The sequence below is a fragment of the Scyliorhinus torazame genome, chromosome 6 (genome assembly GCF_047496885.1).
Source record: "Scyliorhinus torazame isolate Kashiwa2021f chromosome 6, sScyTor2.1, whole genome shotgun sequence".
Lineage (NCBI taxonomy): Eukaryota > Metazoa > Chordata > Chondrichthyes > Carcharhiniformes > Scyliorhinidae > Scyliorhinus > Scyliorhinus torazame.
Window position 1 is genome coordinate 311,927,137 of NC_092712.1, and position 131,506 is coordinate 312,058,642.

At 48.8% G+C, this 131,506-nt stretch overlaps 1 protein-coding gene across 1 annotated transcript; it reads right to left on the reverse strand.

Moving 5' to 3' along the window:
* Positions 1 to 2,686: 2,686 nt before the first annotated feature.
* LOC140425596 (CUB domain-containing protein 1-like) lies at positions 2,687 to 114,113 on the reverse strand. The gene is made up of 9 exons (XM_072510076.1): positions 113,832 to 114,113; positions 55,540 to 55,752; positions 54,567 to 54,917; positions 48,158 to 48,487; positions 20,038 to 20,268; positions 18,436 to 18,810; positions 13,804 to 14,163; positions 9,940 to 10,030; positions 2,687 to 4,962 (listed from the first exon to the last, which is right to left on the reverse strand). Exons 1-9 carry the CDS (start codon positions 114,001 to 114,003, stop codon positions 4,560 to 4,562), a joined length of 2,526 nt encoding a protein of 841 aa, XP_072366177.1. The 5' UTR covers positions 114,004 to 114,113; the 3' UTR covers positions 2,687 to 4,559.
* Between the last annotated feature and the right edge of the window lie 17,393 nt (positions 114,114 to 131,506).

Sequence of the window (131,506 nt, forward strand, 5' to 3'; positions counted from 1 at the left end):
GACGGGAAGAATGTGCAAACTCCACACAGACAGCGACCCAGAGCTGGGATTGGCGCCGTGAGGCTGCAGGGCTAACCACTGTGCCACGGTGCTGCCCCGAATTGCTCAGTTAAGTAAGCTGATCTAGATCAGTGCTTTTCAAACTTTTTTTCCGGGGACCCATTTTTACCAACCGGCCAACCTTCGGGAGCCACCATTTTCCCTTTCCTTTAAATCTCTGATCTCACTTGTTTCGTCATTCAATGTTACATTTCTGTATGGGTTGTTCATCAGAGGTTCTGGAGCCCACCCCAGCACTGCTTTGTCCTGCGCGTCCTTTTGAAAGCCGGGCGCAGCCGGCATTTTTAAAAGCCGTCTGCTGCGGGCGTTGCGCATTAATTCCTGCGATGGGGAACGCCGCGATGGATGGCTCCGCGACCCACCCGACCACCTGCCCGCAGGCCGTGACCCCGACATTTACTGATCTAGATCATGGCCAGTGAGGGAGAGATCCAGATTTCGATGTTTTTTGCGAGACTCCCATTTAATCCCGTTTTGAGATTCACAAATCTCATGAGAGGCTTTAAAAGGAAACACAAGTTCTCTTTCCAAAGGATCCTCCCTTCACCTGTAAGTAGCCGGTGCCCATCGAGACTTTAGCTCTTCCAGCATCACCTCCGCTCGTGACCGTGAGCCGCAACTCCGAGCATGGAGCTCTTACCTGGGCTCGATTTCCATGGAGCAAATGGTCCTTTTTGCTTCTGAACAGCTTATCCTGTAACTTGGAAATTGGCCAGTGTAAGAAAAGTGGTTTTAAAACAATGGAGCTGCCTATCCAGAGTAACTGGAAAGTCCAAGTGACTCATTGAGTTCACGAACTTCCCAATTCACAGTATTCTAATGCTGACTCAGTGGCCAGTCCCCACTTTAGGCCCATGTTTAAGACATACAAACAGAACAGACAACAGGTGGACCCGAGTCACAAGCCAGATTACAATGGGGATTTGTTGAATCTTTTTGGAGTTCTGAATGACATGTGCGTTCTGATGCGCTTCCCATTCCAGATACTCCGGCCCCGGCCCCCACCGAGTGCTGGGAAGATGAGTTTGGTCGTAGAGGTATTACGGTACCTGATAGGCTGGAGCACCATTGGTGGAAACTGTATGCTTTCTATTGGTTAAGATGTATGGTATCTCCGCCCTGCTAGGCGGGGTATAAGAGCCCGTGCCGCCCCAGCAGCCTTCCTTCTGTACCCGAGCTGCTGGGGGAAACATCTAGCTTATTGAAGCCGTCAGTTGGACTACAACCTCGCTTTAGTGGTCATTGATCGTGCATCAATGAGTATCTTCAACAGAGACTTATTTCTGTTCCAATTTCTAAATACAGAATTCGCTCCACATTGCCGATATCTTGGTTTCCCTCAGAATCAGAACTCTAATGACTGGTGCGTGCAATCTGGGCTCACACCACTGTGCAGGGGTGAGGGGGTGCTACAATGTCAGAGGTGCTGTTTTCTGGATGATACATTAAGCTGACTGCCCTCTCGTGTGGCACTACGCGAGGAGGAGCCCAAGGATTCCCGCCCAGCGTCCTGGCCAAACGTATTCTTCAAGCAACGCCTCAAGAAGTAGATTATGGACGGAACTCTCCAGCTGCTCGCCGGTGGCAGGGTTCGCCGGTGCTGGCCCGAGCCCACCCCTGCCCGCGGGTTTTCCGGCGTGGTGGGGGTGAGAATTCCCAGTGGCGGGAAGAAAGAATCCCACCGTCGGCAACGGCACGCTGCATCTCACCACTGAGAAACATGCAGCAGGGGGACTGAAGAATCCAGCCCCATGTTATTTACTCATTCATGGGATGTGGGCATTGCTGGCTCGGCCAGCATTTATTGCCCATCCTTAAATCGCTCTTAAGGAGGTCTTGTGACGCAGTGGGTTAGCGTCTCCGCCACTCAGCCAGCAGCTCCGGGATCAAGTCCCACTCCAGGATTTGATGGTTCATAACGCGGCCAAACAGGTCGAGTGTGTCGACCTGCAGATCCTCCCAAGCACGCCGATGGATGGCGGGAAGGGTGGGAGAGACTCCTGGTCGGCCGTGCTCAATGTGGAGTGACCATCAATTCACTCGAAGACACGTGGAGAAGTAAACCGTGGTTTTAATCAGCGAAGAACTGTGCCTGCCTGCGACCGGTACAACACTGAAGGCGGCCCCGCAGGTCAGCAGCTCTTATACGTCCCCTAAAGGGGAGGAGTCATGGGCAGAGCCCATACATGCCCCAACATATCCCCTGTGGGTGAAACCACACAATGGCCCATAGGTTAATAACATAACATAACATAATACAGTGCACTGGTGAATTATCAGTAAGCATACATTCACCACAGCCCCCTCAAGCTAGAAGCCCCTGATGACGGACTGGCGACAGGTTCCAGGAAAAGAAACCTCGCTATGGGAACAGATGAAAGTCTGCCTTGTGCCCCTTAGGGATGCGGGAAGAGAAGGAGAAAACAACTTCATTGCTCAATGGTTGCAAAACACACGTAGGAGGCATGTCGAGGCCTTGAGAAAGTTCTTGTCATAAACGCAACTCGAGTCGTGAGCAGACTCGCTCTTCAGCCTCCCCACATGGTGCACGGGACATGTAGATCTCCCAGGGGACATGGCAAAGTTTCGGACCTCGAGAGAAACCAAAGCGATTAAGAAACAACTGCACCATGAATAAAAAAAATCTTTATTAAAATGTTTCAAACAACAACTGCAATTTGAAATTTCAAACATTTGCGATTTCAGACTTGTAATACAAAAACACGACCGTAGTGAGTCACATTTGGCAATTCGCCGACTCATCAAATCAAGCATATTTACACATTCAGCCTTAAAACAAGTGCTTTGTACCATAAATAAATTACATATCGCCCCCAAGTTCACTTAAATCCACAACCCGTCTACTTATTTCACAATCTATTTACACCTGTTTGATTAAAGTGGGGATTTAGCTGGCTGCAGTGAATGGATCTTGGGGAGGCAGCAAGCAGTGCCTCACGAAAACAGTTCAAACAGTCGCTGGAAGATCCAGGGTTGTGGAACGATAGCTGTACCTAGAGGGCACAGTGCAAAGCAAACAGGCCAAAGTTACACCGTCTGTTTAAAAGTGTCTCAATGCTTATATGGCACTCATTTGAAATTCCCGCTTTGCTAAATTTCACCAGAGACATAGTTTCACTATGATAGCAGAGCATGGTGTTTCAATTGCGTTAAGCGCTCCTGCCCTGTCCCGAGCTCAGGGCCAGAAGCGTCTCCCTGTTTGGTTTACCATTCGGGACGTTTGTCACAAGGGGAGTCTTGTCACAAATTGCAACTCTTGTACAGACATTCTGTGCCAAGAACTGGGCCTTAACGTACATGCCCACACGCGCTTGGCGAGTTGTCATTAATATAGATCCACCCAAACTAGTACTTGGGAAACAGAGTGTGATACTGGGCACCCAACGTAACAAAATACAGAAATCAATAACACAATAGTAACTTTCCATTTAGCAGCGCCTACAAGTACATGACTACAGGCACACGATAACCTGAAACACAAAAACAGCAATTTCAAGTGCATTCAACGCGCTCCACAAAACACAAGTCACCTTAGGTGAAAGAAGTCCAACTAATTTGGTAAAAGCTTTCAAACAAGCACAGGTAACTTCTGGAACAATTTAAAAAAAAAATCCAAAAAGAAGTTAAAAAGTAGTCAGTTTTATGCGAACCTGCTTCTTTTACAACTCCGCTATCTGTGGAAAACTTTTCTGCTTTCAAGCCCACTATATCGAATCAGTTGCCAACCAATCCCCATGGGAACTGGGACCAGCTGAGAACTAGTAATAAACTATAGATCACAAAGAACATGGGCATCGCTCTTGGTGTGTGTGCGTGAGAGAGAGGGAGAGAGAGAGAGAGGGAGAGGGGGAAACTGGTTGTAGACAACTTGAGGAGGACCACTCTGCAAGCATGGGGCAAGGCGAGGATAGGCATTTAATGAACTACATGGACAGCATGACCACAGTGCCAGGCTTAGTGGCTCATCCAGGACTGCGGTATCGCTGGGATTATTTCTGGAACGTGGTGTTCGGCTGGATTTTTCTTCTTGGATAATAAGGAGAGTGGAACAGGAGGGGAAACTGCTACACTCTGGAATGCAGCGCTACTCTTCCACCTGAGCTGACGGGCAGTGTTTGTGACCAAAGATAGGCATGGTGTGGGGAGGTATGAAAGGAGATGGACTTTACGGGTTCTCTCTTTATCTCCAAATTAAAGAAGATGATCATCGGTCTGGAATGTGGAAGAATGAACCATGGAAACAATAAAAGGAGGCTGAACTTCTGACTGGTTGTCAGTGATTGTGGAACTGGACGCCAAACACAGGGAGAAACAAAAGTTGCAGGGTGCAAAATATTATGTCAAAACAAAAATGCCCCAAAACGTTGCTACATTCAGAGGGTTAAAACCAGGGAGGCACAGCCCACTAAATATGGAATGAATTTGTTAGTATACAGTAGTTGGTATGCACACACAATTTGTAAAATCAGACAGCTTTGCTACGAACTGGAACTTTTATCACCATTCCCAAGGAAAGTAGCCATCTCTCCATTGCTCTTCTCCGCATTTTCCTTCCTTATCGAAAATGTGTACAGGTCATTGACCACCATGGGATCCGCCCGTGGACTGCCATCCTTGGACGTGGCGCTGCGGGGAGGGGGGAGAGCAGGTGGCTCGTTTCCCATTGGGCCGTCGAAAGATCGATACACGTCCACTTCCGGAATGGACAGCATTCCCGATTTATTGAAGTAATCGGCATAAACGCGGTCCTCGTCGATCACAGCGTAAATGTGCGAGTCATTGTCCTGCCTCCCCTTCGCAAACTTTCGCCTCCGAGCCAACATCCGGCTGTTCACCCCAGGATTGTAGATGGCGAGGCCAGGCTGACGATTTTGCCTCTTCCTGTGTGGAGTTAACATTAAAATAAAGCTTCATATTTGAGAAGCGTCCAATCACTTTGACATTCACGTTAAGAATTGAAAACGTAACCAATTGGATTTGTACAAGAGCTGCAGCCATCATTGCAATTGAAATACCTAGCAACATTGGAGGAAACATTCCGAGAAATATCATTACAGTTTTGCCTTGGGGGGGAAAGAAAGAGGAATAGTTTGGGAAGTGGGAATATTTCAATCCTGGACCCCGACTTTAACCTGCCTATTTTTTTTTTTAAATTTAAGAGTACCCAATTCTTTTTTTTTTCAATTAAGGGGCAATTTAGTGTGGCCAATCCACCTACCCTGCACATCTTTGGGTTGTGGGGGCGAAACCCACGCAAACACGGGGAGAATGTGCAAACTCCACACGGACAGTGACCCGGAGCCGGGATCGAACCCGGGTCCTCAGCGTTGTGAGGCTGCAGTGCTAACCACTGCGCCACCGTAACCGGTCTACTTCTGAGATTTATTCAGGCGAGGCAAGTGAATCCACACACACCCCTCCCCCAGGAGATGGGGTGGGAATTTAAATATATTAATTGGATCTGGTTTAACCTGCTTTCCAGTTTTTCCATGAGTGGCCTTGCTTTACAGAAAACCTGGCAGCTGAAGGGAGGTGGGGAGAGCTTCAGGGAAGGTCTGGGTCTTTATAGCACTGCTTGTGGTCCAGGAGGAGCGGGAGTAGTGCTTTCTCCCGACACCCCCTCCCCAGCTCTCAGGGCAAATTCACACCCCCCACCCCCACAATACAAAACCCCAATGGTTACAGAGCACAACCTGCTGGGTCAGATGGAGCCTCCTTAGCCATCCCCCATCCCAGCCCAGAGAGAGATCGACCCTACAGCCCGGCTGAACTGGACACCAAACCGGACAATCTGGCTGACTATTGGACCGGGAAACCCGTCAGGGATTGTGGGAAAACCTGGAATTTTCTATCTGAAATACTGTGCCGCCTCCAACACCAAAGAATCTGGATAACCTGCAGACTTAGATTTTTAGTCGGTCTCTCAGATCAAGAATGCTGCTTTTGCGTCAACTAAATTTAATATCTAGAACCTCCCGCGCCCCACCGCCACAAACATGTGACACAAAGTCAGCCAGGCAGTTGAAAGGGTCAATAAACCAGGATTAGACAATGTTCCTCGAACCTTTGTGAAGTATAAAACGGATAATCTTACCATCGAGGCAAAGGCTTTCAACCAACTATATTCTGCATCTCACAGCGACTTTGGAAAGATCGGCCAACGCATGAAATATTAATTTGAACTAAACTGGCAATTTGAACGATATTTCTGTCACACTCTCATAGACCTTCGTCTATTAGCAGCCTCAGGCAAAAAGACAATCCCACGCGAAAAGACGACGTTGCCGGAGCACAACAGAAAGCTGCCTCACAGGTATTGGAAACGCCACTGGAGCGGTAAATCAACGTTCACTGTCGCTTTCAGAGGCCGCGAGTCTACAACAGGATACAGGTTTGAAGCAACTGCTGTTTGAGGAGTTGGCAGAGAGAGGTTAACACGTCAACCAAGAGCCCAAAAACAAGGGAGTCACCCGATGCGGCGCATGGCAACACTTGACCTTGCGGTGATGCAGATTAACAGGATCAGTGACACGATTAACAGGCTTTTTCATGCATTTTTGGAGGGCAATTACATTGGAAGAATGGGAAGGACAAGGGAATAACAACAGATGCCAAATTGAAACGATTATCCCAACAATCAAACAGATGGTTGAATTAAACCAACAGTTCAGCCTTTGCATCACACCTAGCATAACAAGAACCACTGCTGCTAGAGATATGACTATTAATGATGTACTGGTCAATCGACTGCTGAATTACAGACAGGGCTTTACCTGGGTTTTCGGTGGGAGGTGCACTACAACATGGGTGCCCCCTCCCCCACCCTGAGCTCACCCCCATGGGTGCCCCCTCCCCCACCCTGAGCTCACCCCCATAACACCCCTGCCATACATAAATAAATAATAATTCAAGGTTAACAAACAATTAGCCCTGGGCAGCACGATGGCCCAGTGGGTTAGCCCTGCTGCCTCACGGCGCCGAGGTCCCAGGTTCGATCCCGGCTCTGGGTCACTGTCCGTGTGGAGTTTGCACATGTGTCTGCGTGGGTTTCGCCCCCACAACCCAAAAGATGTGCAGGCTAGGTGGATTGGCCACGCTAAATTACCCCTTAATTAGAAAAAATGATTTGGGTACTGTAAATTTTTTTTAAAAATTAAAATAAAAACAATTAGCCCTGCTAATACACCCCCTGTGCCATATGGTTGGTGAGGTTCAGGAACAGGTAGCCCGGTTTTGGATAAAAATATATTAAGGGTAGGAAGGAAAGGGAGGGGTTTAAATCTTCAGAGGCAGCGTTTGGGGGCTCTGGGGTTGCTGGAGCCGCCAGCCAATCAGATTTGCACAGACAGAATCAGCTTTCTCTGCCAACTTGCCTGCTGCAGGGTGGGGGATGGGGGGTGCGGTTTTACGGTTTTAAAATTAAAAAAAAAGAAATCATTCATGGGATGTGGGCTGTGCCAGCATTTATTGCCCATCCCTAATTGCCCTTGAAGGGGCAGTTAAGAGTCAACCATATCGCCGTGGGTCTGGAGTCACATGTAGGCCAGACCGGGTAAGGACGGCAGATTTCCTTCTCTAAAGGACGTTAGTGAACCAGATGGGTTTTTACCACAGTGGTTTCACAGTCACCATTCGACTTTTAATTCCACATTTGTTTTTAATTAAATTCAAATTTCACCACCTGCCTGGGTCTCTGGATTTTACCCAAGTTACTCGTCCACTGACAATACTGTGAAAATCCCCTAGTCGCCACACTCCGGCGCCTGTTCGGGTACACGGAGGGGGAATTCAGAACGTCCAATTCACCTAACAGCACATCTTTCGGGACTTGTGGGAGGAAACCGGAGCCCCCGGAGGAAACCCACGCAGACACGGGGAGCACGTGCAGACTCTGCACAGACAGTGACCCAAGCCGGGAATCGAACCCGGGACCCTGGAGCTGTGAAGCAACAGTGCTAACCACTGTGCCACCCTGTACACAGACTGTAACTATATCAGCATTTCAAAATGCAGATTTTGCTTTGTAATGTTATAAGGGATGACTCTCTCTCTTATAATTCCAAGTTCCCTAGCAGGGTTAATTATAGGGCCATGAATATCTATGGAACAACTAACATTTTAGCCTGGTTTTTGAGATCATTCTGATCTCAACCATACCACAAAGATTCTCAAACAGGAGAGACTGGGGCGGGATTCTCTGGTTGCCGACGCTGAAATCACGTTCGGCGATTGGCTGGAGAATCAAAGTTCCCGATCAAATCGGGGGTGGCACCGCTTTTGCGATGCGTCGCCCCCGCCAAGCACCACGTACCGACGGCCTCAGGACATTGCCGGAGGCCTGACCCCGATGCTCCGCCCCCGACCGGCCCAGTTCCCGACAGAGTCGGTCGCGTGTGGCCTCATCCGTCGGGGACTCGGCTTGGAGGCTGCGGACTCAGTCCAGCTCCGCCACATTCGGGGTAGGGCTGATCCGCGGGCAGTGGGGACTTCATCAGCGGCTGGGGGCACTGTGGGGGGTGGTCCGGGGCACGCGAGCTGACCGGTGTGGGGGGGGGGGGGGTTATTTCGCGGGACAGGCCCTCGAGCGGCCACCGGCATGTTGCACGGCGCGGCAACTGCAGGCCGACGCTGTGCTCATGCGCAGCCACAGATCCGGCAATTCCACCAGCCATATCGGCAGCTAGAGCCGGGTGCTCTACGCTGTGGGCATGCTAGCCCCCAGCAAAACGGGGAATCGGTGGCCATTGTACGCCATTTTCCATTCCCACGCGTGCCCCAGATAGTTTAGACAACTGAATATCTGAAGCCATTGAACTCTTAATGGTCAAAAGAGAAAGTCCCAGGTCCAAGGTCCAGACGTTCTCTCAAAGCCATTCTGTTTAGTTGGTGTGGTTCAGGAAGCCTCCAAATGGTTTGGCTCCATGGTGATGACAGAATTACAAAGCTATGAAGTATTTACAGCACAGGAACAGACCATTTGTCCCAACAGAGTCCATGCCGCTGTTTACGCGACACACAGATATCTTCCCAATCCTTCTTAGCCTAACTCCATCTAACTTCCGTTTCTCCCTCATTCGCTTTTCATTAAAATGCACCAATGAGATTTTCCTCCACCACTCCCTGTGTTAGTGAGTTTCACATCGTTATCACTCTCTGGGTAAAGAAGCACCTCCTGAATTCCTGATGTGAAGTCACTCGTGACTATCCTACACTTGTGACCCTGGTTTGGGCCTACTCCATGTAATGACGTGTATATAGTCAGGATAGTGAAGGGTTAATAATTACATCTGTGTGTAAATCAAACACTAGAGGGCGTTTCTACTTCTCTGTATTTAAGACAGCCTCAGGGAATTCTGGGAATAGCATAATGAGAAGCATGGTGAAAGCACATGAAGAAGCTTAGAGTAGATAGAGATAGCACAAGGTTAGATCAAAGTGTAGTTAGTGACTAAATATAATATTGAGTACTGCAAGACAGATTTAATATTATTTAATTATTATCTGTAGTTTTGTAGAGTGTTCGAACTTCATTTAATTAGTAGTGTAATAATAAATTAGTTTTGTTTCAATCTTTTGATTGGTATATTCTTTGTCAACACTACATCGGGTCATTCTGGAAGAAAGGACAAAGAATACAACATATTACCAATCATGGTAATATAACAATCCACAAACTGGTCTTGTCCAGCTCAGCTGTCTTGTCAACCCATCACCGGGCAGCGATCAGGTGGTTGCCAAGAAACCGGGTACTGGCTGTCTCAACTCACTTGAAAATACCGTCGAGGTGAAGAATCTCCGTGCGGAGGAGATGCAGCAGCGGAAAAGTACGGAAAGAAGAAATGTAGGGAAGGTACATACCATCGTTTAATGCAGCAGACTGTCACAGCAATGATGAGGACAATGAGCACGCCAGCGACAGCAGCAGCAATAACTATCGTGTCCGTCACATCTGTTTTATTTAAGAAAAAGTAAATAGTTTCACTCTTTAACTCGCACATTGGAAGAATCCACTGTTCCCATCTCCATTTCTACGTCGCAAAGTCTTACAAACCTCGCCCCGCTGGCTTCAAACCAGTTTTGTCCTTCAAAGTCGATCGGTATCTCAACCCCAAACATCTACTTTGATTCCACATTCCACCATACCCTATACTGCCCAGCACTGAAGACCACGCAGTCTCGAGAGCAATAGCTCACCTTACGGACTGAAACCTAAAGATTTTCATCAGAGATGGTCTTATCGATTGGTGGAACAAGCTCAAAGGGCCAAATGACTTCCTCCTGCTCCCGTTTCTTATGCTCCATATTTGGTCGTAACAAACATTCAAATGGAAGTTTTGAAGATTAAAGGGTTCAATGCAAATATCGGTTGGACAGCGTGGATCAGTTGGCTGCTCGATAAAACCCAGGTGCCTGGGGAGTATTAAACGATTTGACGGAGTTGATTGGAGTGGGAGATTAACCATTATTGGGGCCAGTTGCGAGCACAGAAATTGTTGAAAATTGCCAAGAGAAACCACAAATACTTTCCTCGAGTGCTCTGCCCGACTGCAGGTCCGACCCACAGCTCTGTGACCTCCATCATGGCCGCAGATCACGGTTAAGGGATTATGGTTAAGGCAAAGAGGCTGGTCCCAGCTGGCATGGGGATCGAACCTTGGGTGTTGTTAGCAGCTGTTTGATCCACAGAGGCTCGCCAGCCAACTGCCCTCGAACCCAGGGCCTCTGGCACAGAGGCAGGGATGCTACCCACTGTGCCACAGAGACCTCACTGGTCAACAACCCACCCTGTGGAAAAGTTGTCAGCTTCTTTCAAAAATTGCTGTACAACCGATAATCAATAAAAGGTCAGTGACCAAGACTTCAGCCCAAAGGCAACTGAATAAGTCTTTTATTTTTATTGCATGGAGCTTCAGGATTTTTATTGATGTTTGGGATCACGTTTGGCAATTAGGTTTCTTATCTGTGAAAACTGGAGCTCCAGGTTGACACACAAAAATATATAATACAATAGGACAATGGGATTGCAGGGGGACATACATGCCTTAGCCCATAGTCAATCAGGAGTATTAGCGAGGGAAAAAGAAAGTCAACAAAAAGAGTGTGACTTTTGCATTAATGGGATTTACCATTTTCTGAAGGAGTACTGGTGCAAAATTCCTGGGGAAGTCTGTGGACATGTCCTGATTTCTAGCACTATTGGAAGCGCATTCTGCACTACATTGAAATGTTGTTTGATTCCTATATACATTATGTTGAGATGCCGGCGTTGGACTGGGGTGGGCACTGTAAGAAATCTTCCAATACCAGGTTAAAGTCCAACATGTTTGTTTCGAATTGCTAGCTTTCGGAGCACAGCTCCTTCCTCAGGAGTCATCACCCGATGAAGGAGCAGTGCTCCGAAAACCAGTGATTCAAAACAAACCTGCTGGACTTTAACCTGGTGTTGGAAGACTTCTTACTGTACATACGTTATAACAGTGACTACACTCAAAAGGTTCGTCATTGTTTATAGAACACACCTTGGGACCTGCGGAGGTCATGGGCGGTATTATCGTCTTTCCTGCGTCATCTTTAATCTGCTCCTTTGCTTTTTGGCTCAACATTTCTAAATATTGATTTGTTATGCTCTAGGTGTAGCATAAGTGGCTTCCTTGTGGGGCACTTGACAAAGGAAGGTTCAGATGTGGAGATAACTTCAACACGTTTATTAAACTATTTACACTTCTATTACTCGGGTTCGACACTACTGCTAATCCTACTGTAGCTACCCAGACTGACTAACCAGTTGCTGCAATCCACGTGGTGGGAGTGATATTGAATCAACCCTGTGTCTCTACTCACTGACTGTGTCCACTGGAAAGAGGCAGATCATGTGTGTGGTGCCCTTTATATATGGGTTGGTGTAATGCCCTCCTTTGGTCGTGTCACCTCTGTGTATCGTGAATGTCCATTGGTCGTGTCCTATCTAACTGATCTATTGGTTGAGTGTGTGTGATGTCTCTGGTGCTCCCTCTAGTGTCTAGCTAGCCTACATGTATTTACATTGATGCACCACAAATATTATGTCCTGCGACTCAACCTCAATCCAATCGTGCATCTTTACCACTTTCTGTGCATGCGTGTCTTCTATAACTATTTGATTAATCTCCATTTCGAATCAAAAATGCCGGGAAGAGTTTACCTACAGTATGGCAAACATTGGCCTCATTCACGGACCATGAATCTTCAGGAGAAAAAGTTAGACAGTTAAACTACATTGGTGATGTGTTTGGTTCATTCCGATGAACGAATACACAATGCTTCATATGGATACTGATTTATTTATCTAAATTTGTAAATTGGAATGTGGATGGTTGGAGGGTGTGTTACCCAAGCGCACACGAGTGCTGGCGGGTCACCATTCTTTCCTGGGATGCGGGTGTCACGCTGACATTTGTTGCCCGTCCCAGATTGCCCTTGAACGGAGGGAGGGCAGACCCTTAAGGATGGCAGATTTCCTTCTCACTCTGCCATCCTTTCCTAAAGAACATTAGTGAACCAGATGTGTCCTTACGGCAATCAATGATGGCGGTCACAATCACCACATCTGATCAAACAATTTCACTGAAAACATAGTAATACTGTGGGAATAATAAAAGAATCTTTATTATTGTCACAAGTAGGCTTACATTAACACTGCAGTGAAGTTACTGTGAAAAACCCCTAGTCGCCACACTCCGGCGCCTGTTCGGGTACACAGAATGTCCAATTCACCTCACAGCATGTCTTTCAGGACTTGTGGGAGGAAACCGGAGCACCCGGAGGAAACCCACGCAGACACGGGGAGAACGTGCAGACTACGCACAGCCAGTGACCCAAGCCGGGAATCGAACCTGGAACCCTGGCACTGTGAGGCAACAGTGCTAACCACTGTGCTACCGTGCCGCCCAACAGTAGTATCACAATGTCATTTTTTCCAGGCTTACTGATTAGTTGCAGTAACCAACATGTTGACTTTAAGGTTGGGGGGGGCAGTATGAAATGCACTAGATCTAATAAAAGAACGACTTTGATCAGATTATTTGAGAGTTAATTCACCTAGTTCACCAATTTTTTTGAAAGTTGTAAAGTTAGAAGCTCATGCTCCATTGGCCTTCAATCACAAAGACCACCGCTCTCGTGAACCTCATCCCGTGAATGTGCGCGGGATAGTTACTTTCTAAGAGATATTTTGTTTTGGTGCCGTGAAGTCAGGTTTCGGGGTTGAACCAAAGAAAGAAAGACTTACATTTATAATCGCGCTTTTCACCACCCTCCGACATCTCAAAGAACTTTACAGCCAATTAAGTATTTTTCAAGTGTGCTCGCTGTTGCAATGTAGGAAACGAGGGAACTAATTTGCATACTCCCACAAATCGCAATGTGATATCCAACAGACAATCTGTATTTGCAATGGTGGTGGAGGGATAAACATTGGCCTGGGCACCAGGGATAACTCCCATGCTCTTCTTTGAATTGGTTACTGCAGGACCTTTTGTGTCCACCCGAGGTGGTAAACGGGGGTCGTGGTTTATCAGCTCATCTGAAAGATGCCACCTACAATGATGCAACACTCTCTCAGTTACTGCACCCGTGTGTCAGCCCTGCAGTGGGACCTGAAACCGGATCCCTGCGACTGAAAGAGACGAGAGGACTGTTAAGCGAGCACCGGCGGATGCAGAATCAAGGTTGACCATTTCCTACCTTCAGATTCCGACACTCGTACTTGAAACAGGAGGTTGAGCTGTTCACTGGAAGTGTAGCAATTAGTCACGTTCAGCCAGAACGTGTGGGTGAGGGAGTCGAGCGATTCGGGCAGACTGGCAGTTTCCCCGAAAGTCCATTCCTTGGGGTCCTCCCATTGCTCCCTGACGCGAATGATCACGTGCCTATGTGCGCAATCGGGAAGGGAGTGATTCATGAAGGTCAGTTCAGCCACATGGTCCGGAGGAACGGATATATTCCACGATGCCACCAAATCATTTAGCATTCCCGGTCCCCAGTTAGGGGTTAGGAGACACACTGGGGAGTCGGCATCTGGGATAATGTTCATAATGTAGTCATCTGTCGGAAGAAGAGGAGGACAAACAAATGAGTTGAAATGGAAAGATGGTGATTAGATAGCCAAATCTGATCATTCGATTTGTAAAGCACAACAAGCGGAACTATTATTCTAACACTCCTGATGCAAGACGCTGTCGCAAAACGGGGTTATAGAACAAAAGGGGAACAGCTCTAGAAAGCGAGCAGGAAAGAACAAGAGGAGATAGACAGCTCTGGAAAAGGAAGGCATTGCCCTGGTGACCAAACCCGCCATTCAATTGTGGCCAATTACCTGCCATTTCCGGTGGGTCAATATCATAAATGCAAAATCGTTACAAGGATGTCGGCAGGTCCTGGAAATTGCAGCTATGAGGAAAGATCGGACAGGCTGCGGCGTTCTATTCGGAACTGGGGAGCCTGGGGGCAGATTTGATTGAGACGTACAAAATTGTGAAGGGCCTGGAGATTGGCAGAAGGATTGGCGGAGAGATGGGGAAACACTTTTCACCCAGCGGGGTGCGGCCCTGACACTCGCTGCCCGAAAGGGTAGTTGAGGCAGAAACCCTCAACTCATTGAAAAGGGTGCCTGGAAGAGACTTCCGGTGGCGGCCATGGAGTGAGTGGTCGCGCACAGGGCAGCTCTGACTCGAAGGCGTTGGTTTGGGCACTTTATACCCATTAGCGGGGTAACTCCGGCAGAAAAGCGGTCTGGAGGGTGTGGTCCCCCCACAAGATTGGCATGTCTACCGGTTACCGGGTCGTCATGTCTACCGGTTACCAGACCCGGCAAAAAACTGATAAATACCTGGCTAAGGAGTTGGAGGGAAGGAAAAACTGGCTTCTTGTTCAGAGGCTGGGGAGCTAACCCACTGCAGCACAAGACCTCCCCCCTAATCTTTATTCATAGTTTATCTTCATAACTAATAACAGGATGCACAACTGAGTCCGCTGATCATAATATTTTTTTTACTTGGTGTTCCCAAGCTGATTTAGCATCAACCTCAATTTAACATAGAAGATCGGATAAACATAATCACAAATCGCGTGGAATTGGAATGTTTACAACCTTTCTCTGCTGGCCCAGGTGGGACTGGATGGTTCTGTGTTAAGGTGGAGCCAGTTTTATTTTGAGCTGTTAAATGTAAAAGCTAGATGCGGACGTCAAGCATTGCTCAGCGGGGAGTCTCCAAGTCAGGAGGTTGAGGGTTGAAATCCCTGAATTAGGCACATAATGCAGGCTGACACTCCAGTGCAGTACTGAGGGAATGCTGCATGGTCAGAGGTGCCAGAGGCATTTAACTGCCTGCTCTCTCCGAAGGAGACAGGGCACACACACACACACACACACACACACACACACACACACACACACACACAGACACACGAGGCCCCATGATGCAAGAGCAGTTCCCTGGCCAATATGCATCCCTTAGCCATGACTGAAAAATAGATCATTTGGTTGGAGTCTGCACGTTCTCCCGGTGTCTGTGTGGGTCTCACCCCCACAAATCAAAAAGAAGTGCTGGGTAGGTGGATTGGCCACGCTAAATTGCCCCTTAATTGGAAAAATGAATTGGGTACTCTAAATTTTTTAAAGTTGTGTATTTGAGAGTTCTGTAGTTAGAGATAGCACAGTTTAATTCAGTAACCTTATACTTTAGGAATACGTACAAATCTTATTTAGTAGTGTTAATAAATTAGTATTGTTCGTTAACAAAGCTTGTTGTTCTTTGTTCAACACTACACATCCAAACCATCCGGGGAAAGCAAAGCAGAGAACGACACAGTATTGGCCTGAAACCTTTGCACCACCACCAGCGAGAACAATATCCAACTTGAACACTTTGGCCATTCCACAGCAGTGATCATAAACTCTGCATAAAATCCGTCACTATAAAACCATAAATGCCTTCATAAAATGTTTGTTAAAAAAATGTTTGTTAAAAAAATTAAAACCGTTGTTGTGTTATGCTTCTTCATGTAGCATAAGCTGCTTCCTTGATGTATACTCTGACAAAGACAGGTTCCGACTTGGAGATAGGTTTAACACATTTATTGAACAGTTCACAATTCTCCTACTTGAGTTCGACTCTCTTGCTAATCTTGCTATAGTAACTCAGTCTAACTAACCAGTCTGCTCTAATCCATGCGGTGGGTGTGATGCTCTGATCTGCCCCTGTTTCTCTTGGTGTCCCTGTGGAAAGAGACAGAGCATGTGTGCCCTGTCCTTTTATATGGGTTGCCCCCTTGTGGTAGTGTCACCTCTGGGTGTCTTGACTGCCCATTGGTCGTGTCCTATTCTATGTGTTCATTAGCTGTATGTCTGCATGCCATGATGTCTCTGGTGCTCCCTCTAGTGTTTACTTAGTCTTAGTGTATTTACATTAACCCCTTGTGTATTTACAGTGACGCATATCACCACAACCGTCACATCTACTCACTTCTAAATAGAATATTGCAATGGCCACGTCTTCTAGAAAATGCTGTAAGGAAGCATTAGAGCTGCAGGGAGCCATCTAGTGATGAGGAATCGGGTTGATAGAGAAACACCGTGGGGCAGAAATTAGTGCCTGTGTTCTGGGTGGGAAATGTGGGCCAAAAAGGATGGAATTTGACCGGGTTGGATCGAGGTGGGCTGCCTGCGACATGGCATGCACGATCCCCTGTTACAACGGCACCACATTGGTGAGAACTGCATTGCAGGTCCTCAAGGCGTCAGCCCGTTTGAAAACATGTCAACGAGGGGCTTCTCTCACTAGGTTTTCCGAAGGGTGTTGCTGCTGCTTCACCCGGTTGTCCGGTTCTTAATGCGGCCGAATTAAAGTTCACGAATACAAAATTAGAAAAGCAAAAAGAAAAACTTCTCATTTATACAGCACCTTTCTCACCCACTAGACCTCCCAAAGCACTTTACAGCCAATGAAGTGCTTTTTGAAATGTAGTCACTGTTATGATGTAAGAAACGCGGCAGCCAATTTGTGCACAGCAAGATCCCACACACAACAATGCGTCACGACCAGATGATCCATTATTTTTTGATTTGATTTATTGTCACATGTATTAGTATACAGTGAAAAGTATTATTTCTTGCATGCTATACAAACAATGCCTACCGTACATAGGGAAGGAAGGAGAGACTGCAGAATATAATGTTACAGTTATAGTAAGGTGTAGAGAAAAGAGTAACTTAAACATTGTTAGAGAGTTTAAAAGAGTTAGAATGAAGTTTTAGAAGCATAGAACGAGAGTGAAAGATTCTGAGGGTATGCTGGGCACAGCTTGCAAGAAGTCGCCTCGCTCTGGCGCCATCTATTTTGTTAATTAGAACATAGAATATACAGTGCAGAAGGAGGCCATTCGGGCCATCGAGTCTGTGCCGACCCATGTAAGCCCTCACTTCCTATCCCCCAACCCAGTAAACCCTCCTAACCTTTTTGGCACCAAGAGCAATTTAGCATGGCCCATCCACTTAACCTGCATGGCTTTGGACTGTGGGAGGAAACTCACCTGTAGGAAACCCACGCCGGGAATCGAACCTGGGACCCTGGCGCTGTGAAGCCACAGTGCTAACCACTGTGCTACCGTGCTGCCCACGATATTGAACGATAAATATAGGTCATGACACATATATGGAGGGGGGGGGGGGGGGGGTTCTCCCTGGGGTCTCGCTGATATTTAACTCTCAACTCACATCACAAAAACAAAGTATCTGGACATTATCATATTGCTGTCACTGGGAGCTTGCTGTGCACAAATTGACTCCACATTATATTTTTAAAAAAATTCTTGGGATGCGGGCATCGCTGGGCTGGGCATTTGCTGCCCATCCCTAATTGCCCTTGAACTGAGTGGCTTGCTCAGCCATTTCAGTGGGCGCAGTTAAGAGTCAACTGCATCGCTCTGTGGGTCTGGAGTCACGTATAGGTCACACCGACCAGGTAAGAACAGCAGATTTCCTTTCCGAAATGACATTGGTCAACCAGATGGGTTTTACAACAATGGTCATCATTGAACATTTAATGCCATACTTTATATTGAATTCATATTTTAACCTGGTGGTATTCGAACCAAGGACCACAGAGCTACACCCTGGGCCTCTGCATTTCTAGTCCAGTGATAACACCACCACGTTACCGCCTCCCCTACATTACAGCAGTAACGACATTTCAAGACAGCACCTGATTGGCCTTAAAGCGCTTGGAGACAGTGCTAACCACTATGCTACCGTGCTGCCCACGATATTGAAGTGGTTGTGAAAAGCTCAACATAAATGCAAATCTTTCGTCGGGTTACCTGTGAGACGTGGAATGAAAGATAGACTGATATCCAAGTCACTGGTATTCCACCCTTTAGAAGTCTGCAGCTCCAGTATCACATGGTCAGCTGTTTGGATCTTTTCCATGGCTCCATGAGGGCAGAACAGGCCAACATTGGATCTGACCCCAGACGGTTTGAAAGTGCTCATGTTGTACATCATGCCCCCTTTGCAAGTCTCGTCCGGAAGCAGTTGCCGGAGCTTCAACCGCTCGAAGGCCAACTCGATGGTCAGATCGTCTGGTTGCTCGAGTGTCCATCTGAAAGTCTGCTGCGGTACTGGCAGCTTCAAAAGTACATCTGGCAAGGTCAAGACCATGTTGCTCACATGACAATCCTCTATATCTTTGCAGTCTAGGAGGGAAAGAAAGAAGGGGAAAAATTAAGAACTTTTTGACCAAAATGGTAGAATGGATCAAGTGCACATGTAAAATATATATTTTTATGCAGGTACAGAACACAATAGGATGGGTCTTGTCTCCTTGGCTCCCCCGTCCGCACTGCCTAAGTCCCTGCCTCTAGGGCTCCGTGCTAACTCGCTATTTCCTGGGGTTCACAGACCCCCCCCCCTTTCCCGGGCTGCCACGCCCACCCCCTTAAAGGGACCGCATTTCCACAGGTACAATAATCCAATTCCTGCCTCCACCACAGGCTCGGGCAGAGCATTTTAGATCCTAACCACGTACTGTGCAAAGTTGATTCTCGTCATGTTGTCTTTGGTTCCTTTGCCAATTCTCCCCCACCAACCCCCGCCCAAACCCCGACTTTCAAACTTTCCACCAATGGGAATACATTTCCCCTGATGTACTCGTGTCCATTCCGTCATGCATTTGGCAGCATTATCTTTAGCAACAGTTGATCCTGGATTTCTGTGATAAATATGGGATTTGTTTCCTCTATCCCATATTTTCCTTTCAAGGATTTAGCACAGGCATGATTGGCCTAATGGACTGTTTGTGCCGTGTCAGAGGTTGGGACTATTCCCGAGCCCTGAACAACTCTGGGAGGGGAGCCGTACAAGAGGTTTGGGTTCATTCATTGGGATTTTCACATAGCCACTGCCACGGAGATGGGCTCACGGTCCTCAATCGGACAGTAGGTGGGCTCTTAAGGTTGGAGGGCACGTCAAGAGGCCTTCCAGCTTCAGAGCTGCACCACTCTGCAATGGAAGATAATCGGGGGGGGGGGGGAATCTTCAACACAGAGATCAATTGATTAAAAAAATATATTTTTCTTAAAACATTTTTTTTTTTGTTGCAACCAAGCCATTGCTCTTGTGGGCAACCCCTCTACAGGGTGGTCTGCAGCTGCTCTTGCCCCCGGGGAGTTGTTGTCTCCAGTTAAAGAACCATCTGGTGCAGGTAGCCCCATCAGCTACTGAAGGCACCCCCTCCCAAATGGCAGCCACTAGGAAGGGTATTGGGAAGTTGGCAATGCCAATTAGCACTGGAATCTCAGGCAACCTGGCCCCAACTCTTCACGCCAGCTTGTAAACCTCAAGCTTGCTCTGCTCATTTCTGCAATAACTCCAAGTAAACCTCAAAAGAGGTGAAGATACGAGGCCCAAGACAGCACACTTACTGGTATTCTTGGTGGCCACGATACTGATGTCCCGTGTTGTATTACACCCAGAGTGGAAATAGATGGTCTGGTGGCCTCCGGGCCCCAGAAGCAACTTGGAACTGCAATTGGAATTCCAGAGGGGATAGGTACAGATGCAGGACGGAAATGAGGAATCTCCGCCGGCCTCCTGCAGCTGTTCAATTTCCACCGAAACACCATCCTCCTCTTTCAGTCGGATTTCAAATTTCTCTGCGGGAACGAAAACGCAAATAAAGTCATTTCAGGAGAACGCCCGGATCTACCAGCGACTTTTCGGAAAAACAATTAAACCGGATTCGGAGTGACTTGCTGAGCGAACGCAGCACTGGTGCATGCTGCTCGGGAAATTTGATCCCAAGATTGCTCTGGGCTACTTTCACAGAGAAGTCCGTTAGATTTGTAACATAACAACAGCAACTTGTATTTATCCGGCGTCTTTTAAGGGAATGAAACACCTCAAGGTGCTTCACAGGAACGTTATAAAACACAATTTGGCCCCCGAGCCACATTGGGAGATATCAGTCAGGTGACCAAAAGCGTGGTCAGAGAGATACTTTTTCAGGAGCATCTTTAAGAGAGCAAAATGAGGTGGAGATCGAGCAGCAGAATGGCTTAGGGAAAGAATTGCAGGACTTGGGACCCAGGAGACTGCAGGCAGCGGTCAAAGAGGGCGAGAATAACACAGCTATCTCGGAAGCTTGTGGGGCTGGTTTGCAGAAATATAGAGGGGCGAGACAATGGAGCAATTTGCAAGAAAAGATGATCACAGACGTACAGCGGGTGGAACACAGTAGGTCAGCCAAAAGTGCATTGAAACTGTCAGGGCTTCAGGTAACACAGACACAAATAACAGCCCACTTAATTCCCATTTCAAGTTTATCTAACTTTTATCATTTTAATTGCTTGAACAGGGATCTCCATATAAAAGTTGAGGAGCTGCCAGATATACTCCAAAACAGCATTAGGCAGCTTAAAGAAAAAAGGTGAAAAAATTATGGCCCCATCGCAGTGGGGGGGTGGGGGGGAGGTTTTGCTTTAACAATCGCTGATGTCCTTATATTAATGTCAATGCTGTTTTAATCTGAACGATGCAGGCCCCAAATCCAGACCCAATCCAGAACGCTGGACTCAAAAACATCAGCAAAGCTCTGCTGGAATAGTATGGACACACATCATTTATGTCTCAAGGCACCAAAAGCGTTGGTTTTGACATCAAAGTGCTTGATGTATCAGCTGTTGCACAGTTGGCCGAGCCTCAGAGTTGGAAGGCTACCATTGGCCAGAAACTGGACTGGGCTGGTCATATAAACACTATGCCTACAAGAGCAGGTCAAAGGCTGGGAATCCTGCAGCGAGTAACTGACCTCGTGACTCCCCTGTCCACCATCTACAAGGCACAAAGTCAGGAGTGTGATGGAATATTCTCCACTTGCCTGGATGAGCGCAGCTCCAACAACACCCAAGAAGCTCAACACCATCCAGGACAAAGCAGCCCGCTTGATTGCTACCCCTTCCACAAACATTCACTCCCTCCACCACCGACGCACAGTAGCAGCCGTGTGTACCATCTCCAAGATGCACTGAAGGAACTCACCAAGGCACCTTAGACAGCACCTGCAAAACCCAAGACCACGACCATCTAGAAGGCCAAGGGCAGCACACACATGGGATCCCCACCACCTGGAAGTTCCCCTCCAAGTCGCTCACCATCCTGACTTGGGAATAGAATTGCCATTCCTACACGGTCGCTGGGTCAAAATCCTGGAACTCCCTCCCGAACAGCATTGTAGGTGTACCTACACCCCAGAGACTGCAGCGATGCAAGAAGGCAGCTGACCACCACCTTCTCAAGGGCAATTAGGGATGGGCAATAAATGCTGGCCGAGTCAACGACACCCACATCCCGTAATTGAATACATTTTTCATAAGGACGCAAGCTCAAATCCCACTCCAGGACTTGAGTTTAAAGATCCTGGCGCAGACTCCAGTGCAGTACAGAGGGAGTGTCACAGATTCTGCCTTTGGGATGGGATAGCCAAGGCCCTGCCTATCTTTATAGTGGATGCAAAAAAACGTAACTGCTGCTTTCGGATGTGGAAGGGGAAGGAAGAATTGGGGATATATACAAGTGGCTGGGGGAGCAGGGAGGCAAGCGGGTGGTGAAGATCAAGGAGAAATGGGAAGCAGAGTTAGGAGGAGATGGGAAGCAGAGTTGGGAGGAGATATTAATTGGGGAGTATGGAGTGAGGCACTGCAAAAGGTAAACGGGACCTCCTCTTGTGCAAAGATGAGCCTGATACAGTTTAAGGTGGTGCACAGGGTGCATATGACTCGGGCGAGAATGAGTGGGTTCTTTCAGGGGGTAGCAGATGAGTGAGAGAGGTGTGGGCGGGGGCCAGCGAATCATGCGCACATGTTTTGGGGCTGCGAAAAATTGGGAAGATTCTGGGCGGGTGTGTTCACGGTCTTAGCCAGGATAGTGGAGGAGGGAGTGGACCCGGACCCATTGGTGGCGATATTTGGGGTTTCAGAGAAGCCGGAGTTCATGGAGAGGAGGAAGGCCGATGTCGTGGCCTTCGCCTCTCTGATTGCATGACGGCGGATTTTGCTGGAGTGACGGTAGCGGCTTGGTTGGGTGACCTGTACGACTTCCTGCGATTAGAGAAGATAAAGTACGAGTTAAGGGACTCAGCAGGGGGGTTTGAGAAAAGGTGGGGGACGTTTGTGACCGTGTTTGAGGAGCTGTTCGTCGCAGGGGGGTGGGGGAGGAGCGGGGGGGGGGTGAAAAAGGGGAAAAATCTGTACAGACTGTATAGTTGATTGTTGGGAAATAGGTTTCCCGGGGTGTTTATTTGCAGTAACCTGCTTTGATACATGTTTGTAATAACTACATTAAAAAAAAAGATTACCTTATCAATGTCACACTGCTGCTTGTGGGGGCTTGCTATGTGCAAATTGGCTTCCTACATTTCAACAGTAGATACAGTTCCAAAGCACTTCACTGACCAATGGGTGCTGCGTATTCTAGTATGGACAAGGCCACTTTTGGAGTTTGATCACATGATGTACTGATGACATCATCGGCCCTTTGAGTGGCCCAACAGTCAGTCTGGTGCAGAAGCCTGTGTGATGACACCTTTCCAATAAAGCTCTTGTTTGTTTGTACATTTGTGGCCTGCAAGGCTATCCTTTAAAAATACCACAATGGAGATGTCACGCCGTCTTGGAATACAAGGTCTTTCTTTCTTTTGAAGATTGTTCAAGATTCGAACTACGTTTTCGGATCGAACAGCAACTCCATTGTTTGCAATAAATTGGAAGCGATGATTTGTATAACTATGAAAAGAACTCAGCATTTATCGCAATTTTCTACACTCAATCCAAAACTATTTTTATGAAGGGCAACTGATTCACAATGGGAAGTGAATATATAAATAATTTTAAAAGTTGTGCCTTCCAGACACCCTGTAGTGCTCATTTTCCACCACCCTTTTATTACTGCAGAAGTGTCAAAAGGAGTAGGTCAGTGCTCTGTCTATTGTTCAAAGAGTTGATGAAGACCACCATCAAATCAGCCATGATCTTACGGAATGGCGGAGCAGGTCCGAGGGGCCGAATGGCCTTATCCTGCTCCTATTTCTTGGTTTTTCTGGTCACACATCTTCTTGGTACACCAATCAAATCACTCCAAATATTTCCTCGAAAGAAAGCTTTGGACGGGATTTTCTCCGATTATCCGCAAAGTCCGATGTTGGGCGGGAAAAGCAGCATTGAGCCCGCTGGCGGCAATGGCGGCTTCTTGCGTTGTATGGTGCGGGACTTGGAAGAGTCTGGGGTTCCACAACATATCGCTGTCGGGCGGCCTCTGATTCGGATGCCCTTCCATCGACTCAGCACTTGAATGATCCGGACGCCATTTTTACGTTCTGCCCCGGCGCACAGCAAGCACACCCAGAAAACCATCTTAACCCCAGGTACCACCCTGGCAACCCCGGTATTATTCTGGCACGACCCCCCCCCCCCCCCCATTAACATAGGGGTATGATTCCGGCCTATGGGCCCAATACTGATATACAAATGCATTACAACCAGGTTCTGGATGTTGAACGGGGGGAAACGCAGCCTGCCGCTGACTTGGCAGAGGAACAATCGATTCCGACTTTTCCTTGAAAAGCGATTTTGGTTCCCTCACAATATTTTCCACTCGTGTCACCAAGCCCTCCCGATGCGACAGGGAAAATCCTGGCCAACGACATTTTGTTCCTCAGAAACCAATCTCCACCTCTGTGGGTACTACTGGGCCGCCAATGCGACGATGGTGCGCAAGTGGGTGATGGAGGGGAAGGGGGCTGCATGGAAGAGGCTGGAAATGGCGTCTTGTGTGGGTACGAGTCTGGGGGCGCTGGCAACAGCGCCGCTGCCGCTCCCTCCAAGGCGGTATACCACGGGCCCGGTGGTGGTGGCTGCCCTCAAAATCTGGGGGCAGTGGAGGCGGCATAGGGGGGAAGTTGGGGCCTCGGCGTGGACCCCAATACGGGGGAACTACCGGTTCGCCCCAGGGAGAACAGGTGGAGGGTTTTCGGGGTGGCACAGGGCAGGGATACGAAGGTTGGGGGACCGGTTAGTGGACGGGAAGTTCGTGAGCATGGGTGAGCTGGAGGAGAAGTACGGGCTCCCCACGGGGAACACCTTCAGGTACTTACAGGTAAGGACATTTGCCAGACGGCAGGTGGTGGAATTCCCGCGGCTACTGCCACACACAGTTCAGGACAGGGTGCTCTCAGGGGCGTGGGTGGGAGTGGGGAAGATCTCGGAAACTTACCAGGTGATGCAGGAGAAGGAGGAGGCCTCGGTGGTGGAGGTGAAAGGTACGTGGGAGGAGGAGTTGGGAGAGGAGATTGAGGCAGGTACGTGGGCAGATGCCCTAGGGAGCGTGAACTCTTCCTCATCGTGCGCGAGGCTCAGCCTCATACAGTTTAAGGTGCTGCACAGGGCACACATGACCGGGACAAGGATGAGCCGTTTTTTTGGGGTCGAGGACAGGTGTGTTAGGTGCTCAGGGAGCCCAGCAAATCACACCCATATGTTCTGGGCATGCCCAGCGCTGGAGGAATTTTGGAAGGGTGTGGCGAGGACGGTGTCGAGGGTGGTAGGATCCAGGGTCAAACCGGGCTGGGGGCTCGCAATATTTGGGGTGGCAGAGGAGCCGGGAGTGCAGGAGGCGAAAGAGGCCGGTATCCTGGCCTTTGCGTCCTTGGTAGCCCGGCGAAGGATTCTTCAGTGGAAGGATGTGAGGCCCCCAAGCGTGGAATCCTGGATCAGCGATATGGCGGGGTTCATTAAATAGGAAAGGGTGAAATTCGCCTTGAGAGGGTCGGTACAAGGGTTCTTTAGGCGGTGGCAACCGTTCTTAGACTTCCTGGCAGAACGGTAGACATTGGTCAATGGCAGCAGCAACTCGGGGGGGGGGGGGGGGCGGGGGGTTTACTTTATTTCTGTTTCTGTTATTTACACTGGAGGGTCCAGGGGGGTGTATATACCAGTTGTGTTAAGTCGGGGTGTTAATGCTAATTTATTATTTATGTACAGGGGGGAGGGAGGGTTGCTTTTCTAGACCGTGTTTTGTACGTAACCATGTTGGGTTCCTCTTTCATTTTGTTATTGATATTTTATGAAAACCTTAATAAAAATAATTTTTAAAAAAGAAACCAATCTCCAGAAATGTTTTTGAATGAAATTCTGGAGCGCAGGAAATAAATTTTCTACCCGACACACAATCATATAACGATCCAGCACGGAAGGTGGCCATTCGGTTCATCAGGTCTGTGCTAGTTCTTTGGGAAGAGATATCCAATTTGCCCCACTCATCTTTTCGTCTCTATTTCTTAAACGGTTTCACTTCACGTTTGAAATGGGTCTCAAAATCCTAGGCATCAACGAGGTACTTTACCTTAAAAACTACATGGACATCCAACTGCCCTTGTGCAATTTACATCATCGTGAAATTGGAGCACCGAACTCAAATTGGAATAAAAAAGGTCTGTCCCCTCATTGCAATGATGATTTGAAAATTTCTTCATTGCTTTTTTACGATTAACAAAAGCAGGAGATTGAAGCCTAATTTTTTTTTTGTCTGCAAGTCTGCCTTGCAACATTGGCGAAGGCTGCTTTGGCAATACAGAAAATGGTGTTTTCTTTATTGACAATTTGTAAAGAAAACAGAGAGCTCTTTTGATTTGGTAATTGCTTACTTTTGGCCAAACATTCTGTGAAGTAACGTCTATCTTTGCAGAATAAGTTTTGGTGGAAGGAGGCAAATTTTCACGTACCAAGCTAAACAACACACTTCAGCATGTTGAAGTAATTGGTTTCCAGGGTTTTATGTTTACAGGAAGCCAACGAGGGGGAGAATCGATTGAGTTGGAAAACCCACTCGAGCACCCTTTCCAAAATCCACGGGTGGCGATCCTGGCGGTTTTTGTTCCATAAATTTGGAGTACCCAATTATCTTTTTCCAATTAAGGGGCAATTTAGCGTGGCCAATCCACCTATCCTGCACATCATTGGGTTATGCGGGTGAAACCCACGCAGACGCGGGGAGAATGTGCAAACACCACACGGACTGTGACCCAGAGCCGGGATCGAAACCGGGTCCACAGTGCCGTGAGGCAGCAGTGCTAACCACTGCGCCACCTTCTCGCTCGCGATCCTCGTGGCTATGTCAAGGATCGTGCATGCTCCTCTTCTGGCCTTGGTGCAAGTTACCGGGTCAGTGGGAATTGACATGCGAGTTGCGTGCACATGAATCACTATCGGCATGTCATCGCTCGCGAATTTAATTTCCCCAGGATGTGGAGTACACTCTCGAACAATGTATTCCACATCCCAACTGCTTAAAAATCTTTTTCTTCCCCCTCCCCATCACGTCACCTCTGGTTCTTCGACGAATCATGTTAATTTGGCATCCCGTGCCTCTTTACCTGCCAGCCCATGGGAGCATTCCGCTGAAATCACAGCAGAGCTTCAGCTCAACATGTCAAGTAAACTCAGGCTTGGGTTTTGCAGCCGCAAATATCACAAATTGTTCATTCTCAAGCTGGAATCTTACTATCTTCCAGATTAAAGAGAGCTTTCTGACAGTGAGGCACGGGGTATGGTGGAAGAGTGGACTAGACCGGTGTTCGTCACACTTTTTCTCTGGGAACCCATTTTTACCAACCGGCCAACCTTCGGGACCCAACCCGGCCGACCTCCGCGACCCACGCCAGCCGACCTTTGCGACCCACGCCGGCTGACCTGCACGACCCACCATTTTCCCCTACCTTGTTTGCTGCTGACAAAACTGGAGGAAATGGTTTTGGGTCCCTTTGGCCCTCGTACACGCTCCTCCAATGGAACCTGTTGGATGAAGGTGAGGCCTTCTGGTGTCGGAAAGTATGGAGTCTCCATCTGTCCAAAGTTCTGCATTTTTTTCCGGTAACATTTTATCAAATAAACCCTCCCCCGAACTTGTAAAATAAAAATAAAAAATAAAATGAATAAAACCCCCCCCCGAACTTGTAAAACAAAAAGCTGCGACCGTTTAAAAAAACAAAAAGCGGCTGCACTGCACATGCGTGCCCGATCACTGGTGCGCATGCGCGCCGATGATCTGGCACACATGCGCATTGAGGCCGCATATTTTTTACATGGTTGCGGCCATTTTGAAGGCCGCTTGCAGCCGGGTTTTTAACAGCCGGATGCTGCGGCTGTTGCACGCAGATTTGCGCGATCGGGAGCGCCGCGACGGACGGCTCCGCAACCCACCCGCGGGTCGCACCCCCGGGTTTGACAATGCCCGGACTAGATTATCCCAGAGGGAACGGTCTCTGCAGAATGTTGACAGAGGGAGTGAAGGGAAGATGTGTTTGGTGGTGGCATCACGTTGGAGTTGGTGAAAATGGCGGAGGATTATGCTTTGCATGCTGTGATGAACAGTTATTGTAACACTGTACGCTTTTCATCATGTAAGGTGATGTCCCCTTTAAGACCGGGCTTGGAACCCTGGGGGACTCCGCCTCCGGCTCCGCCCACCTGGGAGTCGTATATAAGGGGCCGCCTTCTGGGCGGCACCCAGTTAGCACCTGTCTCGGCACCAGGCTAGTTCTTAGCTTATTAAAGCCTTCTTTACCGTTCTACTCTCTAAGCGTCGTTGTAGAGGGTACAACAATTTAATAAGCTAAACTACATCAGGATGGATGCAGGCCTAAAACCAGAGAAGCTCAACCTGGAAGCACGGACACCGGAGGCAAAAGAAAATTTTAAATACTGGCTCCGATGTTTTGAGGCCTATCTGGACTCCTCAGAGACCCCCATCCTGGGGCCACGCAAGCAGCGCCTACTCCACGCCCGGGTGAGTCACGGAATCTCCGCCACGCTCGAAAAGGCGACTACTTATGAAGAGGCGGTCGAGTTACTCCGCAAGCGGTTCGTCAAATCCATCAACGAGGAATGCGCCAGGCATCTGCTCTCTATCTGCCGGCAGCGCTCGGGGGAATCGCTAGACGAATTCGTTGAAAAACTCACCGCGCTTGCCAGGGACTGTGACCATCAGGATGTGACAGGGGAAACCCATATGAACCTGCACATCAGAGACGCGCTAGTGTCCGGCTTCCGCTCGACCTACATCCGACAACGGTTACTCGAAAACAGGGCAAAAGAACTCCAGGACACGCTAACGCTCGCCTCCTCGCTGGAGGTGGCCGGACATAATTTGGGTACGTACCCCGCGGACTCTGCAAGCCCCCCTCGGACTTCCTCAGACTCAGCCACGTTACGGGCCTGCGCTGCGCGGTGACCCGCTCATCCTGGGGGCACACCGTGCTAAGTCTGCGGACAGGGCCAGCATCCACGCACACGCTGCCCCGTGATCTGCAGCGACTGCGGGAAGAAGAGGCTTTTTGCGAGGGTCTGCCTGTCCTTCCCAGGGGCCAGAAAAACAAAGAACAGACGGCCCGAAAATCAGGCTCTCAGGCCCGCAGGCCTCGCAATGCAGCTGCGCACCGACCCGACACGCTCCCTTCTGACGCGTCATCCGCCTTGTGCGAATCATGGGAGCGGCCATCTTGTCGGCGGCCATCTTCTCGACCCGACATGTGCAACCGACCGCGGCGGCCATTTTACGAGTCCGACCCAGCTGAGGACTCTGACTACCCGCGAGTGGGAGCGATCACCCTCGATCAAACTGGGCCAAAACATCTGCAGAACTCGATGATGAAGGTCCAAGTCAACGGGCGCGACACTGCATGCCTCTTCGACTCCGCGACCACGGAGAGCTTTATTCATCCAGAAATGGTAAGGCGCTGCTCCTTGCGCACCCATCCCGCCTCCCAAACCATAGCCCTCGCATCCGGGTCCCACTCGGTACAAATCAAGGGGTACTGTATCACGGATCTCTCGATCCAGGGCGCCGAACACACCCGTTTCAAACTTTATATCCTCCCCCACCTCTGCGCCCCCCTGCTGCTCGGACTGGATTTCCAGGGCAGCCACCGAAGCCTGACACTGAAGTTTGACGGACCCTTGCCCCCCCCCCCACGGTATGCAGCCTTGCGACACTGAAAGTCGCACCCCCCTCTCTATTCGCAAACCTCACTCCCGACTGTAAGCCCGTCGTCACCAGGAGCCGGTGGTACAGTGTCCAAGACATGACTTTAATCAAGTCAGAGGTCCAGCGTTTACTGGGAGAGGGGGTCATCGAGGCTAGCAACAGCCCTTGGAGAGCACAAGTGGTGGTAGTCCGGTCCGGGGATAAGAAACGGATGGTCGTGGATTATGGCCAGACCATAAACCGATTCACGCAGATTGATGCGTACCCCCTTCCTCGCATCGTGGGAATGGTAAATCGGATCGCCCAATACCGAGTATTTTCCACGGTCGACCTAAAATCCGCCTACCAGCAGCTCCCCATCCGACCAAAAGACCGCCCCTACACTGCCTTTGAAGCAGCCGGCCGGCTCTTCCACTTCCTCAGGGTCCCCTTTGGCATCACAAATGGGGTCTCCGTCTTTCAAAGGGCGATGGACCAAATGGTGGACCAGTTCGGTTTGCGGGCTACATACCCGTACTTGGACAATGTCACCATCTGTGGCCATGACCAGCAGGACCATGACGCTAACCTCAAAATGTTCATCCAGACTTCCCGAGCCCTTAACCTGACCTATAACGAGGAAAAATGCGTTTTCCACACCACCCGGCTGGCCATCCTCGGCTATGTCGTGGAAAACGGGGTCCTAGGTCCCGACCCCGCCCACATGCGCCCCCTAAAGGAACTCCCCCTTCCCCACAGCCTCAAGGCCCTCAAACGGTGCTTGGGGCTCTTCTCCTATTACGCCCAGTGGGTCCCCAAATATGCGGACAAAGCCCACCCACTTATAAAGACCACCATATTTCTCCCCTCGGCTGAGGCTCGATTGGCCTTCAACTGCATCAAGGCCGCTATCACCAAGGCCGCTATGCGTGCGGTGTGTCAAAACTATCCCCTTCCAGGTAGAGCGCGATGCGTCTGACATCGCCCTGGCTGCTACCCTCAACCAGGCAGGCAGACCAGTAACGTTCTTCTCCCAGACCCTAACCGCCTCCGAGATTCGACGCTCTGCATTCGAGAAGGAGGCACAAGCCATTGTGGAGGCTGTATGGCACTGGAGGCACTACCTAGCCGGTAGGAGGTTTACCCTCGTCACCGACCAACGGTCGGTCGCCTATATGTTCGATAACACGCAACGGGGCAAAATAAAAAACGATAACATTGAGGTGGAGGATCGAACTCTCCACCTACACATACGATATCAACTATCGTCCAGGGGAGCTCAACGAGCCCCCAGATGCCCTGTCCCGCGGCACGTGCGCGAATGCGCAGGAGGACCGCCTGCAAACCATCCGCAATGACCTCTGCCACCCGGGGGTTACCCGGCCCGTCCACTTTATCAAGTCCCGCAACCTACCTTACTCAACCAAGGAGGTCAAGGCCATGACCAGGGCCTGCCAGGTCTGTGCGGAGTGCAAATCGCACTTCTACCGGCCAGACGAGGCTCAGCTCGTGAAGGCCTCGGGGCCCTTTGAGCGACGAAGCGTGGACTTCAAGGGCCCCCTCCATCCACTAACCGCAATGCCTATTTCCTCACCATTATCGACGAGTTCTCCCACTTCCCATTCGCCGTTCCTTGCCCCGTGACCTCAGCCACCGTGATTAAGGCACTGCACAGCATCTTCACTCTGTTCGGTTTCCCCGCTTATATCCACAGCGACTGGGGTACATCGTTCATGAGCGATGAACTGAGTCAGTATCTGCTCAGCAAAGGCATCGCCTCGAGCAGAACGACCAGTTATAACCCGTGGGGAAACAAGCAGGTAGAGAGGGAGAACGCGACAGCGTGGAAGGCTGTCCTTCTGGCCCTACGGTCGGGAAGTCTCCCAACTACCCGCTGGCAGGAGGTCCTGCCCAATGCCCTACACTCCATTAGGTCGCTCCTCTGCACGGCCATGAAGGAGACCCCTCACAACCGATTGTTTGCCTTCCCCAGGACGTCTACCTCCGGGGTCTCGCTTCCACCTTGGTTGATGGCTCCGGGACCTGTTCTTCTCCGGAGGCACACGAGGAGCCATAAAACGGACGCCCTGGTCGAGAAGGTTCGATTACTACACGCAAACCCCAGTTACGCCTACGTCGAGTACCCCGACGGCAGGCAAGATACGGTTTCCCTCCGGGATCTGGCACCCGCTGGTTCCCTCACTACAGAAGCCCCTTCCCTCGCAGCTCCCCTGCAGGATCCGGCACCCACTACAACAACCCCCCTCCCGGCTCCACTCCCCGCTGGTGGGCACCTACTGTGCGCGCCCCCTAGCGCCCCCCTGTACACACCCTGCCGGCGCCAGCACCGAAACCCCCGGCCCCACCTATCCCCCCTGCGTCCCGATCCCCTACCCCGACCCAAGGCTCCGACCACCGTGCTCCCGGACGTGCCCTCAACTAAGACGTCCGTGTCCGCCGCACCACCGCCCGAGCTGAGGAGGTCGATAAGGGCGATCAGGCCGCCGAGACGAATGGCGTTATGATGGCACTTCACCCCAGCCGGACTTTTTTTTAAAAAGTGGGGCGAATGTGATGAACGGTTACAGTACTACTACTGTACCCTTGTCATCGTGTAAGGTGATGTCCCCTTTAAGAACCGGGGAACACGTGGGAACGCTGGGGGACTCCGCCTCTGGCTCCGCCCACCTGGGAGCCGTATATAAGGGGCCGCCTTGTGGCCAGCACCCAGTTAGCACCCGTCTCAGCACCAGGCTAGTTCTTAGCTTATTCAAGCCTTCTTTACCGTTTTACTCTCGAAGTGTCGTTATTGAGGGTACAACACATACGGAGGCTGGTGGGGTGACATGTGAGAACGAGGCGACTCTATCCTTGTTCAGGGGAGGGAGGGGAGGAGGCAAGGGTAGTGGCGCAGGAGTTGGACCGCACGCGGTTGAGGGCCCTGTCAGCAACTGTAGATGGGAAATCATGGTTCAGGAAGAAGGAGACCATTTTGGAAAGTGGCATCATCGGAACAAATGCGACGGAGGCGAAGGAGACGAGAGAAAGGGGTGGAGTCCTTACAGGATGTATGGTGCGAAGAGCTGTAGTCCAGATAGCTGTGGGAGTCAGTGGGCTTGTAACGGATATTGGTAGTCTATTGCAGGAATGGAGACAGAAAGGTCAAGGAAGAGAATGGAAGTGTCTGAGATGGACAAGGTTAAAGTGATGGAGGGGTGGAAACTGGAAGCAATTTTTCTAGGCCCGGGCAAGAGCATGAAGCAGCACCAAAATAATCATTGATGTACACGGTAAAGGAGGAGATGTGGGAATTATCATCTCCTTGGACGCAGAAAAGGCCTTCGACAGTGTCGAGTGGAAGTACCTCACAGAGGTACTGGAATGGTTTGGGTTCAGGCCAGTGTTCACCTCCCAGGTGAAACCTCTGTGTAGCGCTCCCATGGCGAGCGGACGGACAAACACCGCCAGCTCTAAATACTTCCAGCTGCACAGAGGCATCAGGCAGGGATGCCCACTGTCCCTGTTGCGGGTTGTCCTGGCAATTGAGCCACAGTCGATCATCCTCAGAACGGTGGTGGTGTGGAAAAGGATACAGAGGGAGGGGGGAGGGGAAAACAGACAGCATCGAGTGTCACTCTATGAAGATGACCTGCTTCTCTACATCTCAAACCCTTGGACCGGCCTGGAAGGGACAATGAGCTAGAAACTCAACCTGAGTAAAAGTGAAATCTTCCCAGTGAACCCGCTGGGGGAATGGTCAGAGCTGGAGGGATTGCTGTTCAAACAAGGCCAGACCAAATTCCGCTACCTGGGGATCCAAATAGCCCATGACTGGAAACGGATCCACAAATGGAACCGGACGAGTCTGGTGGAAGAAGTCAGAAGAGACCTGCAGAGGTGGGACGCACTTCCAGTCTCGCTGGCAGGGAGAGTGCAATCAAAATGAATGTGCTGTCCAAGTTCCTCTTCCTGTTCACATCCCCAAGGCTTTCTTTAACACGGTAGACAAACTAATCGTGGCATGTGTGCGTGTGTGTGTTGGGGTTGGGAGAGAGACCCGAGGATCCAGAGAAAGGTTCTATAAAAGGAGAAGAAACATGGGAGGCCTGGCCCTCCCAAACCTACCACTGGGCGGCCACAGCAGAAAGAGGGGATGGGTGAAGGAGACCTCCACATGCGCAGGGCGGAGCCGTATGCAACTAAAGGTGGTGCACAGGGCGCACCTAACCAGAACCCAAATGAGTGGGTTCTTTCCGGAGATGGAGGGCAAACTGTGAACGGTGCCAAGGAGGCCTGGCCAACCACACCCAAATGTCCAAGGTTGTGGGAGTGAGGGTGGAGCCGTGCCCAAAAGTGGTGGTCTTCAGGCTTTCAGAGCAGCCGGGACATTTCATGCAGAGGGGCTCATGGGGAGGGACACCCACGCCCTAGCCTTTGCCTCCCTAATTGCCCGCCAGAGAATCCTGCTCGGCTGGCGATGGGCAGCACCACCCAGAGCTGTAGACTGGCTGTCCGACCAGCTGGAATTTCTCAGGCTGGAGAAAATAAAATTTGCCACCCGGGGGTCGGAAGAGGTGGAAGCTGTTCACCAACTTGTTCAAAGATCTGTTCGTAGCCAGCAACCAAGAGTTACGGAGAGGGGGCACAAATAAGCCACGGGACAAAGGGAAGGGGAGGGAGGGGGGTGAGGGAAAGCACACAAAGTAGATGAGAGAGACACAAAGGACAAAACCACAGGGGGACAGGCCCAGGGGGCAGGCTAAAAATCAAAGTAAACGGTAAAGGCCAGCCTGTAAATACACACTCAGACCACACGAAGAGAAAGTTCGGCTAAAGGGGGATCACAGCCACAGTGGGAGGGGAGAGAACAGCCTGTAAATATAGGGGAGGATTCGGTTTGTTTTTGTTGCCCCTTTTGTCTCCTTTTCCTTTTGTTTTACTAATTTAAATTTTTCCTTTTTTTTTTTTTGCGCGCGGGTTTGCAACACATACTGGAACTTCTGAACTGAAGTGTGAAACCAATAAAAACATTTTTTTCCCCCAAAAGCTGATGGTTATATGTTACAGTTCACTCTGGGAGTACGGGCTCCTGTGGCAACATACATTGACACGCATGTTGCAGTCTGGAGCTATGGGCAGCGTTGGCAGAGGCTCCAATCGTCTCTCTGTCACATGGCTGATCAGGAATCCCTCCTCTTTTTTTGAAAAATATTTTTATTCAGCATTTTACAGTTTTTTTTTTTTAGACAAACTGTACCCTTGCTCATGCCTCAGCCCATACTTCACCCCCAAGTCCTCCGAACTTGCCAATCTCCCCTCCAGAAACAGATCTGTGTTAATCACCCTGGGGGTAACATGGACTGCAACTGGATGCAGTTGTACTGGACAGTAGACTCCAAACTTTGATGTTAGTTCAATACGCTTTATTGAACTGGTTAAGCAGTGCACACAGTTCGCTGTGGGTTTGACACTCTACTAATCTAAGCGTGCTTACTATAACTAACTAGACCTGACTAGCTCTGAGCCACGTGTAGAAGGTGCTAACTGATATATACACCCTGACTGTCACCACATTGTCACCAGTGGAAAGAGGCAGAGTGTTGATGCCTCGTGTGTTTTATAGTGGGAAACCACCCTCTAGTGTTCTGCCTGGTGATTGGTTGTGTTCTGTCCTGTGTGTTGATTGGCTGTCTGTCACTGCCGGTCTGTATCTCATTATGTGCATGAGTGCATATCATGACAAGATCCTTCATCTCTTTCACCCCATCTCCTCCCATCCATCTTCCCCTGCTCAAATCCATTATTCCTCCCTCTCTTACCGCCTGCCATTGCAGTGTGTTGGAAGGAATTTGCTGGTTGATACTCAACCCGTTTGGCCGCGTGATGAACCCTCCTTCCTTGGCCGTCCAGGTCCAGGATGGGACTTGAACTCAGGGCTGCTTACTCAGAGGCAGGGACACCAGACACTGCACCACAACACCTTCACTTTAAGATACCATTACCTTTAATTATCCACACCCAAGGGTTAATTTTAAACACAACCACAAATTATTAAGTGTTGCATAAGCTCACTTCAGTCAAATGGCAGCCAGCAAGCTCTGTGGGCACATTAAAGATCGACTTCATTATTGGCTAATGGGCAGAAATTATACTTAAATTACCAAAGTGTCATGCTAGCATCAGCAGAATCAGATCATTAAATTCAACCTTGCGGGTGCTAGGGCTTCAAAGTATTTTTAATTATCTTTCCCAGACTTTCCTCTGTTGGGTAACCATGGCGATAGACTTTGGAACGCCCGGCAGGAAGACGAATTGAAGTTATTTAATGTAGCTGTTTCTATTTGTGACAGTCAGAAGGTGTCACACTTTTCCCCTGCTAGAGGGTCACTGGAAGAGGAGGAGGGCGGGCAGCCTCTCAAACCTGTTACCCAATCAATGAGATGATGCTTAATCTGATTCATATGCTCATCTGTTGGAGCCTCAGCTATTCACCGCATTTATTCACGACTTTTAACGATGGGATAGACAACCACATTCCAAATTTGCTGACAACACAAAGGTGAGCACCATTGGGGCCCAATTTGAAAATAAGGGCGAATCAATTTTGGACTGAGTTGAGCAGAATCCTTTTTTAAATTCAGAGGTTTGTGAATCTTTGGAATTCTTTCTTTCTTATAATTTTTATTATTAGTGTCACAAGTAGACTTACATTAACACTGCAACAAAGTTGCTGTGAAAAGCCCCTAGTCGCCACACTCCGTCGCCTGTTCGGGTACACAGATGGAGAATTCAGAATGTCCAATTCACCTAACAAGCACGTCTTTCGGGACTTGTGGGAGGAAACCGGAGCACCCGGAGGAAACCCCATGCAGACATGGGGAGAACGTGCAGACACCGTCACCCAAGCCGGGAATCGAACCAGAGACCCTGGCACTGGGAAGCAACAGTGCTAACCATTGTGCTACCGAGCATTCCGCCCAGAATTCTCTATCCCTGGGGGGCTGTGGAAGCTCAATCATAGAGTATGTTTAAAGCAGAGATTGACAGATTTCTAAATACCAATGGGGTGAAAGGATATGGGGATAGTGTTGGGAAAAAGGCATTGAAGTGGATAATCAGCCATGATCGTATTGAGTGGCAGAGCAAGCTCAATGGGCTGAATGGCTTACTCCTATTGTAAGCAGTGTAGATACAAGGGCAGCGTTACAAAGATCTTTAAGTCATTTGGTACGATTTTTGTTGACCAATCTCAAGTTTTAAAATTAACAATCGGTCTAACATCGATTGTCATTTGCGGAAGAGAATTCCAAACCTTTATCACGCTTCCCATGTAGAAGCGTTTCTTAATTTCACTCCTGAAAGAACGGATTCTAATTTTTAGACAGTGCCCTCTAATCTTGAACTCCTCAGCCGGCAGAAATACGTTTTCTCCATCTGTTTTCCCTAATGCCTTGAAAGCTTTGATCAAATCGCCCATTAATCTTCTAAATTCCAGGCAATGCAACCTTAATCTGTGAGACCTCTTCTCTAAATTAATCCGTGGACCATTTGGGGCTTTACAGCATTCGGTGATTGTCACCATTATGGAGACTAGCTCTATAGTTCCAGATTTTACTGATCAAATTTAAATTTTCATTAACCCGGGTCTTTGGATTACTCCAAAGAATACGTGGAATCCAGATATCAATTTTAATAAATATAAGCTATATTCTCTCCAAGACCAATCCTTCTGAAGGTGTACACGGAGCCCCTAAATCACGGTTTCTAGTCTCTCCCCATTTAGAAAGTCCCCTGTTTGACCCCATTTAGGCCAAAGTGGATGACCTCACATTTTCCCCACACTGGAATCCATTTGCCACAGCTCTGTCCATTCGCTTCATCTCTCAACAGTTACCCTTCTATCTACGCTGCTTAAAAGAGGAGCGTGGGAGGAGTAGGCCATTCAGCCCATCGAGGCCATTCAGTATGATCATGGCTGATCATCCACTTCAATGCCTTTCCCCCCCCCCAATATTATCCCCATATTCCTTCACATCATTGATGCTTGGAAATCTGTCAATCGCTACTTTAAACATTCTCAATGACTGAGCTTTCACAGCCCCCCAGGATAGAGAATTCCAAAGATTCATAGCCCTCCGTGTAACAAAAACAAAAAAATCTCCTCAACTCAGTCCAAAGTGCTTTCCCCTTTGTTTTGAGATTAGGCCACGATGGCACTCATCTTTGAGTTGTCAGCAAATTTGGAATGTGGCTATCAATCCCATCATTTAAGTCATTAGTAAATGTGGTGAATAGCGGAGGCTCCAATAGAGACCCTTGCAGAACACAACTGGTCACACTCTACCAGTTAAGAGTACCGGCCCATTCTCCCAACTCTGTTTCATGAAGAGCCATAGTATAATTGGGCACACACTCAAAACACTTTTTAAAAAGTAATTCGGAGCAGTGGGGTGAATTTGGGACATCCACAATTATTTGTCTTTGCTCTTGCATCCGAGGTTGGGAAGGGAGTTGTAGACTTGTATAAACTGACTTAAGCTGGAATGTGATGCTGGATGTATAAGTGGATCTGGGTAGTGATGTGCTCACGTAGAATGCAATGTTGCATCACTACCAGTCAAGAGCAAACATGCAGTGAGCAGAGATAGTCGGGTTGCTCTTTGTGGTCAGGTATAACTGTTTCTACTTGCAACAGGACATTACATCAGACATAAAGAGATGTTTCCTTGCTGCTTTGGCTGGAGTTAAAATAATCTTTTAGTGTCACAAGTAGGCAAGTTACTGTGGAAATCCCCTGGTCGCCACATTCGGGCGCCTGTTCGGGTACACTGAGGGAGAATTCGGAATGTCCAATTCACCTAACAAGCACGTCTTTCGGGACTTGTGGGAGGAAACCAGAGCACCCGGAGGAAACCCACAATAGACACAGGGAGAATGTGCAGACCCCGCACAGACAGCCACCCAAGCTGGGAATCGAATCTGGGTCCCTGGCGCTATGAAGCAACAGTGCTAACCACTGTGCTGCCATTGTGTTACCGTGCCGCCAACTCTCTCCACAGATGCTGCCAAACCTGCTGTGATTTTCTTCCACCATTTTCAGTTAAAAAAAAAAAATGTTTTTTTAAAAAATATATATTTTATTAAAGTTTTCCAAACACAATTTTTCCACCTTACAAATCAACAAAACAGATAACACAATAACTAATGGATAACATTTAAAATAAAATAGTGATCTAACAAATTAACAAAAAATAGTGCTCCCCCCCCACCCCAACCAGAACAAAACAGGTTGACCCCCCCCCCCCCCCCCCCAGGCTGCTGCTGCTGACTATCTATTTTCCCCTAACGTTCCGCGAGATAGTCAAGGAACGGTTGCCACCGCCCGGAGAACCCCTGAACCGATCCTCAGCGCAAACTTCATCCGTTCCAGTTTTATGAACCTTGCCATATCGTTTGTCCAGGCCTCCACGCCGGGGGGTTTCGCTTCCTTCTACATAAGTAAGATCCTGCGCCGGGCTACCAGGGACGCAAAGGCCAGAATATCGGCCTCTTTTGCCTCCTGCACTCCCGGCTCATCTGCTACCCCAAATATAGCTAACCCCCAACCTGGCTTGACCCGGACCTTCACCACCTTTGAAATCACTCTTGCCACTCCCCTCCAGTACTCATCCAGTGCCGGACACGACCAGAACATGTGTGTGGTTTGCTGGGCTTCCCAAGCACCTCCCGCAGCGGTCCTCCACTCCGAAGAACCTGCTCAGCCGTGCTCCCGTCATGTGTGCTCTGTGTAGAACCTTGAATTGTGTCAGGCTAAGCCTGGCACACGAGGAAGAGGAATTTACCCTACTTAGGGCATCAGCCCACAGCCCCTCCTCAATCTCCTCCCCCAGCTCTTCTTCCCATTTTCTCTTCAGCTCCTCTACCAGCGCCTCCACCATTTTCAGTTTTCAAGGCACGGTAACCACATTAGCTGCTAAACTAGACAGCTGGTGGGGCTGATCGAATGAAGCCAACCCAACATTTTCGATGTGAATTTCTTCTTCCACATTCTCAGTATCTGCGTGGATCTCACCCCCACACGGGCAGAACATGGAGACTCCACACACATAGTGACCCAAGCTGGGAATCGAACCAGTGTCCCTGGCGCTGTGAAGCAACAGTGCTAACCACTCATCCCCACAATCCAAAAGGTTGTGCAGGGTGGGTGAAATGGCCACGCTAAAATTTCCAGTTAATTGGAAAAAAATGATTGGGCACTCTGATTTAAAAGATGTGAACGTCTTCTAACAATTGCTAATGAGCCTCCCCATGTTCTGAATTAGTGCTAAAAATTCTGTAAATGGGTTTGCCAGCACCAGTTAATTAACCTCCTAGATAGCGGAGGTTTTCCTGGGATTTAGGTCATTTGTGGCCCAAACTGATCTCGTCATCAACATTGGGTCAGCAAATAACCTGAAATATCCTTCATTGGATAGATAAAAGTCTTGGGTTACTAAATAAGACTGGCTTCAATGTTCAGCAAGTGCACAGGGGGCAGTTACAGCCAGACTGATACAAAATGAAGCAAGTCCCTGAGCTGCCCCCAAAAAACATTAAAAATCGGGGAAAGTGCCCAGAATGAAAGCTGAACGACACGGGAAAACAAATAACGACCCCGTAAGTGCAGTGGGTCCCAAAGCTTGGGAACATAACACTTCAGCTAGATTTAACATTTCCTTGTCTGCATTAGAGAAAGAAGAAAAAAAAAGAACGCTCGACGAGGAGAGAAAGCCCCGACGAGGCGGACAGGAGTTGGAAGCGGGAGGCTGCTGTTTAATTTTTAGAACAGAATGTGCTGGAAAAAGTCAGCTGGCCAAGCAGCATCTGTGGAGAGAGAGAGAGAGAGAGAGAGAGAGAGAGAGAGAGAGAGAGAGAGAGAGAGAGAGAGAGAGAGAGAGAGAGAGAGAGAGAAAGAGAGAGAGAGAAAGGGAAAGAGAAAGAGAAACAAGAGAGTTAAAATTGGGTCCAACGTGACTCTCCCTCAGTTACCAGAGTTCCGACGTAGAGTCAAGTTGTACTCAAACCGTTAACTCCAGACAGGCCGAGTACATCTACCAGTTTTTGTTCTCATTGCATTGCCAGTATCCACAGTATTTTGCCTTTATTTTTAAACACTTTTGACAGAATTTTAGCCGTCCAACACAAGCACTGTATTCCTTTCTCGTAAAGGGAATTTGCTCAATATCATTGAAACTAACATTCACCATTTCAAGATTAATTAATCCCTTTCATATATTTCAAGGCTTTGCATTCCCAGTAGAATTTTTAAAAAAAAAATTCCAATTTAGTGTGGCCAATCCACCGAGCGGTACGGTAGCACAGTGGTTAGCACAGTTGCTTCCAGCTCCAGGGTGCCAGGTTCGGTTCCCGGCTTGGGTCGCTGTCTGTGCGGAGTCTGCACGTTCTCCCAGTGTCTGCGTGGGTTTCCTCCGGGTGCTCCGGTTTCCTGCCACAGTCCAAAGTTGTGCAGGTTAGGTGGGATTGGCCATGATAAATTGCCCTTTAGTGTCCAAAAAGGTTAGGTTAGGTGGGGTTACAGGGTTATGGGGATTGGGTGGAGGTGTGGGCTTAGGTCGGGTGCTCTTTACAAGGGCCGGTGCAGACCTGATGGGCCGAATGGCCTCCTTCTGCATTGTAAATTCTATGATTCTATAATCCTACACATCTTTGGGTTGTGGGGGTGAGATTTCTCAATAGTAAAGTTAATGATGAATTATTTGGAAGGAGAAAGTCTTAAACCGAGCGGCAAATGGCAATGGGTGTCCAGCCATAGAACCAATCCGCCAGGTCTGCAAGCAGAACATTACTTACTATATCCAACTGCAACCTTCTTAGGTCCCCATCACAACACACTTTCCTACCCATCTTTGTGTCATCTGCAAATTTAGCTACCGTTCCTTCCCTCCCCTGAGCTAAGCCAGAGACCCCAGCACAGACCCTTGTGGAACTCAATTCATCACATCCTGCCAATCAGACAAAGACCTATTTATACACACTCCGTTTTGTTTCCTGCCAGCAATCTCTATCCAGGCTAACACGGTGCCCTCTCCACCATGAGTCTTTACCTTATGCAGTCAGGCACCTTCGCATTTGCCTCCTGGATGTCCAAGTGCAGTACATCTACAGGTTCTCCTTGATCCACAGCGCATGTTACTCCTTCAAAAGCACAGAGGTCCCAACCAAAAGGGACAAGAATCCTATCCTCGGATCACCTTCAAGCCTACGCTAGCAAACCCTGCTCCATCTTCAGGATGGCCTACCTCCCCCTCTCCTCCTATTTCACCCGGTCACCTTTCTCCCTCCGTTAACTCTGGCATGTTCCATGAGCCAATGAATATCCTGCGGAGTGTAAAATGGCTGTGGGGCAGCCGGTATTGGAAGGGTTTTGGTGGGGGGGGGGGGGGGCACCAGACCTGTCTCCACACACCCCCACTCCCCCCTCCCCCCCCCCCCACCAAAATTCCTGATGAATGTCTAATTTCAGGCCTCAAACTATATTTGGTTTGGATAAAAAGGACTAAGATCGGAAATGGTTTTTTTCTTTAAAAAACATTTTTTTAAATTTTTTTTTTAAAAAAGAGTACCCAAATCATTTTTTTCAATTAAGGGGCAATTTAGCGTGTTCAATCCACCTACCCTGCGCAGCTTTTGGGTTGTGGGGGCGAAACCCACGCAAACACGGGGAGAATGTGCAAACTCCACACGGACAGTGACCCAGAGCCGGGATCGAACCTGGGACCTCGGCCCCTTGAGGCAGCAGTGCTAACCCTCTTGCGCCACCGTGCTGCCCTGTGATCGGAAACGTTGACGGTGTTTGGCACGCCACAGTTGGGCTCAAGTAGCTCCTCCATTTCCGGTTTCAGATTTGCGGCTTTTTGCTTCCAGCTTAATTCTTTGGAAGCCTCCGCTCACTGAAACCATGTTTAGTTCTTTCAGGATTGTCCTCAAAAAAGGTTAACCACTTCCCTGCTGGTTTTTCCAAGTTCTACCTGAGACACACATTTCAGATTCAACCAAAACAAACTGCTCGGAATGTCTACAAACGGCAGTGATGTCAGACAGGCCAGTTTTCTTTCTTATTCCATCCACCTTCGCCCGCCGCTACAGTTGACCGGAAGGTCAGTTTTTGCATTGGCATAGCACCTTTCACGGCCTCCAGACATTTACAACCACTTGCAGTACTTTTCCAGAAGGAGAATCACAGCTGCAACGTAGGAAAGGCAGCAACCAATTTGCCCACAGCTAGCTCAAACACAGCAACCTCTTGTCTGAAGGATTATAATTATCCAGGAAACAGGCGATAACTCCCTTGCTACTTGTCATGTTTGGGGGGGGGGGGGGGAGCACGGTGGGTGCAGTGGTTAGCACTGCTGCCTCACGGCACCGAGGACCCAGGTTCGATCCCGGCTCACTGTCCCGTGTGGAGTTTGCACATTCTCCTCGTGTCTGCGTGGGTCTCACCCCCACAACCCAAAGATGTGCAGAGTAGGTTAATTATCCCTTGTTGGAAAACAAAAATGATTGGGTACTTTAAATTAAAACAAACGAAATAGTGCCATGGGATCACCCACGACCCGAGAGAAAAGACAGTTATATATATATAGATTTACATAGAACATACAGTGCAGAAGGAGGCCATTCGGCCCATCGAGTCTGCACCGACCCACATTAATCCCTCACTTCCACCCTATCCCCGCAACCCAATAACCCCTCCCAACCCTTATGGACACTACGGGCAATTTTTAGCATGGCCAATCCACCTAACCTGCACGTCTTTGGACTGTGGGAGGAAACCGGAGCACCCGGAGGAAACCCACGCAGACACGGGGAGAACGTGCAGACTCCGCACAGACAGTGACCCAGCGGGGAATCGAACCTGGGACCCTGGCGCTGTGAAGCCACAGTGCTATCCACTTGTGCTACCGTGCTGCGAGACGATCGACGAGAAAGTATTGAAACATAATACACTGGTCGGCACAGCTAATTCACAGGTCTTGCTCCCACGACTCCTGTGCTAACTCTGGCAAGCCCCAACACCCAGAACTGCACCAAAACCCGACAGGCATACGTTTGCCGGTCATGCAGTCCCCATAGGTTCTAGGCACATCACATGATTCGAAGTGTTGCCCGTTAAAGGGGCCATGCTACCACATTTCCCCCACCTTTTACAGATCCCTGGAACACAAACAGAGAACCTCCTTCCCTCCAACAATGGTTAGTGGCAACTGAGCTGACTGCTGTTGGTACCATACTGGTGTGAATGCCGGCCCCAATATCATCTTCAGTGCCTCTCCAATATGGGTGACTAAGGTGGCCGGAGTACTGCTGAGATTCACAGGCTGCAGCCTTCCCGGTTTGCTCACCCACCACTGTGGCAGCCATCCCTGTATCAACCTCCATTTTGAGCGGATGGCCATTGATGAGCAGGGCGACATCAATGCAGGTTGTTTTACTTAATCTCACCATGTCTACTTCTGATGTTTCTTGAGGGTCTTTATCAAGCTTGTTGACTGGAGTCGCCGTCGCTCTTTGGGGGGAGGGAACTTGAATTAGACTGTCCGCCTCCGTACCTGGCCTGCAAACGGCCTTTCTCGTTACATCTGAAACAGGGGAATTCTTTGTACCTGCATCTGTCCTTGGACGGTTCTCCCGGACAACAATAACAAACCTCCAAGCTTTGCAACTGCCGGTCAGGTTTCCTCTTTACAGGTTGCGCTGCTCCCTTGCTTCAGGGATTTCTAGCGGCCGCCGCTTCACGCCGTGGGTGGGTCACCTCGGTCTGCCCGCTTTGCAATCCAAAAGTGCTCAGCTCAATGCTTTTAGTCATTTGAGCCACCCCGACCACCTTTGTCTAAGGATATCTTGGCATCTGCCAGCAACTTCTTCTGAATATTAGGGTTGCTGGTCCCACAGACCAACCGGTCACGCAGCATGTCGTTGAGTAAAATACCTAATTCACAACGTTCAGACATTTGTCAAAGTCTGGCTACGAAAGCAGATACTCTTTCACCCGGGTCTCTGATGCAGGGTCGGGGATTCTGGTGGTCTGTCACTAATTGCACTAATTGCTCAAAAGACTTGGAGTCCGGAGATGTTTAGCTTCCCACGAGGTTGTGTGTTTGTGGGCCACAAACTGTAAGTTATATAACTTTCTGTTTCTCTGCTGCTATTTCCATTGGTAGCGACAAAGTATTGAAGCCTCTTGACACGTTGGCCCCAACTTTCGATCTCCGGATCACACAGATCAATATTTCCGACCAGTGGCATGGTTGTTCGACTTCAGATGGTCTTTTTTACTTTCAATATTTTGAGACTCTTCCTCCCCCACACCCCCCGTCCAAACTTTCAATGCTTTCTTTCAACCGGCTAGATTTACTCTCGCCGCCAATGTTTTTTGCGATGCGGTGTTGAAACTGAAATTGAGGTTTATTGAACCAAAGTTATATCGGGTGGCACAGTGGTTAGCACTGCTGCGTCACAGCTCCAAGGACCCGGGTACAATTCAAACCTTGGGTCACTGTCTGTGTGGAGTTTGCATGCTCTCCCAGTGTCTGCGTGGGTTTCCGGGTGCTCCGGTTTCCTCCCACAGTCCAAAGATGTGCAGGTTAGGTGGCATTATGGGGATAGGGTGGGGGAGTGAGCCCAGGTAGGGTGCTCTTTCAGAGGGTCGGTGTAGAGTCAATGGGCCGAATGGTCTCCTTCTGCACTGCAGGAATTCTATGATTCTATTTACACGGGGGCAGCACAACAAATACACCAGGTCTTGTTCCCACGACTCCCAGGCGAAGCCTAGCCAAGCCCCAATATCCAGAGCCATACCTAAACCCGATTGCATGTTAGTGCGCTGTGTCCCCATAGGCTTGAGGTCCATCACGTGGTCCGCATCATATCGCTCCTTAAAGGGGCCATGCCCTACCTCAACAGGGGTCTCTGTTCAATGTCTCATCTGAAAGATGGTACCTCAAACAGTCCCGCACTCCCTCGGTACTGTGCTGGAGTGCTAGCTTTCTGGAGTGGGACTTGGACCTTCAGCTGCCAACAGAACGATGGTGTGGTGCCATCACGTACCAGCGGCACGCTCCTGCGCCAAAGCAGATTTTAAAAAAGGGAGGGGAGTGGGACAGGCTGCATATTGAATTGGCAGCTTTCCGAAGATGTAGGCTCTTTGCCAAATGCAGGCACCAGGTACAGAGGAGCTACTCATTGCCAGAAATGAATCATCTCCTGATCAGTAACGCTTAGTGGGGACTGGATGGCAGTGGGTGAACATCATGTCATTAGATCAATTTGAGCCCAGGAAACCTCCTGCCCATTGAACTCGTGCTATTGACTTTAGCTGCTTGCTTGCGGAGAGGGAGAGAATAGATCGGTGTGGTGATGTTCTTTGAACTGTGCACATTAATTCAGTTCTCTCCAGTCTCTCGGTTCTCCCACCCACCCATATCATTACCAGCTTCTGTCAATTAGAGTGACAGAGAGGACGCAAAATGCAAATCAGAATTTCCTGTGTCTAATGTTGAATTGTCAAAGAAGAGCCCCTCTCGAAGTGGATTTTGAGTCCTAATTTCCCAGCACCTTATTACATGCTGTCTATGTTTCCACACCCCACCTTGAACCCACTCCCAGTCTGGTCAGATCCAGATTCGAATCCCGACGATGAAATGGGCTCCAAGTGTTACATAAGCAACAATCTGTGCAAATTACCGCGACCAATTGGACGAGCGCCTCGGAAGCAAGTACAGAAACATTCTAAGAACTAATTCCTGTTGCTGTGGAAACACGGAGTAAAATTCCGACAAAATGCACAATTGGCAAATCTGAACGGGCAGCGTTAATTGTATCCGACAGCGCCTCGGACTAATTAGTCATGCAGATATCTCCTCCATTAATTAGGTTGATTAGCAACTGCCTGCAAAAGGGAGTGTGGGGAAGCAGGTAGACCCAATTCACCACCTCGCCCAGGGACGAAAGCTGGATTGCATGAACAAGCTCCAGCTGCACAGGAATGGACCAGCTCTCGGGCAGCGAGGGATACATTGGGGGGGGGGGGGGGGGAAGAGGTAGGAGAAAGATTAAAAAAGGGAACAGAAACAAATAATTGCATTTTCATAGCGCCTTTCATGACCGCGGGATATCCCAGAGCACCTTATGGCAACGAGGTACAATTAATTGAAATGCAGTCATTGGTGCAACGTAGGAAACGCCGATTCTTGCACAGCAAGAGCCCACAGATAGCAATTTGACAATGACCGGATTTGGTTACATGGGTTGAATGTTGTCCAGGACACCAGGAAGCACGGTCCCGCTCAAATTTGGATCACGGAGGGCAGTCGGAATCTTGGTTCAAATGTTTTATTTATTTATTAATTTACAGGATGTGGGCTTCGCTGGCTGGGCCACCATTTGTTGCCCACGAGACGGTGGTGGTGAGCCACCTTCTTGAACCGCTGCCCACATGGTGTAGGTAAACCCGCTGTGCTGTTGGGGAGTGAATTCCTGCAGTTTGCCCCAGCGACAGTGAAGGAACGGTGATATATTTCCAAGTCAGGATGGTGTGTGACTTGGGAGGGGAAATTCCAGGTGTTGGTGTTCTCAGGTATCTGCTGCCCTTGTCCTTCTAGATGGTAGCGGCCATAGATTTGGAAGGTGCTGTCGAAGGAGCCTTGACGAGTTGCTGCAGTGCATCGTGTAGATGGTACACAGAGCCGGTGTTGCTGGACCTGTACTCATCCAGGAATGTGGTGCGTACTTCCATCACACTCCCTGACTTGTGCCTTGTAGATGGTGGACAGGCTTTGGGGAGTCAGGAGGGGAGTCACTCACTGCAGGATGCCTAGTCACTCGTTCGGACCTGTTCTCGTAGCCACAGTATTTATATGGCTAGTTCATTAATATATCTCATCTGACGAGCAACACCTCTGGCAGTGGAGCAATCCCTTCCGGAGCGCGAGGTGGGATTTCATTTGCTGATTGCCAAAAAACCGGAGGTGGCTGGAGGAGAGACTGGTGTGTTTTTAATAGAAAAGGCGATTTGAAATGCGTGGCCTGATAGGGTGGTGGAGGAACCAAATGCAATATTAGCCTTTAAAAGGGAATTGGATAAACATTTGAAGAAGGAGTAAAGAATTATTAAATTGGAGTGGGGCCAAATGGATTGTTCGTTGAAATCATCTGAATATCTCGACGGGTTGAATGGACAGCTTTTATTTTTCTCCACGGGATGTGGGCATCTCTGGCCAAGCCAGCATTCATCGCCCATCCCCAATTGCCCTGGACCGCCATCTTCAGTCCATGTGGTATATGGGCCGTTAGGGAGGCAGTTCCAGCATTATGACCCAGCAATCAAGTGGTAAAAAGTGTTGCCCATTGAGCTGTGATGGAGATCGAAGATAGAAACAGAGCAAAAACGGCTTCTGCGTGGTTAAGCTCCTGGCCCACACCTTTGCACCTTAAAATGGAGTAATGCCATCATAATGAGTGAAAGACTCTTACCTGCATAGTGAAAAGTTTCAACTTTGAACCTCAAGGTTAAGCCCTCGGGACTCGCTCTGTCCATTTCACAGTTCTGTAGCTTCAGCCAGAAGTCCGCTTCATATTCCTTCGTCATCTTCTCGCGCAGCGGCGGCCCATTGTACAGCTCCAAATTCCTCTTCACACACTTGGGGCGGGTGTTGTTCTCTATGGTGACATTGGCATGGTAACTTGCAGGAACGGAAAAGTGCCAGGACATTAACTCGTCATCCGGAAACCCATTGGGCCAGTTCGCTGCCGTGAAGTAGAGAGGAGGACCTGGCTGGAGCACCACATCTACAACGCTGAAATCTAGAGTTAGATATGAAAACGGTAGTTAGATTTCAACACCGGGAACCCTGTATCCACAAGAACAGAGAGCTCTGTAGGTCCAACTGAACTGGCTTCCCCTCATCGCCCAAGGGAGATTAATCAAACCAACGTATCCCCCAAACTTATTTTCCCAAACCTCTTCAGAACCTTGTAAATTTCAAATAGATTAGATTTTCACCTCTTCTCAAGACGGCACACTTAAACGTTCTTAAGTCCATAAGACTTAGAAGCAGAATTAGGCCACTCGGCCCATCGAGTCTGCTCCGCCATTCAATCATGGCTGATATTTTTCTCATCCCCATTCTCCTGCCTTCTCCCCATAACCCCTGATCCCCTTATTAATCAGGAACCTATCTATCTCGGTCTTCAAGACACTCAGCGATTTGGCCCCCACAGCCTTCTGCGGCAAAGAGTTCCACAGATTCACCACCCTCTGGATGAAGAAATTCCTCCTCATCTCTGTTTTAAAGGATCGTCCCTTTGGTCTGAGATGGTGTCCTCTGGTTCTAGTTTTTCCTACAAGTGGAAACATCGTCTCCACGTCCACTCTATCCAGGCCTCGCAGCACCTTGTAAGTTTCAATAAGATCTTCCCTAATCCTTCTAAACTCCAACGAGTACAGACCCAGAGTCCTCAACCATTCCTCATACAACAAGCTGTTCATTCCAAGGATCATTCTTGTGAACCTCCTCTGGACTCTTTCCAAGGCCAACACATCTTTCCTTCGGTACGGGGCCCAAAACTGTCACAATACTCCAAATGGGGTCTGACCAGAGCCATATACAGCCTCTTAAGTACATCCCTGGTCTTGTATTCTAGCCCTCTTGACATGATGTCTTAAGGTTTTCATTCAATTGCATGATGTCCCTCATAGGTCTTTGCTAATCACCACTCTTTTTGAATATTATACCTTTCCTGAACGCGAATGTGGAAACCCCCTTGTCCCCAAGAATTAGAGCTACATTATGACAGTGCAGGAGGCGGCCATTCGGTCCATTGCATCTGCACCTGCTCTCTGAACGAGCATTACAACCTAGTGCCATTCCCCTGTATCCTTGCACGTTGATTATTTAACAGTCTAATGCCCTCTAGAAAGTCTCGATTGAACCTGCCTCCACCACGCTCTCAGACAGTGCATTCCAGACCCCAACCACTCGCTGTGTGAAAAAGATTTCCCTCACATCGCATTTGTCTCTTTTGCAAATCACCTTAAATCAGTGTTGTCTCGTTCACAATCCTTTGAGGAGTGGGAACAATTCCTCCCCATCTACTCTGTCCAGCCCCCTCCCACGTGATTTTGAACACCTCTATTAAAAAAAAAACTCCCAACGAGAATGGTCCAAACCTCTCCGATCTGTTCTCATAACTAGTCCATATTAACTCCTGAACTTTTGGGTTCAGTTCCACTCCCAGGGCTGGAGCACAAACATTCAGGCCAGCCAGCCAGCACTCCAGTGCGGTGCTGAAGGAGTGCTGCACTGTCCTCCCTCCTCCAATGTGATATTAAACCGACTGCCCTCTCTGGGTAAAAGGTCCCATATTTTGAAGAAGGACAGGGGAGCTATCCCCAGTGCCCTGGTCAATATTTACCCCTCAATCAACATGCTGTGTGTGGGAGCTTGCTGTGTATAAATTGGCTTCCTACTTCTAACAGTGACCACACTTCAAAAAAAAAGTTATTGTTTTCTTCACCAAGCACTTTACAGGCAATGCTTCGGAAGATGCTATATAAATGCTGGTTAAGGGAGGCTTAGCAATGTAAGAAAGGTTGCAGAGTTAACAAATGGCCTCCTTCTGCATCTCGTGATTCTGTGACTTGGAATTATCGAATCCAAAAGGGTAGAAGAAGGCTGAGAATATTCAACTTGTGCTCAATCCCAATAATCTTTAACATACACTTGTTTTTGGACACTTAAGGGGCAATTTAGCATGGCCAATCCACCCCTTAACCTGCACATCTCCAAACTGTGGGCAGCACGGTACCATAGTGGTTAGCACAATTGCTTCACAGTTCCAGGGTCTCCGGTTCGATTCCTGGCTTGGGTCACTGTCTGTGCCGAGTCCGCACGTTCTCCCCAGTGTCTGCGTGGGTTTCCTCCGGGTGCTCCGGTTTCCTCCCACGGTCCAAAGATGTGCAGGTGAGGTGGACTGGCCATCCTAAATTGCCCTTAGTATCCAAAATTGCCCTTCGTGTTGGGTGGGGTAACTGGGTTATGGGGATAGGGTGGAGGTGTGCGGTTGGGTCGGATGCTCTCTCAAAGGGCCGGTGCAGACTCGATGGGCCGAATGGCCTCCTTCTGCACTGTAAATTCTATGATATGTTGGACTAGCCGAAAGTCAAAGCCTGGCTATAGAGTACACAGATATTCGTACACATCAGTCTGTTGAACCATCATGCCTGGGTCAGAGGACGTGTGTTGACTCCCAGTCCGAGACACATCGATTGTAAAATACTCTGCCTCGACCCTCCATGGCCTCATCCTTCCCCAGCTTTGTAACCTCCTCCAGCCCTACAATCCTCAAAGGTACCTACACACTCTTCCAATTCAGTCTTAATGCTCACCCAGAGTTCAGTCGCTCCACCATTTGACCCAAGTCCAAAGCCCGAGAACTACCTCCCTGAATCTCCAGATTTCCTGCCATCCAGCAGCGTTGAAGGGAAGGAGGTTGTGCCCTTTTTCTACGGCACTATCTTCCAAAGCTACAACCACTACCATCTAAAAGGACAAGGGCAGCGCGAACATGGATACGCCGCCACCTGGAGGTTCCCCTCCAAACCACTCACCATCCTGACTTGGAAATATAATCGCCATTTCCTCTCTGGTCGCCAGGTGAAAATCCTGGCACTCCCTCCCCAACAGCACCCACAGTGGTTTAAGAAGGCAGCTCCGCCTTCTCAAGGACAATAAATGCTGGCGTAGCCAGCGACATAGCCTCAAGAATTAGTCGAGTTTTATAAATTCAATCTTCCTTTTGGACAATCCCCTCATCACAGCACTCAGTTTAATGAACCGCTGTTGAATTCTCTCGAGGGCTTGATGATATAGATGTGGGTTATTGTAGTTGTGGGAAATGTCTCTTTAATAACGGAGTCATGTGACAGGTGTGACGTCATCGACTACACGCAGGCTTTCGTCCTGAAGGCCTTCCTAATAAACCTCTGTTGACTTTGCATTCAACCCAAGTGTCACGGCAACCTATTTATTTTGCACATTTAGTCCAAAAGATGCAACAGTTTGCAAAATGTAAACTGGCGACGAGGAACGGGTCAGAAGACAAAAATTATTTTTCAGGAGGAAGAGAAAAGGCCGAGCTTCGACCATTGAGGAAGAGCGGTGCAGCTTCAACAAAATCAAAATCCATCAGCAGATTAACAGGAGGTCAGACATCGTACCTGGTATGGTTTTTGGGGCAGATATTCGAAGGAAGGGTCCGTACCGATTTTAAACCGGTAAACCGAGGAGTCAGGTTGCAGAGCTCGCCTCGTGCAGGACAGGAAGACACAAGAGGTAAAGCGAGGCAGAAAACAAAAGATTCACACAGCTTGAAAAGAGAGTCAAAGCTGTCCCAAATCGGTGATTCAACGAGACCATTCATTGAAGAGAATTTGGGAGAGCATTCTGACAGTGCAAAATGGAAGGAAATTTGACACGATGGGCTCATTTGATGAAGACTCAGAATTGGAAATCATATTTAAAGAGGTTCTATAATTATATTTGAGGCAATAGGATTTCAGAAGATCTCAAGGTCCCTACATTTCCAAGTACAATCGGAAGCAAAACTGTAAATTTGTCAAGAAGTTCAGCCCGAGAAACCCGGTGAGGAGGCGCATCAAGAATTGGTTAAAATATTAGAAGACCATGATGCACCAAAACCATTCATTATTGTGGAGGAGGTTTCGATTTCATTAACGGAATCATTTAGAAGGGGAAAATCTTGCGCAGTTCCTCTCAAGCGACTTGCAGAGATTTGCGAATTTGGCACCTCGTTAGACGACACAATCAGAGACCGTTTAGTGTGCGGTTTGAAAAGTTAAGTCATTCAGAGACGATTAATGGAATGAAATCCAAGTCCGAAGACTGCATTAGATATTGCTCTTTCAAGTGAGCTCGGGGTAAGTACGAGATCCATAAACTGGCTGCCGCCCAGAAGAAGTCTACCCAGCAATAGGGGTTTTATCACTGTGCAAAAACAGGCTATTCATTGGCTGTCTTTGCTCCAGCAATCAGTCTATGTAAAAAATGCGGCATAACTGGCCACACAGCAAGAGATTGCTGGGGTAAAATAACTTTCCCAGGGAAGAACACTCAAATGGAAAAAAACAAAAACAAATTCAACTAAAAAAGTTCACCATGTGGACGAAAAGAACAACCACCACATTGAAACGAAAACAATTCATCCTGATGAAGAATTGAAGCCGAATGTATTCTCAGTGCAGGGTGAGTCACACCGTTTTTGAGTAGTGCCAAAACAAAATGGACAACCTATCAATATGGAGATTGATAAGAGGGTGGAGGGGTTGCTGCCATCTCCCTAAATTCCAGAGACCATCTACGAATGGAAACTTAATCACCTGCCTTTGAAACCAGAAGATGTGATCTTGAGGACTTGCACTGAAGGGATAGTACCACGGAGAGGTTACAGCACAGTCAAGGTTGGGCTAATTGAACAAACTGCAGAGTTACCAATCCATGTGGTGCGAGGATGTTGTCCAGCTCTCTTTGGCGAGAAAGGATTAAATTGAATTGGAGCGCTGTCAACAGATTAGTTGACTTGAAGTCAGACTTGCAGACCATAATGGAAAAATGCAGCAGTATTTTTGAAGACACACTGGGATCCAGTACAAGTCAAGAGCCTGACCCTATGCAATACGTCCAAAGGTAGAATTTGAATTACTGAGATTGTGTAAAGTCTTAGAACCTGTCACTATTGTGATTGGGCAACCCCTATTGTACCTGTCATGAAGATGGTACAATTTGTATCTGTGGAGATTTGAAGACAACAATCAACCCAGTCTATGTGCAGATCGATCCCTCCACCATGGATTAAAGATTTGTTCTCAGGCCTAGCAAGAAGACAGAGGTTCAGGAGGATCGACCTATTGCAGGTTTACCTGCAAATGAATTTGGCAGCTGAATCTCAATAGCTGGGCACCATCTCCCTCACAAAGGTCTATTTCGCTACAAGAGATTGCCTTTTGGAATAACGTCAACTGTATTTCAATGGTCAACGGACCAGATCCTTAGTGACGTACAGGGGGTAGGTACAGTGTTACCTGGGTGATATATGAACACTTGGAAGCTACGCTGGAGTGCCTTTAGATGCATGGACTTCCAGTCAGGAAAGATAGGTGTGATTTCTTTCAGACATCACGGTCACAGAGGGACCGGAAGATTCCATCAGTGAAAATGATCAGAAAATCCAACCCATTTTTTAAAAATGGTTCCCATAAAAGGACTTCACACTTTGCCCTATTGGATTCCATTAGCAGTGTTCCTCCCATTTACCCAGCCAGCAGATAGCACTCTGCAGTTAACTGCCGCATCGATTGGTTGCATTTCCTTTTTTGATAAAAATAAATTTAGAGTACCCAATTCTCTTTTTGTTCCCCAATTAAGAGACAATTTAGCGTGGCCAATCCATCTACCCTGCACATCTTTTTGGGTTGTGGGGGTGAGACCCACGCAGACACGGGGAGAACGTGCAAACTTTACACGGACAGTGACCCAGGGCGGGGATCGAACCAGAGTCCTCGGCGCCATGAGGTAGCGGTGCTAACCACTCTGCCACCGTGCCACCCCTTGTTGCATTCACTTTCATTGTTTAGAGGAGATCTCTGAGGAACGTCAACATTGACTTCACGGAAAATGAACACGTAGGTACCCATTTTATAGAAGGCGCTTGAAGTCAAAATAAGCCCCCAATTCTCTCAAATACATCACCACAGTCCAGTGTAAACAAAGACCTGAAACAAATGACAAGGCCATTAAAGAGGTTTTCTTTTGTTAAAAATTGAACCTATTCTTTGAGATTGAGATTAAGTAAACAGAACACATACTTCCAATAGGGGGCACAAAGGTCAGCCCTAATCCTGGATCCTCAATCGTCTCTTCCCAGGCAACCTTAAACTCTATCCGTGTTCTGCCTTGAACCTTCACGTTGGAGATGGTACCGTTCTTACAAAAGTTGCCCACGAGGACAGCACTGGTAGCCTCGAGACGCAAGTGGCCTATAATGGTGTATGTAAAAGAATCTGGACAGGGGGCCGAGTCTATCTGCTCCAAGTGATTATCGACAAAATTCATATTCACACCGACTTCGTAGGGCACGTTGATGTTCCAGATGTACGTCCGGTTGAGTTTCGGCAACATTGGCAGCCGGAGAGCATCTTCAAGGTCAGTTTGTTCTCCTGCAGGAAAAACAGAAGTGATTAGGGGGGAAATTTGTACGCTCAAAATTTGCTGAATTTGCGGGAGATGAGACAGTGGCTTCTGACCACCGTCGAGTGGCTCCCTCAGCTCAACCCTGCAGGCACAGGGACATTGGCCCAGTCCAGCAGGAGGGGTGCATCTACACTTGCATCAACGGTCACCGCTCAAGCGCAAAAGAGGGGCCGGACCAGTGAATCGGAAACTTTTTGGGGCTCTTTTCAAACCTATTAGCATCATGTTTCCCAGACCAACTAAACTACAATACTATTCAACACTTAGTAAAGTAAATCCTGGACAAAAGCGTCTTTGGGTGCCCCTTCCGTTCAATGTGGTATTAAATATTTTAAAATCTCCCCCTTCCTGGAACTCAGCCGATGCCTGTTCTTAGCTTTTCTCAAAAACAAACATTATCCCTCCCCTCCCCGGGTCCACGCACCCCAGGTGAGTGACCCATTACCGGGAAGATAATGGGAGGGCAGAAGGTGCCAATTAACCATACCCAAGGAAAGAGGGAGGGCATAGGGGGTAGGCCCTGCCCCTTCCTGGACAGAACCCTTCCACAAGCGTCCACAGAGTGAACGACGAAGGCCAGTTTCTCACCAACATCTTTTGAAACTTCTACAGCAAAGTAATGTTCCGGGTCATCGCACGTGAAGGTAAAATCGAACGCATCCTCTGATTGGAGTGTGTAGTTCTTGAAACAGTCTCCTTCACCGGTGCACATTTCACAATCAGAAGCCTCCAAGCTCCCAGGGACTTGCATGATGCTTATATTCATATTCTTCTTCGCAAAGACTGAAATCAGTTCGGAGCCTGTTCATGAAGCAAATCAAATGCAAAAACCATTCAACCCAATATTTTCTATAAACTTTATACGAGATACTTCACACATGCTTTTGGTAAATTTCCATTGTCCACCAGTTAAAAAAAAAGTGCGCATGGCACGAAATAAAACAGGAAACCTGTTAGTAATTACTAACAACTTCACAATGGAAGGAAAAGATTCTCCTGGACTACTTAAGAACATTTTTTGTGGTCATTTCTAAACAGGTGCGAAAATTAAATTTCAACCAACATTTACCATGTGACTCAGTTGCCACCACTGTCACTTCCGGGTCAGGGTTCATGCCCCACTCCTGGACTGGCACAGAAAGTTCCAGGGTGATCCCCCAGCGCAGGACTGAGTGCCAGGGGTAACGCCTTTTCAACGACACAGATTTCACCGATAGGCCGGACAAAACCCCCATGCCGCTATGAAAGTTCTGGCCACTATTTAGCCCTCAAATCAACATCACAAAACACAGATGACCTGGTCATTATTACATTGCTGTTTGTGAGATCGTGCTGTGCGTAAATTGACTGCTGCATTTCCGACATTACAACAGCGCACTACACTTCAAAAAAATACTTAATTGGTTCCGTTTTGCATTCAGTGGAAAGATGCTAATAAATGCCAGTCTTCCTATTTCTTCATGGAATAAAATTCCTGCAATTTCACTTCCACCATTCCCCTTGCATCTCATTTGTACGCCGTCTGCGTGGACACAAAGACGGAATAGAGAAGCTCGGAAGATCGGATGTTATGACTGTCCAATTCCCAAATCTCAGCTAGGCTTGTGTTCACTGGAATATTAAAGGTTAAGGAGTGGTCCGATTATGGATTCTGAAAGGAATTGATGGGGGGGGGGGGGGGGGGGGTCGAGAGAAATGTTTTCACTTTCGGACAAGGGGAGGCGGTGGTGCAGTGGTATTGTCGCTGGCGCAGAGTGGCATTGTCGCTGGCGCAGAGTGGCATTGTCGCTGGCGCAGTGGCATTGTCGCTGGCGCAGTGGCATTGTCGCTGGCGCAGTGGCATTGTCGCTGGCGCAGTGGCATTGTCGCTGGCGCAGTGGCATTGTCGCTGGCGCAGTGGCATTGTCGCTGGCGCAGTGGCATTGTCGCTGGCGCAGTGGCATTGTCGCTGGCGCAGTGGCATTGTCGCTGGCGCAGTGGCATTGTCGCTGGCGCAGTGGCATTGTCGCTGGCGCAGAGTGATATTGTCGCTGGCGCAGAGTGATATTGTCACTGGCGCAGAGTGATATTGTCGCTGGCGCAGAGTGATATTGTCGCTGGCGCAGAGTGATATTGTCGCTGGCGCAGAGTGATATTGTCGCTGGCGCAGAGTGATATTGTCGCTGGCGCAGAGTGATATTGTCGCTGGCGCAGAGTGATATTGTCGCTGGCGCAGTGGTATTGTCGCTGGCGCAGTGGTATTGTCGCTGGCGCAGTGGTATTGTCGCTGGCGCAGTGGTATTGTCGCTGGCGCAGAGTGGTATTGTCGCTGGCGCAGTGGTATTGTCGCTGAACCAGTAATACAGAGACCCAGGATAATGCTCTGGGGACCCGGGTTCAAATCCCACCTCGGCAGATGATAGAATTTCTGTGTATCTTTTCTTTTTCTTAAATGAATATAGAGTAGCCAATTCTTTTTCTTTTCCAATTAAGGGCCAATTCACCTGCCCGGCACACCATTTTGGATTGGGGGGGGGGGGGGGGGGGAAAGAGACCCACGCAGACACGGGGAGAACGTGAAAACTCCACACACACAGTGACCTAGGGTCGGGGTTGAACCTGGGCTCTCGGCGCCGTAGGCAGCAGTGCTAATAACTGCGCTACCGTGCTGTCCTTGGTGATGGAATTTAAACTCAATAAAATATTTGGAATTAAAAGTCTAACGATGACCATGAAACCATTGTCAATTGTCGTAAAAACCCATCTGCTTCACTAATGTCCTTTCGGGAAGGAAATCTGCCACCCTTACCTGGTCTGGCCGATATGTGACTGCAGAACCACAACAATGTGGTTGGCTCTTCAATGCCCTCTGAAATGACCGAACACACAAAAGGAATGGAACAGGACGGACCACCCGGGCATGGAACCAAGCACTGGAAACGACAACGGCAAACCCAGCCTTGTCGACTCTGCAAAGTCCTCCTCACTAACATCTGGGGGCTGGTGCCAAAGTTGGGAGAGCTGGCTCACAGACTAGTTAATCATTACCCTGACAATCATACAAACTGAACCGTACCGTACAATGTTCCAGACACCACTATCACCATTCCTGGGTCTGTCCTATCTCACCGGCAGGACAGATCCAGCAGAGGTGGCGGCACAGTGGTATACAGTCGGGAGGGAGTTCCCCTGGAAGTCAACATCGTGGGCAGCACGGTAGCATTGTGGATAGCACAATTGCTTCACAGCTCCAGGGTCCCAGGTACGATTCCGGCTTGGGTCACTGTCTGTGCGGAGTCTGCACATCCTCCCCGTGTGTGCGTGGGTTTCCTCCGGGTGCTCCGGTTTCCTCCCACAGTCCAAAGATGTGCAGGTTAGGTGGATTGGCCATGATAAATTGCCCTTAGTGTTCCAAATTGCCCTTAGTGTTGGGTGGGGTTACTGGGTTATGGGGATAGGGTGGAGGTGTTGACCTTGGGTAGGGTGCTCTTTCCAAGAGCTGGCGCAGACCCGATGGGCTGAATGGCCTCCTTCTGCACTGTAAATTCTATGAAATATCTATGAAACATCGACTGTGGACTCTATGAAGTCTCATAGCTTCAGGTTAAACATGGACAAGGACACATCCTGCTTATTACCACATACCGGCCACCATCAGCTGATCAGTGCTCCTCCATGGTGAACACCACTTGGAGGAAGCACTATGGATGGCGAGGGTGCAGAATATACTCTGGGTGGGGACTTCAATGTCCATCACCAAGAGTGGCTCGGTAGTACCACCACGGACCGAGCTGGCTGGGTCCGGAAGGACATAGCTGCTAGGCTGGGGCGGCAACAGGTGGTGAGGGAACCAATAAGAAGGAAAAACATACTTGGCCTCGCCCTCGCCCATCTGCCTGATGTATCTGTCCATGACAGTGTCGGTAGAAGTGACCATCGCACAGTCTTTGTGGAGACAAAGTCCCGACTTCACATTGAGGATACCTTCCATCGTGTTGTGTGGCACTACCACCTTGTTGAATGCAATAGATTTCAAACAGATCTAGCAACTCAAGACTGGGCTTCATGAGGCACTGTGGGCCATCAGCAGCGGCAGAATTAGATTCAACCACAATCTACAACCTCATAACCCGGTAGATCCCCCTCTACCATTACCACCAAGCCAGGGGATCAACCCAGTTTCAGCGAAGAGTGCAGGAGAGGATGCCAGGAGCACCACCAGGCATACCGTAAAATGAGGTGTCAACCTGGTGAAGCTACAACACAGGACTACTTGTGTGCCAAACAGCATAAGCAGCAAGCAATAGACCGAGCCAAGCACATTCGCTTTTCACAACGAATGCATCAGATCTAAGCTCTGACGTCCAGCTGTGAATGGAGGACGACGATTTAACAACTCATTGGAGGAGGCTCCACAAATATCCTCATCCTCAATGACGTAGGAGCCCAGCAGAACTGTGCAAAAGATAAGGCTGAGGAAATTCACAACAATCTTCAGCCAGAAGTGCCGAGTGAATGATCCATCTTGGTCTCCCCCGGAGATCAGGGCAGCATGGTAGCCTTGTGGATAGCACAATTGCTTCACGGCTCCAGGGTCCCAGGTTCGATTCCAGCTTGAGTCACTGTCTGTTCGGAGTCTGCACATCCTCCCAGTGTGTGCGTGGGTTTCCTCCGGGTGCTCCGGTTTCCTCCCACAGTCCAAAGATGTGCAGGTTAGGTGGATTGGCCATGATAAATTGCCCTTAGTGTCCAAAATTGCCCTTAGTGTTGGGTGGGGTTACTGGGTTGTGGGGATAGGGTGGAGGTGTTGACCTTGGGTAGGGTGCTCTTTCCAAGAGCCGGTGCAGACTCGATGGGCCGAATGGCCTCCTTCTGCACTGTAAATTCTATGATAATCTATGATAATCCCCAGCATCACAGATGTCAGTCTTCAGCCAATACGATTCACTCCACACGATATCAAGAAACGTCTGAAGGCCCTGGCTACTGCAAAGGCTATGGGCCCTGATAATATCCCAGCAATGGTACAGAGGACTTCCAGAACTTGCTGCATCCCTAGCCAAGCCTCTCCAGTACAGCTACAACACTGGCAATTACCCGGCAATGTGGAAAATTGCCCCAGGTGTGTCCCATACACAAGAAACAAGACAAATCCAACCCTGCCAATTACCGCCCTATCAGTCTACTCTCCATCATCAGCAAAGTGACAGAAAGTCATCAACAGTGCTGTTACTCAGCATAACCTGCTCACAGACGCTCAGTTTGGGTTCTGCCAGGGTCACTCAGCTCCTGACCTCATTACAGCCTTGGTTCAAACATGGACAAAAGAGCTGAATGCCAGAGGTGAGGGGAGAGTGACTGCCCTCGACATCAAGGCAGCATTTGATCGAGTATGGCAGCGGGACTGGTGGCCTGAAGTGCATATGTTTTAATGCAAGGAGCATTACGGGTAAGGCAGATGAACTTAGAGCTTGGATTAGTACTTGGAACTATGATGTTGTTGCCATTACAGAGACCTGGTTGAGGGAAGGACGGGATTGGCAGCTAAACATTCCAGGATTCAGATGTTTCAGGCGGGATAAAGGGGGAGGTAAAAGGGGTGGCAGAGTTGCGCTACTGGTTCGGGAGAATATCACAGCTGTACTACGGGAGGACACCTCAGAGGGCAGTGAGGCTATATGGGTAGAGATCAGGAATAAGAAGGCTGCAGTCACAATGTTGGGGGTTTACTACAGGCCTCCCAACAGCCAGCGGAGATAGAGGAGCAGATGGGTAGACAGATTTTGGAAAGGAGTAAAAACAACAGGGTTGTGGTGATGGGAGACTTCAACTTCCCCAATATTGACTGGGACTCACTTAGTGCCAGGGGCTTGGACAGGGCAGAGTTTGTAAGGAGCATCCAGGAGGGCTTCTTAAAACAATATGTAGATAGTTCAACTAGGGAAGGGGCTGTACTGGACCTGGTATTGGGGAATGAGCCCGGCCAGGTGGTAGAAGTTTCAGTAGGGGAACATTTCGGGAACAGTGACTACAATTCAGTAAGTTTTAAAGTGCTGGTGGACAAAGATAAGAGTGGTCCTCTGGTGAATGTGCTAAATTGGGGGAAGGCTAATTATAACAATATTAGGTGGGAACTGAAGAACATAGATTGGGGGCGGGTGTTTGAGGGTAAATCAACATCTGACATGTGGGAAGCTTTCAAATGTCAGTTGAAAGGAATTCAGGACCGGCATGTTCCTGTGAGGAAGAAGGATAAATATGGCAAATTTCACGATAACAAGGAATATTGTAGACCTCGTCAAAAAGAAAAAGGAGGCATTTGTCAGGGCTAGAAGGCTGGGAACAGACAAAGCCTGTGTGGAATATAAGGAGGGCTAAAAGGGGTCACGAAAAGTCATTGGCAAATAGGGTTAAGGAAAATCCCAAGGCTTTTTACACGTACATAAAAAGCAAAGGGTAGCCAGGAAAAGGGTTGGCCCACTGAAGGACATGGGAGGGAATCTATGTGTAGAGCCAGAGGAAATGGGCGAGGTACTAAATGAATATTTTGCATCAGTATTCACCAAAGAGAAGGAATTGGTAGATGTTGAGTCTGGAGAAGGGTGTGTAGATAGCCTGGGTCACATTGAGATCCAAAAAGACGAGGTGTTGGGCGTCTTGAAAAATATCAAGGTGGATAAGTCCCCAGGACCTGATGGGATCTACCCCAGAATACTGAAGGAGGCAAGAGAGGAAATTGCTGAGGCCTTGACAGAAATCTTTGGATCCTCACTGTCTTCAGGTGATGTCCCGGAGGACTGGAGAATAGCCAATGTTGTTCCTTTGTTTAAGAAGGGTAGCAAGGATAGTCCAGGGAACTACAGGCCTGTGAGCCTTACGTCAGCGGTAGGGAAATTACTGGAGAGAATTCTTCGAGCCAGGATCTACTCCCATTTGGAAGCAAGGGGTCGTATTAGCGAGAGGCAGCACGGTTTTGTGAAGGAGAGGTCGTGTCTCACTAACTTGATAGAGTTTTCCGAGGAGGTTACAAAGATGATTGATGCAGGTAGGGCAGTGGATGTTGTCTATATGGACTTCAGTAAGGCCTTGGACAAGGTCCCTCATGGCAGACTGGTACAAAAGGTGAAGTCACACGGGATCAGAGGTGAGCTGGCAAGGTGGATACAGAACTGGCTAGGTCATAGAAGGCAGAGAGTAGCAATGGAAGGGTGCTTTTCTGATTGGAAGGCTTTGTGACTTGTGGTGTTCCGCAGGGATCAGTGCTGGGACCTTTGCTGTTTTAGTATATATAAATGATTGGGAGGAAAATGTAACTGGTCTGATTAGTAAGTTTGCAGACGACACAAAGGTTGGTGGAATTGCGGATAGCGATGAGGACTGTCAGAGGATACAGCAGGATTTAGATTGTTTGGAGACTTGGGCGGAGAGATGGCAGATGGAGTTTAATTCGGACAAATGTGAGGTGATGCATTTTGGAGGGTCTAGTACAGGTAGGGAATATACAGTGAATGGTAGAACCCTCAAGAGTATTGACAGTCAGCGAGATCTTGGTGTACAGGTCCACAGGTCACTGAAAGGGGCAACACAGGTGGAGAAGGTAGTCAAGAAGGCATATGGCATGCTTGCCTTCATTGGCTGGGCTAGAGTATAAAAATTGGCAAGACATGTTGCAGCTGTATAGAACCTTAGTTAGGCCACACTTGGAGTATAGTGTTCAATTCTGGTCGCCACACTACCAGAAGGATGTGGAGGCTTTAGAGAGGGTGCAGAAGAGATTTACCAGGATGTTGCCTGGTACGGAGGGCATTAGCTATGAGGAGAGGTTGAATAAACTTGGTTTGTTCTCACTGCAACAACGGAGGTGGAGGGGTGACCTGATAGAGGTCTACAACATTATGAGGGGCATAGACAGAGTGGATAGTCAGGGACTTTTTCCCCAGGGTAGAGGGGTCAATTACTCGGGGGCATAGGTTTAAGGTGCGAGGGGCAAGGTTTAGAGGAGATGTGCGAGGCAAGTTTTTTTACACAGTGGGTGCCTGGAACTCGCTGCCGGAGGAGGTGGTGGAAGCAGGGACGATAGTGACATTTAAGGGGCAGCTTGACAAATACATGAATAGGATGGGAAGAGGGTAACGGACCCAGGAAGCGTAGAAGCTTTTAGTTTAGTCGGGCAGCATGGTTGGCGCAGTCTTGGAGGGCCGAAGGGCCTGTTCTTGTGCTGTACTTTTCTTTGTTCTTTTTGTTGGTGTAGCTCCAGATCACTAGGCAGGGAGAGACGGTGGTGGAGTGACAATGTCACTGGACTAGTGATCCAGAGGCCCTGGGGGCATGTGTTCAAACCCCACCATGGCAACTGGAGAATTTTAAATTCAATTAGTAAATCTGGAAGTTTAAAAAAAATAAATTTAGAGTGCCCCATTATTGTTTTCCAATCAAGGGGCAATTTAGCGTGGCCAATCCACCTACCCTGCACATCTTTGGGTTGTGGGGGCGAAACCCACGCAGACACGGGGAGAATGTGCAAACTCCACACGGACAGTGACCCAGAGCCGGGATCGAACCTGGGACCTCGGCGCCGTGAGGCAGCGGGGCTAACCCACTGCGCCACCGTGCAGTGTAAATCTGGAACGATAAAGCTGGTCTCAGCGCGCCAACCAACGTCGATTCCTTGCAAAACCCCATCTGGTTCACGAATGCCCTCTGGGGAAGGAAATCTGCCGTTCCTTATTCGGTCTGACCTACACGTAACTCCAGACCCACAGCAATGTGCTTTCTGCCCTCCGGAATGACCTCGCAAAGCCACTCAGTTCAAGGGGCAATTGGGGACGCAACAAATGCTGGCCCAGCCAGCGATGCCCACATCCTATGAAGGAGTACATTTTTAAAACAAACTCAAAAAGGGACCCACCCCCTGATTCCACCATTAAACTCTTCAAGATAATCGGTTGATGGTCAGTGATCCAGTAATTTGAACATTTAGTGACAGGATGTGACTGCTCCATGAGCTTGCAGCTGATCCTAATCTGCCGTGGCTATACCTTAATTAGCTGGTGTCAGGTGGGAATGAGGAATTACAAGGAGGTTTTCCTGGGAACTTTTCACCCGAACACAACAAATGGTCGAACTTCAGGGCCTGTTGGGGAGCACCACAAGGCAGCTACCTATTGTTGGCCAATTTAAATGGTGCATCTGGATTCCTCCCTGACCCCAGGCGATCCTTCACACCCGAGTGGTGACCTCTCGCCTGTGGAGGAGGGAAAGGAAGGAAGTGGAAAATCTAAATTTTGTCAGGGAGTCACCGAGTGACATTAATGACAGCAATATCGAGGAGGTCCAAGGCCTGGGGCAAGGAGACAAAAGAAAAAATGAAAACAGCCAATGAAAAGCTGCAGAATACAAACCTTTAGCAAGTCTAAATATTATTACCATGCAGCTAAATTCAAAAATGCAAGTGCTCTCTTCATATATTTAAAAATTGGTTCATGGGATGTGGGTGACGCTGGGCTGGGCCAGCATTTATCGCCCATCCCTAATTACCCTTGAACTGAGTGGCTTTGCTAGGCCAAGAGGCCATTTTAAGAATCAACCACATTGTTGTGGGTATGGAGTCACATGTAGGCCAGACCAGGTAAGGGCGGCAGATTTCCTTCCCTAAAAGGACATCAGTGAACCAGATGGGTTTTTATGACAATTGACAAATGGTTTTAGGAGCTGGAGGCCAGTCGGCCTCTCGAGCCTGCTGCACCATTCATTATGATCATGGCTGATCATGCAACCTGTTCCCTACTTTCCCCCCATCGCCTTTGCTTCCTTTAGCCCCAAGAATTATATCCAACTCCTTGTTGAAAACATACAATGTTTTTGGCCTCAAACAAGGTTTTGGCCTCAAACAAAAACAGAAAATGCTCATCTATCTCAGCAGGTCTGACAGCAGCTGTGGAGAGTGAACAGAGCTACTGTTTTGAGTCTGGATGATTCTTTGTCAAAGCCTTTTGTCTTGGCCTCAACAGCTTTCTGTGGTAGCGAATTACACAGGCGCGCCACTCTCTGGGTGAAGAAATTTCTCCTCATCTCAGTCCTAAATAGTTTACTTCACGTCCTTCGACTGTGACCCCTGGTTCTGGACTTGCCACCAGGAACACCCTTCCTGCATCTGCCTTGTCTAGTTCTGTTAGGATTTTTACTGGTTTCTATCAGATCCTCCCTCATTCTTCTAAACCCCAGCGAATAATATCCTAACGGACTCTCTTTCCTCATACATTAGTCCTGTCAACCCAGGAATCAGCCTGGTTAACCTTCGCTGCACTCCCTCTAGAGCAAGAACATCCTTCCTCAGATACGGAGACCAAAACTGCACACAATACTCCAGGTGCGGCCTCGCCAAGGCCCTGTATAAAGGCAGCGAGACATCCCTGCTCCTGTATGCAAATCCTCTCACACTGAAGACCAGCACACCATTTGCCTTCCCCACCTGCTGCACCTACATGCTTACAGCGACTGCTGTACAAGGACACCCAGATCTCATTGCACATTCCCCTCTCAATCCATTGCCATTCAGATAATAATTTGCCTTCCTGTTTTTGCTACCAAAGTGGATAACCTCACATTTGTCCACGGTGATGAACGGTTACTGCCTTATCATGTAAGGTGATGTCCCCTTTAAGACCGTGCTTGCAACCCTGGGAACTCCACCTCTGGTGTTGTGCTTCCAGATTGAGCTTCTCTGGTTTTAGGCCTGCGTCCATCCTGAATCTAGTTTAGTCTAATAAAGTGAGGTACCCTCAATAACGAAGCTTAGAGATTAAACTGTAAAGAAGGCTTTATTAGACTAAGAACTATGTTAGAGCTGAGACAAGTGCTGACTGCTACACAGCCCATGAGGCAGCCCTTTATATATGGCTCACTGATGGGCGGAGCCAGAGGCGGAGTCCCCAGGGTTCCAAGTCCGGTCTTAAAGGGGACATCACCTTACATGATGATAAGGCAGTAACCGTTCATCACATCCACATTATACTTCATCTGCCATGCATTTGCCCACAAAGTTAACTTGTCCAAAACACACTGAACCAGCTCTGCATCCTCCTCAATGCTCACGCTCCCACCCAGCGTGGTGTCATAGAAAGGAGTAGGCCATTTAGCTCCTCGAGCCGAATCTGTTAATTAATAGCTGATCTGATGAATGTATCAGATTCATGGCTCAGGCGAAGATGGACTCAAAATGTTAACACACAAGTTGAGTTCTTCCAGCATCAGTGTTTTGCTTTTATTACGGCACAGCTGATTGTGGCCTTAAATCTACTTTCCTGCCCGTCTCCCATAACCCTCGACCCCACCATAACCCTCGACCCCCTTGTCTATCTAAAACCTGTCTAACTCAGCCTTGAATATATTCAATGACCCAGTCGCCACCGCTCCCCGGGGATAGATAAATCCAAAGACCGTCATCCCTCAGAAGAAATGCCTCCTCATCTCGGTCTTAAATGGGAAACCTCTTATCTTAACTGTGCTCCGGACGGCACGGTGGCACAGTGGTTAGCACTGCTGTCTCACGGCGCTGAGGTCCCGGGTACAATCCCGGCCCCGGGTCACTGTTCGTGTGGAGTTTGCACATTCTCCCCGTGTCTGCGTGGGTCTCACCCCCACAACCCAAAGATGTGCAGGGTAGGTGGATCGGGGGAAAAAAAAGAATTGATACCTTTCAGTAAGATCATCCCATTCTTTTATACGCGAATGAGAACAAGCACAGCCTGCTCAACCTTTCCTCATCAGACCAGTGTTCTTCAAACTTTTTTTCCCCGGGAGACCCATTTTTACCAACCGGCCAACCTTTGGGACCCAACCCGGCCGACTTTCATGACCCCCCATTTTCCCCTACCTTGTTTGCTGCTGACAAAAATGGAGGAAATGGTTTTGGGTCCCTTTGGCCCTCGTACACGCTCCTCCAATGGAACCTGTTGGATGAAGGTGAAGCCTTCCGGTGTCGGAAAGTATGGAGTCTCCATCTGTCCAAAGTTCTGCATTTTGTTCCGGTAAGATTTTATCAAATAAACCCCCCCCGCCCCCCCAGAACTTGTAAAAAATAAATAAATAAAATGAATAAAATAAACAAAAAAAAATAAAAATTAAATGAATAAAATAAATGAATAAAACCTCCCCGAACTTATAAAACAAATTGCTGCGGCCGTTTAAAAAACAAAGCGGCCACACTGCGCATAGTTTTGCGCATGTGCGCCGATGATCGGGCACGCATGCGCAGTGCGGCCACATTTTGTTTACATGTTCGCGGCCATTTTGAAGGCCGCTTGCAGTCGGCGTTTTTAAACAGCCGGCTGCTGTGGCTGTTGCACGCAGATTTGCGCGATCGGGAGCGCCGCGACGGACGGCTCCGGGACCCTCCCGCGGGTCACACCCCTGAGTTTGACAAAGCTTTCATCCCAAGAATCCACCGAGTGAACCTTCTCTCAACTGCTGCCAATGCAAGTATATCGCTCTGGAGGTAATGAGCGCACAGTACGCTCAGTGTGGTGTCACTATTCACCCATTATGGACACTTCACTATATTGGCAGAGCCGACCATTTTGTTTTACTGCTCTCTCTGCTGCCCCCTCTGTTGGGGAGGTGTAAATAAAGTTGTTCACTAATGGCTGCCTGCGGCCGAGCATGGGTCTTATACAGTTACATTTTTGGACCTTCTCCACCTTCATCTATCCCATAATTTTCCTCTATTGTTCTCCTAGATGAGGCACTAGTCTCTGCAGATTCCCCAAAACTGTACTGCTAGACAAGTAATCCAGAGGCCTGCGCTCATGACCTGGAGACACGGTGTTGAAACCCATCAAAGTGACACAAGTCGCTTTAAACTGATTTAAATTCAGTTCATTAAATAGAATATGGAATTATAAAATAGCATCAGTAAAAAGGAACTACCGAGTAACGGGCAGTTCGGAGAAGGTTCATTGGGTTGATTCCTGGGATGAAGGGGTGTCTTATGAGGAAAAGTTGTGCAGTTTGGGCCTGTATCCATTGGAGTTTAGCAGAATGAGAGGCATTCTTATTGAAACATGTAGGCTCCTGAGCGGGGGCTTGACAGGGTGAATGTTTCCCCTCGGTGGGGGTTGGAGTTTAGAAATAGGGGGTACAGTTTCAAAATACTGTCTGTTCAGAGTCTGCGTGTTCTCCCCGTGTCTGCGTGGGTTTCCTCCGGGTGCTCCGGTTTCCTCCCACAAGTCCCGAAAGACGCGCTGTTAGGTGAATTGGACATTCTGAATTCTCCCTCTGTGTACCTGAACAGGCTCCGGAGTGTAAGACTCGGAGATTTTCACAGTACCTTGATTGCAGTGTTAATGTAAACCTACTCATGACAATAAAGAATTTTATGGTTAATAACGGGTCTCCGGTCATAATATCCACTCATGTATATAATGAGATGCAGACAGGCAGTGATTGACACACAGGATGACCAGTAAGCATACAACACAGCACAGCCAATCACCAGACAGGACACTACCACTATAAAGCCAGAGGGCACTAGGTTTCCCGCTCTCCCGGGACCCAGCTACTGAGACAGTCAGAGTCCACGAGCTAGCACAGTGCAAGCACCATGCGGTAGCTAGTAAGTCTGGTCAGGCTAGTACAAGGTCACTAGTCAGATCAGTATAGTGTCGACCCACAGCTGAAATGTACAGCAGTTCATCTAGTTGAATAAAACAGTGTTGGATGTTCTCCTGTGTTAGACGTCTGTTTCTAACTTCCCTGCATCAAGTGCAGTCCACATCGAACCAACCTGCCTAACACATCATCTCCCATTTAAGACAAAGATGAGGAGGGAGTTATTCTCTTAGTGGGCCGTTGGGCTTTGGAATTCTTTTCCCCAGGGAGCAGTGGAGACTGGGACATTGAATATATTCAAGGCGGAATTAGATAGATTTTTGATCTACAGCAGAGTCAAGGGTTACTGGGGGCTGGGCGGATAGTGGAGTTGAGACCAAGATCAGATCATGTAGAATGCCAGAGCGGGCTAGAGGGGCCAAATGGCCCACTCCTGCCCCTATTTCTCATGTTCTTATAATGCCACAGCGTAAAAACTGACCTGCTTCACTCACATTCTGGAAAGGAAATCTGCCGCCCTTACCTGGTCAGGCCGACATGTGACTCCAGAGTCACAGCTATGTGGAGGACTCTTCAACCGCCCTCTGAAACGGCCTCGCACACCAGGCAGAGATGGGAAGTTAGGGATGAGCAATATATGGTGGCCATACCAGGAATGCCCACATTCCATGAATGAATGAATGAATAAAAGAAAAAGGATAAGATATTCACCAATAAATCCACTAGGGGATGAAGCACTATCAATTACGACGAGACGAGAGTAGAGAGTAATCGAGGCTTTATTACACAGAGATGTATAGCCTCTGACAGCTGCTGCCGAAATGGCTGTAGTTCGGAGAGCACACACATTTATACTCCGCCTACTGGGCGGAGCCAGCAGGCAGGGACCTACCCCCGAACGTGTAGTACAGGTGCCTTACCGTAATACCCTCGTATGCAGTGCAGTATATACAATATAATACAACAGTGGTGACTATCACATTCACCCCCTGTTAAAAATGAGTCCAGCGGAGGGGGTGGAAAACTATTTACATACAGGTTGTCATTAAAATTTCAGAGAAGGTTACAAATTTAGACGGTCGGGCGCCTTGATCAGTCGTTGAGAGCGCCGCAGTGCTGGTGGCGAGTCGGGCGTTGGCTCGGTTGTCGGTGACTCCGGTAGCATGTCAACATCCTCTTCATCCCCACATGGGACCAAGGGGAGGACGGATTGTCCTGATGCGGGGGCTGTGAGGCAGAGGGTGGGGGGGGGGGTGTGGAGGGACCCAGCTGGTGCCAGGTCCCTGAGGGAGACTGTGTCTTGGCGGCCGTCGGGGTACGCTACGTAGGCGTACTGCGGGTTTGCGTGGAGTAGCTGTACCCTCTCAACCAATGGGTCCGCCTTCTGGAGCCGCACGTGCTTGCGGAGGAGATCGGGTCCTGGAGCTGCCAGGCACGTTGGGAGCGAAACCCCGGAGGTGGACTTCCTGGGGAAGGCGAAGAGACGTTCATGGGGGGTTTCGTTAGTCACAGTGCACAGGGGTGACCGAATGGAGTGAAGTGAGTCGGGGAGGACCTCCTGTCAGCAGGAGGCCGGGAGATTTCTGGACCGTAGAGCCAGCTGGACGGCCTTCCAGACCGTCCCATTCTCCCGCTCCACCTGCCGTTTCCCCGGGGTTGTAGCTGGTCGTCCTGCTCGAGGCAATGCCCCCGCTGAGCAGGTACTGGCGCAGCGCATCGCTCATAAATGAGGATCCCCGGTCGCTGTGGACGTAGGCGGGGAAACCAAACAGAGCGAAGATGGTGTTGAGGGCTTTGATGACGGTGGCAGACGTCATATCGGGGCATGGGTTGGCGAAGGGGAATCTGGAATATTCATCGACCGCATTGAGAAAATACGTGTTGGGGTCGGTGGAGGAGGGGGGGGCAGTCCACGCTGAGGCGTTCAAAGGTGCAGGAGGCCTTCACCAGGCGCGCACGGTCTGGCCGGTAGAAGCGCGGTTTACACTCCGCGCAGACCTGGCAGTCTCTGGTGATCGCCCTGACTTCCTCGATGGAGTAGGGCAGATTGCGGGCCTTAATGAAATGATAAAAGCAGGTGACCCCTGGGTGACAGAGATCGTCGTGCAGGGTCCGGAGTCGGTCCACTTGTGCGCTGGCACATGTACGTCAGGACAGGGCACTGGGGGGCTCGTCGAGCTTACCGGGGCGATACAAAATCTCGTAATTGTAGGTGGAGAGCTCGATCCTCCACCTCAAGATCTTATCATTTTTGATCTTACCCCGCTGTGTGTTGTTGAACATGAAGGCAATCGACCGTTGGTCTGTGAGGAGAGTGAATCTCCTGCCGGCCAGGTAATGCCTCCAATGCCGCACAGCTTCAACGATAGCTTGGGCCTCCTTTCCGACGGAGGAGTGCCGAATTTTGGAGGCACGGAGGGTGCGGGAAAAGAATGCCATAGGCCTGCCTGACTGGTTGAGGGTGGCGGCCAGAGCGACGTCTGATGCATCGCTCTTGACTTGGAAGGGGAGCACCTCGTCGACCGCGTGCATCGCGGCCGTGGCGATGTCGGCCTTGATACGGTTGAAGGCCTGGTGAGCCTCGGCCGTCAGTGGGAAACCGGTGGAGTAGATGAGTGGGCGGGCCTAATCTGCATAGTTAGGGACCCACTGGGCGTAGTACGAAAAGAACCCCAGGCATCGTTTAAGGGCCTTGGGGCAGTGGGGAAGGGGGAGATCCATGAGGGGGCGCATGTGATCGGGGTCGGGCCCTAGAACTCCGTTCTGAACTACATAGCTAATCGGTTCGTGCTGAACACACACTTCTCCTTGTTGTAAGTTAGGTTGAGGAGTTTGGCGGTGTGGAGAAATTTGGAACGGTTAACGTCGTGGTCCGGCTGGTCGTGGCCGCAGATGGTGACGTTATCCAGGTACGGGAAAGTGGCCCGCAGTCCGTACCGGTCAACCATTCGGTCCATCTCCCATTGGAAGACCGAGACCCTGTTAGTGATGCCGAAGGAAACCCTAAGGAAATGGTAACGGCGGCCGTCCGCTTCAAACGCCTTGCGAATGGGGAGCTGGTGGTAGGCAGATTTCAGGTCCACTGTAGAGAAGACCCGATACTGTGCAATCTGATTGACCATATCAGATATGCGTGGGAGGGGGTACGCGTCGAGCTGTGTGTACCGATTGATGGTCTGACTGTAGTCAACGACCATCCTGTTTTTCTCCCCGGTTTTCACCACTACCACTTGGGTTCTCCAGGGGCTGTTGCTGGCCTCGATGATATCTTCCCGCAGCAGCCGCTGGACCTCAGACCTGATGAAGGTCCTGTCCTGGGCGCTGTACCGTCTGCTCCTGGTGGCGACGGGTTTGCAATCCAGGGTGAGGTTTGCAAACCGAGAAGGCGGGTCGACCTTAAGGGTCGTGAGGCCGCATACAGGAAGGGGTGGTAGGGGCCCGCCAAATTTCAAGGTTAGGCTCTGGAGGTTGCACTGGAAGTCCAGGCCGAGTAGCAAGGCAGTGCAGAGGTTGGGGAGGACATGGAGCCGGAAGCCGCTGAACTCTAGGCCCTGGACGGGGAGGGTGGTGATGCAGTACCCCCGGATCGCCAAGGAGTGGGATCTGGAGGCCAGGGAAATTTTTTGGTTAATGGGGTGTACCTCGAGGGAGCAGCGCCTTACCGTCTTGGGGTGGATGAAGCTCTCAGTGCTCCCGGAGTCCAGAAGGCAGGATATCTCATGCCCATCAACCTTCACCTTGGTCGACGCGGTCGGGACTAATCGATCGTGACGGAGGCGAGACGCGGCTGGTCGTCGACGGTTGCAGGCGATGAGCAGTCCGATGAGGTGCCCGATAGGCAGGGGTCCTGAGGCGAGGAAGATGGCGGCACCCACGGGCCGCAAGTGTCCTGAGGCGGGGAAGATGGCGGCGCCCTCGGGCCACAGGTATCTTGGGGCAGGCAAGATGGCTCCGCCCATTGGTTGTGAGGCAAACAAGATGGCGGCGCCCACGGGCCACACGTGTTGTGAGGGGAGCAGGATGGCGGTGCCCACGGACCGCACGTGGTCTGAGGCGAGGAAGATGGCGGCGCCCACTGGCTGCACGCAGGGGGTGCAGGGACAATAGCGGTGATCGAGCGGGCCTGGCACCCTGCAGGGAAATGTCCTTTCTTGCCGCAGACCTTACAGAGCGTGCTCCGCGCCGGTCAGCACTGCCGGGGGTATTTTGTTCTGTCTGCAGAAGTAGCACTTGGGTCCCCCGGGGTTGGTTGGCTGCCGCGCGGCGCAGACGTGGGGTTGGCTGGGGGCGGTCGCTGATGGGGTCCACGATGGGTTGGCCACTGGGGGGGTCCACGATGTCCAGGAGGAGTGGGCCGTGCGTTCGGGGGCATACGCCTGTACGTTGCGCGAGGCGACTGTGAGCGAGAGCGCTAGTTTCTTGGTCGCCGCAAGGTCAAGCGTAACCCCTTCTGAGAGGCGCTGGCGGATGTAGGCCGACCCTATGCCCGTAATGAACACGTCTCTCATTAGCAGGTTAGAATGTTCAGCGGCCGAAACGGCCTGGCAGTCACAGTCTCTCACCAGGGCAAGCAGGGCACGGCAGAAATCTTCCACAGACTCACCGGGAAGTTGGTGCCGCGTGGATAGGAGGTGCCTGGCGTAGATCTTGTTGGTCTGCTGAGCGTAATTCTCCTTCAGTAGCGCCATGGCCTCTGCGTAGGTAGGCGCGTCCTGGAGGAGGGGAAAGACATCGGAGCTCAGCCGCGTGTACAGAATCTGGAGCTTCGGTGCTTCTGGGATTGGGTCTGTTGCAGCTCTGATGTATGCTTCAAAGCAAGCTAGCCAATGTGTGAAGTCCTTTTTGGCGTTGTCTGCTTGAGGGTGCAGCTGCAGGCGATCCGGCTTGGTGCGGAGATCCATCTTTGTAAAATCTCTGTGTAATAAATTGATGCACTATGAATTACGACGAGACGAGAGTAGAGAGTAATCGAGGCTTTATTACACAGAGATGTGTGGCCTCCTACAGCTGCCGCCGAAATGGCTGCAGTTCGGGGAGCACACACATTTTTACTCCACCTACTGGGTGGAGCCAGCAGGCACGGATCTATCCCCTACCTGTAATACAGGGGCCTTACCGTAATACCCTCGTATGCGGTGCAGTAAATACAATATAATACAGCAGTAGGGACTACCACAGGGGAATCAATCTTTATTCAGAGTGGTGAGAATGTGGAACTTGCTCCCACAGGGAGTGGTTGAAGCAAATAGTGTAGATGCAGTGAAGGGGTAGCTAGACAAGCATATGTGGGAGATGGGATGCATAGAATTGTTAGAGCGCAATAGAAGGTGATGATGGTAGATTTAGAGAAGACTCGAATGAAAGATAAATGCCAGCATGGACTGGTTGGACGAATGGCCTGTTTCTGTCCAGTATATTCTGTGTAATATATGAATATATGTACGCAATCTTACGAGAGAATTACAAAATGTAGGGGCTATCAGCAAGCTTGCAAGCCAATCCCTCTGAACTCAGAAATGTAAGGCTGAGGAAACAAGGTTCAGACAGGGCATTGGAGGGATACAAGATAGCCAGGAGGGAATTGAAGAAAGGGATTAGCAGAGCTAAGAGAGGGCATGAACAATCTTTGGCGGGTAGGATCAAGGAAAACCCCAAGGCCTTTTACACATATGTGAGAAATATGAGAATGACTAGAGCGAGGGTAGGTCCGATCAAGGACAGTAGCGGGAGATTGTGTATTGAGTCTGAAGAGATAGGAGAGGTCTTGAACGAGTACTTTTCTTCTGTATTTACAAATGAGAGGGGCGATATTGTTGGAGAGGACAGTGTGAAACAGATTGGTAAGCTCGAGGAAATACTTGTTAGGAAGGAAGATGTGTTGGGCATTTTGAAAAACTTGAGGATAGACAAGTCCCCCGGGCCTGACGGGATATATCCAAGGATTCTATGGGAAGCAAGAGATGAAATTGCAGAGCCGTTGGCAATGATCTTTTCGTCCTCACTGTCAACTGGGGTGGTACCAGGGGATTGGAGAGTGGCGAATGTCGTGCCCCTGTTCAAAAAAGGGACTAGGGATAACCCTGGGAATTACAGGCCAGTTAGTCTTACTTCGGTGGTAGGCAAAGTAATGGAAAGGGTACTGAAGGATAGGATTTCTGAGCATCTGGAAAGACACTGCTTGATTAGGGATAGTCAGCACGGATTTGTGAGGGGTAGGTCTTGCCTTACAAATCTTATTGAATTCTTTGAGGAGGTGACCAAGCATGTGGATGAAGGTAAAGCAGTGGATGTAGTGTACATGGATTTTAGTAAGGCATTTGATAAAGTTCCCCATGGTAGGCTTATGCAGAAAGTAAGGAGGCATGGGATAGTGGGAAATTTGGCCAGTTGGATAATGAACTGGCTAACCGATAGAAGTCAGAGAGTGGTGGTGGATGGCAAATATTCAGCCTGGATCCCAGTTACCAGTGGCATACCGCAGGGATCAGTTCTGGGTCCTCTGCTGTTTGTGATTTTCATTAATGACTTGGATGAGGGAGTTGAAGGGTGGGTCAGTAAATTTGCAGACGATACGAAGATTGGTGGCGTTGTGGATAGTAAGGAGGGCTGTTGTCGGCTGCAAAGAGACATAGATAGGATGCAGAGCTAGGCTGAGAAGTGGCAGATGGAGTTTAACCCTGAAAAGTGTGAGGTTGTCCATTTTGGAAGGACAAATATGAATGCGGAATACAGGGTTAACGGTAGAGTTCTTGGCAATGTGGAGGAGCAGAGAGATCTTGGGGTCTATGTTCATACATCTTTGAAAGTTGCCACTCAAGCGGATAGAGCTGTGAAGAAGGCCTATGGTGTGCTCGCGTTCATTAACAGAGGGATTGAATTTAAGAGCCGTGAGGTGATGATGCAGCTGTACAAAACTTTGGTAAGGCCACATTTGGAGTACTGTGTACAGTTCTGGTCGCCTCATTTTAGGAAGGATGTGGAAGCTTTGGAAAAGGTGCAAAGAAGATTTACCAGGATGTTGCCTGGAATGGAGAGTAGGTCTTACGAGGAAAGGTTGAGGGTGCTAGGCCTTTTCTCATTAGAACGGAGAAGGATGAGGGGCGACTTGATAGAGGTTTATAAGATGATCAGGGGAATAGATAGAGTAGACAGTCAGAGACTTTTTCCCCGGGTGGAACAAACCATTACAAGGGGACATAAATTTAAGGTGAAAGGTGAAAGATATAGGAGGGATATCAGAGGTAGGTTCTTTACCCAGAGAGTAGTGGGGGCATGGAATGCACTGCCTGTGGAAGTAGTTGAGTCGGAAACATTAGGGACCTTCAAGCAGCTATTGGATAGGTACATGGATTACGGTTAAATGATATAGTGTAGATTTATTTGTTCTCAAGGGCAGCACGGTAGCATTATGGATAGCACAATTGCTTCACAGCTCCATGGTCCCAGGTTCGATTCCGGCTTGGGTCACTGACTGTGCGGAGTCTGCACGTCCTCCCCGTGTCTGCGTGGGTTTCCTCCGGGTGCTCCGGTTTCCTCCCACAATCCAAAGATGTGCGGGTTAGGTGAATTGGCCAATGATAAATTGCCCTTAATGTCCAAATTGCCCTTGGTGTTGGGTGAAGGTGTTGAGTTTGGGTAGGGTGCTCTTTCCAAGAGCCGGTGCAGACTCAGGGGGCCGAATGGCCTCCTTCTGCACTGTAAATTCAATGATAATCTATGATTAATCTAGGACAAAGGTTCGGCACAACATCGTGGGCCGAAGGGCCTGTTCTGTGCTGTATTTTCTATGTATTTTCTATGTTCCTTTAATCTTGTTGATTGAGCCTCAGCATTTGGCACTCCATGCAGGTGTTAGCTAACGGAGTTTTCCAGTAAGATCTGCCCATCAAATGGTCACTTTCCACCCTTCATACAATACATCACCTCTCGATGCAGCTCCACAGAGGCTCACCAAATGTTACACAGGAAAGGACTGACGTTCATCACAGATTCACTGTTGCTTTTCAGCCAATTACCTGCACTTGGGGAAGTGGGGTCTCAGGCTGCTGATCCATCATTCAATGACCATTAACTGACAGCGTTACGGGTGCCCAACTGAAGCTCTAACAGTCAATTAACTGAACACTCTTGCAGCTTCGTACCCATCAAAAACACTGCAATTTAATTAAATCTATAACTTGTCCCGAAGCCTTTTATTTTGATTTAGTATGGCAGAGACCCAGGCTCCAACTTTGATGAAGACTTCAGTCAATGGTGCTTTTTCATTTAATACAGTCCATGTAAGTTATCGTACCATTCTACGCTTTAATGGATCCTGCACTCTTACAGTACGCGTGACCCCCGTTTGGATGGAATTCCACATCAGCTTGAGTGGAGGGCTCTCTATGCAGGAGCCCACCCTTTCCCCAGTGTGGAGGGCGTGTTGCACACAGCACTGCCATGGCAACCATAGATTATACGTGGTGGCTGGTTAAAGGTCCAGGGTGACGGGTTAAAGGTTACAGGGTCAGACTGGAGAAGCTGGGATTATTCTTCCAGGGCACCAAAGACAGAGTCAGGATTAACAGAGGTGTTTACAAAAGGAGAGAGAAGTTGTTCCCGATGGTTTACAAGCAATAGAGCAAAGAAATTTAAGGTGACTGAAGAAACTTTCATTTAGGAAACAAGTTTGTTGTGGGTTGGAATGTGCCGCCCGATGGGCTGGTGCACACAGTTTCAATAGCAGCTTTCAAAAGGGGATTGGAAAAAAAAGTTGAAATAGAAAAGATGGCAGGTTATGAGGAAGGAGTTTGGGGGGTGAGATTTAGTGGCCTGCTCTCCGACAAGAGGGGATGCAGTCTTGATTGGCTATGTTAACTTTAGTGATTTGCTGCCATCCTTGTTTTCTGTTTTGTAAATTTAGAGTACCCAATAATTTTCTTTCCCCAATTAAAGGGGCAATTTAACGTGGCCAATCCACCTACCCTGCACATCTTTGGGTTGTGGGGGCGAAATCCACGCAGACAACGGGGAGAATGTGCAAACTCCACACGGACAGTGACCCAGGGCCGGGATTCGAATCAGAGTCCTCAATGCCGCAGTCCCAGTGCTAACCACTGCGCCACACCGATTGATTTGCTGCCATCCTACCTACCAGAGTGCATTGGTGATGGAGCGAGTGGACAACAAAGTCAAGTGGGCAGGGACACCAAGCAAATCATCTGCTGGGATGAGATGGCACTTGTTGAGCATTGTTAAGGCTGTAGCCATCCAGGTGAAAGGCAAGTATTCTATCCCACTACGGAGTTGAAGCTTGTCGATAGGGAAGAGCCTGTGATTGAGGCGAGGTGAGGCAGCCCGAGTGTTCACCTGGAGGGAATGAACTGTCCATCCAGGGTGAAGACAAGTGATTCCCCAAGTGGATTGCAGACAATCTTGAGGGAAAAACAACCTTGAGCCTCAAGTCTACCCGGGGACACACAATGTGTTCCCTCTCCAAAGCCATCCGACCACAGGAAAGGGTTTAGACAGCCGGGTCAGATGACCCCCTCGACTGCCCGCTGCCTATGCACAGTCCCTCTTCTTACTCTTGAGTAACATTAAACTTGTGGACAAATTAACATGATTCGCCCTTAAAGGGGCACTGTATGAACAGACAACAATTTTTTTTTTTTTTTTTTTTTTAAAAAGGAAACTCAAGTTAGAATATTGTTTCTAGACTGTAATGCAGGTCTCTCTTTATAAGTGCTCTAAGTATTGAAGTGAACAATCTCGTTCACCTGTATAGTCGAACAACATAACTAACACACTATTAACACAACTGATCTGATTAGTTTTGGGAGATGCCACTTACATCTTCCAACTGTTCCGATTGGTTTATATTGACAACCGCCAAACCCCAGCGTTGAAGAAATTACTTGCTCCTGAGACATTAACAAAGCTGACACATTAATTGAAAAGTTGCCAATCTCATTAAAAGATGTCATGTTAATTGTTCTTCTTAAAAAACAAATGCTTCCAGGCAAGAAGCAATCTGTGATTTCAACATTACATTAAGAAGAAAATAATCATGTCAGTTTATTTGAGGGGCAGGGGAAGAACGTTTGAGTGTTGTTTCCCGATTGTACACATGGCATTATTAAATATGTACTTTATGCAAACAGTTACAGGGTGATATCAACAATGCAAACAACCCAGTATTACACCAAAGTCGTAGCACTGGTAATATCATCTCTAAATTTGGATTCGTAATTGAATGTACCTGGGTTGCTGGCAACTAGCTCCATTGCATTATTTGGACTTTGTATCAAAAATCTGTTTGCGTTAACAATATGCAAATACCCACCTCACAAATGGTGAGCGTGTACACAGACTGGTTTCAATTTCCTGGTCTAACTGCTGGGAAGAGGGATGATTGATATCTGTGCTGCTGGGAGAGGAAGAGAACAATGAGGTTACACTGATCTCTGTCCTGCTGATTCTAATAGTGAATAAGAGAGAGATTGCTTTGGCTATTTAGAACTGGCAAATGAGAGGTCAGGTTTCAGACTCTCTCCAAAAAGCCGTCCAGCTAGTCCCACTTCCCTGCTCTTTCCTCAAAGCTCTGCAATTCTTTAATCCTTCATAGAACATAGAACGATACAGCGCAGTACAGGCTCTTCGGCCCACGATGTTGCACCAAAACAAAAGCCATCTAACCTACACTATGCCATTATCATCCATATGTTTATCCAATAAACTTTTAAATGCCCTCAATGTTGGCAAGTTCACTACTGTAGCAGGTAGGGCATTCCACGGCCTCACTACTCTTTGCGTAAAGAACCTACCTCTGACCTCTGTCCTATATCTATTACCCCTCAGTTTAAAGCCATGTCCCCTCGTGCCAGCCATTTCCATCCGCGGGAGAAGGCTCTCACTGTCCACCCTATCTAACCCCCTGATCATTTTGTATGCCTCTATTAAGTCTCCTCTTAACCTTCTTCTCTCCAACGAAAACAACCTCAAGTCCATCAGCCTTTCCTCATAAGATTTTCCCTCCATACCAGGCAACATCCTGGTAAATCTCCTCTGCACCCACTCCAAAGCCTCCACGTCCTTCCTATAATGCGGTGACCAGAACTGTACGCAACACTCCAAATGCGGCCGTACCAGAGTTCTGTACAGCTGCAACGTGACCTCCTGACTCCGGAACTCAATCCCTCTACCAATAAAGGCCAACACTCCATAGGCCTTCTTCACAACCCTATCAACCTGGGTGACAACTTTCAGGGATCTATGTACATGGACACCTAGATCACTCTGCTCATCCACACTTCCAAGAACTTTACCATTAGCCAAATATTCCGCATTCCTGTTATTCCTTCCAAAGTGAATCACCTCACACTTCTCTACATTAAACTCCATTTGCCACCTCTCAGCCCAGCTCTGCAGCTTATCTATATCCCTCTGTAACCTGCTACATCCTTCCACACTATCGACAACACCACCGACTTTAGTATCGTCTGCAAATTTACTCACCCACCCTTCTGCGCCTTCTTCTAGGTCATTGATAAAAATGACAAACAGCAACGGCCCCAGAACAGATCCTTGTGGTACGCCACTTGTAACTGAACTCCATTCTGAACATTTCCCATCAACCACCACCCTCTGTCTTCTTTCAGCTAGCCAATTTCTGATCCACATCTCTAAATCACCCTCAATCCCCAGCCTCCGTATTTTCTGCAATAGCCTACCGTGGGGAACCTTATCAAACGCTTTGCTGAAATCCATATACACCACATCAACTGCTCTACCCTCGTCTACCTGTTCAGTCACCTTCTCAAAGAACTCGATAAGGTTTGTGAGGCACGACCTACCCTTCACAAAGCCATGCTGACTATCCCTGATCATATTATTCCTATCTAGATGATTATAAATCTTGTCAATCTCTGCAAGACGTGCCTGATCATTGACATGGATACCACTATTACACGTGAGAACACCACCCACCAGGTACGCGGTACGTACTTGTGCGACTCGGCCAACGTTGTCTACCTCATACGCTGCAGGAAAGGATGTCCCGAAGCGTGGTACATTGGCGAGACCATGCAGACGCTGCGACAACGAATGAACGGACATCGCGCAACAATCACCAGGCAGGAATGTTCCCTTCCAGTCGGAAATCACTTCAGCAGTCAAGGGCATTCAGCCTCTGATCTCCAGGTAAGCGTTCTCCAAGGCGGCCTTCAGGACGCGCAACAACGCAGAATCGCCGAGCAGAAACTTATAGCCAAGTTCCGCACACATGAGTGCGGCCTCAACTGGGACCTGGGATTCATGTCACATTACATTCATCCCCCACCATCTGGCCTGCGAAATCCTACCAACTGTCCTGGCTTGATGTAATTCACACCTCTTTAACCTGGGGTTACCCCATCTCTGGATCTGTAAATATTTAATCACCTGCTAATGCTCGCATTCCTAGCATTGTCTGGCATCTTTGAATTTGTCTATATATGTGTTTCTGGAACATACCTCTTCATTCACCTGAGGAAGGAGCAGCGCTCCGAAAGCTAGTGACATCGAAACAAACCTGTTGGACTTTCACCTGGTGTTGTAAGACTTCGTACTGTGCTCACCCCAGTCCAACGCCGGCATCTCCACATCCTAGATAATATAGGCCTAAACTGTTCAATGTCTCTTCATACGGCAAACCCCTCATCTCTGGAATCAATCTAGTGAACCTCCTCTGAACTGCTTTCACTGCCACTACATCTTTCCTCAAATATGTTAATGATTTGGACACACATGTGGGGGGAAATAATCCCCTGACAACACAAAAATTGACGGTGTGGTTGAGAGCGAAGAAGATAGCTGTAGATTGCAGGCAGATATCAATGCATCATCCAGGGGAGAGGAGGGAAGGAAGAAAGGAAGGAAGGAGGAAGAAGAGGGAGGAGGAGGAGGGAAGGAAGAAAGGAAGGAAGGAGGAAGAAGACGGAGAGGAGGAGGGAAGGAAGAAGGGGAGGGAAGGAGGAAGGAAGGAGGAAGAAGAGGAGGAGGAGGGAAGGAGGAAGGAAGGAGGAAGAAGAGGAGGAGGAGGGAAGGAAGAAGGGGAGGGGAGGAAAGGAGGAAGGGGAGGGGAGGAAAGGAGGAAGGGGAGGGAAGGAAAGGAGGAAGGGGAGGGAAGGAAAGGAGGAAGGGGAGGGAAGGAAAGGAGGAAGGGGAGGGAAGGAAAGGAGGAAGGGGAGGGAAGGGAGGAAGAAGGGGAGGGAAGGGAGGAAGAAGGGGAGGGAAGGGAGGAAGAAGGGGAGGGAAGGGAGGAAGAAGGGGAGGGAAGGAAGGAAGAAGGGGAGGGAAGGAAGGAAGAAGGGGAGGGAAGGAAGGAAGAAGGGGAGGGAAGGAAGGAAGAAGGGGAGGGAAGGAAGGAAGAAGGGGAGGGAAGGAAGGAAGAAGGGGAGGGAAGGAAGGAAGAAGGGGAGGGAAGGAAGGAAGAAGGGGAGGGAAGGAAGGAAGAAGGGGAGGGAAGGAAGGAAGAAGGGGAGGGAAGGAAGGAAGAAGGGGAGGGAAGGAAGGAAGAAGGGGAGGGAAGGAAGGAAGAAGGGGAGGGAAGGAAGGAAGAAGGGGAGGGAAGGAAGGAAGAAGGGGAGGGAAGGAAGGAAGAAGGGGAGGGAAGGAAGGAAGAAGGGGAGGGAAGGAAGGAAGAAGGGGAGGGAAGGAAGGAAGAAGGGGAGGGAAGGAAGGAAGAAGGGGAGGGAAGGAAGGAAGAAGGGGAGGGAAGGAAGGAAGAAGGGGAGGGAAGGAAGGAAGAAGGGGAGGGAAGGAAGGAAGAAGGGGAGGGAAGGAAGGAAGAAGGGGAGGGAAGGAAGAAGGGGAGGGGGGAGGAGGGAGGAAGGAAGGAAGGAAGGAAGGAAGGAAGGAAGGAAGGAAGGAAGGAAGGAAGGAAGGAAGGAAGGAAGGAAGGAAGGAAGGAAGGAAGGAAGGAAGGAAGGAAGGAAGGAAGGAAGGAAGGAAGGAAGGAAGGAAGGGAGGGAGGGAGGGAGGGAAGGAAGGAAGGAAGGAAGGAGGGAGGGAGGGAGGGAAGGAGAGGGGCGATATTGTTGGAGAGGACAGTGTGAAACAGACTGGTAAGCTCGAGGAAATACTTGTTAGGAAGGAAGATGTGTTGGGCATTTTGAAAAACTTGAGGATAGACAAGTCCCCCGGGTCTGACGGGTTATATCCAAGGATTCTATGGGAAGCAAGAGATGAAATTGCAGAACCGTTGGCAATTATCTTTCATCCTCACTGTCAACAGGGGTGGTACCAGGGGATTGGAGAGTGGCGAATGTCGTGCCCCTGTTCAAAAAAGGAACTAGGGATAACCCTGGGAATTACAGGCCAGTTAGTCTTACTTCGGTGGTAGGCAAAGTAATGGAAAGGGTACTGAAGGATAGGATTTCTGAGCATCTGGAAAGACACTGCTTGATTAGGGATAGTCAGCACGGATTTGTGAGGGGTAGGTCTTGCCTAACAAATCTTATTGAATTCTTTGAGGAGGTGACCAAGCATGTGGATGAAGGTAAAGCAGTGGATGTAGTGTACATGGATTTTAGTAAGGCATTTGATAAAGTTCCCCATGGTAGGCTTATGCAGAAAGTAAGGAGGCATGGGATAGTGGGAAATTTGGCCAGTTGGATAACAAACTGGCTAACCGATAGAAGTCAGAGAGTGGTGGTGGATGGCAAATATTCAGCCTGGATCCCAGTTACCAGTGGCGTACCGCAGGGATCAGTTCTGGGTCCTCTGCTGTTTGTGATTTTCATTAATGACTTGGATGAGGGAGTTGAAGGGTGGGTCAGTAAATTTGCAGACGATACAAAGATTGGTGGAGTTGTGGATAGTAAGGAGGGCTGTTGTCGGCTGCAAAGAGACATAGATAGGATGCAGAACTGGGCTGAGAAGTGGCAGAAGGAGTTTAACCCTGAAAAGTGTGAGGTTGTCCATTTTGGAAGGACAAATATGAATGCGGAATACAGGGTTAACGGTAGAGTTCTTGGCAATGTGGAGGAGCAGAGAGATCTTGGGGTCTATGTTCATACATCTTTGAAAGTTGCCACTCAAGTGGATAGAGCTGTGAAGAAGGCCTATGGTGTGCTCGCGTTCATTAACAGAGGGATTGAATTTAAGAGCCGTGAGGTGATGATGCAGCTGTACAAAACTTTGGTAAGGCCACATTTGGAGTACTGTGTACAGTTCTGGTCGCCTCATTTTAGGAAGGATGTGGAAGCTCTGGAAAAGGTGCAAAGAAGATTTACCAGGATGTTGCCTGGAATGGAGAGTAGGTCTTACGAGGAAAGGTTGAGGGTGCTAGGCCTTTTCTCATTAGAGCGGAGAAGGATGAGGGGCGACTTGATAGAGGTTTATAAGATGATCAGGGGAATAGATAGAGTAGACAGTCAGAGACTTTTTCCCCGGGTGGAACACACCATTACAAGGGGACATAAATTTAAGGTGAAAGGTGGAAGATATAGGAGGGATATCAGAGGTAGGTTCTTTACCCAGAGAGTAGTGGGGGCATGGAATGCACTGCCTGTGGAAGTAGTTGAGTCGGAAACATTAGGGACCTTCAAGCAGCTATTGGATAGGTACATGGATTACGGTAAAATGATATAGTGTAGATTTATTTGTTCTTAAGGGCAGCACGGTAGCATTGTGGATAGCACAATTGCTTCACAGCTCCATGGTCCCAGGTTCGATTCCGGCTTGGGTCATTGTCTGTGTGGAGTCTGCACGTCCTCCCAGTGTCTGCGTGGGTTTCCTCCGGGTGCTCCGGTTTCCTCCCACAGTCCAAAGATGTGCGGGTTAGGTGAATTGGCCAATGATAAATTGCCCTTAATGTCCAAATTGCCCTTGGTGTTGGGTGGAGGCGTTGAGTTTGGGTAGGGTGCTCTTTCCAAGAGCCGGTGCAGACTCAGGGGGCCGAATGGCCTCCTTCTGCACTGTAAATTCAATGATAATCTATGATTAATCTAGGACAAAGGTTCGGCACAACATCGTGGGCCGAAGGGCCTGTTCTGTGCTGTATTTTCTATGTTCTATGTTCTATGAAGGCGAGGAGGAGGAGGGAAGGAAGAAAGGAAGGAAGAAGAGGAAGAAAGGAAGGAAGGAAGAAGGGGACGAGGGAAGGAAGAAAGGAAGGAAGAAGAGGAGGAGGGAAGGAAGGAAGGAAGGAAAATGAAATGAACTGAAATGGAAAAAAAAAAAGCTTGTCACAAGTAGACTTCAAATGAAGTTACTGTGAAAAGCCCCTAGTCGCCACATTCGGGGAGGCTGTTACGGGAATTGAACCGTGCTGCTGGCCTGCGTTGGTCTGCTTTCAAAGGCAGCATTTTAGCCCTGTGCTAAACAAGGAAGGAAGGAAGGTGAGGAGGAGGAGGAGGAAAGGAAGAAAGGAAGAAAGGAAGGGAGGAAGAGGAGGAGGGAGGGAAGAAGAGGAGGAGGGAGGGAAGAAGAGGAGGAGGGAGGGAAGAAGAGGAGGAGGGAGGGAAGAGTAAGAAGGGGAAGAAGGGGAGGAGGGAGGGAGGGAAGAGGAAGAGGAGGAGGGAAGAGGAAGAAGGGGAAGAAGAGGAGGAGGGAAGAGAAAGAAGGGGAAGAAGAGGAGGGAGGGAACAAAAGGAGGAAGAAGGGGAAGAAGAGGAGGGAGGGAAGAGGAGGAGGGAGGGAAGAGGAAGAAGGGGAAGAAGAAATAATGCATTTGGAGAGGTCAAATCATGGCTAAAGATTGCACAATAATTGGGAGGATACAGAGAGAGGTAGAGGAAGTGAGGGACTTTGGACCGAATGTCCATAGATCCCTGGAGGTAAGAGGACAATTTCATACGATGGTTATTATAAAAAGAGGTTGATTGTATTTCAAACAAGGTACACATGAACAAAAAAGTTAATGGCTTCATACCAACTTCAAAGCTTGGAGTGAAGAGTTTGGAATTAGTCAGCGTTCCTCCCATTTTTCTGGCACATTAAGCAAAACATTTTAAAAGCAATAGTTATTGCCAAAGCAAACAACACGGCCTAGACATTGGTCTGATTTCTCCAGATGTATATAGCCTGTGAGCGAGTGAACAGATCAAAATGTTAAGTACCTCCTGTGTTAGAGAATCAAGCACAGCATAGATTCCAAGCTACCTCACTTATGTCTTAGTTCTCCGACTGTACCACGGCCATATAACCCTGGCCTGCCGGCCACACCTATTTCCGGTGAATGAATTAAAAAAAAAGACAAGGTGGTTAGCGCTGCTGCCTCAGTTCCAGGGACGCAGATTTGATTCCGGCCGTGGGTGTCTGTCTGTGCGGAGTCTGCACGTTCTCCCCGTGTCTGCGTGGGTTTCCTCCGGGTGCTCCGGTTTCCTCCCACTGTCCAAAGATGTGCAGGTTAGGTGGGGTTGCCGTGTAAAATGGCCCTTACGTGTCCAAAGATGTGGTTAGGTGGGGTTGCGGGGATAGGGTGAGGAAGTGGGCCTAGGTACGGTGCTCTTTTCAGAGGAATGGTGCAGGCTGAATGGCCTCATTCTTCATTGTAGGGATTCTATGAAATCTACGAAAATAAATTCCATGAAACATCCAGGTTGTGAAGAAGTTACCAGAGTTAAGTTTAATCCCTGTGGACTTCAAATTGAATTCACTGGTATGTCAATGTTTGGTTGGTTTCCAGTGAGACCCTAAAACTAGTCTTGCCCGTGTTCACAGTACTGGCTCAAAGGTCAGAACCTAGTTCCCAAGAGATATTGGATACTTATCTCAAAGAACTCCCTGAGGAATCAAAACCAATGTGAAGGTGTGTTCATAACGAGGCCAAATAGGTAGAGTATCGACCTGCAATTCCTTTTCAACACACCCACGGCAGGTGGTAAGAATAGGGGAGGTCCTGGACCAGCCATGCTGGATGTGGAGTCACATCCCCCCCCCACCCCCACCCGGTTTCAGGATAGTGACCTGGTCCGGGTGGAAAATGGATACAATCATGCGATTTGTCCGTCTCATTGGCCTCTAGATGAGGGGAGTCTTTAGCTCTGCCTGAAGGATAGCCCATTCATGTACCCGGACGGTGCATCTCCTAAACATTGGCCAAAATTAAAATGATAGATCAGGAGATGGTTTGGTCAAATTCACCACCAACCCCATTCCTTTGGCGATCACTCACTAATGAGTATGATTAGCAACCTGAGAAACTCTGGGTGTGATCCAACGGCCACTCTGCACCAGGAAAGCAGTTCGCCATGGCGCAATGTGGCCAACAAAAACCAGGAGACCCCGCTCTGGGATCTGCCCGACTTGTCACTCCTCGCGAGATCTCACAAGATGCTGTGATGTGAATCCCACCCATTGTGGGCGGCATCACCTTTTGGCAAATCTGCATATTAGAGCGAGAGAGTTAGCCTCACTCTAATATGCAGATTCACAAGGTTCCTGAGGCTTTGGGATTCATCCTCTTAGTCTCGGAGACCTTGGGCGAGTGCCAGTCAGCACTGGTCCCCAAAATCGGGACCAGATGGAATGGCAGTCATCAGGGTCTCAGGGAATCAGAGGCCCCGAGCTACATTCACTTTGGACAGGGTGGTGCCTTGGCACTGCTGGTGCCAGCTTGGCACCCTAGCTAGTGCCAGCATGGCACCTTGGCACCGACACCTGGGTGCCAGCCTGGCTCTGCCAAGGTGCCCAAGTGGCACTGCCAGCTGGTCTGGGCACTGCCAGGGTGCCAAGCTGGCTGGGGTGCGACCCTCCCATTGTATTTTCGGGGAGGGCGAGGAGCTTGGGCATCATTTCGGGGGCCTCGGAGAGTGAGACGGTCCCGATCTCTCACTACACTGTGGCGTTCCGGCGAGTGGAGCTCCCTAACTGTTCAGAACGGTGCTGTGCGTGGCCTGGGCCACACGTTCCCCATTCAGGCCCATTATACAATGTGAGTAGAGTTGAATAGCCATGTGTTTTGCGGCACTGTGAGTGTCGCCAAGGGATTTTGTTCCCTTTAGGGAGAAACTCGTCCTCTATTACTCGTCATGGGTTCTAGCATGGCTGATGAGCCCAATCGTGGAGCTGCAGCTCCGTCCATAACTTGGCAGGTGTTTCCGGGAGGTGGGATCAGTCCTTGGATTCCGATCGTTGGTATTCCTTACTCAGCCTCCTTTCCCAGACCTCCTCTTGCCATCGGGTGTCCTCGAAGAATTGTGTCCCTTCAATCAGAAAATTCCCCCAAGAAGGTCTCTTCTGAGCAAGGGTCTCCCAGGTGTTTTCGATGTTGCAGTTCGTGAGGTAAGCCTTCAGGGCGACTTTGAAGTACTTCCTTGTCCTCCTCTTGTTCAAAATCCTTCCTCGAGCTGGGCTTTGCTGTTTGGGGCTCCGACATCCCAAGAACATTGTCCGGCACAGCAGAGTTGGTATCAGATTATTATGGTCTCGATGCTGATGCTCTTGGCTCCTTCAAGGACACTGATGTCAGTACGCCGCCTGAAGCAGAGAATCCATCTCAGAAAGCGTTGATGGTACCTCTCCAGGGCCTCGAGGTGTCGTCTATACGTAGCCCAACTTTCTGAGCCACACAGAAAAGTTGGCAGGACAACTGCCTTTTACCCGAGGGTCTTGGTGTCAGCACAGATGTCGTGGTTGTCAAAGACTCTCGCAGATTGATTACGATATTGGATCAGATGGTGAAGTAACTCACTTCATTTTGGAACGGGTGTCAAGAGTATTTGCCTGTCACTAGGCCTCACGAGGGCCCAATAATGTGAATAGAAGTGAACTCTGAAATTTCCCTCAGATCTCCAAACTGTTAAGGATGATGGAACCAGAGAGGTCCTGACAAAGGAAGGGGAAAATTTTTATTTCTGGGCTTCAGAGGAAGAGGTAGTCACGGCTCCAGTTGTTCCAGGACTTGCACCACCTTTTCCCCCTTTTATACATTTAGAGTACCCCATTATTTTTTCCAATTAAGGGGCAATTTAGCATGGCCAATCCACCTACCCTGCACATCTTTGGGTTGTGGGGGTTGAGATCGACGCAGACACGGGGAGAAACTCCACACGGACAGTGACCCGGGGCCGGGACTGAGCCCGGGTCCTCGGTGTCGTGAGGCAGCAGTGCTAACCACTGCGCCACCCTATGCACCTTCTATAATGATGACGACGATGACGACGAGATTCATTGTATTCCCTGAAACCTACCTTGCTGGAGACCATCACCGACCAATATTGTGGCCTCAAGTGACATGTATCGGGCCAAGGTGCCTCGTACAACTCCACTGCCAAATTTAAATGAGGTCAGGCCGCAAAACCGCAGGGGCTTCTGCCTTCACGAGGGGGAGTTGACCAGCATGTTGACTAGCACATTAAAGCATATGCAAAACGGACCTTCTCCAAATTAGCCACTATAAGCCATCAAGCATTTAGTCTATCACTAGAGTTTGAGAACGAACAATCAGGAAACCAAACCGGAGAACAGAGATACTGGGGTAGCATTAATGTCACTGGACAATTAGTCCAGAGGCCCAAGCTAATTCTCTGGGGGCACAGTTCAAATCCAACCACTGAAGCTAGTGGAATTTAAATTTGATTAATAAAAAACTTGGAATATAGAACATACAGTGCAGGAGGCCATTCGGCCCATCGGGTCTGCACCGACCCACTTAAGCCCTCACTTCCACCCTATCCCCGTAACCCAGTAACCCCTCCTAACCTTTATGGGCACTAAGGGCAATTTAGCACGGCCAATCCACCTAACAAGCACGTCTTTCGGGACTTGTGGGAGGAAACCGGAGCACCCGGAGGAAACCCACGCAGACACTGGGGAGAACGTGCAGACTCCGCACAGACAGTGACCCAAGCCGGGAATCGAACCTGGGACCCTGGCGCTGTGAAGCCACAGTGCTAACCACTGTGCTACCGTGCTGCCCACTTGTGCTCCCGTGCTGCGGAAATTTGTTACCAATTTCTACCTAGTCTCAGTAATGGCGATGCTAATGCTCACGGAGAGTTGAAAAAAAACACATCTCATTCTCGCTCCTTACCCGATCTGGCCGACACAAAGATCAAAGAAAAGTACAGCACAGGAACAGGCCCTTCAGCCCTCCAAGCCTGCGCCGACCATGCTGCCCGACTAAACTAAAATCTTCTACACTTCCGGGGGTCCATATCCCTCTATTCATGTATTTGTCAAGATGCCCCTTAAACGTCACTATCGTCCCTGCTTCCACCAGCTCCACACGACTCTGGACCCATAGTAGAGCAATCCAGACTCGAAATTTAAGCCCTCTTCTTTCTCTCTCTCCACAAGACGTTGTCAGACCTGCTGAGATTGTCAAGTATTTTCTGTTTTCGTTTCAGGGGCAAAATTCTCCATAAGCGGCGCGATGTCCGCCGACCGGCGCCGAAAACGGCGCAAATCAGTCCGGCATTGCGCCGCCCCAAAGGTGCGGAATCCTCCGCATCTTGACCGGCCGAGCCCTAACCTTGAGGGGCTAGGCCCGCGCCGGACTGATTTCCGCCCCGCCAGCTGGCGGGAAAGGCCTTTGGTGCCCCACCAGCTGGCGCGGAAATGACATTGCCGGGCGGCGCATGCGTGGGAGCATCAGCGGCCGCTCACGGCATCCCCGCGCATGCGCAGTGGAGAGAGTCTCTTCCGCCTCCGCCATGGTGGAGACCGTGGCGAAGGCGGAAGGAAAAGAGTGCCCCCACAGCACAGGCCCGCCAGCGGATCGGTGGGCCCTGATCGCGGGCCAGGCCACCGTGGGGGCACCCCCCGGGGCCCCGGAGCCCGTCCGCGCCGCCTTGTCCCGCCGGTAAGAGAGGTGGTTCAATCCACGCCGGCGGGACAGGCATTCTAGCAGCAGGACTTCTGCCCATCCGGGCCGGAGAATCGCCGGGGGGGGGGGGCGCCAACCGGCGCAGCGCGATTCTCGCCCCCGCCGAATATCCGGTGCCGGAGAATTCGGCAACCGGCGGGGGCGGGATTCACGCCAGCCCCCGATGATTCTCCGACCCGGCGGGGGGTCCGAGAATCTCGCCCCAGATTCCAACATCCGCAGTCATTTGCTTTTACCATAGTAATGTGGTTGACTTATAACCGTCCTCAGTTCAAGGGCGATTAATGAGGAGCACCAAATGTCTGCAAACACATGTCCCATGAAAGAATATAGGAAACTAAAGAGAGACAGGTTTATCCTGTTTCAGAGATGAATGCCAAGGTCAGCCCAAAGGAAATGGGTTAGTGGAAGGATTAAATCCGGTTAAACAAAAAGATAAAAAAGAGAGCCCAATAAATCTACTACCCGAAGATTGTGCTAATGATCAGGTAGCAGCTATATGTAAATGACAAAAGGGAACAAGTGTTTGAGATTTTACAGCCATCAGGCACAGGTCCCAATTCCGTGGCCGCATTCTCTTCAGTGACAGCCAATCAAAAGACTGGCGTTGGGACTAAGGAGGGTGGGATGGGTCTCCTTGGCAACGTCGATGAAATCTGAATCTCTCTGCAATGATCAAATGGTTTGGGCGAGGAGGTGGTGAAAATATTCAAAAATTTGTAGCTGTACTACGGAAACTAGCAAAGAATTGAGAGTTTGGACCGGCCCTGGAGGATATGCTGCGAGACAGATTTGTGTGTTCATTGAGAAACAAGGCAATTCAGCAACGAATTGCACGCAGAAAATTCTCTAACACTCAATTCTCCAACGCTCAAACCTGCTGTTGAAATAGCAGTGTCTATGGAGCTGGCAGCGAAAAAAAGTTCCTCCAAATCAGAGCTGGTGCCAAATAAACAAGATGAATGCTGAGAAAAGAATGTGCCCAGGTGCAGCATTCTCCACAGGAATGTCGAGAAAAGAAATGTCATAATTGTGGAACGCAAGGTCACATAACAAAGGCGTGCTGTGCTGAGCCAGACAGAATTCTCAAAACCCAGAAGGTGGGTAAATGCAAGAACCTGCCCAAATCCACACTCAAAAGGACTATAGAATGACTGAAGACAGTGAAAATTCCCCAAGACGAGATGATGTCTAGAGAGATCATGGAACTCACAACCCGGTGTATTATCGATGCAAGGCATTACACAAGAGATTTTGGTCTATCCAAAACTGAATGGAAATGAAATTAAAATTGAAGTAAATACGGGAGTCGCTATGACCAGAGATTTTTCTTTGTCTCATCCTTTGGGTGGACCTGGTGGCCATCTTAGGTGGGCCTGGAACCTAGGAATTTGCAATGAAGGGATGATTCATCATGATAGTAGTTGCTGACTTGAAGGTGGAGGGAGGGGTGGTGAGAGACCCCCGACAAGGCTAGTCACCTGGAATGTGCGGGGCCTGTGAAAAGGGCGAGAGTTTTCTCCCTGAGTTTGGGGGGGGCCGATGTGGTGTTTTTGCAGGAGACCCATTTGCGGGTGGGGGACCAGACCAGACTCGGAAGGCCTCGATGAGCACGGCCCAATGTGTGGCGATTTAAATCAATCAGAGGGTTCGCTTCCAGGCGGGGAAGGTCTTGGCTGATCAGGGTGGCCGGTTCGTGACGGTTTTTCAAAAATTTTTTTTTAGAAAAGAAATTCTTTCCCTTTGTCTATAAATTTAGAGTACCCAATTATTTTGTTTCCCAATTGAAGAGCAGTTTAGCGTGGCCAATCCACCTACCCTACACATCTTTGTGCCACCCAAGCTGGTCCTATCTCAAGCTTGAGAGCTTTTGGATCTCCAGAACCATGTCAGTGATCCTGAATGTTGAGCCGGAGTGCCGTCCTTTAGCGGCTATATTTGGGGTCTCGGATATGCCAGAGCTGCGGACAGATGCGGGGGCAAATGTCCTTGCCTTCGCATCTATGGTTGCTTGGAGGAGAGTCCTGTTGAGTTGGAGGTTGGTGACACCACCTCGTGCCTCGGGGTGGCTAGGGGACTTGCCGTTTTTGAGGAGGTCAAATATACGGGCAACACGGTAGCATTGTGGATAGCACAATTGCTTCACAGCTCCAGGGTCCCAGGTTCGATTCCGGCTTGGGTCTCTGTCTGTGCGGAGTCTGCACATCCTCCCCGTGTGTGCGTGGGTTTCCTCCGGGTGCTCCGGTTTCCTCCCACAGTCCAAAGATGTGCAGGTTAGGTGGATTGGCCATGATAAATTGCCCATAGTGTCCAAAATTGACCTTAGTGTTGGGTGGGGTTACTGGGTTATGGGGATAGGGTGGAGGTGTGGGCTTGGGTAGGGTGCTCTTTCCAAGAGCCGGTGCAGACTCGATGGGCCAAATGGCCTCCTTCTGCACTGTAAATTCTGTGATAATCTATGATACCGTGAGGGCTCAATTGAAGGGTTCTACTGGAGGTGATGACCGTTTGATCACTGTTAGCTGCTGGGGGGAGGGGGTTGCATAGATTAGTTTCAGTTTTTTTACTTTACGGTTACTGTTGTTGTTTGTATTTTTATATAAAAATGACAAAAGCTTAATAAAAATATTTTTTTTAAAAAAGCTCAGGAATGTACCATTAAAGCTGCCTGATTTAATCTTGAGAATTTACATGGAAGAGGTGATTCTAGTGAAGAGTTATATCTCGATGCAAGTCAAAGTAACTGGTCACTGTGAAAAATTACCACTACATGTGGCAAAAGGAAATTTTCCTGCACGTTTCAGAAGTGCGCACGCACGGATGAACAAAATCAAACCACAATTGACAACTATGAACTAATTGATTGATGGAAAGAATACATCACAGAAACTCTAGAAATGTACACGAATATATTTGGAAACCCAGGAAAAATGACCTGAGCCAAGGCATGACAAGATAAAATCTGTTTGCACCCAAAAACGTTTCAAGGCGAGAACTGGGCCAATTGGGATCAAGCCAAGAATCGAAGTGGAACTTGGAAAGGGACTCGTTTAGCACACTGGGCTAAATCGCTGGCTTTTAAAGCAGACCAAGGCAGGCCAGCAGCACGGTTCAATTCCCATACCAGCCTCCCTGAACAGGCGCCGGAATGTGGCGACTAGGGGCTTTTCACAGTAACTTCATTTGAAGCCTACTTGTGACAATAAGCGATTTTTCATTTCGGGAAGTTGATCAAAGGTGCAGTGATCGAGTTTGTAACAATTAGCGATTGGGAAACCCCACTTGTCCCAGTGATCAAGCCAGGTGGCTCAGTCAGAATCTGTGGTGACTTTAAAATGACAAATCAACCCAGGTGTTTGTGCTGACCAGTATCCATTCCGTATTTGCTGGATTGTCAGGTGCACAAAGGTTCAGTGATAGATTTGTCCCAATCACAGCTGAAGGTAGCAGCTGAGTCACAACCTCTTCCAACAATTGAAACACACAAAGGACTGTTCAGGTACAAGTGCCTACCTTTCGGAATAACATCAGCACCGGCCCTGTTCCAAAGTCCAAGACTTAAGTGGCTTTAACAGTGTTCAATATTATTTGGACGCCATTTTAATTACTGGCAGGATTGAACAGGAGAACCTAAAGAATTGGAGCGTCTTGAAATATCACAATCTTTGCATCGAGAGAGAGAGAGAGAAATGCAACTTTTCTGAACCATCAATAAGTTATCCTGACCATGTAATTGATAAAGACGGACTCCACAAGGAACCCAAGGTGACGGCAATTTTAGATGCGCCAAGACGGCAGAGTAAATCGCAACTGAAATCTTTTTTTAGGACTCAAATTACGATGGAAAATTTATTCCGTATTTTACTACCATATTTAAACCACTCCAGACGTTATTATGTGTGACCCAACAATGGACTTGGACAGATATTGAAGTCAAAAACATGCTGAAGAAAATCGGAAGTCGCAAGGAGTTACTTCTGGTGGCCGGGTCGAGACTCACAGATTGAAGAATGTCAGTCAGTGTTAGCCTTGTGCTATGATACAAAATACTCCAGCTCTTCACCCTTGGGATTGGCCAAAACAGCTGTGACAGAGGGTACATATCGATTTCGCGGGACCAATTGAAAGATATACGTTTCTCGCCCTGGTGGACACACATTCCAAGTGATCGGTGTGTAGACTGGCCGAAGTAAATGATAAACTATCTAATTGAAATAATTTATTATTCAACAACTATGTGGTTAAGATAACTTGGATGAATAAAACAATGAACTACCAAAACTAATTAACTATTGTAGAGCTACTGCAAAATACATCTGTCTCCTAGCACGATTGACTCCCAACTCCCAGAACCAGAGTCATGCGGTGGATTAACAATGCCACCTAATGGTTGGAGGTTGTACATTACGGCTTTATGCAGATCATCAGCCAGAAATAGTGATAATGAAGTCGATGACTACTGAAAAGACAAATCGAACGACTGGACAAAATATTCACAGGGTTTGGCAAACTGGAACAATTAATTAACGATAATTGGACTCCGTTAATTTCAAAGGAATTTATAAATAACATCGAAACAATGGCATACAGCAAATAAAAACTGCACCTCATCATCCAACCGATTGGCGGTGCGATCTGCTCACGGTAATTGAAGAATGCCGTTATCATCGAAGGATGAAGGACTGTGAGCTAAGAGTAAATACATTTCTCATACCCTACAGCAACACCCTACAGAACCCTACAGCAACACCTTACAGCAACACCCTACAGAACCCTACAGAAACATGCCCATGCGACAACCCAAAACCCGCCAGCAATACTGTTTTTGAAAAGGAAGCCAAGAACTACATTCGATTTGCTGTTACTGCCCAACACTTCGACCATTGTGAAGCAACAACAAAAACCGAGTTACTCACCGTGAACAGACATCAAAACCAAGACGTTTTGATCAAATAGAAAGAGTTCAAAAAAAATATTTTTATTCTCCTCCTTTTTCACATTTGCTCCCAAATTTACACCCACCAACAATAAACAATAATCAGTAATGAATGCAATGTCAATCCCCATATCAATAACAACGATCTCATCCTCCCACCAAACCCCCAAACATTGGCCCGCATGTTAACATAAACAAATGACAAAAAGGAATCAGGAATCACCCTTAAGTCAGCATTAACACACACAGTCCCCCACCCCCCCTAATTTTCGATGTAATCCAATTCTCGAAAGTGCATAATGAATAGCGCCCATGAATTGTAAAACCCCTCCAGTCTTCCCCTCAGTTCAAATTTGACCTTCTCAAGAGTCAAGAATTCCAACAGGTCTCCCCGCCACGCCAGGGCACAGGGTGGAGAGGTTAATCTCCACCCTAACAGGATCCGCCTTTAGGCGATCAACGAGGTGAAGGCTACAACATCTGCCTCCGCACCCGTTTCCAACCCCGGCTGGCCCGACACTCCGAATATGGTTCATGGAGAAAGAGCTTTAAAACTACTTGTCAAGTGAGAAGTGAGTACATGCCACAATACTCAAAAGATGGGGCCAATTTCTTGTACGGTGCAAACTGATGACGAGAGTTTGGAGGAGACACACAGATCAAATCCTCAGTTCGAAAAGAGAATTTGCGGAGTCAGTATCTGAAAGGCCAACAACAAGTTTGGAAACCCTGACCCTAGCACTACAGAGTTGAATTCAGATTCTACACCAGGTGAACAAACAGCATCTTCAGAAGCTGAAGAAGAACAACCAGTTTCATTAGATTATGTGCCTGAGCTAAGTGGTGAAGAGATTACCGAGAGCATGAAAACAAAGGCTCCTGAACAACAGATTCTGCCCAAGCGGAAACGACATCCACCTAAAAGACACTGGACCTGATTTAACTAAGTGTGTATAATAACGAGTTGGTAAAATAATTATTGTTCACAGTAAGTAAGAGATAAAGTTAATGTTAGTTTTTGTACTGCTGAATTAAAGGGAAGGATGTTCTGTATTATAGCCAATACATCTGTGTGGTGTGACACATGATTATTTTGTGACAGAAGCACTTAGAAGATCGTCCCTCTCTTTCACCTTAGATCAGGGTTTTTAAGTGCGGGTCGCGATCTGAGGCTGGGTTGTGGAGCGATCGGTCGCAACATTCCCACGGTGGCCCCGATCGCGGGGGAAGTGCAACCAGCATTTTTGAGGAGATTGGCGGCCACAGCCGCCATTTTAAATGAGAAGGAATTGAGGTTATGTGCAGTCCTCCGGCCAGAAGCAGCAGCAGTGAGCAGGCCAGGCGCCCGGCACGTACATTTGGTGTCAAGCGCCCTGTATGTACCTGTTTTTGCACCAAATCACAGGTGAGAGCTTCTTCCATTTTCAAGCTGCTAGCAAGCAAGGCATGAGAACTATGAAGGTAAATCATTTTGGTACAAGACAGAGATGGCCAGAGACACAAATAGGCAGTGTACCTACTGGACAGGATCTCAAATCTGAATCTGCTGGAGAGAGCTGCTCATGAGAGTCCAGGGCAGGATAGAGCAGTACTAGCTCTGTACAGAGCTCCAGGACCTCTGGCTAATAGGCTAGGAAGAAGAAACTTAACTCAGGAACCAAGCACTATAAAGAGCATCCCTTGAGGTACGGTTTTGTCAATTGTGCCAATGCAAATAAGGATGCAAAGCATGTGTGTTATGTGCAGCAAAGTACTGGCAAATGAGAGAAGTTTCAAAAAGAAGCGGTGGGTCAAAACTTCCTTTTGGGGTTGAGACCCTAGAGTCAGCTATGAACTTACAGCTGATGCCAAATGAAAATACTACGCTGTTGTACCTGACCAGTGATGGCACATTAAAACCATGGCAAAAGCCCATGAGGCTGTCAGCATTCTGGACTGGCATCTCCCAGGAGTATCCAATGCTGAGTAAAACAAGCATTTTGTTGTTATTGCACTTCAAGGTGACCTAGATGTGAGAGGTTGGATTTTCCGTTCTCACAAAGATGAAGACGGCACAAAGGAACAGGCTGAAGTCTGCCCCTGATGTGCGCACTGCTCTCTCCTCCTGTGACCCTGATTCAAGTGAGATTGTGAGGACCACGTAGGCTCCCCTTTCGTATTGAAGCGAATGAGGCGCGTGTCGCGAAGGTCGGCTGGCTTGGATCCTGAAGGTCTGCCAGTTGGCAGAAGTGGGTCCCGAGTTTTAAAAAAAAGTGTGAAAAACACTGCCTTAGACAGTGAGCAAGAAGTACCCCTCTAATAAAGTCTGACTGGCTGGTTAAGTAACCAATGGTGTGGCAACCTTTTCATCCTTTGTTTCTACTGTGACAAATAGAACCTCCAAAAATATAACAGTGACCCTATGCGCCAAGGACACAGGAGACAAACAAAGTTAATTCTGTGAAAGGGCTAAATTTACAGGATTAAATTATTCTGTGTAGACATCTCTGACGGGCAAAAATCCAATCCAAAAATTAGGCTGTGCCACAGACCTCAGGTGAGAAACAGAGAGAACGATCTAACCGAGGCAGGAGATAAGGAAGTCATGCAAGATCAGTAATGATATTGAGAGACATCAACCAATTATAAACTGGGTAAATGCAAAAACTTTCGAAATCAGTGTTGGTAACGGTGGTGCACAACTAGAGGCGTTGTTCATTTAGTGCCGGTGTTTCTAAATGATCCAATTTATGTAGAGAAAATAGAAGTCATAATGTGGTGAGAGTGGCAAGTCCCCAAGAACAGGAGCCAGATATACAATTTCAAAATGAATAAAATGGGAAATGATGATGCGCCCGAAGCAATGGAGGTCCCGCCATCCACACCCCAGTGGAAGAGCAGGGTACACCTTTTGAAAGGTTGTCAATGGAGATTCAGGATAAGCCCTGGGAATGGTGAAGAACCCAGTCGGAAACAGATAGCAGTCGGCATTCATCAATGAGGTAGGTCGGATTTGGGGGTGGGTTAAGTACCAAGTGGGTTGCCCCAGAAGTAACTTACATAAAGCTTTATTCTTTTTCATTTACAGAAGTGTCAGAATCCAGCTCTCACTGCAATGATGCGACCATGTGTAACACACACACACACAAACTGCAAAACAAGTCACAGCAGGCAGAATGGGCAAATGGATGGGTTCAAGAAAGATGACAGCAGCATTGGACTAACAATACGGTGGTTTTGAATGGATGAATTAATATTTGACAATATCTTTTTCTTTGTGATCTTGCAATCTCTGTTGTGAAAAGATATTATTTTTAAAAAGTTTATTAAAAAAAAAATCAAAACCATCCAAAACAATTAACCAAATTTACAAATGTCCATCTCCGACAGAAGAAAGAGACAATTGCAAGCAAAAACACATATACCCCAAAATATAAACTAAACCCCCTACAGCTGACAGTGACTAGCTCCTCGAAAAAGAAAATGAACAGCTGCCTTCGTAGGTAGAACCCCAAGGGCAGCACGGTAGCACAGTGGTTAGCATTGTTGCTTCACAGCTCCAGGGTCCCAGGTTCGATTCCCGGCTTGGGTCACTGACTGTGTGGAGTTTGCACATTTTCCAGGTGTCTGTGTGAGTTTCTTCCGGGCGCTCTGGTTTACTCCCACAGTCCAAAGATGTGCAGGCTAAGTGGGTTGGCCATGCTAAATTGCCCTTAGTGGCAAAAAAGGTTGGGTGGGGTTAGGTTGGGTGCTCTTTCCAAGGGCCAGTGCAGACTCGATGGGCCGAATGGTCTCCTTCTGCATTGTAAATTCTATGATTGTATGACCCTCTATTGGTGTACTTAACATTTTCCAAATGTTGAAAAGATAGGAGGTTACCCACCCAAGGCAATGCACTCGGCAGAGTCAGAGACCTCCACCCAAGTAGAACTCGCCTCCGGGCCATCAACGAGGCGAAAGCGAGGACATCCACCTTTACCCCCGACGAGTCTGACACCCCAAAAATGCCCACAGCGGACACTGATTCAAATCTACGTTGACCATCTCCGACAGAAGAAAGAGACCCAGAACTTGGGACAAGACCAGAACATGCGTGTAAGGTTAGCTGGCTCCCCCCGAGTGCAACACTCACACTTATCCTCCCAGAGAAGGATCCGCTCACCCTCACTTTAGTCAGATCCACCCTGTGCACCACCTTGAATTGAATCAAACAGCCGCGCACATGAAGACGTGGAGTTGACCCTGAGAAGGGCCACACTTCATACCTGAATGGGACCCAATTCGCCCTCCCGTTCCTTCCTCACCTCACTCAACAGAGAGGACTCCACTGAGAAGATATGGCCACATATATCCGAAATTCCCCCCCCCCCCCCCCCCCATCAGAGCCGACCAAGGACAAAATCCTCTTCAACAGGGAAGAGGGTGGTGCAATGGGAAAGGAGGGGAAAGCCTTGTGTGAAAAATTGTAACTCTGAAAATACTGGAGCCAGGCAGTTGGAATTTCTCCACCAACTCCTTAAAACTAGAAAACCTCCCCTCCACGAGCAGGTCTCCAAACCCTTCCCCTCTTATGACTAAAATGTTGAGTCCAAACCCACTAGCAGATAAGGGTGGTTGTTGAAGATAGGGAACAGAGCTTGAAATGCTGCCTCAACTGCTTCCAGATTCTCAGGGTGGAGATCACCAGTGGATTCAGGGGGAAATCACACCGGAGAGAAAGGCAACAATGCAGTTACTATTGCGCAAAGACTAGAAACCATGCAGGAGCTCGTGTCCATTTGCCCCAAATGGAGCCAGGGTCGCTGAACCACAATAATACCTTCTGAATATTGGCTGCCCAACAGTAAAACAATAAATTGGGTGGAGCCAAACCTCGTATCTCTTTGGAGCAAAGCCCCACGGATCCTTGGGAGTCTTACCCGCCGAAATAAAGGAGGACATTCATTTTTTATCTTTGACAAAATGGACTTGGGGCGGTATTAAGAAAAAGGAATAAAAATCCCAGGAGCACATTCCTTTTGATAGTCTGAACCCTACCGGCCAAGGATAGCGGGACGTTATCCCACCTCTGCAAGTCTGACTGGACACTGGCAATTAGATAATTTAATTTATGAAGCGAGGCCCAATTGTGGGCCACCCGGACCCGCAGATAATGAAAGCTAGCCTTGGCAAGGCGAAAAGGCGACATTCCCAGTTGGACTCTCCACCCCAGAGGGGTTGGCCGGGAAACATTCACTCTTGTCGAAGTTCAGCTTGTAATCAGAGAAGGAGCCGAAAATACGAAGCAGCTTCACCATCTTGGCCATGGAGGGTACTGGGATCAGAATATAGAGAAGTAGGTCATCCGCGTAAAGGGAACCTGACGCTCCATCTCTCCCCGATTTGTCCCACTCCATTTAATAGAGGACCTCAGCGCTATAGTGAGCGGCTCTATTGCAAAAGCAAACAGGGGTGGAGACGGTGGACACCTCTGTCCCGTTGCCCCTATTCAACAGAACATAACCAGCGTTCAGGGCATTCGTACGAACACTAGCAGTGGGGGCTCGATACAGTAACAAATCCAGGAAGTAAACTTGTGGCTAAATCCGAATCTCCCAAGAATCTCAAACAGATATTCCCACTCCACAAATGCTTTTCCGGCATCCAGGGAAACAATCAGCTCCTGGTTCGGGCACCAAGGAGGGGGGGAAATGACAACGTTTAGCAGGCGACCTATATTGGCCGACAATCGCCGATCTTTAATGAAACCTGTCTGATCCTTCGAGATGGGAGGCAGGGCTCCACTTACAGCTCCAGCAGTTCAGCAAGTAACTTAACATCCACGCTCAAGAGGTCGATACGACCCACAGTCTGTTGAGATAGAAGCCTGTATGTGGGAGAAGTGCAACAAACCTGGGATAAGGCAACCGTTCCTAGACTATCTCGCGGAGTGTTAGAGGAAGGTCAGTCAGCAGCAGCAACCTTGAGGGGGGGGGGGGGACTGCCTGGGAGGGTGGATGAGCAAGAGATAACATGAAGGGTTGGGGAAACTGGCACGTACGGGTGAGGGCCAGTGTACAAAGCTGTGTAAATATATCATTTTGCCATGTATATATATCTTGCTCTGCGCAATTTCTCGGTTTTTTCTGTTACCGGGGGGGGGGGTTATTGTTTGTAAGGGAGAAAAATTGTGTTAAAAAACTTTCATAAATATATTTAAAAAACAAAAACAAACCTGGGATAAGGAATCATTAAACATATCCAGAATTAAAGGCACCAATCACTCTGCAAACTGCTTATAAAATTCAATGGGAAAGCCATCCGGGCCAGCAGCCTAGTCAGTCTGCCTCAACCCAATGCATTTTATAGTTTCCTCTGGGCCCAACGAGGAGTCAAATTGATCACATCTCTCCACCTCCACCGGTGGAGTGGATAAGCTATCCAAAAACGTCATGACCGATCACTCCGCCAGAGGCTCTGATGTACCAAGGTCCGGGCAAAGGCGGCATTGACCAGAGGAGGGACGGAAACCATGCTACCTCTCGAGTTGCGTACCTGTACGATTTCCCGGGAAGCCACCTGCCATCTAAGCTGGTGAGCCAAAAATGGTGACTGGCCTTCTCCCTGTATTCATAAACATCCCCCTCAAACATTGCCGCTTGATCATTGCTCTGTCAATAATAGCTCAAATTGTGTCTGCACCTTTTCCCTACTTACCAACAACTCCGGGGTTGGGGAAAGTGAATACTGATAATTCACCTCAAGAATGGAGTCCACCAGCCCCTGCAATTCTGCCCTCGCGGTCTTCACCAGGTGCGCTTTATCGGAGATAATCTCTCCATCTCTCTTTTCCCCCTCCCCCATAACGGAGTAACCAGCCACCACCAAAGAGAGGAGAAATCCATCACAACAAAAACAATAAATGATCCGAGAGTATACCTGGTGAACATGTGAGAAAAACAAAATCTCTTGTCACCTGGGTGCAAGAAGCACCAAGGATCTACCTCTGCTCTACCTAACCCCCCCCCCCCCCCAATGAAAGGCAATAAAACGCTGGCCATTCCTGATGCAGTCAGAGATTTGTGACTTGGGCTAATCCAGACTAGGGTCCTGAACACAGTTTAGGCCTCCACATTAGGCCCCCACCCAAAATAAGCCGATGCAAATCTAAAATCAGTGAGGGAGGCCAGCAGGTTATTAATAAAATTTGTATAGTCCAAGTTCTGGGTGTAGATATTAATCAGAACCGCCAGAGTGCCCAGCCACAGACAACAACATAACTGTTGCCAAGAGGAGGCAGAAAACTGGATCCTTGCATTAGTTGATATTGCCACACCCCTGACCCGACCATCGAAACCCAAATGAATGACTTGTCCTACCCACATTTTCCGCAACTCTGTCTGGTCCCTTATTCGCAAATGAGTCTCCTGCAAAAATATCACCTCGGAGTTGAAACTCTTTTAAAAGGTGAACAAATACTTTCTATCTTTTCACTGGCCGATTGAACTCCCTGACGTTCCCATTCCAGGTGACCAAAACAAATTGGGGGGTCCCCCCCCCACTTTCAATCGGAGTCAGCCATTTCCACCAAGAGAGGTTACCCAATAGGTACATTAGAAGGTACATCAACCAGGCCCATCCAAGATGGCCGCCAAATCAAATCACAAGACTGAACAAAGGAAAATGCACAGGCACCATCAGCAAACTACCCTCCACCATCGGCCCGGAATGCTACCGCACCCAGAGGCAAAGCAAACACAAAACAACGATAATCTCCTTCTAAGAAACCTAAACAAAGCAAGAACTCTAAGCTCATTATCTAAAAGAATATGAGCTGCAGGCAACCCTTCAAAACCGTCCCCATGAGGTTATTGGCAGGCTCTCAAGTTAAGGAAAATGGTTACAAACAAAATACTAACACTCCGTAAACCATTGCTCTCCGAAAGGAAGCAATAGATCGTAACGAACAGAACTCCATATAGAACTTAACCCCAAACTGTAAAAATTCAACCCCAACAACAGGAAAATGAACGAATAAACAAGGAACCCTGTGGTGATCCACTGTAATAGGAGATGTAAGGTAGGACCTGCACTACAGGTTCGCCGGTAGCTCCTGCCGGCTGGCTCCGCCCAGGGAGAACTGTATAAATATGCATGACCTCCAGTGCCCTGCCATTTCGCCAGCTGCAGCAGGAGGCCACGCATCCAGCTGCAGCAGGAGGCCACGCATCAGACTGTAATAAAGCCACAGTTGTACCCAACTTTAGTCTTTGTGCAATTGATCGTGCATCAAACCCCAACAATTCAACATGCCAGTCCCCAACACCTCAATCACACCGCACCCAACCCGTGTTTCTTAACAAAGGAGTCCGCCTCTCCCGGCGCATCAATCAAATAAATAGTCCTTTCCATAGAAAGTCATTCTCCGCTGAGCAAACCACCCCGAACCTGGACTCCCACTTTTATACAGGGCGCCTTGGCTCCACTGAACACAGACCCTCTTCTTCACCAGCTCTGCTCCCACATCTTGGTAGAACCTGGTGGCAGATCATCTCCGCTTCCAGTGAGGCAATCCGATCAACCTGGCTCGAAAGAAACACTTCCATACTCCAAAGGAACACTTCCATATCTTTTATCTTGACTCCGTGGGCTTCCACGGTTTCACTGGTTTTCTCCAGAGACGCTCGGATGGGGGCCAAGGCCTCCTCCATGGATTTCCGTAGGTCCTCCGGCACAATCTGCCAGTGTTTATCTAAAATCTTCGCCAAGGTACTAGAAAGCACCTCGGCTGTCATTGGAGTGGCCGGAGCCCCAAAGGCTGCCTCCGCCATTTTATCTGCCGACAAACTCGGAGAGGCCTCCAACTCCGTTGACGAACATCTGCTGTCCACCTTCTTTCCCCTGACTTTTCGGGACATTTCAATCATACACAGGATCCCTTATTCCATAATTATGTGGGCTTTCAAAAGATAATACCTCCCTAATACTGTCAGAAACGGGCAAAAAAAAAGTGCAGTTTGCCATCGGGGAGCCACCTCGGTGGAAGAGGCCTCTGAAACGTGGATGCTAAGATGTGCATGTGCAAAACCCTCCATATTCCAGACCATAAGACCAATGGAGAGGTGCCATTCTGTCTTCCCCCTACATTACACCACCGGAAGTCCACAAAAGAATTTCCTTTTAAAATAAAACACAGCGGTAAACAAATCATGGAGCATTTTTTTCATTTCATTCTGTTCCCCTGTTGTGGCTTTGGACAAAATACACACATTTGTCTAAAGCTGCTTGCAAAATTGTAACCACTTGCACCCTTACCCTTGGCACTAACAGCAGGGGTTACTGATCTAAACGTTGCAAAGAGAATATAATATGTGCATAATCAAAGCTCAAGCCTCTTTAGATTGTGGCATAGAGTTAAATTCAGTGCCCCCAGACTGTGATCAAATTACAATGCTGCCACTGACAGCAACATGGTCACAGAATTGGGGCAGATACACCATTGGCAGCAACTCTAAATGGTTCGTTACTGCTTTGGAACCTGCAAATTGTAATATTTTCAGCAGCATTGCTCGCTTATAATGGGAAGGTTCGAAATAATCACTGTGGTGGAAGACATAACTTTCATGTTAATTGATTCCAGTGAGGGAAGCAACTTCTCCCACAAGCCACTTTCTAGACATTATCTGTGATTACATGTTGCTGAAGCTGGCACTTTCCTTCCGGTGTTCATGAAGCAGGCTCTCGAGGGTCTTTGCAGAAGAATTCTGGAAGAAACTGGGATTTCAGTACATAGGATCATAGAATTCCTACAGTGCAGAAGGAGGCATTTCAGCCCATCGAGTCTGCACCGACCCTCTGATGAATACCCTACCTACGCCCACTTCCCCGCCCCATCCCCATATCTCCACCTAATCTACACATTTCTGGACACTAAGGGGCAATTTAGCATGGCCTATCCACCTAACCTGCACATTTTTGGAATGTGTGAGGAAACCGGAGCACCCGGAGGAAACCCATGTAGACACGGGGCGAAAGTGCAAACTTCACACAGTCGCCCAAGCCGGAACTAAACCCGAGTCCCTGGCACTGTGAGGCAGCAGTGCTAACCACTGTCCCACCATGTCATCGTTTATCAGTCATTGAACTGAAGGCAGACAAAGTACCTGGCTCGATTGGCTTCATGGGAGGGTATTTTAAGAAGTGGCTGGTGAGATTGGCCACATCCTTATCACTTTAGGGTTTCATTAGAACCAGAAGCAGTTTCCAGGGAATAGAAAGTAGCTGTTATAATAGCAATCTTCAAAAAGGGCCAAAGGGACATCGCAGAGGACTGGAGGGCAGTGAGCCGAAAATCTGATGTGGATAATGTTTTTGATTGTTGAAATGTGGGTATCACTGGCAAGGCTGGCACTTGTTGCCAAGTGGCGGTGGTGAGGCTGCTTCTGTGTTCAAAGACATTTTAAAAGAGGATACAACAGGAACTATGAAAGAACTTGAGGGGTGCCTATTACAACCTCAGGATGCCCCAAAGCACTTCAGAGCCAATCAACTACTTTTGATGTGTGTTCACTGTTGTAATGTGGGAGTCGTGGCAGTAAATGTGCACATAACAAACTCCCACAAATGATAACGATAAATGAGGCAAGACTGACATCTGGATAATATGAAATGGCAAATGTGAGTCAGCATGGATTTATGGAAGATCTTGCTTCAATTATTGGCTATCCATTGCTAGTGAGAATGATTATCTTCCATGAGTTCAAAGATGGGGGATGCGGCCAATTTGGGATTTGCAGATGTTAGGGCACCTCGGGCATTTGTTGTCAAGTGGCATGGTCATGTGTTATAGGTTACAGGCGATTCAGCCCAACCAGTCCATGCAGATCTTTATGCTCCACTCTTGTGTCTCCCCCACTCCCCGTCGCTTCTTTCCTCATTTAAACCTCCCATCTTAACTCTCTATTCCCTTCTCCCTCAAAAATGCATCCACATTATTTGCTTCAACCATTTTGTGCAGTGGCGAGTTCCACATTCTCACCATTTTTTGTGTAAAGAAGGTTCTTCTGAATTCCCGATTGGATTTCTGGGTGACTAACTTATTTTGATGGCCTCCAGTTATGCTTTTCTCAACAGGAGGAGACATTCTCTGTATCCTCTCTGTCAAAACTTTTCAGAATTTTGAAGACATCTATTAGGTCTTGACGATATGAGAGGGTTTGACAGGATGTACAGGTCTTTCCACTCGTGGAGGAGAACAGAACTAGGGGCCACCAGCACAAGATAAATCAGTACTCTTGACATCATTTACGTTCATTTTCCAAGGAGTATGTCATGGTATCTTTATTCTTCCTACCAAAATGAATCACCACCCGTTTATCCGGTGAACCTTCTCTGGACTGCCTCCAATACCAATAAATCTTTCCTTAGATAAGGGGACCAAAACTGTTCACAATATTTTAGATGTGGGCTAACTAGTGCCTTGTATAGTTTTCGTAAGAGTTCCGGATTTTTATACTCCATTCCCTTCGAAATAAAGGCCAACATTGCATTTGCCTTCCCAATTACCCGCTGAACTTGCATGCTAGCTTTCTGTGATTTATGCGCAAGGATCCCCAAATCTCTCCACACTGCACCTTTCTGCAGTCTCTCTCCATTTAAATAACATTCAGCTCCTTTATTCTTCCTACCAAAGTGCATAACTACATACTTTCCTATATTATATTCCATCTGCCAAGTTTTTGCCCACTCACCAACCTGTCTCTATCTCTCTGTATCATCCTCACCACTTGTCTTCCCCTGCCTTTGTATATCTTATCAAATGGCCTTTTAGTCAGATTGTTGCTACTTTAGTGATTTTTCATTTAAAAAAAGGAGGCAGGGAGAAAATGGGGGATTACAGACTGGTTAGCTTAACATCATTGGTCGGGAGATGCTGGAGAATATGATAACAGGACACTTAGAAAAATATCAGCAGGATTGGACAAATTCAACATGGATTTATGAAAGGGAAATCAGGTTTGACAAACCTGCTGGAGGTTTTTGAGGGGGTAACTAGTAGAATAGATAGTAAACCATTGGATGTGGTGTATTTGGATTTTCAAAAAACTTTTTGGATGAAGTCCCACCTCAAGAGGTTGGTGTGTGAAATTAAAGCACATAGGATTGGGGATAATATATTGGCATAGATTGAGAATTGGTTAGCAGACAGGAAACAGAGGGTAGGAATAAACGGGACTTTTTTTGAACTGGCAGGCAGTGACAAATGGGGTCCCACGGGGATCAGTGCTTGGGACCCCAGATATTCACAATACACATCAATGATTTGGAAGGGAGAATCAAAGTAATATTTCCAAGTTTGCTGATGACACAAAACTTGGTGGGAAGGTGGAGTGTGAGGAGGATGTTAAGAGGCTTCAAGATGATTTGGACAAGTTGAGTGAGTGGGCAAGTGGGTGGCAGATGCAGTATAATGTGAAGTTCTCAACTTTGGATGGAAAACAGAATGGCAGAGTATTATCAGGGAAATATTGACGTACAAAGGGACCTGGGTGCTCTAGTACATCTTTGACAAAGAGTCATCCAGACTCGAAACGTTAGCTCCCTTCTTTCTCCACAGATGCTGTCAGACCTGCTGAGATTGTCCGGCATTTTCTGTTGTAGTTTCAGATTGCAGCATCCGCAGTAATTTGTGTTTGTGCCCTAGAACATCAGTCATTGAAAGCAAACATACAGGTACAGCAAGCAGTTAGAAAGACAAATGGTATTTTGGTCGTCATTGTGAGAGGACTTTTGAGTGCAGGAGTAAGGATGTCTTAACTGCAGCTGTGCAGGGCCTTGGTGAGACCACACCTGGGGTATGATGTGCATTTTGGGTCATCTTTCCTAAGAAAGGACAAGTGCAGTGAAGGTTCACCAGATTGCCTCCTGGGATGGAAAGATTGTGGTATGAGGAGAGATTGGGTCGACTGCGCAATCCTATCCTCAATCCTATGTGCTTTAATTTCACACACCAACCTCTTGAGGTGGGACTTCATCAAAAAGTTTTTTGAAAATCCAAACACACCACATCCAATGGTTTACTATCTATTCTACTCGTTACCCCCTCAAAAACCTCCAGCAGGTTTGTCAAACCTGATTTCCCTTTCATAAATCCATGTTGAATTTGTCCAATCCTGCTGATATTTTTCTAAGTGTCCTGTTAGCATATTCTCTAGCATCTCCCGACCAATGATGTTAAGCTAACCAGTCTGTAATCCCCCATTTTCTCCCTGCCTCCTTTTTTTAAATGAAAAATCACTAAAGTAGCAACAATCTGACTAAAAGGCCATTTGATAAGATATACAAAGGCAGGGGAAGACAAGTGGTGAGGATGATACAGAGATAGAGACAGGTTGGTGAGTGGGCAAAAACTTGGCAGATGGAATATAATATAGGAAAGTATGTAGTTATGCACTTTGGTAGGAAGAATAAAGGAGCTGAATATTATTTAAATGGAGAGAGACTGCAGAAAGGTGCAGTGTGGAGAGATTTGGGGATCCTTGCGCATAAATCACAGAAAGCTAGCATGCAAGTTCAGCAGGTAATTGGGAAGGCAAATGCAATGTTGGCCTTTATTTCGAAGGGAGTGGAGTATAAAAATCCGGAATTCTTACGAAAACTATACAAGGCACTAGTTAGCCCACATCTAGAATATTATGAACAGTTTTGGTCCCCTTATCTAAGGAAAGATTTATTGGTATTGGAGGCAGTCCAGAGAAGGTTCACCGGATAAACGGGTGGTGATTCATTTTGGTAGGAAGAATAAAGATACCATGACATACTCCTTGGAAAATGAACGTAAATGATGTCAAGAAGCAAAGAGATTGTCTTCTGAGGAGAGGTGGAGTAGGTTGGGCCTGTACTCATTGGAGTTTAGAAGAATGAGAGATGATCTTATTGAGACATCCCGGATTTTCAGGGGGCTTGACAGGGTAGATGCGTTTCCTCTTGTGGGAGAGTTCAGGACCAGAGGGCATAATTTCAGAGCCATGGGGCTGTCCATTTAAAACAGAGATGAGACGGAATTTCTTCTCTCAGGGGGTAGTGAAATCTGTGGAATTCTTTACCACAGAGAGCTGCAGAGATTGGGTCATTAAGTATATTCAAGGCAACACGGTGGCGCAGTGGTTAGCACTGCGGCCTCACGGCGCTGAGGTCCCAGGTTCGATCCTGACTCTGGGTCACTGTCTGTGTGGAGTTTGCACATTCTCGGCGCAGCGGGTTAGCACTGCGGCCTCACGGCGCTGAGGTCCCAGGTTCGATCCTGACTCTGGGTCACTGTCCGTGTGGAGTTTGCACATTCTCCCCGTGTCTGCGTGGGTTTCGCCCCCACAAACCCAAAAATGTGCAAGCTAGGTGGATTGAGCAAGGTAAAGTTCCTCATGGTGCTGAGTGCCAGATGTGCAGGGTAGGTGGATTAGCCACGCTAAATCGCCCTTTAATTGAAAAATAAAATGAATTGGGTACTCTAAAATCTAAGCAAAAAAAAAGGGAAAGTTATGGGGATGAGGCAGGAAGGTGGTGTTGACGATCAGCTCAGTCACGGTCTCACTGAATGGTGGAGCAGACTCGATGGGCCAAATGGCCTACCTCTGCTCCTATGTCGTATGGTCTTGGGGGCCAATTTTAGAGGCATAGAATTGAAAAGCCAAGAGGTTGTATGAAACCTGCATAGAATCTTAATTAAATCAACTTATAAAATCCATATTATAGAAAGACAGAACTAAAGTGTAAACAAAGATCATACCAAAACTGAGAAGTTATTCTGATCAAGGAGGATTGAACAGGCTGGGTCCCTTTTCCCTGGAGAAGAGCGGGTTGATGGATGGCCTGATAGTGGTCTTGACGATAATGAGAGGGTTTGACAGGGTGTACAGGTCTTTCCACTCGTGGAGGAAGAACAGAACTAGGGGCCACCAGCACAAGATAAATCAGTAAAAAAAATATATAATGGGGAAGTCAGGAAAATCTTCTTTACCCAGAGAACGTGGAACTTGCTACCAACCGGAGCAATGACGGCAAATAGTCAAGATGCATTTAGAAGGAAGCTAGAAGAACATGAGTGAGAAAGGATGAGGACTTTGTGCTGGTTGGGTGGGAAGGAGCTTGTGTCAAGCATTAAACCATGCACCTGGCATGGAGCAGGTGGGTTAAATAATTTTTGCATTTATATAGCACTTTTCTCAACCACCAGGCCTCTCAAAAAGCTTTACAGCCAATGGAATACTTTCTGAAATTTAGCCATGGTTGTAATGTAGAAAACAGGGCAACATGGCCAGATCCCATAGACAGCAATGTGACCCAATGGCCAAATAATCTTGTTCTTTTTTGGCTGTTGATTGAGGGACGAATGTTGGCCAGGGCACCGGGGTTTAATGTCCCTGCTCTTTTAAATAGTGCCACAGGATCATTCACATCCCACGAGGGGTCAAGTGTGGCCTCAGTTTTAACATTTTCCCCCAACAGTGCAGCACCCCTTCAGTACGGCACTGGAGCGTCAGCCTGGATTCCTGTGGCTTGTGTTTGTTCTGTAGTAATCAAGGATATACTTTCCTTACATAACACTTTCCCTACTTTAATTAATTACCTTTGCCCACTCGTGCATGGCTTTCTGATGACACTGTTACAAATTACACCCTCCAAAGCTGCACTGGTCTCTCAACGTCAGGGTAAACAGCTGTCCCAACAAACACAAATGGAGGCTTGTATATGTATGAGGAAACCAGGGAGGGACACTAAATGGCTTTATCCATGACCCAACATGGATAAGGGCAGCACGGTAGCATAGTGGTTAGCACAATTGCTTCACAGCTCCAGTGTCCCAGGTTCGATTCCCGGCTTGGGTCACGGTCTGTGCGGAGTCTGCACGTTCTCCCCGTGTCTGCGTGGGTTTCCTCCGGTTTCCTCCCACAGTCCAAAGATGTGCAGGTTAGGTAGATTGGCCATGTTAAATTGCCCTTCGTGTCCAAAATTGCCCTTAGTGTTGGGGGGGGTTACTGGGTTTATGGGGTCAGGGTGGAGGTGTGAGCTTGGGTAGGGTGCTCTTTCCAAGAGTCAGTGCAGACCCGATGGGCCGAATGGCCTTCTGCACTGTAAATTCTATGATTCTATGAACAGTTTCAGGTTCTTGACATTCCCACAAATACCAAGTGCCCAAATATGTGAACACCCGTAATGGTAAACCTTACTTCAGGCGACGATTGAGAACATTATTGAGGGCTCTGCCACACCGCGGATGGTTTGGCATCATCACGGGAACAATTGACACGCGCACACTCGCTGTCAATGGTAAAGCCGCCCGTTTTATATCACTGGGAGGAACAAGTCTAACTTCCAGCCTATCCAGTCACTTCAGTGTTGGCCTGATTTACATATTTAATCCTTTCAGCTAAATTCAACTCAACTCTGAATAATAAGTAAGGCAAGTCTTGCTGAAACCACTGGCTTCCAAACCTGTGACCCCTACCGCCCAGAAGGACAAGGGCAGCAGATGCAGGGGAGCGCCACCACCTGCAGGCTCCGCTCCGTGTCTCTCACCATCCTGGCCTGGAAGTATATCACTAAAAGCAAAATACTGCAGGTGCTGGAAATCGGAAATAAAAACATGCCAGAAAACCTCAGGTCTGGCAGCCTCTTGCGGATAGAGAAGCAGGGGTCACATTGAGTCCAAATAACTCTTCTTCAGAGTTAAAGAGACTTCCAAGTACTTATGCTTTGAATTCTAATGTTTGCTGTTTCATGATCTCCCAATTAGGAGGTGATCTTCTGTTGTAAACTCCCAAATGTGGGCCAGAGGCTGTCAGAAGTCAGGTAACTTCCCAGGCTTTTCAGTAAAACTTCATTAAGAACTTCATGCACATACAAGAGAGTAGCCCTGGGCAGCCAGAGCACCAACCATAAGTAACAACAAGAACACGTAGGGGTCTCCTGAAGCCTGTCGCAATAATCCGATGCACCAATCCGGTTTCCAAAATGAGCCCCTTTGTCCCCAAAATCTGTTGGAACTATGTCACCTCAACCATCTTATTTCACATAACAATTCCAAGTTCCAAGTCATAGAATCCCTACAGTGCGGAAGGCGGCCATTTGGCCCATCAAGTCTGTGTCGAGCCTTGGGAAGAGCATCCTACCTAGGCCCACGCCCCGCCCCACCCCCATCACTCCACCTAACATTTTGGACACTAAGGGGCAATTTAGCATGACCAATCCACCTAACCTGGACTGGCACTGAGAGGCAGCAGAGCTAATCACTGTGCCACCGTACCCAGTGGTTAGCACTGCTGCCTCACAGCTCCTGGGACTTGGGTTCAATTCCGGCCTCGGGTGACTGTCTGTGCGGGGTTTGCACTTCCTCCCGGTGTCTGCGTGGGTTTCCTCCGGGTGCTCCGGTTTCATAGATTCATAGAATTTACAGTGCAGAAGGAGTCTATTCGGCCCATCGAGTCTGCACCGGCTCTTTGAAAGAGCACCCTTCCCAACCGCACACCTCCACCCTATCCCCATAACCCAGTTACCCCACCCAACACAAAGGGCAATTTTGGACACTAAGGGCAATTTAGGATGGCCAATCCACCTAACCTGCACATCTTTGGACTGTGGGAGGAAACCGGAGCATCCGGAGGAAACCCACGCAGACACTGGGGAGGATGTGCAGACTCCGCACAGACAGTGACCCAAGCCAGGAATCGGACCGGAGACCCTGGAGCTGTGAAGCAATTGTGCTAATCACTATGCTACCGTGCTGCCCACAGTCTGGAGACGTGCAGGTTAAGGGGTGGATTGGTCATGCTAAATTGCCCCTTAAGTGTCCAAAAACATGTGTATGTTAAAGATTATTGGGATTGAGCACGAGTTGAATATTCTCAGCCTTCTTCTACCCTTTTGGATTCGATAATTCCAAGTCACAGAATCCCTAGGGTGCAGAAGGAGGCCATTTGTTAACTCTGCAACCTTTCTTACATTGCTAAGCCTCCCTTAACCTGCATTTATATAGCATCTTCTGAAGCATTGCCTGTAAAGTGCTTGGTGAAAAAACAATAACTTTTTTTTTGAAGTGTGGTCACTGTTAGAAGTAGGAAGCCAATTTATACACAGCAAGCTCCCACACACAGCATGTTGACTGAGGGGTAAATATTGACCAGGGCACTGGGGTTAGCTCCCCTGTCCTTCTTCAAAATATGGGACCTTTTACCCAGAGAGGGCAGTCGGTTTAATATCACATTGGAGGAGGGAGGACAGTGCAGCACTCCTTCAGCACCGCACTGGAGTGCTGGCTGGCTGGCCTGAATGTTTGTGCTCCAGCCCTGGGAGTGGAACCTTAACCCAAAAGTTCAGGAGTTAAAATAAAAAAAACAAGAGGGGAAAGAGTGTGAACCCACCCTACCGAGAAATTTCAACACTCCTCCCAAAAATGAAAGGTACAGCAGGCAGCACCCGAGGACCAGTATACAAGGGGTCGACATTTCAACATGCTTGTACTTCCTGAACAGCAAAAGGAGCGAGTAAAAGTGGTGCGTGGTGGTTATGAAATTGAAGCGACTCTGCCCTGTCCAGGTGAGTTTCACTTACCTGTCCCCAGGACCCAACCCAGGAGCAGCAGAAGCAGACACACTCCACCTTCACCCATCGCCCTGCAAACACACAAGAATGGGAGGAGGAAAAGGACACGAAACTTTTGTGCGTATTTATCCTCCCGTCTCTCGCCATCCACTGCTTCCTGTTCAGGGTCACCTCTCCTCATTCGTCTACAGGTAAATTCTAGGCGTGTCGGCGCAGCTCTCGGGGAAGCTGCTCTTCAGCAGGGTCCAAACGTGTTGTGTTGCAGTCTGAGAAAACCACAGATTGTGCAAGTTTGCACAGGGGATGACTTGAGTCCGGAATGGGAACTGGCTGGTGTCTGCCCAGGCAACTTCAGTTGTAGGGAATCGAGAGGCCCAAACACCCACGCCCAGGAATGTGCAGTTGCAATATCTGAAGTTTTTGAATTTCCTTCCGTCGAATCCCGACAGGGTAGGAGGAGGCCATTCGGCCCCTCGAGTCTGCCCTGACAGTCTGAAAGAACACTGGCTAGGCCCATTCCCCCCCCCCCCCCCCGCCCTATCTCCACACCCCACATCTTTGGACACTAAGGGGCAATTTAGCGCGGCCAATCCACGTAACGACATCTTTGTGACTGTGGGGGGAAACCGGAGCACCCGGAGGAAACCCACGCAGACACGGGGAGGAAGTGCAGACTCTGCACAGACAGTGACCCAAACGGGAATCGAATCCAGGTCCCTGGTGCTGTGAAGCAACAGTGCTAACCACAGTGGCACTGTTCCTTTTGCATCTTCTACCCAAAGCACTGTGAAGTGCATTTGGACCTCATTAACATTACACCTCTATATGCTTCACCAGATGCCGGTGTTGTCTAGTTACATTGTGTACCTTGTGTTGCCCTATTATGTATTTTCTTTTCCTTTCTTCTTGTGTATTTAATGATCTGTTGAGCTGCTCACAGAAAAATACTTTTCACTGTACCTCGGTACACGTGACAATAAACAAATCCAATCCAATCCATTTCATTAAAGGCGTTACACAGATATAAGTTATCGTTGTGCTAAAAAGGTTCCAAACTGTTTCATAGTCGTTTACTTGTTAAAATTATCACCCATCTGGAAGAGAGAAGAGGATAGATCAAAAAGTTTGTTTTAAGGTATGACTTATAAGAGGCAGGGAGAGAGAGATTCAAGGAGAGATTTCCACGGTGGCACAGTGGTTAGCACTGCTACCTCACAGCGTCAGGAGCCCGAGTTCAACTCGAGCCTTGGGTGCCTGTCTGTCTGTGGGGAGTCTACACGTTCTCCCCGTGTCTGCGTGGGTTTCCTCCGGTTTCCTCCCACAGTCCAAAGATGTGCAGGTCAGATGGGGTTACGGGATAGGGCGGGGGAGTGGTCCTAGTCAGATTGCTCTTTCAGAGGGTCGGTACAGACTCAATGGGCCGAATGGCCTCTTCTGCACCCTGGGAATTCCATGCAGCTGGAAGCATGACTGTCAGTGTTGGGCCAAACATATTGAGGGGTGTCCAGGACGCCAGAGTTGGAGGATTGGGATGTTCAAAGAGGAATTTAGCACTGACTGAGGGACTTCTTTAGATAGGCCTAGGATGCAAATTTCCAAATCAAAGTATGTGGGAGGCTGAGAGGCAATACCAGCCACCGAACACAGGGGTGATTAGTGAGGAGAGACTTGGCTGCTGTTACAGCAATGACGGCAGAACTTTGTATGACCTGCAGTTTAAGGTAGTTTGGTGATAAGGGGGTCAGGCCGGAGACCATTGAGATGGTCACGTCTGGGAGAGGATGAGGGTTTCAGCAGCAGATAGGTCCGAGTCGGAGAGGAGACGGGTAATCTCGCCAACATTGGAATAGCTGGTCGTTGTGACAGAGGAACTCAGCTTAGAGTCAAAGAGGGGACACTCAGGGCGCGATTCAAAGTGTGGTAGCGGGCGGGAATTGCCGCGGGATTCCCGGCGAGACCGGCAACGCTGTTCAACGTTAATTGGTCCACTTAACGAGGCCTCATGGGCTTTTTGCCCCAAATGAAGATTCGCCAGCTGATACATTGGCACCGCGCTTGCCAGCCCCCCGCTAACAAGGTCGAGCAGCACTTAAGCTGCACTTGCTAAGCCAACCCCAGCCAGCTCGCAACAATGGTGCCCAGGAGACCGGCCCCATGATTCGGGAATGCTAACCTGGGGAGGCTCCTAGACGCAGTGGAAGTCAGGAGGGGTGTCCTGTTCGCCCGAGGGTCCCTTAGGGTCAGCCACAGGGCAGCCAGTGCTGCCTGGGACGATGTGATGGCAGCCGTCAGTTCAGGGAGTGTGACCCGGAGGAAGGTCAACGACCTACACCGGGCAGTATGAGTGAGTAGACACCAACGCCCCTCCCCCACCTGCCCACGGGTGCATCCACCCACCCCTCCTCCTTCAACTCTCCCAACCCCTCCTTCACACACACACCCTCCCCCACAACTGTGAACCATGCGTGTGGCTAATGATGCCCTTCATGTGTCTCCTCAGGAGAAGCTCTCCCACAATCGACGGAAGAGAGCACAGAGTGGCTTGCTGGACATCAGAACCCTCACCACCTTCGAGGAGCGTGCCCTGGAGGTGACCGCTGTGGCTGAGGACGGAGTGTTCACCAACGCTAGTTCATGGGATGCAGGCATTGATAGCCAAGTCAGCATTTATTGCCCATCCCTACTTGCCCTTGTGGCAGTGGTGAGCTGGAACACCGCAGACCATGTGGTGTAGGTACACTCACAGTGCTGTTAGGGAGGGAGTTCCAGGATTTTGACCTAGCGACAGTGAAGGAATGGCCATATATTTCCATGGTGAGTGACTTGGAGGAGAACTTGAAAGTGGTGGTATTCCCATGTACCTGCTGCCCTTGTCCTTCAAGATTGTAGGGGTCGTGGGTTTGGAAGGTGCTGCTGAAGGAGCCTTAGTGAGTTGCTGCAGTGCATCTTGTCGATGCTGCTACTGTGCATCAATGGTGTAGGGAATTATGGCAAATGAGGTGCCAATCAAGTGGGCTGCTTTACCATAGCCATACTATTTAAGTGCATGGTCTAGTTATGTTTCTGGTCAATATCAACCTCTCACATTTGATGATAGAGGACTCAGCAATGGTAATGTTATTGAATGTCAAGGGGATATGGTTAGTGTTATAACATGCCTGCTTACCATTGGCTGGGGACTAATGACAATCCCACAATCCTGTGGGAGTATGAGCTTCCCCAATGAGGGGGGCGGAGAAACCATTAGTAAACTCCAAGTATAAATACAGCTGGCCAGTTTGGAACCAGCAGGAAGGAGTGTGCAGCAAGGGAAGTTGTTGCTGCTGCTGCATAATATGTTATTGTAAATAAATGTTATTACTTTGTATCCTTGAAACTCGTGCTGGATTCTTCGTGGCCCTCACAAAACTGGCGACGAGGGTTAAAGTGAATAGCTGTCTACACTGCTGAAGCCACCTCCCTGGATTTTTGTTGGATACAGGTTGGAAGTTGTTTTCTATTATACCATGCCTCTGTACGGACATTTGGATGTTTTTGATGCTGCGCTGGGAAGCTGGAACCAGTACACACAACGGATGCGTTACTATTTCCGGGCAAACAATATCACTGAAAACGAGCGCCAGGTGGTCATATTGCTCACCGCCTGCGGCCCGCATACGTTTGGGGTGATTAGGAGCCTTATGTACCCAGCTGCGCGGACACCAAAACGTTTGATGAACTTGTGAATTTAGTGGGGCAAGATTTTAACCCAACCCCGTCCACGATAGTCCAGCGTTACCGGTTTAATACCGCTGAGAGGACCCCAGGAGAATCCCTTGCCGACTTTCTATCCAGGCTACGCAGGATTGCGGAGTACTGTGACTATGGTGAGACCTTGTCAGAAATGTTACGCGACCGTTTGGTTTGCGGTATTAACAATGCGGCCACCCAGAGAACGTTGTTAACTGAGCCAACATTGACTTTTCAACAGGCCATTCAAATAGTATTGTCCCGAGAGAGCGCAGAACGAGGAGTGCAGGAGCTACTGGGAATGGAGGTGCATGCCTTGGGGCGCAACCCCTTCCATCCGAAAACGTCCCCCTGCACTCCTCCGGTACCTTGGGCGAGGCGACGTCTGGATCGACGCCAGTGGCCGTCGGACATTCCTCCCCGAAGGGAGCCTTCTCCAGAACCAATGGATGAGGAGCCATGTGCCTGTCAGACTTGTAGGCGCCGACCCCGTCACGGACACTGGTCCTGGGGGTGCCAGAGGCGCTGTCGTTCCGACCGAAACTGGGACCAGCCCAGGGGCCGTACCTTCCATGTGGATGAACCTGCGGCGACTACTCCTGAGGACATGGAGACGGAGGACGACTGCCTGCAGCTGCATTGTGTGGCAGCTCCCCGTGTGGCCCCCATTAAGGTGACAGTACGGATCAATGGTCACCCGCTTGAGATGGAGTTGGACACTGCCGCAGCGGTCTCCGTGATCGGCCAGAGGACATTCGAACGCATCAAGCAGGGTATACAGACCCTTACATTAACCGACTCACAGGCCAGGTTGGCCACCTACATGGGGGAACCACTGGACATTGCAGGAACTACAATGACCCCTGTTGTTTATGGACGCCAGGAGGGGCGTTTCCCACTTATCGTGGCGCGCGGCCATGGGCCCACCCTGGGTCGGGACTGGTTGCGCCATTTGCGGTTGCAATGGCAGCACATCCTCCAAACAGATTCTGGAGGGTTGAGTGAGGTGCTAGGACGATACCCAGATGTATTCCAGCCCGGTTTGGGGAAAATAAAAGGGGCCGTAGCCCGTATCCAAGTCGAACCAGGAGCCACGCCGCGCTATTTCCGGGCGCGCCCGGTGCCTTCCACCTTGCTCGAGAAGGTAGAAGGGGAGCTCACTCGTTTGGAGAGTTTGGATATTGTCAGGCCCGTCCGTTTCGCTGACTGGGCAGCACCAATTGTACCTGTAATGAAGCCAGATGCCACAGTTCGCTTGTGTGGCGACTATAAACTTACAGTGAATACGGCTTCCCGACTCGACCGATATCCAATGCCTCGCATAGAGGATCTCTACGCAAAGCTTGCAGGTGAACTCTCGTTCACAAAATTAGATATGAGTCACACCTACCTACAGTTGGAGCTGGACCCTGCCTCCCGACCATATGTAACGATTAATACACACCGGGGCCTGTATGAATATACACGGTTGCCCTTTGGAGTATCCTCTGCCTGCGCAATTTTTCAACATGTTATGGAGGGCATTTTGAGAGGTTTACCGCGTGTCGCTGTCTACTTAGATGACGTTTTGATTACAGGGACGTCGGAGCAGGAACATTTGGAAAATCTGGAGGCTGTCCTTAGACGCTTTTCGGAGGCTGGAGTCCGTTTACGTCGCACAAAGTGCGTATTTCAGGCAAAGGAAGTAGTCTACCTAGGTTATCGGGTGGACCGCGAAGGTTTGCTCCCCGTCGCAGAGAAGGTGCGTGCGATTCAACAGGCCCCCGCCCCGACTGACACTTCGCATCTTCGTTCTTTTCTCGGTCTTGTGAACTATTACGGGAAGTTCCTCCCCAATCTGGCAACTACGCTGGCCCCGTTGCACCTTCTGATAAAGAAAAATCACACCTGGGTTTGGGGTCAGCCGCAAGAAACTGCTTTCCGGCGGGTAAAGCAACAATTGTCGTTGTCTGGGTTACTAACCCACTATGATCCTGGAAAGCCTTTGCTCGTCACATGTGATGCATCCCCGTATGGTATTGGGGCCGTCCTGTCCCACAAGATGGAGAACGGGGCCGAGCGGCCGATAGCTTTCGCCTCCCGCACATTGACTGCAGCGGAGAAAAAGTCCGCGCAGATCGAAGAGGAGGGCCTGGCAGTGGTTTTCGCGGTGAAACGCTTCCACCAGTACGTGTATGGCCGCCATTTCACTAGCGTGACTGATCATAAGCCTCTGCTGGGACTTTTCAGAGAGGATAAGCCAATACCGCCCATTGCTTCTGCACGGATCCAAAGCTGGGCTTTGTTGCTTGCTGCATATGAGTATTCTCTGGAGCACAAACTAGGAACGCAAATAGCGAATGCCGACGCACTGAGCTGATTGCCTTTATCGACCGGCCCCATGTCGACCCCCACGACCGGTGAGGTGGTTGCAACCCTAAGTTTTATGGACACCTTGCTTGTCACGGCATCACAGATCCATGAGTGGACCCAGACGGAGCCAGTCCTGTCAAAGGTTCGGCGCACAGTCCTGTATGGTGGGCAGCATAGACAGCTCCCAGGCGAGTTGCGGGCATTTTCCTCCAAGCTTTCAGAATTCAGCGTGGAAGACGGCATCCTCTTGTGGGGGACACGTGTGATTGTCCCGGAAAAAGGACAGGAGCTGATACTAAGAGACTTGCACAATGGGCATCCAGGTGTGACCAAAATGAAAATGTTGGCCCGGCGTTATGTCGGGTGGCCAGGCCTTGACACCGACATTGAGAAGGTGGCCCAAAACTGCTCCATTTGCCAGGAGCATCAGAAGCTTCCGCCGGCCGCGCCCCTACATCACTGGGGATGGCCAGGGCGGCCTTGGGCGCGCTTGCATGTGGATTTCGCTGGCCCTTTTCAAGGATCCATGTTCCTTCTATTAATTGACGCCCAGTCTAAATGGCTAGAAGTGCATAAGATGCTGGGCACAACGTCCTGCGTAACAATTGAGAAGATGCGTTTGTCGTTTAGTACGCATGGCCTCCCCGAGGTGCTGGTCCCGGATAACGGCACTCCATTCACGAGTGAGGAGCTTGCGAGGTTCATGAAGATGAACGGCATACGCCATATCCGCACTGCCCTTTACCACCCGGCTTCAAATGGGTTGGCAGAGCGCACAGTGCAGACATTCGAACGAGGCCTAAAGAAGCAGTCTTCCGGATCAATGGACACGAGACTGGCTCGCTTTTTGTTTTTGTATAGGACCACCCCCCCATGCAGTGACTGGGGTAACTCCCGCAGAACTCCTAATGGGCTGGAAACTTCGCACCCGCCTTAGTATGGTTTTCCCGGACATTGGTGCAAACGTACGCCGCACACCAGAACGGCAGGGACAGGGTCTTTCTTGGCATCGGCTGTTGCTCTTTTTAGCTTTAGTCTATTTGCTCTGTTTACGTCACCTTTGCTCATGAGTCGCCAGGTATCTTTATGATACCGCCACATGGTTCAAGTTCAGGTTATGATTAATAATACAGCACACCGCTTAGTAAGGATTAAAACAACGGTCATTTATTATATACAACAAGCAATATTAATACCCTAATACTACTATTTATATAATAAACCTATCACTACTGGCCAATACTTAACTTAGGAAGAGCCCACCAGGTCAGGGAAACGAATGGCTTGTCCAATCAAATCTGGCACGCGGGATTCAAAAGGCTGCTACAGGTCGGTGGCTAGGTGTCTCTACCGGATAGCGATCGCTGGATTCAAACTTACTATTGCCGGTGGCTGGTCTTGCGAAGGTCTCGAGCAGGCGAAGAGGAGAGAGAGAGAGATCTGAACTTGGACCCTCACTTTTATAGGGCCCAGGGGCTTCCCGCCTCCCGGTGGGCCCTTGACCCTGAGTCCCAAGGATTGGATCTGTCCCCAACTCTGGGGTCAATGTGTCCAATGGTGAGGCGATTCCTCGATCGGGGGGTGGTCACTCACCTGTCTTTGTTTCGGCCACTGCAGGCGCCGACAGGTCTGGCCCGGTATTCAATTGCTAATATGTTGCAATTGTTCCCGGGGATAGCCGATTTAACTGTGGATGTCTGAATAGATGGGCTGCAAACAGTCCTGAATGCAACTGCGAATACCTGGGTTGATGGGCTGTTGATAGCCCTGAGTATCAATCTGGGCTACCTTCCCAGAGCCGAATATGCAATACTGTCTGCAGCTGCCTGCTTGTGTCTTTTTGGCTGCTTTTCCCAGCAGTCTTTCGGGTTAGCCATTTTAAACTGGGTTTTGGCCAGATTAATCGGAATGCAGCCATTTTACATGGCTACATTCCCGCCTTGTGATCCTAGCGTGAAGGATCACATAAATTTTGTCCTCTTCGTTTCCCGACTGGGGGGGGGGGGGGGCACCTCCCACATGGCCACTACTCTGACCCTAGCTATGCACAAAAATTTACCTAAACAATTCTTGAGGGCGCTATGTCAGGCAGGGGCATGTGTCTGGAAAAAAATAAACTGGGAACCTCTAATTTTACCTAAACAATTCTTCAAGTATTATACAATCTTATCTCTCTAAACATACAATAACAATTACAACATTTAATATATTCTTTCCTGGCTTGGCAGTCAAGCTCAGGATCATACATTTCCATACATTCTCTTTTTATTTACAGGAAAAACCGCCAGTGCATGTTCTATTATTCATATGTCGCAGGGGTCTGGGGTCTGGTCATAGCCGAATATCGGGGATTGGATCCGATAGACCGGGGTTCGAGCACGGTACGCTCTCCTTTTCCACTTGCGGAGGCGCATGGTCTGTACTGCACAGCAGAGTATGGCCAATGCTAACAGTGCCTCAATGATGTACGATAAGGAGTACCAAGTTATGAACTTGGCACACCAGGATAATGCAGCGTGGTTGGTGACTGGGCCCTTGGTACTACTGGGCCGTGAAGTGTTAACAGTAAAGGGGTTTGGAGTGATGGGGTCCGCGTTCCCGCGCAACCAAAGGTCCATAACAAACATGTTGAGCACGAAGAAGGGAGTCCTCATGGCTGTCTTCTTTCTTTTCCTTTTTCTGTTTACTGGTTTTCTCCGGACCTGGAGCTTCTGGAGTTCTGTAAGACAAGCGTAGTGTGTGTAAATACTTCGGTTTAATATCTGGTGTGTTAGTGTGTCTGTCCTTCTTGGGGCCAATTAAACCCTTATAATTGGTCACAATATGTGACTCTCCCCCCATTTTTTTTTTCAAAACAAATGTTTGGACACGGCACACTTCCCAATGGTGGACCAGTGCTAACTTTATCATCCAAATGCTCTAGGATGTAAATAGCATGTGGCAGCAACCCAAAGGTTGCCTAAATAAAATAAAACTGTTTTTGAAAGAAAAGGTCAAATGAGGTGCGTGTGGGCCGTGACGGGTATGATTTGGGTGGAGTCCCCGGGTAGGACGGCTACCAATACCGTACCTTCCCTACCCGAGTGTTTTTGACCAATGGGGGGGTCCCCAGGCAGGGCGGGTCTCACGCCGTTTCTCCACTGCCTGAGCGACCAAAGAACGGACAAAAATGTAGTCATCATGGTGGGGTTACTGTTCTGATTCTACCATCAAATCAGAAGAGTAGCTACGATCGGGCGTCTGGTCTGGTGACCACGTATCAGCTTAAAAGCTAGTTCCTCTGAATGGGCATCTGGTCTCGGTGGGCCTCTGAGGCAAGTCCTCAGAGGTTTCAGCAGAATGGGCGTGTGGCCGCGATGGGTGTCAGTGGGAAAGTTTAAAAAGTTCAGGTGAATGGGTGTGGGGCGGTGAGAAAATTCTCCTGTCGGACGAACAACATTTAACAAACAGACAGACAACATAAAACATTCTGCAGGTTCCATCAGAAAGGACAACACTTTTCACCAAGTGTCTCCTTTAAATCATCATGTGGACACCTCAGTTCTCGGTCGCTACGGGCTCTGCCTTTTGCTTATTGAGAGTGCCTGTCGGTTGGGCACTCTGTGGTTTTTTAGGGCCATTGCATTCTTTAGCAAAATGTCCCAACTGTCCCCAATTGTAGCACTCTTGCGGTTTGGCTGGGGGGCTGTTCTTTCCCTCGTTTACCCAGGCGGGGTTGTGGAGAGTGGTTCTTACTGCTTGCACGTCTGCGGCGGCTTGGTTTTCCTTGGGGGTTCTAGTTGCTGATTTGCCGTGAGCCGCTTGTTCCCAAACGCGGGACAATCTTTTGACCACCCACTTCTCATTATGAGCCTCCTCCGAGGGGTCATAATTGCTACAGGCATTCTGTCCTGCTTCCGTGGCATGGGAGATAAGGGTGCGGGTCCACTTGGCCATATTGTCTGGGGACAAATGGGCACGATCTACGTTGCTGAAAACGGCTTCAAAATGAATCCACAAGCGTCCTGCGAACGCTGTGGGGTGTTCAGACTTTTTCTGTCTGCATTTATTCAGACCGTCTACGGGGTCGCCCCGGTTGTACCCGATCGCATCCAGGATCGCGGTATGCATTTCTGCAAGGGTGCCTCCTCCTACATTCTGTGGGTCGGGAAGGGCTGCTGCGACCGATGGGTCTAAGCTGAGGACCGTGAGCTTTACCTGCTCTTTCTCATCCAGGCCGTACATGGTCGCCTGGTGTTTGACGGTGGCAAAGAAATGGTGTGGGTCTGAAGCGGGGAGGAACGGTGTGATTTTGGCACATGCGTCCCGTAATTGGGTCACTGTGAGGGGGGTGGAATATAAGACCTCCGCCTCGTCTGCTGTGGCGGTGCGGTGGGTTGTTCCAGGGTTCATGGGAGCCTGTATTATCTGCTGTGTGGGGGGTGGGGGTGCTTTCCTCCTTCGGGGTTTTCCCTGCGCACATGCTCCCTGAACATATCTCTGCGCTGTCTCTTGCAATTATTCCCAATCAGGGCCGTCTTCCTGGTCTAAACTTTCCCCAAAGGTTTCTTGAAATCCCTTTTGGACAGAAAGCAGTGCTTTCAAGTCTGCAATCTGCTTTCGGCACTTTGCATGGTCCAAAGTACTCTGCCTTTGTTCCGTGGTTGTGGCGTGGAGCGCTCTCAAGGCTGCCTTGAGATCACTGCATTGTTTCTGGTGCGTCTCTACCTGGTTTTCTGTTTCTTTCTTCACCAGGACTGCACGCTGCAGGTCCTGATAAGCCTTTTCATATTGTGACTGGAAACTACTCAAGTGCGCTGGACAAGATTGGTGACCCCGTTTGGCGTCAGCCACCTCTTCGTCCTTTGCTGCTAATTTCCCTTTTAACTCCAGGTTCTCTTTCTCAATTTCGCATACATCGATTTTACTCATCCGATGTATGCCTTCTATTTCCTTGCGGAGCGTCCTGACGACCTCCTCTGTGCCTCGCAATTGTGCCAGACAGGACACAATTGCCATCGGCTTGCGCGCTTTTGCTAAACTCTTTCTGTGAATCTCACTCAGGTTCTCCCACCAAGTATGCCCTATACTTCCAGGACCTGAGTCGTCGTTATTGCAGAAATCCTTCCACATGGGCCATCCTTTGCCCTGCAGGAATTTGCGGATTTCCACTTCCCAAACTGGACACTGTCCCGCTCCTACGCTGCTGACTGGTGCAACAGCAAAATCTTCGGGGTTCATGAGGCGCTGCATCGCCTGCATTGCCTGCATGGCTCTCTCTTATCTGCTCGTTACGTTCGAATTTGGAACAGGGGGCCAAGGTGGTGTGGTAGATACGGGTACGGCTTGCGCTAATTTCCAAAATACCGACTGCCGATAGTTTTGACGCAACAATAAGCCTATCAGTTTTGCCTTATAACCCTGTTAGTTACGCATGCATATACACACTTCCGAATTGTGAATTATTAACCAGAACCGCTTGAACACTTGTGGGTTTTTTTTTGTTTTGTTTCCGATTGGATTCTAATTCAAAATGTTGGGGTTCTCCCTGAGTGGTTTTCCACTTCTAAGTCGGATCCCGGTGGAGTCGCCAATTATGTTGCTCTTTTTAGCTTTAGCCTATTTGCTCTGTTTACGTCACCTTTGCTCATGAGTCGCCAGGTATCTTTATGATACCACCACGTGGTTCAAGTTCAGGTTATGATTAATAATACAGCACACCGCTTAGTAAGGATTAAAACAACGGTCATTTATTATATACAACAAGCAATATTAATACCCTAATACTACTACTTATATATTAAACCTATCACTACTGGCCAATACTTAACTTAGGACGAGCCCACCAGGTCAGGGAAACAAATGGCTTGTCCAATCAAATCTGGCCCGCGGGATTCAAAAGGCTGTTACAGGTCGGTGGCTAGGTGTCTCTACCGGGTAGCGATCGCTGGATTCAAACTTACTATTGCCGGTGGTTGGTCTTGCGAAGGTCTCGAGCAGGCGAAGAGGAGAGAGAGAGAGAGATCTGAACTTGGACCCTCACTTTTATAGGACCCAGGGGCTTCCCGCCTCCTGGTGCGGCCCTTGACCCTGAGTCCCAAGTGATTGGATCGGTCCCCAATCTCTGGGGTCGATGTGTCCAATGGTGAGGCGATTCCTCGATCGGGGGGTGGTCGCTCACCTGTCTTTGTTTCGGCCACTGCAGGCGCCGACAGGTCTGGCCCGGTATTCAATTGCTAATATGTTGCAATTGTTCCCGGGGATAGCCGATTTAACTGTGGATGTCTGGATAGATGGGCTGCAAACAGTCCTGAATGCAACTGCGAATACCTGGGTTGATGGGCTGTTGATAGCCCTGAGTATCGATCTGGGCTACCTTCCCAGAGCTGAATATGCAATACTGTCTGCAGCTGCCTGCTTCTGTCTTCTTGGCTGCTTTTCCCAGCAGTCTTTCGGGTTAGCCGTTTTAAACTGGGTTTTGGCCAGATTAATCGGAATGCAGCCATTTTACATGGCTACACGGCCGATTCGGCAGTTTGAGCCCGGTGACCCAGTGTTCGTTCAGAATTTTGCTGGTGGTGCCCAGTGGGTTCCTGGCGTAATCTTTCGCCAAACGGGCCCTATATCTTACCAGGTGCAAGCCCAGGGTCGTCTCCAGTGCAAACATGTAGACCACGTTCGGTCCAGAAGACTATCCCTTCCAAAGATCCCCTGCCCCCGGAGCTCATTGCTACAGCCACAGAGACCAGAGACAATGGAAGGTAGTCCTCACAATCTTCCTCTGGTGCCTCACTCAAAGCCTGCGCAGGTCGTTACAGAACCGCGCGGAGATAGAGACGCTGACATGACAGAGGCAGCAGACTCTGACTCCGAGATGGAGACACAGGACGCATCAGAGGGGGAATCCTCGGGCCCACGGGCCGTGGATGTACAACTGTTATGCCGTTCATCACGGAAGCACCGGTCTCCGTCTCGTTACACGCCGCCTGATCCAGCGCCGCGTGCAAATGGTGTCCGGCCTGCGGCAAAACGAGTCCAATGCCTTCCTCCGCCAGGGTCTTCGGTGGATTCCTTGGCCTTTGGTGTGGAGGGATGTTATAACCTGCCTGCTTACCATTGCAGTGTCTGGTCAATGGTAAGCCCCAGGATGTTGGTGATGGGGGAATTCAACAATGACAGGGCCGTTGAAAGACATGGGAAGTGATTACATTCAATCACTATGCTCAATTAGGCTCTGCAGAATTCTTAGGCAGTTGCTCAAATAAATGAAACAGCCTACAAGTTCCTACATGTTGCTCAACAGATTTTGTAGTCCTCTAACCGGGAATTCCAGAACATATCAGAGAGGCTGCAGTATAGAACGTCTAAATATTTTGAATGCCGCTCCCAACTCATTTTAATTGGAAAATTAGTTTTTGTTGCATCACAAAAACGGTACAAGGAGACACATAGCAACGTTGTCCAGTCCAGAATCAGTGCATAGCGATGAGTTGAAAGGCGTAAAGAACTAATCTTACTTCTGGGCTCTTAGCCCTCGTTTATATTTTTATAACTAGTATGCATCTGCAAAATAATGGTATGTACATGTTTAGTCAAGGATATTCTCTGCCTGAAGTGTTGAGAAAAGAACCCTAGAGGTTTATCTGGATTATGACAGGTACTTATTGCTCAAGCTGTGAAACATCATTGGGGCTGCACTCAGGTCTTTTGTGTAGCCTTTTTCAGACAATTGTTTCTGACAAGCTGAAGCAGGAAGCCACGAGTCATTGATTTACAGTACAAAAAAGGCATTTGGAAATAAAAACTTGGACAAATTGGATCTCCTCCCTCCCGTTGTATAGTGTTTTTGTAAAAAAAGAAGACTATTAGGGAATTAAGATGGGTTTGATTGATTAGCAAATATTACTTTCCAGCTCCTGTTATTAGAGGGCGTTTTAATGAGCATCTTGCTATCTGATTATGATGCCACGAGAGCCCGGGCTTGCCCAGGTTTTCAATAATGCCACGAGAAGCTTGTGCATAATTGTGTTTAGCTGCTGCGCGTGTCTGAAGCCAAACTGTATTATTACCTCAATTGTTTCAGAAATAAAGAATACTTAACTTTTACAATACGCTCGACTACCTTTTCTTGTGGTCAAGTTACCACAGCTCCCTAAACCCCTTCACATCCTCTTCAAGCCACTTCTTAAAACTTACTGCCTTGACTAAGCCCTTGGTCATCTGCGCAAACAATGTGTGGCTCAGAATCACATTTTACAATGGATCTGGGAGCTAGCTATCATGTGAAAGATGCTATATCTCTATCTAGTAATTATAACTATTATATCTTAACTAACTCTGCAATACACTCTGAATCTTATCTTCGTCAGCTCCAGTCTAATCTCCTCCCCTTAGCTTAAGAGTCAGTGCAATTTATAGTACTGTTCCTTGGCTCCCTCTAGTGGCTAGGCTTCACATAACATTAACTCTTCACATGCTGTACATTTGTACAATGTCACAGCTCGGTATCACATTACAATGGATCTGGGAGCTTTCTATCATGTGAAAGACGCTATATAAATATGTTCTATGTTCTATGTTCTAAATGTTGTTGATCAATTTAAGATGTAAAGCCTAATCTTTCACTGCACGTGTTTGACGATTGAAAGATACTTTTATCTGTAATTCTGGAGTAACTGTCACATACATGATTGCATGTTGGAGAGCTAGAACCACCTCTCAGCCTTTTGCGCGACACATTCTCTGATCTGTCTGCGCCACAGTGGGAATCGTGACACCGCCCCTGAGAAGCGCAAATTCAGATAATTGGATGTCAGGATGAGAACAGGTAGACGTAACCTGTGAAGCTGCGAGGACATCCACTCTGTCATGTTCATTATGTGAGCCATTCCTCTTCAACAAGGTTTCTCAGTTGAGTACTGTACGTTGAAGAATGAAATTGATCGATTTTTAGACACAGGGAATGCGAGGATCAGGTGGGGAAAGTGAAATTGACGTAGATAGGTCAGTCACAATCTTTATTGAGGCTCGAGGCGCCGTTCCTGATCCTATTTCTTATGTTAAAGTTCAGAATATTTTCAAACCGCTAAATAGGCTTCAGACTTTATCTGTACCATTGGCCTCGCCTAGGTTTATTTTACAGCCGTTGGAGACTGAGATGGGGAAGAATTTCTTCACTCGTAGGGTGGCCATAGAGTCTGACAACACAGAAAGAGGCCCTTCTGGCCCATCCCATCCACGCCGACCCTCAGCACCTAATTATTCTAATTTTCTTTTCCAGCACTCGCTCCCTATCCTTGTATGGACCCATTGGAATTCTCTACCCCAGAGGACTGTGAGAGCTCCATCGTTAATTATGTTCAAGGTAGCGATTGATAGATTTCTAGATACTATAAAAACATCAAAGAATGTGAGGAGAACAGGACCGGGAGGGGCTGAATGGCCTAGTCCTTCTCCCATGTTCCTACACGGTGTAAATCTGATTTCTTAATCCGTTATCATTAAAGCTGCTGTGGTCGGCCTGTTATGCATTAGATTTGTGGGTGACCAATTGGCTCTGATGTTTGCAGCGAGGTCGGATGTGGAGGACCCTGTGAGATTGGGGATATGGAGGTCCTGTCACATATAAAAGCAGAGCCTCGCGCTCAGTTTTCGGGTCCCCCCCCCCAGCTGTTGCAATGGACAGACTGTCCGGTCCAGACCATGGAACCCTTGAGGATTATCCCCAGCAATCAGGAGATGGGGAATGTCCGAGCCCTCGGCTGGAGGGGAGAGGCAGTTTGGCAGCGGAGGTTGCTGATCAGGAGGGGAGATGTAGAGCGAGGCCACAATCAGTGGAGGGAAGGCCAGAGGCCCCCTTTAGGGGCTGGTGGGTATCGTAGTATCGTAACCCACCGCACGGGTCTTACGGGATGGGGACGATTATCTTCCCCGTGTCCCTTGCGGAGTACGAGCTCCCTCGTTAAGGGGGAAGGGTAAGCTCCATCCATATTGTATATACGGGCGGCCAGTTCAGCAATGACTGTTCAGACCCCATTGGGAACCTCTGGGATTTGTGTATCATAGCCTTGTAAGTAAACCTACGGTTCTTTGATACCACTCGGTGTGCACTCTCCGTGACTTCATAAAAGTGGGCAACTGGAGACTTCCGGTGACAGCGGGCGGGAGGCGGCCGCACAATGGAGGGCTCCCGTTTGGGAACGGCATTTTCGGGGCTTTAGGCCCGGTCCCAGGGTCCACGGAGGTGGCAGAAGCAGGGAGAAGGCACGGAGGAGGCACAGTGAAGACACAGGAGGAAAAAAACCCAAAGAAAAATGTCGAGGGTGAGCAAAGAAACGGCCGGAAAAAAAACAGCTGAAGGTCCGTCGGGGAGTGGAAAGGTCACCACGGTGAGGAAGGAGATGAGGGAGGTTTTGAGTGTGCTGGTGGAGGAGGCGGTTTCCCCGGTGAGGACGGAGGTGGCGAGCGCAGTGGCGGGAGGTGCGAGAGCAAGGGGAGGCGCTGAAGGAAGTGGAGGAGACGTTATTGCAGCACGGTGATCAACTTGCCTCGATGGGGAAAGAGATGCGGAAGGTGATGGATACTAACAAGGATCTGCGAGGAAAAATGGAAGACCTGGAAAACAGATCCAGGAGACAGAATTTGAGGGTCGTGGGGCTGCCCGAAGGAGTTGAAGGACCGAGGCCGACTGAGTATTTTGCCGCGATGCTGGCAAAACTATTGGGGGAGGGGGAGGATACCTCCCGATATGAACTGGATCGGGCTCATCGGTCGTGGAGGCCTGTACCAAAGGCGAGTGAGCCGCCAAGGACAGTGACTCTGTGCTTCCGTAGGTACAGTGTGAAGGAGAAGGTCCTGAGCTGGGCCAAGCAGAAGCGGGTGGTGCAGTGGGCTAGAGCTGGTATACATGTATACCAGGACTTTACGGTGGAGCTGGCAAGGAGGCGGGTTGCCTTCAACCGGGTGAAGAGGGCACTGTACATTAGCAAGGTGCGGTGCGGCATTGTATATCCAGCGAAGCTGAGGGTGACTTACAAGCTCAGGGACTTTTATTTTGGAACGGCGGAAGCAGCGGAGGAGTTTGCGAAAGCAGAAGGACTGTGGCAGAACTGACAAATTGAGGAATGGCCATGTGCCGATGTTACCTCATGACTGTATTTTCTTCTTTTTTGTATCACTGCGCGCGGGTGTAGAGACTAAAGGAGCCAATGTGGTATATATTTGGACAAGGGAAGGGACGGGACTTTCACTCGAAATGAAGGTTCTTTGGGGTGTAGGTAGATATGCGGGGTTTGTGTGCTAAAAGGGGATCTTTGGGCTTTCCTAGGGCCGGGCAAGGGGGAAAGGGATGCGGGCGGGGGCCTCCACGCTGGCAGGTTTAAGCCGGCCAGGGAACGGGAGTGAGGTGGGGGGAGGGGCTGCGGCCATCGGAGACTGGCAGAACAGGGTCCGAGTGGTCTCGCCGGGGTGGAAAGTTGGGGGGAAGGAACCGAGGTTGGGAGGAGGAGTTCTACAAGAGGCAGTGGACGGGAGGAGCTGGAGACCTGGCCCGGGGGGGGGGGGGGGGGGGGGATTATTGTTTATTGTTGATGGATGTAAATGTGGGCGAAAAGGAGGAGAATTTA

What these genes read in the sequence shown, in the direction of transcription:
- LOC140425596 (XM_072510076.1), bottom strand. Translation starts at nt 114,003, where the DNA reads ATGAGGAGAGGTGACCCTGAACAGGAAGCAGTGGATGGCGAGAGACGG. An exon ending in GGGTTGGGTCCTGGGGACAG is followed by an intron (nt 55,753 to 113,831) that starts GTAAGTGAAACT and finishes CTTCATGAACAG; the next exon opens with GCTCCGAACTGATTTCAGTC. An exon ending in CTTTGTGCCCCCTATTGGAA is followed by an intron (nt 48,488 to 54,566) that starts GTATGTGTTCTG and finishes ATCTAACTCTAG; the next exon opens with ATTTCAGCGTTGTAGATGTG.